At 40.8% G+C, this 143,844-nt stretch overlaps 4 protein-coding genes and 1 long non-coding RNA gene across 10 annotated transcripts in view; 4 read left to right on the top strand and 1 right to left on the bottom strand.

Moving 5' to 3' along the window:
• The first annotated feature begins 9,762 nt into the window (after positions 1-9,762).
• Positions 9,763-32,788, top strand: CIBAR1 (CBY1 interacting BAR domain containing 1). Its single transcript, XM_051609473.1, has 9 exons — positions 9,763-9,837; positions 11,825-12,059; positions 14,586-14,654; positions 18,924-19,025; positions 20,797-20,802; positions 22,510-22,614; positions 23,942-24,055; positions 25,671-25,787; positions 29,804-32,788. The coding sequence occupies exons 1-9, from the start codon at positions 9,806-9,808 to the stop codon at positions 29,900-29,902; spliced, it is 879 nt and encodes a 292-aa protein (XP_051465433.1). The 5' UTR covers positions 9,763-9,805; the 3' UTR covers positions 29,903-32,788.
• Positions 32,789-34,469: 1,681 nt separating this feature from the next.
• On the bottom strand, positions 34,470-40,986 carry RBM12B (RNA binding motif protein 12B). 3 transcript variants are annotated; one of them, XM_051609471.1, is made up of 3 exons: positions 40,896-40,986; positions 37,899-37,944; positions 34,470-37,183 (listed from the first exon to the last, which is right to left on the bottom strand). In XM_051609471.1, exon 3 carries the CDS (start codon positions 37,153-37,155, stop codon positions 35,056-35,058), a length of 2,100 nt encoding a protein of 699 aa, XP_051465431.1. In that variant the 5' UTR covers positions 37,156-37,183; positions 37,899-37,944; positions 40,896-40,986; the 3' UTR covers positions 34,470-35,055. The 3 variants fall into 3 exon arrangements, with proteins under 3 accessions (XP_051465431.1, XP_051465432.1, XP_051465430.1); XM_051609472.1 differs by lacking the exon at positions 37,899-37,944; XM_051609470.1 differs by having other exon boundaries at positions 34,470-37,944.
• Positions 40,987-43,217: 2,231 nt separating this feature from the next.
• TMEM67 (transmembrane protein 67) lies at positions 43,218-76,354 on the top strand. The gene is made up of 28 exons (XM_051611682.1): positions 43,218-43,407; positions 45,861-45,949; positions 48,108-48,201; positions 49,612-49,711; positions 50,155-50,224; positions 50,326-50,400; positions 51,020-51,082; positions 53,644-53,798; positions 53,918-54,026; positions 55,543-55,629; positions 57,559-57,624; positions 58,611-58,767; positions 59,171-59,294; positions 59,400-59,505; positions 60,154-60,210; positions 60,305-60,403; positions 60,894-60,992; positions 61,340-61,426; positions 62,171-62,270; positions 62,370-62,509; positions 65,503-65,643; positions 66,122-66,202; positions 68,008-68,124; positions 69,297-69,413; positions 69,496-69,600; positions 69,974-70,076; positions 72,571-72,713; positions 73,155-76,354. The coding sequence occupies exons 1-28, from the start codon at positions 43,218-43,220 to the stop codon at positions 73,233-73,235; spliced, it is 2,955 nt and encodes a 984-aa protein (XP_051467642.1). The 3' UTR covers positions 73,236-76,354.
• A 24,819-nt stretch (positions 76,355-101,173) lies between these two features.
• Positions 101,174-109,473, top strand: PDP1 (pyruvate dehydrogenase phosphatase catalytic subunit 1). 2 transcript variants are annotated; one of them, XM_051610889.1, is made up of 3 exons: positions 101,174-101,285; positions 101,690-101,724; positions 105,511-109,473. In XM_051610889.1, exons 2-3 carry the CDS (start codon positions 101,694-101,696, stop codon positions 107,148-107,150), a joined length of 1,671 nt encoding a protein of 556 aa, XP_051466849.1. In that variant the 5' UTR covers positions 101,174-101,285; positions 101,690-101,693; the 3' UTR covers positions 107,151-109,473. The 2 variants fall into 2 exon arrangements, with proteins under 2 accessions (XP_051466849.1, XP_051466850.1); XM_051610890.1 differs by lacking the exon at positions 101,690-101,724.
• Positions 109,474-137,148: 27,675 nt separating this feature from the next.
• Positions 137,149-143,844, top strand: part of LOC127381347 (uncharacterized) — a 14,829-nt gene continuing 8,133 nt past the window's right edge. For 2 of the 3 annotated variants that reach the window (XR_007888700.1, XR_007888699.1), the window contains exons 1-3: positions 137,149-138,151; positions 139,983-140,039; positions 141,587-143,844. The exon at positions 141,587-143,844 is cut by the window's right edge. This is a non-coding gene — a long non-coding RNA (uncharacterized LOC127381347). The remainder of the gene's footprint in view (positions 138,152-139,982; positions 140,040-141,586) is intronic. The other variant, XR_007888701.1, reaches the window with a different exon arrangement.

Below are 143,844 nucleotides of genomic sequence, written 5' to 3' on the forward strand. Positions count from 1 at the left end.
TAGGAAAATGAAGCCATCTCTTGTCCAAAGAAAGAAGCCTGTTGCAGAGCCCTCCAGGAGAGCTGCCCCATGCACAACGTGCTGCTTTGCTGAGCCACCAGCTCACATCGGTAAGCTGCAATTGCCAGCACACATCCCACTGGACTGACCAGCCCCATCCTCTGCACCCCTTGCTGCACTTTCAGCTCCAAAAGCAGCACACAGCAAAGCTGTTTCTTGTACCTACAGCATAGTTATGCCCTGATACAGCTATAAACTGGGAAGCTTGACAGCTCTGGACTCAGTCTCAAATTTTCCTCGGTTACCTCAGTCCTTAACTTCCTGATTGTTTTGCACTTGAGCTCATGCCTTGTCAAGCTGGTTTACTCAGTTTTGTTCTCCTGTATCAAAATGAGAGCATGGCTCATTTAAAAGGGCTGACAACAAAATCCTGCAAGCTGAACAAAAGAAAGCAAAATAACAACAACAAAACAAACCCTGCCTCGATATATTCATGTAAAAAATGAGCTCTGTAGCATGAGAAAGAAAATTCCATGACAGCAATTCCTTATCCTTATTGATTCATGTTGCTGCCATTGCTGAAACATGAATAAAAGATTGAGTTTGTTTATTGAGATATATTCAAAAGTTTACTGATAGCTTAACAAATAATAACTGTATAAAAAACTCAGCTGGGTAGAGTCAGACAGTCTAAGAGGTAGATTCTTAACAAGGGAGGAGCTGCCATAGGGCAGTATATTTACCCCTGAATACACCAAATCCATTTCCTGCACTGGCGTTGAAGAGAAAAGTGACACTGATGTCACATTTTGTCACTGTCAAAAGTTTTAATTAATTCCTTGTTTAAATTCTGTCAGCTTATTATCAACTTGGTATTTTACTTGCAACACTAAGGATTATACTGGAGTAAGGGAAAGTTCTGTCTGACCCTATTTTTGGAACTTTTTATGCCCCAGCCAAAGCAAGCACTTTCCAGCATGGGCACTGACTCTGCTGGTTCTGCCCTGCTAAGAGAAGGGCAGACAGGGAAATTAATATTTGTTAGTAGCAGTCAGTTAGGATTCAACTACCAAAAGAAACTTATTTGTTGAATTAGTTACTATCATCTTAAAATCATCATGTTTCAGAGTAGAACCACACGTTAAATATGGGAAATATTATTTGCTGTATATGTATAAAGTTATTAAGCATAATTAAAGTTGAAAGCCATGGAACCACACTCCATGCTACTGCAAGGCTATAGAAATTTCTGTGGCCAACACAATAAAGTACCATATGCTGAAGACCTCAGCAGCCAAGAAGTAATGCAGTTAGAAGCCTAAACTACAGCATGCTTTGGGCCAGTATCTGTGCAAATATTTCAGAAATGAGTAATGAATAATTATTCTGAGAAACAACTATGCCACTGCAAACATCATCACTTCTAGATACGCAGACTGCCAAAGACTAAACATAAACTTTGGAGAGGAACAAAACATCTCTTTTTAAGGGTGCAAAATTCTACAGTATTTCCCTGTTTGAGGCATCTCAAAGATATCATACCTAGCTGAAGTATTTCACCTCTTGACTTTTCTAGAAGCCTTGCTATGATTTTTTTTCAGGCACTAAGTCACACAGAATGTTCAATGTTCCCTCTGTAGACTTCAGAAGCAGACAAGAAAAGCTTTTTTTTTCCCCCCTTGCATTATGTTTTATTCATAACCACTGAAAAGAAAAATTGAAACTATGGTCAGAGTCCCTCTTTACACTTGTCTCCATTAGAAAATTGAATCAGAACTGTAAATGGTTTCAGACACAGATACCCAGGACCAGCAATGAAACAGAGCAAGGGCTAATGAAGACCTGGAAAAGCTAATTCCAGTACAATTTCTTAAAACGTGGTTGAAATGAGATCTAATTTGCACCAGGGTTGCCACCAAGGTTCCTCACTGGTGAAAGAAGTATGGGCTATCTCTGAGACAAAGAGAGAAGCTGTAGGCTTTATTAGACTCCAGAAGAGCCATGGTCCACAGCATGCAACTTCCTTCCAGCACTTCTGGACTCAAGAGCACCTTCAAAGGAACAAACTCCCCCAGGAAACGCCACAGTTGGCATGGGTTCTGTGAACATGATCCATGGTGGCTCTCCCTGCACCAGAGGCATCCAAGCTGATACTCTGGGATGTTTCTCAGCTAAAGGACAGTTTGTATTAGAACAACTTCAGTCTATGTGGGAACAACCTCACTTCCTGACCTGCATAGCATAAAAATTATGACAGTCAGAGCCTTATTCTGTTACATGGACTGTTATTCCTGATACTCAGATGCTTGGTAAAAATGCCCTCTAGGCCAGAGGATACACAAGACATGTTCCCAGCCAACAATGCAGATTTTGTACCATCAGAATGTACCAAACTGTTTTCAGTCTTCTACATACATAGGCAGCAATGAGGAATAAATTATACATTAGAGAAGCTCTACAGTTTCACCAGCTTGTATCTGCAGCCAGATTGTTCCCTGGGCACGTGGAGCACAAACTTAAGTTCTTCCTAAGCAGAAGGCCAAAGAGAAAAAGAGTCAAGGCACTTATTCTGAAGAAGCTGCTGACCACTTCCCATTCCTTTAGCTCCACACAAATTCAACTATTCTCTGAGAGGAAGAGGACCTCTAACTGAAGGGGTTACAAAGTCAGAAAAACTTCTGTAGAGATAGACCATTGACCAAGAAGAATGTAATGGTGTGAGATGTTTTGGCAATTTATCATTATTTATATTACACTACTGGTATAAGCTTACATGTGAATATACCAGCACTATGGTAAGGAGCACTATAGGAGAACTTATGCATAAATAAAATGTTAAAGATTTAAAATAAATCTCTTACTTGCCAACTTTCTTTCTGTTGATTGCATTAAACAATACTTGTGAATTTATCACTAGTGTTTCTTTCCAAAAGAGGGGCAAAACCCACTATTCTCTAATACGTGTGGGCAGAGAAAAAAATAATTCACATTCCTTTAATTACCACAAAACAAAGCAGGTAAGAAAACCCAATGAGTTAATATTTAGATAAATACTATTACGATATGTCATGTACTTCTTTATATCAAGTGAGTTGTAGCCTCAGAATGTTAATAAAACCACAGTGTCTGCATCCACAGCTCACTCTGTTCAAAACAAAGACAATAGATAACAAGAGTCCAGTGTATTTTAAACACGCTACTTATCCACTTTAAAAGTGGGGGTGGAAAGACAGCAAGGAAAACAACAGGGGCCTGATCCTGTTTCCATCAAAGAAAATGGAAAGTTTGCCATGAACTATAAGATGCTGAATTGTGACTTTGGTTTGCTAGCATAACTGTATGTGAATTTTTGTATTTTCTTTTGCAGCTAAAACACGGTCATCTGCTGCCCTCTAGAAGCAGACTCATGCATTCACTTGGTTTTCTTCCAGACACGCCTGTTGCCAGCTGTAATATTTTAAATGTATAAAACAACAATGCAGAGCAATGTCAAAGGACTAGAGACGTGATGAATTACAAGGTACCAAGCATTTTGAAGTGTCCTATGAATTCACAGTCATTTGATAACATGACTGATAATTCTGGTGGAAAGGCAGAATGGTGTCATGTATTGCTCCTGGATTTATCAGATTAAACTTCCAAGAAGAAATTAATTCATATTCTTTCTTTTTCCTGTTCAATAAAACTGAAAATTAGCAAAAGAAGATCATTAGTTCATTTTTTCTAAGAATGACCCTCACCACATGGATACAGGTCGCAGAGGGGAAGGGAGATTTATCTGGTTATGCTGAAAAAAATCATTAAATAAGTCAGCAAGGTTCAATTGTATATAATGGTTTAATTGTTACATCTTTCTTTCCCCAAAAAATAGCAGCAATCTCATTTATTAATAATTACTATTTGCTTATCAGGTTTTTAGAAATTTTTGTTGAATTTCATTTTTATTTTACTGGGGGGGGGGGAAGTAAAAAGTGCTAGGAAGTGTCTGGTTTCCACCAGCTCTCCAATGACCTAGGGATGATTAATGAAATTTCCTTTAAGAATTTTTTAAAAAGACAAACCTCAAACCTTCTAGCTTCAGCTCCAAGCAGGAGTCAAAACTCTAGGAAATAAACCAATGAATAAGATTCAAAGGTCACCTACCATTCAGTTATCACTGAATACTGCAATTAGATGACAAGTATACAGTTTTCTGAGGTAATTTTTTTTTTTTTTTAATTTTATTACCATCACAAGTGGATTTTATGGAGGCAATATTCAAAAGTAAAAATATTGTTTCAGTGCCATTCCACAAACTGCCAAATGCCATTTATTTCAATCTCACACCATGCTCATTAATACATTATGTTACCCAAAATAACCAAGGACTTACCAATCAAGTCTTGGACAGCTGAGAAGTGCTTGATTCTCCTTATATCAGACTAATAATATCAGAAAAACTGCAGTCAAAGTACTGTGAAAAGAAGCAAGACAACTTTTCTGTGCTAAGCTTCCAAAAATCTGATGTATTCATATTTGCCAATCATTTTAAAAAATATTGTCTTGCTTCTTTTCACAGTACTTTGACAGCAAATATAAGGAGGAGGGGCTTCTGACTTTAAGTCTGTTGGGTACTGATGAGCATCAAACTGAATTAGATTGTCCTGTCTTATATAATTTTAGAGACAGATACAGACCTCCAACTTAAGATTTTGGTTGGCAAAATACGTTTTTGATGTCTCTTTTAAATGTCGAAATTTAGGCAAAGTCAACCTGTGGCTGTTTACATCTCCTAATAATCCTTACTTTATTAGTAATGCTAGTGTTACACACTTTCCAGGATTAGCTTCAATATTTTTCTTTTGTAAAGTGCATATCAAAGATTCAAGAACTCGTATTAAAGACACTCTCCTCCTAACCAGATCAATGCTATTTTTGCTTCTAATTGACTTATCTAAATTCAAACCTTGTTTTAAATTGAGGTACACAGCAAGGTCAAGACCAAGGGTCCAAGAGTTTAAACAGGCTTTCTGTGAATAAAAAAAATAGTTGTACAGTCTTCCAAAGAACAGGACAAAGAGAGAGTTTACTCACTTTACTTTGATTATTAGAGTCAACTGCAAGGTCAGTAAATGTATATACTCCCACACTAAAATACAAGTAGAAGATGGTTCATGAACAAGTCAAGCCCTGAGCATACCACTCAAGACCAGTGTAAGGTTAACTATCTTAAATATCCATGAAGAATGTCAAGCAACAAACTTCGAAAGTTTTCTAAGCTTGCTGGCTGTGGAGTTTTCAGTTAAATAAAGCATGGAGTGCATGCCACCAAGTGGTAGCTGTGATCATACACCAGTATCTTCAGCTTGACCTCACTTCAGGCTGCCACTTCAGCTGCAGAAAATATTCCTGGTACAGCAGTTTTTTGGGAATAGAATATAAATACTGTAAAAGGAGGAAAACAACTTGTTAAGGATAACATTTGATTCCTACTGCTAATGACAGAACTGTCATGGACTTAAATTGAACCAATATCAACTTCATTTTGAGTCCTTGCAAAATACTTAAAGTCTTCTGAGAGCAAATCCAAGGTTGCCTGAAAGATAAGATCTGCAATTCATGTGGACAGAAAACCTGCAAGACAGCCACTAGGTACACCTGAAGAAACCCTCTGAGTGTAACTATTTCAGCATATCTGCACTGCTAAATGTTATAGGGCCATGTGACAAAAGCCACTATTGTTTATTTTATCAATTCACCTACTTGTGGCAGTTCCAAACTGTTCTCTCTCACACAAAGTACAGGCACAGTCCTGGGAACAATTTACTCCAAGGAATGATCACAAAAGGCAGTTGGTTGAAACTGCACCAGGTTTGCTGCATCTGCTCTCCAATTGACTCCCTCCATTCCCTACCGTCCTTCAACATTATTGCAGCAAATTTTGCCCCTCAAATATCTCATAAACCACATTCCAGGACATATATAGCCTCATTTCTATGCTATAAAAAAAACACCCAGGAGGGCTATTTCAGGCCTTTGCATTATTTCCGCCACAGCAGTACTGCAAGAGACCCAGAGGAGACATAAAGGCACACAGTATAGATGCTGACCCTAGCTTCTGGCCCTAGCCTGAAGGGAATGGCAAACTAGCCTGGCTTCAGTGCCTACCTTCATCAGTCAGAGCCCAGGAAAGCCAAGTGGGCTGCTTCAGTGCCACAGCCACTGAAGGAACCAGGGATGGTGCAGCAGAAGCAGCAGACCCACTCTTCAGAGCTGCTTTTTTTCACAATCTGTACACTAATTCCATATAAATGTTTTGCTTCTTACTAAAGATTCCCATGAAGAGGTGCAAAAATAGTCTCCTTCCAAAAGTCCGCTCTGCTCTGTCTTTCCAGCAACACAAGCAGTTTGGCACAGGTTCTTCATCATCAACAAGGTTTACAACGTGCCTGCACAGCTCAGGAGCCTTGAGCAGGCTCCAGAAGAACACTTTGACAGCCTAATCTAGGATTTCTACAGTGCTATCAACAATATCTGGAGCATCATTCACTGACACTAATGAATAAAAACGTTCAGAACCATCTACACAATGGATCCAGGAAACAGACGTTTTCCAATACCTTTCCCAGCATATGAATCAGTACTCACTTCATGTAACTGAGATTATGGTCTGCATCACAACAACCATAATTGCCTTAAATAGAGTATCAAGCATCATAAAAGCATGTCAACACAGAAAATCTTCGGCTGTTGCCATCTGAGCAGTAGGTCTTACGGATAAGCCAGGAACAATGTGGATTAGCTAGCCTGGGGAAACAACCCAAGGAGATGGGGTCCTACTACATGAATGAGAGCCTGGGAGAAACAAGTCTGAAAGTGTACATGGTATAAAAAAAAGTGGAAGTCTGAGACAAATGCTTTCTTTCTGACAGATCACTGAAAACAAGAGACATCAACAAGACTTGTATAGCAGCATGTTCCAGACAAATTTTGCATTGAACTAAGCTTGCATAAAGAGAAACATGGGAGCAGAAATACTTACCCAAAGGTAAGCAAGGTAGCAAACAATAGAACTCCTGTTAGTTTATAAAAAACATAAGACCATAAAAGAATGAGTGACTGTACTGAACAAGATCAAAGATCCCACTAGCCCAGCATCCTACCTCTGGTGGTGGCCAAAGCTCTTTTAAAGAACACAACAGACAAATGCGTAAATCATCAAGAGGCTTCTACACTGTAACTAATACTGACAAAATGGATGACAGAAGGTTATACCAGCCTACGGGTATTAGCCTGAGGAAACAATGTTTTACTGTTTTCTAATTATGTTGTCATTTTTTCTCTAACAAACTAACTGATTTGTAATTAAGATATCTGGAACTTGGTATTGGAGGCTTGTGCATCAGGCTTGTTCCCTCAAGCTGCCTCTTGTTCTTGAGAAAACACAGAGCTAGGAATAAGAGGTGGTCTAGTTCCTGCATTAAGCAAGGGAACTGAAGACCCAAAGAAGTGAAATAGCATGAAAAGAGGAATTGTTGCAGCAGAAGAATACACTTGAAATTACTAAATCTTAAAGAGCAATCCCCAATCCACTATGAGCTAAAGTTTTATGCCAAAATTAATGTTGATTGACAACCAAGGTCTATAGTGATTGCCTTTCTATACGTATAATAGGATTTGATAGCCCGGGTAGATGTGAAAATAGAAAATTATAAAAAACAGTTTAAAGATTGTAAAAAATACTCTAAAGTTACACAACACACTAGAAGACAAGAAATAGTCACATGAACATGCAGGCAGCTCATCAAATACATACAGAGAATCACCAAAATGGTGGCTCACGGAGGAAGCTCTGGACCTGTATGAATCAGTTTGTAATTACTAATAAATATATAAATATTTATTATAGAATTACTATAAATTTACATCAGTTAACTTAAATGAAAGTGACTGAATATTCTGTTGGTATTTTACAGATATATCTAGGACAAACTCACAGAGGAAATATGAAATTCTAAAAGCAGCTCTGCCCTTACTAATGGCTGAAATGTTCCCTAAATATTACAGAAGAAATTGTATCCCAGTTCATGTTCTTGAAGTTGCCACAGACTCATGCATAAACTGTTTTTTCTATGCAGCAATGACAGGCAATTCTTCAAGGCTGCTGAAAACTGCTGGGATTTTACACTGTTGCTCAGTACAGCAGTACAGAGGATTTAATCAAGTTCATTTAAGACTCTGTTGCTTATAGTCCAGAGGAATATTGGAAAACACTGTCAATTGGATATTTTGGAGCTTTCTCATCTTCAGAATTTGTCATTTATAAGATGTCATCATCTTTAGTATGTTATTCTGGAAACTTACTTAGAGGTAATGAGCAGGAAATTTGGCATTACTTTCAACATCATTCTCTAGAATTATTTCTAAATCATAGTACAAAAATATTTTCCCACTCCATGATTTATGCAGCTTGTGCTCTTGTACGCTCCCTGATGACTCAAAATTTCAACAGGCCCTCATAACATTATTTTCAATTTTTGATGTGCAGCTGGAGCTGGTGGGCTATACATTCCAGGACTATCTGCGGCACCATATTAAGTCAAGTCATGTACAAAATCAGCATATACAAATTAAGTTTTTAAAGTCTTTGCCAAGTCTTATACTTTGGGACTAAAGTATATTTAGTTTTCAATAGCTGAAGATGAGCTGTCATTCCTCTTTTGGCTTCTGCCAGTAACAACTACTTCTTTGATTTTAATCACAAGTAACTTTTCCTTATTTTCAAAGCCTTTCACCCTCTTATTAAGTGTCAGTCTCTGTTTCTCATTGGCCTGTAACTCGAAGCAAAGAACTCTGTACTTCTTTGAAAATGTTTATATAGCACCTCATACAACAGCGTTCTGCTGTTTATTAAGAATTTCTGGCCATTCTGGTACTTGTTTCGCTTGAACTTTCCTGGGTGACAATGTTTAAACATGCTCTTAAGTAGCAGAATAGATGTTTCAACTTCCAGAGCTCTTAATGCTACAGAAGTATGTTACAACTTGTGAGTTAGGTGTCCTGCTGGAGGACGCGACTTCGCCGAGACAAAACCACTGCAGGGGAGCAGGGAACTGCCCAGAGAACACAACGAGGGCCACGATTCGCAATGAAGCGCTGAAGATCTTGTACGTTGTACATTATCTCCACGGATTGGAGCGGGAGAGGGGGGGAGGGAGGAGTTTAACTGTTGGCTTGGAGGTCTTTTTCCTTTTTTTAAAGGCCTCCCCCGCTGCTTCCCTGGGTTCTTCCCCCTGGCAGCCCCAGGGCCGCAGCTCTCCCCGGGGCTGCCAGGCCCCTGGGCTGCCTCCCCCGCCCCCGCTTCTGGCTTGCCAAAAGTGTTTACAGAAATATTCGTTTCCTGGGGGATTTTGTTTGTTTGGGGCTTGGGTGCGGCGTTTTTGTTGGGGTTGTTTGTTTGTTTGTTTGTTTGTTTGTGATGAGGTTTCAGCCTCCCCACATTCCGCTCCTACGCCGGACGCTGCGCTTCTCCCGAGACAGCGAGCTCGGCACGGGGAGCCCTCGGGCCCTTCCCCCACGGCAGGGGGGGTGTCCCCAGGGCAGGGGGGGGTGTCCCCAGGGCAGGGGGGGTGGCCCCACGGCAGGGGAGATGTCCCCAGGGCAGGGGGGGTGGCCCCAGGGCAGGGGGGGTGGCCCCACGGCAGGCCCCGCCGCACCGGAGGCCTCCCGGGCCGGGCCGGGCCGGGGCGGGGCCCGGGGCGGGCGGGCGGTGTCCATGGAAACCGAGCGCACGCGGAGAACCGCCCTCCTTCCCGGCGCCGCCGCCATGATGCTGCTGGGCCGCGGGCTGGACGCCAGGTAACGGGGCGGTGCGGGGCCCAGGAGGCTCGGCGGCGCGGCTGCCCTCGGTGCCCGTTGCGGGGCCCTGCCCGTCCCCCGCAGGGCTGCTCCTGGGGAGCCGGGGGCTGGCTGTGCCGCCTGGCCTTGCCGGGCCGGGGAGCGGGCCCTGTTTCCGCCAGGGTAGCCGGGAGCGGCGTGGGGGTCTGGGGGCGAGGCGGGCCCAGCCCCCTTAGGGCAGCCATCCTCAGGGCTGGGGGGTCCGACCCTGTTTTCCTCGGGGAGAGGCCGCAAAACTTTTCTAGGCAGGGGTGAAGTAAAGACCGGCTGATTCAACCGGGCCTCTCGTTGATAATTTTGTGGCCACCCCTGAGCGGTCACAAGTAATTAGGATCGGGGCGGGGGGGGTGAAACCACCAAAACCGAATTTCACAGTCTCATCTGAGGAAATATACTGTTTCATGTCCCAAGATTATGTATTATTTGCATGGGAGTACTGTGAGATCAGAATTGTAAAGTGGGTGACAAAATGTGCTTAAAGCTTCCCCTGGGAAAGGAACACTTTCTGACATTTAAGACTTTATGATAAAATTAAAATATGTACCTTTTACTGAAGATTTTATCAGTCTTAATTTTTAAAAACAACTTTATTAATATTTAATGAGGCTCTTACTTTTTCCATTCACTGGGTGAACTCTTTCCTATTCAAATGATTCTGTGCCCAAGTATGTTGTGGAGGACAGAAGAACTTACATAGATATTTTTTTTCTTTGAACAATATATCTTTTGAACAGTCTTCTAAACTGCTTGCCATGAAGCAACACAATTGGGTTTTTGCAGGTAGCAGAACTTTGTCCTGAAATGATTTTTCCTGAAGAGCTCCCAAAGAAAAGTGTTCTTCATTTGAATAGACTGCATTGTTGTTTAGTCTTAAATTTCTTTCAATTTTTCCAATTTTCACGTTGTGATGTTAAGTCAATACTTAAATATTGGTCAGCATTTGGAGTTGAGATAATTAAAGGACATTAAATTTTTTTTTGCTTCTGTCCCTTACCAACACAGGGGTATGAATGAATTCTGCTGAGAATTCCAGCCCTCCACATGAATCACGTTATGGAGACTTCTTAGGACCTAGTATCTGGCAGTTACTGTTAGCTAAATTGTTTGGTAGTTGATTCATTAAGATCAACAACTGGCATGAATTCACTGACACTGATTTCATTTAATAGTATCATTGGAGCATAACTAAAGCAAGACCGTCAGATCATGTAGGAGCAGGAAAGCAAAATGCCAAGTGAAACATATGAATTAAAAATTCAGAACAACTGATCTAGATAATTAATAATGAAGCATACAGTCATTTGGTTGAAATAAAAAAAATATATCATTTAAATGAAAGTAATTTGTTGGTGCAGTGAGTGTCTTATGTTTTTAGAGTTTTCACCTCTGTGCTTGTGTCCATTCACATTTCTTCTGTAATTCTCAGTGGTACTTATCCTCTCAAGTGCTGAGCAGGAGCAGTTTGGTACCTGATCACAATTAAAGAACATTTAATACCTTTATAGATTTGCTCTACTACCTGATTTCTCCAACTGTTGACTTGTCTCTAGATTGCAGATTCTTGCAGGAAGTTGTATGACCCAGTCTTGTTTGAGACCAGCAGGTGTTTCCACTTTTAGTAATTAATACCAACAGTAATAATGAGCTTTTGCTTAATCACAGGAGGAAAATTTTCAAGCTGATTTTTGTGATATGGATTTTCCTCTATTGGATCTTTAAGTATAAATCCTGCTTTTTTTGTTTGTTATCAATTCATAATGAAACACATATTACATCAGATTTTTACAACATTGTCTTTTTAAGAATATATTTCTGTTTTGCACTGAAGTGAGATGTCTAAGTCATGTATAAATTATTAATAGTAGAATTATGTAGTTTTTCTTCTGTATGTGTTGTAAACATGTGTCCCCTTTTCTTATTTTTCGACTTATTTTTATTTGGTATCCAGGGACAGTCAGACTAGACAAATTCAAGATGCTGTTTCGAATGTGGAAAAGCATTTTGGTGAATTATGCCAAATATTTGCTGGGTATGTTCGTAAAACTGCCAGACTACGAGACAAAGCAGATATTCTAGTAAATGAAATATATGCATATGCAGCTACAGAGACACCCAACTTAAGAGCTGGACTGAAAAACTTTGCAGATGAATTTTCCAGACTTCAGGATTATCGCCAGGCAGAGGTACAAAATTAAAACTGTACATGTTGTGTTTGCCATCTGAACTTTTCAGTTACTTATCTGTGATTAAAATGGAAAAGATATACTCTCCAATCCCAAAAGAAATATAGGAGAAAACACTTTTAAATATTTTAGTGGCAAAGCAGGATAGGTTGCCAAAGCATTCATCGTTTACTCTGCTGAGAGCTTCAGTGAAAACTGCCTGTGATTAGTCCTGTTGAAGACAGTGAAACTGTCCATATGAGCACTCGTAGAATTTGAGACCAAGTAAGTTTTATTGGTCTTAGACTTTGGATTATGATTTGTGGTTAATAGAGTGGTTTTTTTAGTGTTATGACTTGAGTTGTCTAGCAGCAGCTAAGGTAAAATTAGTCATTTTCCTTCTGCTAGGTCTAGGTCTGTTATCAGAAGCAGCATGGAAGAGAATACTAACTGGAATACTTCACTGGGCACTGACAGCTGCTCTGAGGTGCTGTCAGGGGCCACTGTAGATTTCCTAAGTCTGGAGTTCAACACCGAAAGTACAAACTTGATTTGGACCACATGTGTCAATATAGTCACATTTCTGCTAGATAAGTGAGAGTAAAGGAAGGTACTGATGCCACTTACACATCCATGTGCAAGGCCAGTCAAACTAACTTGCAATTCTGAATTCCAAATGCTGAGATCTAAGAAAAAATAAATTCATGCACATGTAATCCAGCTAGTTTCTGGAGTACGTATCCTTTCAGTACAACCCAGAAAATTCCTACTTATAACTTTGAAAAGCTGAGAACCAATATAATTTTTAAAAGAGACTGAAGGAGTTGACGTACTTGATGTTTTCAGATAAAACTTCTTTTTTTTTTTAAGAAAAAGCAGCATTGTAAGTCATCATTTGATATTAACCAATTAGAAGAAGAAAACCTTTTAAAAGATAGTTAGTCTGTGAGTTATCTAGTCTACAAAGTAGAGGGTTTGAAACATAAGAAACAGGCATGAATCTTTAACAATGTATCTAGGGTCAGATTTTTAAGAAGTAACAAAGTCAAGGGTGTGGATGGGACCATTTTTATTGTTTTATGTAAACTCTTACGCCTCTGGCTCCAGTTGAGCCACACATACGTCCTCATGCTTCAGCTGATGTAATAGCAATTTATCCCTCTGTTAATAGAGTAAATTTATATTATGACCAAAGGTGTATGAGGAGTCAACTGCATGGTCTCTCTGTCCATTTTCACCTTTAAGCTATGAATCTGTAAATTCAAGTTATGTAATAACTTGAATTTTACTTCTTTTAGTTTTTAAGTGTGTTAAAAACTAACGTTTGGCCTATACAAATGCCTGTTCCCAAACCACCAGTGCCTTTTGAAAGAGAAAAGGCAGAAGCAGCAAAGGAAAAAGAGAAGCTTTTGGCCTTTAGATCAAGTTCTCTTTTGCTCATGAAAATCAAATAGATAATCTCAGCTTTATTTTTTTTTTTGCATTGAGTTAATTAACCATTTTCATATATATTGACAATGTGAGCAAAAGAAAATTAGCTTATAAGGGTCACAGATTTCTGGTTTTCAGCTGCAGTGCTATATATATAAATGCTGAGGTGTGGAAGGGTCTGCACAACTGGCATCTTATTTGGTATGTCTGCATCGTTTGTCTCATTTAGAACCTTACTGCCCTATTCCATTCTATTTTATTGGTAGTGTAAGTAAAATTGTTTGACTCTGCACTGGTAGAGTGTCATAAAAGAGAAATATTTGCTCAGTTGGCATAGATTTTGGCTGATTGGTGACACTGTCAGTTTAGAGGAGAAAGTACTGTCTGTCCCTTCCTAGTAGACGTTCTGCATCTTTTCTTAGTTTGGTTATAACAGCGATGGTCCTGGTGGCTCACTGCTCTAAAGTCATTGGCAGCTTATGCTGGGGCCACTTGGGCACTATTGTGAATTCTGATAAGCAGGAAGGTCTTATCCTATTGCTTGTCTGGCCATATGTGGCTGTTTTTTTTAACTAAGAGAACTGAAACAAAAATTCAGATGCACTCATCTGTGAAAGCATTCATGTGTTTTAGGCAACCTGTTATTATTGGTATTTTTAATATTTCAGTACCTACAATGCTGTTATTTTTAAGAACAAAAGTGTTACATTGCTTACAGTATGTTTGATAGTAAAGAGGGTTTAGTCCATAATCAATCAACAAGTGCAGAGCAAATATATTGATCTTTAGATAGAAAGATACAGGCATCCATGATGCAGTTGATGTATTTGGTACTCAGCTGTTAGAATCTCCATGTTTTATTTATCCTTACATCTTGCCAATTAAGAAAAAGGAATTCCACTAGAAATCAGCTTGAGCTCCTTAAGATACAAAATACTTACTGGTTAATTTAATTTACTCTATTTTTTGCAATTGTTTATAAACCTCTATCTCACTATATTTTCAGCATATATGGACTAAATTCCTAATAAAGTGGATTATCAGTAAACAAATTGTTTCCTGTTTCTGCACACCATGGATGCAGATCATTTTACTGACCTGTGATTTCTTCTGTAGGTTGACAGGCTTGAAGCCAAAGTTGTTGAACCACTGAAAAGTTACGGGACCATAGTGAAACTTAAAAGGGTAGGTTAAACATTTTCTCACAAAGTACATTTTGGTCTTCTGGCTACTCAGTCAAAAACTTCTTTGCAGGGGAGAGTGGTTCTGATTTTTCAGATTGCAGTAATAAGTCTAGATTATACAGTAATACATCTGAATCAAAGCTGTATGTATGTTGGAGGAAAAAGCTTTGATGTGAAGACAAGGATGTTCAGACTCTAGGAGCACAAGCAAATGCTAAAAAATGGCACTGTGAATAGTGTGAAACTTCCCAGATAGTGCAAATTCTGGATGTTTTTCTTTATAAATTATATCATTTTTTAATTATTATTAGCATTATTATTATCATTCAGAGTTTCAAGAGGTGAAGCACATGTAATGCATTTGGCTCTTAGTCATCTATATGCTGCCTTGAACAGCTTTTCCAACTTTGACTTGCTTTCTACATTGAAGCTCATAAAAAGACACTTCTTTTAAATCAATAAATAGGTAGTGGCCCGATTCCCTCTCTGTCCTGCAAAGTCATCAAGATGACCTGAAGATATAAAAAAAAGCTAAGGTATCTTCTTTCACTGTATTCTAGAAACAGTGTATACAGGGGTTTGAAATGTCTCCACAAAATATCTGTAAGTTTCTTTCCTCCAGTAATACTTGTATATTTTATATATACTATATAGAGGTTACCTTCATTCTGTAAACTCAAATCTGTAAGTTATGTATAAATCTGTATCTATACAGATCATAATCTATATAATAATCTATATCAGTCAAAAGGTAAATTGATAATATTGGATGGTATTTTACATACAAAAATCTTAAGTGTTCATAATGATTCATTTGAGTACCTTGTAGCATTGTACCTCAAACTAAAGCATTTTTTATACATTTTTGTTCTTGTATCTTTTCAATACCATGAAGAAGCACTGAAGATATGTAAATGTCCTCATTAAATGCTGGGGACAAAAGCAACTTATACCAGGTCATCCCTAGAAACAGTGAGTGGCATTTCCTGTTGTCTTTGCCTTTCAGAATGCCAGAAACAATTACATGATGTTTATCTTCGCTACAATGAGGAGTACAAGAGCATTCTTAAACTGTAGAAGGGGTTAAATATTTTATCAACAGACCTTTGAAGTAGGAGAGGCTACACTGAAGATGTAGGCTTAATTTTTTCTTTGTTTTTTTTTTTTTTTTTTCCCCTGACCTGTTACCATAAACCTTGATTAAAATTTCAACTGTCTGGTCTTCAGTTATAATCTCTAGACACTGTGACTTTTTTAGTGAAAAAGGAAGTTTTGTCACTCATGTAATGCTAGCAGAGGGTGCTAGCTGTAAGACTGCTTTGCCTATACATTAGCTGATAAAGTAAAAAAAATAATGTCATTAATTCACTTTTTATAAGGAGGATGTTCTCACTGCCACTTTCTGGATCTGCTCCAGGGTATACACAAACTTTTTTTGTGCTATATCTGAAACAATCCATTGCTATTTCTCTTGGATAAAACATCAGTGTCTTGTGATACTACATGCTTTAAAGAGGCTCAAATCAATCAGAATAAAGTTGTCATTTAATGGTTAATGCAATAAAATTGTTTCATTCACATGTCCTGATTTACCAAGTAGCTCGCCAGGGATTTGGCAGCTTCAGTAGAAGCTAATGCAATATTCTTGTCCTGTAATGCAGCTTCAGTGTAGGATTTTAGGAGTTCTTTCTGTTTCAATGTTCTATATATCAATCTTCACTTTTCTGCTTTTTGGCAACTCTATTCCTACTTCCTTCATATATAACAGGGCATCATATAAACAAGGTGATCCACCTGCAGAAGAAAGGACTGGTTTGCTTAAATAACTTCAGTGACTAAAGCAGGTAACAGTACAGTGATGAGGATCTGCCAGCTCGTTGTCTGGTGGATGGACTGTAGTTGTACTTCTGTATGGTTTGAAATTTGCTGGCTGACTAGAGTTTTTATGTGTGACTTGAATTCATAGTTTAAAGCCAGAGAGACTACTAATAAATTTCTGTTCTCTGTATCTATCATTTATGTCCCTGGCTATTACATTCCATTCCATTTCTCCTCAAGTGGAATTAAAGCATGTTTTCCAAAAACATGTCAAATCTTGGTCTGAAGACACTGGAGGGGAAGGTAGGGCTGTTTGTAGTAGTTAGCGGGTATGTGGTGTTTTAAGTGAAACACTTCATCTGATCTTTGGTGCTTATTACATGTTCCACTGAGATTAAAGAGTTCTATGATGCTCTATTTTTTTTCCTGGATGAAGGGTATTTAGGTGCTAGTAAAAAATTTTTCATTCTTTCCAGTTAGCTAAAAACATAGACCTCAATTCTTTCACCATAATGGCATTTTCCCCAGCTTTTGCGTATTTTTTTCTGCACCCTCCTCAGTTTTTCAACATCCTAGAAAAAATATGTAACTGTGCCCTATCTTTGTACATCCAAAACTCGTATGTAGCTCCACCACTGTAGCTGCAGTACCACCAAATCTTCATCAGGCTTTGGCTAGCACAGAGAAGCATGCTTATTGGCTTTGGTTGCCACAGAGAACAGAGGTAAAGAAGGGAACAGTGCAGTCCCTGTAGGTATTTCCAAAGTCACTATGTACTTGGAAAAAAAATCCTGAATACTATAATGGTAATTCTAGTGGTTTCCTTAGTATTCTCAAGTATACTTTGCATAAAGGTCAGAACACTTTCAGCCACAGTGTTAAATCTAATTGTCTGTTTTATATGAGCCTAGAAAGTCAGTGCTGTTACCAGGGCCCAGTTGTTAAATAACACTAAACATGCAGCTGTGGCCATTAGCTACAAAACTGCTTTGCTCTGTCACTTCTCTTTTTCTGCCTTTAATTTAAATTTAAAATGTAAAGCAATAAAGTTTTTTCTATTATCACTTTTCTTGCAGCTGCATGGTTTGCATGAAGGAGAAAGTCCTTTCCAACAGCCTTTCACATGGCCTTAAAGGTGCTGTAAATTCCCTTCTGAAAGAACAGTGGCAAAAATAGTTTTAATGGGTTCAAAATGCAGTTTTTGCTATCAGAAACCAGCTCTTTGTCCCTAAAGATATAGCAAAACAACAGTCTTACACAGGGACATACAGACAGTAAGGACAGAAACAAGGAAGAAACTGAGTGTTTTGATCCTGACCTCATGTACGGAGTTGTTATTGAAGACACAGGACTGTGAACCTTGGCAGGCTTATGCTTGTCTTTGACTAGTGACTGGTCACAGGATCTCACAGAACTTCTAAAGAGACACATCTTGGTTGGGTGTGTTTCAGGGTGAACAACCACGTATAAATTCTGAAATCCAGGGAAGGAGCACACACAACTTCCTGAGATTATAGTTTTTAAAAGCTTTAATCCACTCCATTCTGGAGTGACAGATAAATGCAACTGCTTTTTTTTAGAGGGAATGATGGTTTTAAATGCATGCCCATCTCCTGCCTCATGTTTTGTTAGACTGATTACTTTGGGCTGTATTTCTGTTTGTTCTAAGGCACTGCTTCTTGAAAGTAGAGCCATCAAAATTAATGTCATTTCCCATAATAGGGTCAATAATGTGATAAATATCTGACTGACATATTTTTAGATTCCATGTATGGAAAACTATTTGCAAAACGGTTTAATAGCATGAACAAGAATTTATTCTTAAATTGTCACAGATCTTTGTAGAAATACATCCTACTTCTCCTTTGGAAATGAGGAGCAAAAATATTTGTCAACAGTTTCTGCCTTTTCCAAATCAGTAAGTTTCATCTTCTCCAGCAACATTATTACTAAATATGCAGTTTAACCCTTTCAGCCATCGATTTTTGTGGCACCTTAAGCTCCGCGTAGCAGTTTTGTGTTCTCCATAACTTCTGATTGGTACTGACTGCTGTCTGTTTTGGCTTTTTCTACTGATTTATTTGATGCCACTTTTTCTTTATAAATGTCACCTTTATTCCCTTGCTAAGCCCAAATGGGCCTGTCTTACTGCTTTGGGGATCTCAGCTTTTGACCATCCACTGCACTTTTCATTAAAAGCTGTAAATATCTTTTTCTTTTTCCTCTCACATTTTAGTGTGTGCTGCAGGGATTTGTGCAAGGTGCTAAGCTCTCTTGGTCCCCATTGATTTCTCTTTCAGGGGATCTTTTAACAGAGTAAGATCAATAAAATCTAGTTTTGTTTAAAGCAGAAGTTTTGTTTGTTGTTTGCTTTTTTTGCATGTATGAAGAAAAGTGCTTTTTGTATTATGCTAGATCTATTTCAAACATGTCTAAAACATTTTATTTCCAGGATGATCTTAAAGCAACTTTAACAGCAAAGCATCGAGAAGCCAAGCAGTTCTCTCAACTGGAGAAGACACGCCAACGGAATCCATCAGATCGACACATTATTGTATCCTGTATTTCAAGTAGCTTTAAGAAATGTTTTTAAAATTTCTTAGGAATTAAACTATTGTCTTTAGAAAGTAGTATGAAAAGAATGCTCTTTGGAGAGACTGTTTCCTGTGTTGATGTTGAATCTTTTCTGAAACTTTATAATGAGTTATAGCTTATAATAGCTGCTTTGTTACTCCCTTTTGGATTTAAAAGAAACTAAGAAGTATTTGATATGTTTATGCAAGAGAGGTAGGCATAGATTGCATCTAGTAGTTTGGAGGTTTTCAAAATAAGTGTAATCAGATAACTCCTTTTGCACTTCTGTCAATTTTTTGTTTTATTGATTTTTCTCCCTGTCATTTTGGTAGTTGTGCCTAGATGGGGTATGAGTTTCTTCCAGGTGTGAGATAAAATGTGGAAGGAAAAGTTATTATTCTGTTAGTAGAATATTGAACCAGACTACTCTTCCTCTAAAAGACTAGTGACCCTCCCTAATTTACTATTTTGTATCACAGAGAGAAAAATTAAGCCTCCAAGGAATTTCCATTAAAATTTCATTTAAGTGTCAAATGATGAACAATCCAAACCTAGGAAATGCCAAAATAATCCTACTTCATTCCCTTCATGGCTATATATTATGACACAGCATTTAAGTTCATGATGGTGTGCTGTTTATTTTTTCATACGCTCTACCATTGGACTCGGGAGTGAAGGAGTCCTATTCTTTGTAGGATTTCATCAACTTTATTTCAGAAATCAGAACATTTCTAGTGACAGGGCATAGGACTGCAGAAAGAGCAAAAATTATTGTAATGGTCCAATGCCACCCAGAAGAATTGCTTTTTTTTTTGTCTCTGCCAAAACATTCCCATTTAATATTAATCAAACCAGTTAAATCAAGTGATGACTAATTACAAGTCCTCATGTGATAAAGACACATGGATGCCAGCTATAGGGTTAGAAGTTGAGCTGTGATGCAGTTATATTCCATTAGAATGAAGGGAGTAAATTGTAACAGTAAGCTCGTCTCCCCAGAGAGTCCCATTTTTCTCCCTCTTGCACTAATTCCCAGTTCACTTCATGGGTAAATGGCTGGCACCTAGCTTGTTTCTTCCTGTCTCTCCAAAGCTACACCCAAACATTCTTCTGTGGCTTAGTTTCTTGTAACACCTGTGTTTTCTGTATTTAAGAATTTGCCTGAAGAGTTACTAAATCTCAGTACAGTATGGTTTTGCATATGGCCAAAGGCACCAAACATTACATATTTGCATTTTAAAGTAATCAAAACAAAATGCGTGAAAAGGAAAGTATTCTTATTCTTGAGTAACTGTGATGTTTCAGCAGCTGACTGCCTACAGAAAGCAAAGGATGTGTACTTACTCCCAGATTACAAGTCCATCTTATAAAACATGCAGCTTTGAAAATAAAACCTTACCAGATTTTTTTAAGTACAAAAATGCATTTTTTTTGTTTCTGAAATGGCCTACCTGGGTTGTCTGATTTATTTATTTATTTAACATATTAATAACCAACCCTCCGTCCAAGACAAGCAGTTGTTCTGAAATATTTTGGCCTGGATACTTGAATTCTAGCAAAGCTGTAACAAACTATAAGTGGTGTCTGAAAGCAGAAAGCTTCAGAAAACATCATAATAGCACCTTCCAAGTATACAGAAGTTTTGAACTAAGGTAAATACTTCACCATATATTAAAAGTAGAAGTGAAAACAGGTACTTTTATTAATAACAATTGCTATTTTGCTGTTTTTTCCTTTACTAGTATTTCCAGTCACAGGTAAGTGTTTCAGAAGAGAAAATACCCAACTGCTGTTGTGCAAACTGTACAGATTCTGCAAGTTTAGACATGACACTCTACAACAAACAAAATTCCTTTCCCAAAGCATCTGCGCACAAAATCTGGCCAGTCTATTTAAGATGGGTGGAGAAATACATTTGATTATCATAGAAAAACATACTGTATTTGTAAGGGCTGCTTATGTGTAACAGCTGCCTTCATTTACAGAAAGTGGCAGATTGTAATAACCGAGAATACACAAAATGTCTTTTCTTACTCTGTTTCTCTCCTGTGTTTTGGGCAAAATCAGGAAAGGGAGATGAACATCTGACTTATGTGCTACTGAAGATATTACCAATTTTGTTTGCACAGTTATGGCAGAATTGTGTCTATGACTTTAAGCCGTTTGCAAGGAGATCACTTAAAAATTATAATCCTGTAATATAAAGTTACCAGATTTAATCAAATAAAAGGAAGTGACAGCATTCCTTGTGCCTTAGGTTTCCATATACACGTAACTCTAAAAAATAGGTTGTGGAAACTGGGCCTGTGGTGGCTACTTCCATTTTTTAAAAAAAAAAAAAAAGTTCCTCTCTTAATTTGCTGCATTGTAGAAATCGGAAGAATCCTACGTCTTGATCGTACTGTTCGATTACTTGATCCATACACTATTCCCAGATCCCAGGACAGAACAGATTCCTGATTATATGCACTGACAGAACCTGTATGTAAATACTGTCTGAATTAGTCTATGAAGTTTGACCAGTAACTGATGGAAAAATAAAGTTTAGACTCAAATGATGCAGTCATTGAGTGCAAGCTCTTACATCTTTGTGTAATTTTGTGAGACTTTACTCAACCAGAATAGCTTCAATATCTTTATTTAAATGGTAGTATGCACTTTGCATTTCTATACAGTTGATAGTTAAAGCTAATTAAAATACATTTCTAAAATTATTTTTATAGTTACAAAATAAGAAACACTGTGTATTTATGCCTTGGGGATTGGTTGGTGTGTCCCCTCCATGGTGCCCAGTTTAAGGTGTTTTTTATAAAAATATTTTATTAATATAAAAATACTAAAAATATAAAATACCTGAAATGCTTTTGCATCTAAAAATTATATAACTTCAGTCTACTGATTTAAATACTTATGGGAGAGGTGCATTAGTTACAGCTGCTGTTGTATTTTCTATTCAAATAATTTATAAAAGCTTTGTAAGACGAGGTTCAGCATATGATATTGGAAAAGTTTCTTTCTAAACCCAGCAGAGTGAAAATAAAGGGTGATCTTTTCAGCTTATTCACCAGGCTGACCTGTGTACTCCTGCCCTCTCCTTTACACCAGCTCAAAAAAACCCTTTTCTGAAGGGTAAAGCCTTGTACTGGGTTAATTCCCTGAACCCAGTCACTGTGTGATCTGCAGTGTCAGGGCTGGCTCTGTGGAGTTAGGAGATGATTATTGCAGAAAATGGATTAGGGCAGTGGGACTTCCCCGACTGGCTGCAGCTTGCCATTTTGCATGTTTCCGATCAAAATCACTACAGCATGGAAGGCATCTTTATTAAGCTGCAAACAAATTTATGAATACCGTAAAACAGATGTGTAGTATTTTGAAAACCTGGACTTAGTAATTTTCATGCCAATTAGAGCAAGTATCTTTGTATCAAATACAGGACTGATTTCACTCCTGTGTTACTTTACCAGGCTGAAAGTGAACTGCAGAGAGCTTCACTGGATGCAACTCGAACAACTCGGCAATTAGAGGAAACCATTGATAATTTTGAGAAACAGAAAATAAAGGACATAAAAGTAAGTATGCTCATGTTTCTGTATATGGCATCACATTTCATTTTGCATAATAAAGTTACTATAGTTAATCTTTGGCAAGATAAAAAACACTTAGTATTAACTTAAGCACATATAAATGTTGTATTCAGTAATATTTACAAACCAAATATCATTAACTTTGCAATTAAAAACTCAGTTTGTTATTCTTAAAGTTTATGGAATTCAGAATATTCCTGCATCCTATTGTTTAGTGTTTTCACCTTTCAAGAGCTGCTGTAATTTATGTCACTGGCAGATGCATTTCTTAGTGGAATGATCTATGTGGATTAATATCAACACAACAGAAATAATAGAATCATAGAGTAGCTAGGGTTGGAAGGGACCTCGAAGATCATCTAGTTCCAATCCCCCCTGCACGGGCAGGGAAACCTCCCACTAGACCAGGTTGCTCAGAGCCCCATCCAACCTGGCCTTGAACACTTCCAGGGAGGGGGCATCCACAACCTCCCTGGGCAACCTGTACCAGTGTCTCACTACCTCACACTAAAGAATTTTTTCCTAATGTCTAACCTAAATCTACCCTCTTCCAGCTTAAAATCATTGTAAGTAAATAATATATCAAAGCTGAAATATTTTTAGGTTACTGCAGTTTAAATTGGAAAGCAGGAAATGTTCAGGGACTGCAAGTAATCAAAGCTTTCGTTTCTCTCTTAATGTAAAACATTAAGTGGTTTAAGTACCAAGGACTATTGTGACTGAAAAACACTTGCATTATGTGATCTCAAATTTAATTATAAACTTGCTGAAGTGAGATGCTTTTTATTGGGAAAAACAAAAACAAAACAACAAACACAAGACTACATTGAAAAGAATGAAAGATGGTTGAAATTCCCAACCAGTACTTGATGTTAGAGTAATATGAAAAAGACTGTGAGTTCTGAGTATTCTGTAAATTATCAGTATTTATAGAATTTACAGATAATAATTTATGCCCAACCTGTTAAAAATATTGTCATCAATAAAACAAAAATCCACTGACTGAATCTTGTGAATTCCTAATAAGGAATATCAAGTGAGTTTTCTGCATGACTTTTTATTTATTACTAATGAGTCTCCTCTTCACTTTGTAAGTGTTTACTTAGAATTTAGTATGAACTGGCAACTGCATCTGTGACAATTCGGCCAGTATTTATGTTTAGTTTCTAAAATTCAGGTCTACATACTTAAAAGTACTAGGTGTGTGCAGTTATTCATATCCCATAAATACCAAGTACAGAATTCAGTAATTTCTTGTATTTGAAGTGGAAGTATACTGCATTAAAAAAACATTGTTTTCATTTGCTTTTAGAATATATTTTCTGAATTTATAACTATTGAAATGTTATTCCATGGGAAAGCTTTAGAGATATATACTGCTGCCTACCAAAATATCCAAAATATTGATGAAAATGAAGATTTAGAGGTAAGATTGATTAGGATTTGCTTTTCAATTTACTTACTACATAACAACATTTTTCATGCTTTGGGGCTATACATGGTTCAGGTTCCCAGAACAAACTTCTTATGTATACCAAGCCCATTTTTGCATTTATCCAACAAGAGTGTACAGGTTTCTAAATTCAGAGATTTTAAAAACAGTGAAGATCTACAGTGTTAATCTAATCCTTTCCACAAAATACAGGTAAGAGATTTTTCCTAATGTAACTGCCGGTCCAAGCTCAGCTAATCGTAGCTCTTAAAAAACACCTCTGCAGTGAATCCCACTTTAAAGATGCACAGTATGAGAAAATCTTACAGTGCTCAAACAACATGTTCTAAAGACTAATGACTTCATTAAAAATCTCTTCTTTCTGTTCTGAGTTTTGTTTGCTTGTTTTCATCTTTCAGTCATTGTTTTTTATTAGGGTGTTCTAGAATGAAAAGACCATTTTACCAAATGGTACCAACCTGCATTTTTTGCCTTGTGGCTGTTACAGTTTCAAGTCGACATTTCTGTTCTCTTTGTGTTACAGTCTCTTTTACAAGACATGTTTTTTTCATCCTTTATTCTTCCAGTCATTCAGGATGTTGGGCCTTTAAACTTATTATCGTTGTAATGTATGTTGTGTGTATGTGTTCAGATTGTCAAGAAATTTGGATTCTTTTTTATCTTTTTTTGGTAAATGTTACCAGTCCTAAAATTATTTTTTCCATGACACAGCTCAGGATGAAGGATGGCAGTATTCAGCTAGCGCAAGACATACAACAGCATGATTCTTCAGTGACAGTCACATTTAAGACATTTTGGTATTTTTACTTCATTGAAAATAAACCATGACAATTTTGTACTACTCAAGTGTCACAATTAAGATGTCACATGTCACCAATTCAAAATTATCCTTTAATATTTTATCTTTCAAAACCAAATTTCCAATCACATTTTAAACTTCGTGTTAATTCAACAATATTTACTTTCCATAAAAATACTGACTGACCATAATTCTACCGTGTTCTTTGACTTTATTAATAGTCTTGCTCTGATAGCTTTATTATTTTTAACATCAGGCTATTAGGATTATAATTTAGTGGGTTTGGCTATTGGAGAAAACTTGTAAATATAATGGATACTGTAGTCTCCCCTGTATTCTAAGGGTTTCCCCAAATTTTTCTTGAGCTACACTCTCCTGATTTTTTTTGAAAAAAATTTCTCTGATGCAGCTGTGACTGGCAGCAAGGATTTGCTTGTGAAGGGGCTAAGAGTTCATCTCTCCAAGAAACAGAGAGCCTGAAGGGAGTTGCTGGGGTTCATATCTCAAGGTTAGCCTGAAATTCAGCTACACGTGTTTCTGGGAAACCATGGCAGTTTCCCACTTGTAAATCTCCCCAGATCTCTGAAGAAAGTTTACTTTTACCACCCAAGTGTGTTGAGCAAGGATGTTGTTCCAGCAAAAACTGATCAATCCAGACTACATTTAATGCTGCTTTCTAGAGCAGGTTTAATTGTCCAATGCTGTATTTTTGCTAGTTTTGGTCTTGATGATTGTTAGCTTGCAAGCTGTATCAGAGAACCCAAGTCACAGCTCCCTTCATTTGAACAGGTTTTTCGGAGCTCGCTTCATCCACCAGATTATCAGTCTCGCTTAGAGATGGTTCGTGCAAATTCCAAGTCCCCTCTGCAAACAGGCTCTATAAAGTCCCCATTGAGGACAGTACAGGTAAGAAAGAAAAATTAAATTGAAAATCACTGTCTTAAAATAATGTCTTGAGTAGAACCTTATACATGGATCCACTATCTTTACTTAGTTCAGGACCATTACATAGGTGAAGAGACTTCCAAGAGTATAAAGATCATATTAAGCATTTTTTTAAAGCTGCCTTTTTTCTTTTTTAAAAATGCCATTTCCAGCAATACTGTTCCCTTCATCAACAGACTGTGGCATCTTGCAGAGCAAAGATCTAGGAGCTTGTTGAAACAGAAGCGACATTCCTTAAATAACACTTGCATATTCTTAATGTCCAGACCCTAGAGTGTGGATTCTCTACCCAGATCCTAACTCAGACTACTGGTATCTCCAAGGAGCAGAGCAAACCCATGACAAACAGATCTTTCCTTTTATACTTAGAAAATTCAGGTGAGCAGAAAGAGCATGATAAAAGTAAGTTAAACAGATGGGAAAAGTGCCACTGCTTTTGGACTAGCTACCTTTAAAAAATATTTTAAATTTGTTGGCAGCAGTAAATTTGCAGGCATTGCAAAATGACTAAATTATTTTTTCTTTATTGCAGCCTTAATCCTGTAACTGATTCTTAGCAGTATTTCAGTTAAAGACAAAGATGGCCAAATTTACAATGTACTTATCCCACTTTTCTTTTTTGGATTGAATTATGCATTGATATTGCAATATTAAAAAGTTCCCTTGGCTTCATACACACAGTTACCCTTCTCTGCTCTCAACACAGAAAGGATCAGTTATTACAGTTGAATTACTCTGTTGTTGAAAGTATGAGTCATGCCATCTGAAAAGATAAAAGAACCCAGTGATTCATTTCTGTGCAATTAAGATGATCAGGAGAGAAAACTTCTATGCACTTGGAAATTTCTTTCTTTCATAGATGGCTCCCCATTATAAGATGACCTGTTTCGGGGTTCAGGGCTTTTTTAAAATATGACTATTGCAGATACCTAGTTTTACACAAGTTGCAAAAAAGCTCTTTAAGTTTTCAATGACGATCTGTTATAAATTCTGTTTTGCACTTTACTTGGCAATTTATCTTCAGGATTTTGTTTTACTGATTCAGGTTGGTATGCTATATTTTAGTCTGAACTATAGCAGAAAATAATTATCTTTTCCAGGTATTTTAAATCAAACTTAGCTACACAAGTTTATTCACATGCATTTAATGCAGCCAACTGTTTCGCACTGACCTCTAAGACAGCAAAGTATCATTTCAACCATGGTTGAAAAGGTCTGCATCCAGGTATTCCAACACTGTCCACTGTGTTAAGACATAAGGTGAGAATGGCCATGCGTTCTGGTCGTAGCATATGCAATGAAATGTACAGTTTAAAAGCTTAAGCAAAAACAGTCATCACCTATGTGCCAACTTAAGAGTATTCACTTTTGCATAAAATTGTTTTGTTTTCAGATTCCAATACATTTTTGTAATTATTTTTTCAGCATTAGGTAATCAAAAATAAATTTTCAAGTAGTGGCATGTTTCAGATTTATGGCAAAATAACAGAAATTTAAATTACCTAGTTTCCTTTCTCGCTGCACTTATCTGATCCAGTTTGGTTCTTAGATGGCTCTGGTTGGACAGTGGAACTGGTTGCCCAGGGAGGTGGTGGAGTCACCATCCCCAGAAGTATTTAGAAGAAGTGTAGATCTAGTGCTTAGTGACTTAATCACTGAATGGATAAATCAGGTTATGGTAGGGGAATTTAGGTTATGGTTGGATTTTATGATCTTCAAGGTCCTTTCCAACCAGGATGATTCTAAAATTCTATGATTAGGTTAGCCATTAGGTCAAGGGAGACGATTATCCCCCTCTACACTCTCAAGAGACATCATGTGAACTACCAGCTCTGGAGACCCCAAAACAAGGGCATGGACCTGTTGGAGTGATTCCAGAGGAGGGTCACAAAGATTTAAGGCCTGGAGCACAGGGCTATGGAGACAGGCTGAGAGAGTTGGGGTTGTTCAGCCTGGAAAAGAGAAGGCCCCGGGGCAGCCTTCCAGCAGCCTTCCCGTACCTAATGGGGCTACAGGAAAGCTGGGGAGGGACTTTTTACAAAGGCGTGTAGGGATAGGACAAGAGGTAATGGTTTTAAATTGGAAGAGGGGAGATGTAGGTTTGACATAAGGAAGAAATTCTTTCCTCTGAAGGTGGTGAAACACTGGAAAAGGTTGCCCAGGGAGGTTGTGGATACCCCCTCCCGGGAAGTGTTCAAGGGCAGGTTGGATGGGGCTTGGATCAACCTGGTCTAGTGGCAGGTGTCCCTGCCCATTTGGGGGGTTGGAACTAGATGATCTTTAAGGTCCCTTCCAACCCTAGACATTCTATGATTCTATGATTTTACCACCACCTCACTGCCACTCATGATAATTCAGGGCATGCTCTAGTTGGCATGGTGGGTTTTTCAGGGTTGTGTGGTGGTGGTGGTTTTGTGGGGTATGAGATTCTGGTTTTGTGTTTTTTCCTTTCCCCCTCTCCCCCCCCCCTCCCTCCTAGGTGGGTGGTTGGACTCAAGTGATCTTAAGAGGTCTTTTCCAACCGTGACGATTCTGTGAATATTTAATTTACTATTTAGTTAATTACAGCATGGTTAGAGGTACCCAAGTAGTGAGCAGAGAAAAAAAAAAAACAAACCCTTAAAGCAAAAATGGTACCTCTCATTTTAGGAAATGAGGAGGGGAAGTTTTTATTCAGAAATGTTTGAAGTTCTGCTTAAGAATTTTAGATGTGTTTAACTAGAAAAAACTTGGAAAATTAGTCTACCCATCAAAATGAAGCTACTATAACAGTCTCAATCTGCAGCACTCGTTAATCTCCAGTTACAAATTAGTGTCATTTTTTCTTTCACAGAATGAAAAATAGCAATTTTAGGCATTGACTCAAGTTAACCTAGCTTCATGCAATGATTAACTCAGTTTTGTGTTATGTTCAGAGATTTGAAAGCAGGCATTTGCTTCAGGCTAAGTCATGTACTTTGTGAGCATCAACAAGACTAAGGATTTTTCTGCTTTCATTACTTAGTAATTGCCGTTTATGTTATGCATGTAGAAAAAACTTGTTACATAGCTGTACGCATTATGAAATCTCAGAATTCAATTGAATAACCAGCATATAACTTTCAAAATAGGAAGTTGTGGGTTTTTTAGAAGAGGCAAGTTTTGTCTTCAATACTGAATTTTTATCGTATCACTGTATGTTAGAAAAATCAGAAAATATAACCAAAATTAGAGTTGCAGATGCCCAGAGAGCTGCTGAACCTAAAATGTCATAAGCATTCCAGATTACTTGTATGCCTACCTTTAATGTTCCTTTTCTCATGGGGAAAGAAAAAAAATACATCTACTTGAAATTGTAAATGCTGCATCCTCTGCATCTTTAACAGGAATTAGATTGAGCCCCGATTAGAAAAAAATGTCTAGATGTTAGAATCTGTCAGATGGGATGAAAACTTGGCAGGTGGCACTGGTTTTTAACATTTTATGAACCAAAAAAAGGACTTCAGTATCATCTGAAGTGCAAGCACTGATGGGCAGGGAAAGAACTTCATGTATGGATCAAGACTTTTCTAGTAAAATTTGTCCATTCTCAAAAACAGAGCAGCACAGTGTGGAGTTTTTCATTTAACTGAAGACGTTTGATGTCTTCAAGATTATGCATGAATACACATCTTCAGCCTGATATCAGAACAGCCAACCCAGAAAAACATTCTTAACATTGATTTGGTCAATGCAATTTTCCCTACCCTGTAATAGTTCTGCTAAAAAAACTGGGATTTTCTTAGAATTTAAAAATTGCTGTATTCAGTGCCATTTATCTTTCTGTTGACATTGAGGATGTTACTAGAAGCTTAAGAGTTAAAGGATAAAAAACTTGCCTTCTCCTTCACCACACTAAAAACCTCCAAGAACTTAGAATGGAAATGCCAACAAAGAATTCCTTTTCTTTGAGGAGGAGAAACACTTGATTTACTTTTATTGGATTTTTGTCTTGGCAGATTTCCAGCAGTATGCTAAGAAAAGAAGAAGATGAGGAGGAGGAAGATGAAGATGAGGAAGAGGAGGAGGATTTGGATGCTAGTAAGGAAGTGAGATAACAAAACTATTCTGAGTTTAATTGGGGAAAAAAATATTTCCTTTTATGTAAAGGCATTTGTGTATTAATAAAAAGTTCACTTAGGTTGTATTTTTAAAATTCCAAAAGCAAAAATTTGCACTAATAGTAGAGTGCCAGAAACAAATTACCAGTTTCGAAGAATGGAGCAGAATCTGTTGAAAATGGACTATTTCAGCAGTTAGAAAAATGAAATATTTAAATAAAATGCTGTACTGTATTTGCATAGATGTTATATTGCAGTCACATTTGCTTAAATTTACTTGATGAACAGTGTCCACAAACTGCACTAAGCTGACATGCAGTAATGAACATAAGGGTTTGCTTGTTACTTTGCCAATATATTACCTTTATTCTGTAGCTATATATGTATTGCATTTATTAAGTCTTCTACCTATACCTGTTATAATTGGTTTTATACATCCTGAAGTAACTGTAGTATTTAAGAACCCAATTACAGCAACAACCATGTTAATTTCATTACCCACCTTGGATGGCCCAAGGCAGTTTTCTCATTCTCCTTTTCCTCAGGCTTGACTAAGATTATTTTTGAATTTTTGAATACATACAGAATGAACATTAACAATTAAGACCCAGCCTGATATCTACTTTCAATGCTGCTTTGCTTTTAAATAAAAGTGCCTTCATAATAAAGCTAGTTGATCTTTTATATAGTTGACACTTACTGTATTAGCTGACATGCTATATGTAGCTCAAGTTTTGTTTTCAACTGGTTGATGCAGTTACTGATTCCATCAAACATACAAGAAATTACACATTTTGAGTGCAGATTGTGGTTATGCATATCCATTTTTGAATAGTGTAAAATTGTCTGCCAGAAAGCTGCTGCCATACTCATCTCCAGCTTTAAGATCTGCTTGATACAGAAAGAACATATATATATATATTTATATTTAGAACTTAAACTTGTAACTGGGAAAACACACTGAAGTTATAACCAAATATTCTTCTAGTTATGGAAAATAAACCAGGAAGTGCATTTTTAATACTGATGCTGCCTTTGTCTGCTGAAGCAAAGTGTGCAGTGCATACTTGTTTCAACAGGTTAAATAAACAGGTTTTGCCAAAAATTAATGTGATAAAAATGTAAGTGAACATGTCACAATATAGAGCTCTGTTTTAAACCCAGAAAAGAGTTTTACACCAGAATTGTGTAGTATTGACATTGAACTACTCATGACAAAGAGTAGAACTCCAGTGACCAAAACTAGGTAACTAATTCCTATCTATTTTAGCTATTAGGGCACATCAATTAATATTTGTATCACAACATCAAAATTATGATGATCACTTTATCATTTTATATTCAGCGAAATCATGTAATCCAAAACAGTTGGTTAACTTCAAGTTTTTTGTATAATAGATATATGCAAAAAGCAATTATTTGTGTACTATGCCTTGAAAAAGGAATTCTGAATAAAAAAGGAAGCAGTGTGTAGTTTAATCCCCACTAAAACATTAGTAGCTAGAATTTTTTTATCCTCAGCAGCTTCAAATTCCTTCTCCCCTACCTCACAAAATGTCAATTTCAGGAGTTAAAGAAAAACACACACAGAAAGGAGAAAAACAGTGTTGGGCAACTTTGTCCTCTATATATGATGTCTTAAGTTTGCATGTTGGACAGAAACTGTGTGACCTCAAAACTATAAAGTCACTGATAAATGTATTTTAAAGCCAAAAGAAGAATTCAGAATCCAATTAAATAATTAAATATTACCTAAAGATACTTCTGTCTTGTACCCATCAAACTGTCATGTTACAGCTTTCCTGAATGCTTCAGGCACCTTCTAATCACTATTACTTAATTTAGCAACATAATCATTAGTAGTAAATTTTGATGACAAGAAACTTTCCTCCTTTAAATCATAATTTTTGGACGATGGTAGCAAAAGCAACCTCCGAGTAAGCATAACTAAGGAAAGTAGCTATATTCTGTATCAACAGCACATACTGCAGTATTTCCTTTGTTATTCTTTTACTATATAGATGGTACTTAAAAAGGAAGCACAGTAATTCAAGCCATATAATTCTAGACTGTCCCTGATGTCTCCTTTATACCGAAAGTACTCTGCCTCCAAACCATGAAATATGCACTTCTAAAACCTTTATTATCAAGAAATGTTGTCACCACCACACACCGGTACCACCTATTCCGGCAGAATCAGAATACAATGCCTTTATATACACGTGCACATTTCCAGCTGGGGGGTAAAACCAAAAAAGACTAGCCAAAACAAATTAGCAAGGTACTACAAACTGAGAACCAACTGTCCTTTTAACATAATTTAACTGATGTACTGGCAGCCATTCCCAATTTCCCTCTCCTTCAGATTATCTGTGCATACTTTGAAGTGGAGCTTTCATCTTTATAGACCTTTAAAAAAACCCGCTTTTTTGGCTTATCAATTGCATGTTTCAGATTAACCTAGAGAAGTCATCAAGTCTAATCTGGTTTTAAATTAAAGGCAAATTAGCTATAGGGCAAACAAGAAATATTTGTAAATGTCTTAATTATGACCTCTGCCATTATAAGCTTTATGACGTTTTATGTATTGACGGGGGGGGAATTTACCATCCAAAAAAATAAATGTCATCATTACTCAAACTTTCTTAAAAACAGATAACGCGTTTTCTAAAAGATTGTCTCACATTTAACTGGCAAGAAAACCTACAAAACTACCCTATGTTTCCAGCCTCCAAATCTTTTTCATTACAAGAATTAATATGCATGTACCAATATTACTCTAGAAGCATGGGAAAAAAAATTACCAGTTCATTGTCAGTTACTGAAAACCCCTGTTGTGTGACAGAACTTTAAAACCAATAAATTGCCAAAGCTGATTGAAAAGTTAGTTGCATTCATGTTTACAAAACAGCTGATAGTACAGAGGCAAGAATTAGTAAAGATGTTAGCTTACAAAAATAATCACAAATTTTTCAACAGCATGATTAGAAAAGTTTATTTTGAGGATTCTCACAACACATCTTTATTTTCCCTGCAACTCTTCTGGCTCCCTGATCTCTTTAGTAGCTGTGAAATAAAAGCACCAAATTTTGGGTGTTTATTTTAACTGCACTTAAATTCTGAGGAAGGTTCAGAACAATATGCTTCTGAAGCTAATCTCTACCAGACAGCAAAAAAAACCCCAGTATGTAAGTGTTCAGAATTTGAAAATTTGGCCACTTTTAAGTTTCTTTGCTCAGAGGTATCTACATATACAGACTTGGCATTATCGTTCTCATTCAAAATTATTTTTTCCTAGCAGTTTAAACAGAGGACAAATAATATACAGAAGAAATAAAAGTTATACTAGCATTTTTTAAATTATATAACAAAAAAAAATTCTTGATTTTGCTTCTACTTAAAGAGTTTACATTGAATTTAAGTAATTTTTATGAGTTTACATAAACAAAGTAATTAAGGTTTGACCACCAGTGAGAGTAATCTCACTGGAACAGGCTGCTCAGAAATGCTGTGGAATCTCTATCCTTAAGAGCTATTCAAAATCCAACAGACAAGGCCTTGAATAACCTGCTCTAGTTGCTGCTGCTTCAATAAGTAGATTGGACTACAGATCTCCAGGTCCCTTTGAACCTCAAAAACTCTATGAAACTAGGATTTTTTTTATATCACCAGCGTAAAGAAGTTTTGCAATTTTGTTGTCTTTAGAGGGACTAAAACTTTGTAATATTCCTGAATACTCAAAGTACTATCTTGGACAACTGCAAAGTCAACAGTGGTACAAATTCCTTATCCACACAACCAAAGTTTCTTACCAAGCCTGAATGCTGAAGATGCAATTTTTCCTAGAACAGGCTAGCTTTCATTTCTTTCTAAAATATAAATATGCTGGTACCAAACCAATCAAACCTTCTGAATACTGACAAAAGCACTTAATTTCTTAAGTAAGAAAATAACATAGTTGGTTGTCAGTGACATACGTTAGTTAGAATTAATTAGAGATTGACCTGGAATGCACCCAGGCATCATTAGCAAGTTAATATTCGTATTACACACATGCGGAGATAAAAGAAAGACCACTCTGAAAGTGCAGGCTGAAGTCAAAATTCTTGATCTAATTCCAAGGTTCATTTTGTGCCTCAGGGTACTACTGTGATGAAAAAAAGCCTGTCCAACTGATTAATACAGATTTTGCAGTCCTTGGAAACTCTCTGTGATGACAAACAGTAACAGTTCACCATTTCTGAAGGAAGCAGCCAGCATTAGGTATTAGGAAAAAACTCTTTATTGTGCAGGTGGTGAGACAGTGGAACAGGTTGCCCAGAGAAGCTGTGGATGTCCCCTCCCTGGAAGTGTTCAAGGCCAGGCTGGATGGGGCTTGGAGCAATCTGGGCTAATGGGAAGTGTCCCTGCCCATGGCAGAAGGGGGTTGGAACTAGATGACGTCTAAGGTTCCTTCCTGCCCAAAGTATTCTATGATTCAATGACCTTTCTCACCAAGAACCATATATGTTGAGCATAATAGTTGAGATCATTATCTATGTAACTTTTAAATGTAAGACACACATTTAATGGCAATTTCATTTTTATTTTTAAAAAGTTGCAAAGCCAGCTACTGTGAACAGAAGGCTCTTTTTTCTTTTAATAGCAATGCCTGCAACCACATGAAACCGAGGAAAACCTGAACAGTTTACACACAAATAAAAAAAATAAGTATTTTTTAAATTTTATTAAGCTAACCTCAGTAAGAAATGTTATTTACTAATGCAGGTAGCACTGAAGCTTTTCTATTTGAACCGTTGGTGTGGTCAGTCAACCAGCACTTACATTTTTGATGCAAAGTTGTGGGACACAGAATTAGAGCAAACTAAAAAAAACCCCAAAGCATTACAACTCCACGTCTTTATACTTTGATGCCAGACATTCAATGTCCTCCAGGATTTCTGGGCTCTTCTCTGCCACAAGAAGTAGGCACAATACAGTTCTCACATCTTAACCATACAGATATTTCAACTGAGAGCTAAACAACTGAACTAGTTATTTACAACCGTTGATGGAAACAGTTTCTTCTGCATCTTCCAGTTAAAAGTGTTAAAATAACTGTCAATACTGTCAAATCTAGAATGTTTTATTATAGAGCATCTTTTCCTCCTTTACAGTAAGCTCAACTTAACTTTCCGTGAACCAATTGGCCTGTCATTCAGTTCATTAATAGCAGCCATAGCTTCCTCATAGTTTGTCATAGCAACGATGGCATCACCCGAAGGTAATCCTTGTTCATTATACTGAACAGAAACTGACTCTGGTATGACTCTGTAGCCATAGAAAAAATCCAGAATCTCATTAGGAGTAGCTTTAAAAGGTAAATTTTTCAATCGAATAGGAACAACACGTTCAGAACCACCACTGAAATTTGGATCTGGCATAAATCTTCCTTCAGGAAAATTTCCCATTTTATTATTCCCAAACTCCATTCTGCCAAAATGTTCACTGTCACCACCAAAATCCAGGAGCGGTGGCGGACCTCTAAAATCCTTTGGAGGACACATGAAGTCCTCAGGTGGGTGCCTAAATTCAGAAGGATGCCTGAAGTTCCCAGGGGGACCAAACGAATGCATAGGCGGCCCTTGTGGTGGCCCAGATGGTGAACCGACTGGACAGGAAAGCTCACCTCTGTCATACTGATGTGAATGACCCTGCATTTCACTTGGTGGAGACAATGGTACAGTTACACCAAACTTCTGCATCTGCTCTTCAGATATAAGTCTTATTAATACCTCCGTTCCCAAGAATCTTCGACGATTTAAATTTTCTGCTTTCATGGCTTGTTCTTCAGATTTAAACTTCACTAATGCTTCTCCCAGCCCAACTCCTTTGTCATCATAGAGCAAGTAAATATCATCTTCGTCAACATCAAATCTTGCAAAGAACTTTTGCACTTCAATTTTTGATACATCAAATGGAAAATTCCTTACATAAACACATGTCTTGGGGCCAGAATGGCCTTCCCGATAACTTTTTTCTGGTAAGGCCTGTCCAAGATGTTCTCTGTCCTGTGATCTCTTCCTCTCACAAGAATCAATTATTTTCAACATCGACTTCTTTGAAATCGGAAATACGTAAACCGAACGATTGAGAAGAACCTTTCTATGACATTCCAAAGCAGCCTGATAATCTCTCTCATTCCTTAACATCACAAAGGCCTCTCTAGTCCTCCTCTGATGCTTATCTGTTAGAAGCTTTATTTGTTTGCTGCATATATCCAGACCAAAAAAAAATTCTTTCAAATCTCTCTTCTCCAGATTGGTAGATAAATTTCTTAAGTGTATGTAATATTCCTGGCTGGGAGGTGAACGAGAACGAGTTCTTTGTCTCCTTGGTGATCTTGAATGAGAATGCTTCCTGAAATGCATGTAGTCTGAACTTCTTGGAGAGTGGTCTTCACACAAAAAGTCATCCATTTCATTTGGCATGTCTACTCTCCCACCATATTCAATCCACCGTTCTTCTGTAGATGGGCTTATTTCTATAAATCTCTGACCCATGTACTGCCTATGACGCTTAAGTCCCTCTAAGGCATCACCAGGCGTAGCAAATTTTACCAAGCAGTTACCATTGTTTAAACCATTGCGATGCTTTATCAGAATCACTCCATCCACATGTATCCCCGAAAGGAAAGCACGCACTTCATCTTCTGTTGCAGAGTAAGGAATACCACGTAGAAATAAGTAAAGGTCATCTGGGTTAAATGGAAGAGAATCCTTTCTTGACTGATAGCTCGGTTTAGGCATACCTATATCACCATGTCTTGTGCCATTAGTATGGAAACCAGCCTCTGGATGATTTGGTGGACCGTAACCAGGTTTACTTATTCCTTTTCCAAAAGGCGTTACTAAATGTGGAATGTCCCCAACACCTGGGGCCCCAGAACCGTTAGTACCCGTTCTTCTAGAGCTAGACAGAGTTTCTCGTCCCCCACGGTCAAATCGTTTCCGGCTCATTTCTATGGTATTCTGCATTTCTGCCTTGCTGCTGAGGAAGAGCTCAATGCGTGAGTCCTTGATAAACCCTCCCGAACAGCTCATGGCACGCCGTGCATCTTCATCTGTTGCAAATATAATAAAAGCCTCCCCAATCTCTCCTCCAATAATATGCACACCTCCATCAGGAATATTCAATCCCAAGAAGAAACGACGAATATCTGCAGGACCCGCAACAACAGGAAGCCCCTGTAAACGGATGACTACAGCCATGCTGAGCTCAACCCACAGCAAAAATCACCTGCAGACAAAAAGGTACACATGATAGCACGTCTTTAGTACTCAGCTATTACAGTATCTTAACACTTAAGAAGCTAGAGCCTTTTTAATGAATGGCCTTGTCTAAATCAAGAGAGAAGGTATCAAAAAACCCACTAGTTCACAAGAACAAGATTAAAACAAGATTCACTGAAAGTTGATTAGTCAGAACAGTTAGCCACTCCACCAGCACACGTGCACAAGACTATCAATATTCCCTATCCTAAGGGCAACAAAATCCACCTAAGTCACTCCTCACCATCCATAATACCTAAAAAACAACTAAAGTATTTCACAGCAGTTACTGTATGCCAGAGATCTCTACCCAGTCCTGAGGAACACCAGAAAAAAAAAATCCTGTTTACTTTTTAACAGGACACTTGTAATCACAACACAGAAAATACTAGATGACAAAGGAAAAAAGATAACTACGTCACTGGAAAATGAAGTAATTCACCAACAGTGATGCCTTTACTGCTTTGACAAGTTGCTCTACCCAATGATCAGTTCTGTTCAATAACGTATGTTTTCTCAGCGTTCAAAAATGTTGTCTCTTTCACGTAGTCAAAGTAATAACTGCAGCAGCCACATGCACTCAGAAGAGCAAATCCTAATTCCCAGCTGTCTGTGAGACAAAAAGGCCGTGTACGATCTTGTCACAATACTCAGGGAGAAGTGTTAAGCTTTTGGCAGCTTACCTGTTTCTGCTTTGAAGACCTGATAAATTCTGTAAAATCAACTTAACTGTGGAAAGAAAATGAAACATAATTAATGGCTGATATCTGTACTTTGCTTTACATACTGTGCTACACTGCTGCAGCTCATCCATAGAAGTGGCTAATATTAAAGCCAAGCATGTAATGAACCCACAATCGGGGATACTATGAAGAACTTCCTCCATGTTCCAAGATGCCATGCACTGCATCGTTATGTTTCCATTTTAGATGCAAAAGAAATTCAGCATTTAGGTTGACTTCTGGGAATGATGTAAACACGATGAGATTACTTGGTCATCAATTGTGTCACACTGAACTGTTGAAATGAAACAGACTGACACTGTATCAAATGAAAAGACTCTCCATTCAGTCTTTTTTGAGTCCTTGAAATCCATCTCAAGATTACAGGATGTGTCCATTCTTCTGAAATCCACCTGCTTTCAAAGTTCACAACACTATGCTGTCAGTAGTCAAGCACTGCACTTAACATACACAGTGAAGACAATTAAATAAAAGAGCAAAAATATCCAACAAGGAGAAACTTCAGGCAGTTCTTCAATTTACAAAACAAACTTCAGTGTTTTCCCTGTATCTTTACTGCCCTTCAAACCTAAGAATACAAATCACTTTAATACACTGACTTAAACATACCCTGATTTTCAACACTAACATCACACAGTACACAACACAGTACTCTCAGAACACCAGCTTCTGCAGCAAATGACTACATGCCTTTAAAAAAACAAGAGCCCAAAGCCCCAATGACAAGTGTTTGAGAATATCCCTTGTACAAACCCTTTGCTCAGTAACAAGCTTAAAGCACTAGATCCTGATGCCAATTTATCTACTGGTAACAGAAACTAACATTCCACCTGAGCTTAGCAAAACAAGAAGACAGACCAAATTCTGTAACTAACCGAGTCTACAGCACTTCCACATCAGCACTTTGTAAACACAACAAACTGAAGAAACCTGCCTATTTAGTAACTCAAATAAACACCATCTGTTCTCTGTATTTTTGTGGTTGGTTGACTCCTGCCAGCAGCTAAACATCCACACATCTGATTGTTCACTCCTCATCCCCACCAGCAAGATGAGGAAGAAAATACAAAGAACAAAGTCAAGAAAACTTGTGGTCAAGACAAAGACACCTCCCACAGGCTGACCAATGTCCAGCCTGCCTCCGAATAACAACCACCTTGGAAGCCAATAAAAAATCTCCCTCAAAACCAGAAGAATTAAACAAAAACCTCCTGCTTCCTCTACCTCAGTTTTTGTTGCTGAGCATGATGATCATGGAACATCCTTTTAGACAGTTTGGGTCAGCTGTCCTGGCTGTGTCCCCTCCCAGTTCTTGCCTACTCCCAGCACACTCACTGGAGTGGCAGAGTGGGGAAAAAAGATAAAGCCTTGACACTCTGCAAGCACCGTTCACCCATTGCCAAAACACCACAAAACCAAAACACAGAACCTTACAGGCCGCTGTGAAGAAAATTAACTCCATCCCAGCCAGACCCAGTACACTTTTTAATGTATCTTCTCAACAGATGTGATGCCAAAAAGCAAGGAGAATTCATGGGCAGAATTTTCTTACAGGACCTTCTTGTCTTGAAAAATCAAATCCACTGCCCTGCTACTTCACGACGTATTTAATCTGTAGTATTTCTGAATTTCACAGCTCTGCATTCTTATCCCAATTTTTAAAGAGCATTCAGAACAGATCTCCACGGTATTTCTTCAGTGATAAACGGCAAGTTCTCCACGATGTACCATGGATACAACATACAATTTTCGGTGGTGAAAACGAGACACAGTGACTCCAGATCATAATATGGTATTTAAGAAGTCCACAGATGGTAATGCAAGATCAAATAATAAGCTTTTACTGACAACCGAGCATTGGTAAAAAGTGTAGAGAAGCCATCTAACAACTTAAAATGAATGACCAAAAAGAGTGCCTTTGAGATGAAAGTGCCACACAAAACTAAGACCGATTCATTAACTGAGCAAAGACTCTGAAGCACAAGGATATAGGTAACAGACTGGCAACTTCATGCCACCAATTTAGAAGCAGAGAACCGTGCACACTGTCTTAAGAAATTTTATAATTGAACTGAGTTAACTAGAAAAAAGTACTACACCTATACTTCCACAACCACAGCAAATTCCAACTACCATTAAAACTTCACCAGAAAAAAAAGCCCAAAACGACGTGCAAACACTGTAGGAAAATAAGCCTCCGCTGCAGTAATATTGTTACTACAATGTTGAGAGATTCCACAGGCTGCATGCAGTAACCATGCAACTTAGAAAGAATGCCCACAGAAATGCTCCAATGATGACACGGGACCACTGTGAGAATAACTGGTGGATCAGAGGGCAGCTTCTAACTCTAATTGTATTCAAAATCGAAGTAAGCTTTTGCTATTGTCAGTTTTCACATCTCTGAAGGAAGACTCGAGTGAGCTCCGTAGCTGGGCCCGCTGCTCGGCCGGCTTAAGCCGGGGCCGCTTCCGAGCGTGACCCGCTAGGAAAAGCCAGCGAGGCGCCCGCAGCCCCGCTCGAGGCCCGGCACACACCGGCCCTCACACCGCTACGACCACAGCCGGCGCAGCACAAGCCCAGAAGGGGCACGGCGGCCGAAGCCCAGGGCCGCGGGTGGCGGGACAGAGGACGGGGTGAGGGGGAGACCACCCCGCGCCGCACGCGCCCCGGCAGGCCGGAGACTGCTTGAGATCCGACCCCGCAGACAAGCCCGGCCTCCCCACGGCACAAGGGACGGGGCTGAAGGCAGGCACCAGGAAGGGAAGGGAGACGGGCAGCCCGGCGGCATGAGGAGGCCGCAGCCCAGGGAACGGCCGCGCAGCGGTCCCGCGGGGGTTGGGCTGCCGAGAACCGGCTCGCGGCGAGACCCCCGCGCCCATGGCTACACGCAGCGCCCCGGAAAGCCGGGCGCCGTCCCCCACGCCATCCACCCACCGGACACGCCACCAGGACAGAGTCGGCGCCGAGCCCCGCTCCGCGCAGCTCCCGGCACGGCAACACCAAGATGGCGCCCTCCGCCGCTCCCCCCAGCACTCCGGGGAGGCCGCACTGCGCCTGCGCGACCCTCCGCCCGGCCGCTTGGACCCTCGCGCCCCGCCGCGCGGCGCCACCGACCGCCCGGCCCGTGCGCATGCGCAGTGCGGTCCCGGCCGGGGCCCGCGGCGTGCGGGGGCGCGGCGCCCCTCGGCGGGCAGTGCGGCTGCCCCTCCGCCATCCTCACACAGGGGCGCTCCCGTCACCGCTGCCTCGGCGGGCAGTGCGGCTGCCCCTCCGCCATCCTCACACAGGGGCACTCCCGTCACCGCTGCCTTGGCGTGTCCAGCGTTGTCTTTGGTCCCTCCGTCAGTCACGGGGCCTGCCCAGCCGAGGAAGAAGGGCAGGGATGAGGACGGGCCCGGCGCTGACCGGCCTGAGGCTGCCGGTGCCTCAGGAAGGGTTTTGCACCCGCTGCTTCTCTGCCCCCGGCTACAGATAAAATTTCTAACCTAACTCGGAGCTGGCTCGAGCCGGGTTTGGGAGGAAGGGCAATCAGGGAATGAGGAGGGGGGGGGGGGGTAGGGGGAAAGATCTAAGGCCGTGCACAGAGAAAGGGGGAGACAGACGACTTCTCCCTCCCTTGAAGTGTTCCAGGCAAGGTTGGATGGGGCTCTGAGCAACCTGGTCTAGCAGGACACATCCCTGTCAATGCAGGGGCTTGGATCTAGATGGTCCCTTCTTCTGTGATACTTTGGTTGTGCTGGTGAGGGGGTATTATATCCTAGTGTCTATCCCACCTGCCTCCCCATCTTTTATATGGTCTCAGTTTCTAGGCTTATTCTATTATCGTCTACTCAATAGGCATAAATCTGCCTTATTTATGGTAGATTCTCACAAGTAACTCAGGCTTTAAAAACCTGTTGAACTCTGCAGCAAAAGATAACCCAATGAGCAAAAAAGCATTTGGCGTAATAAGCACACAGGCTGCCAAGCAATGCTGATACAGAGACCTGTAACAGGCCGTTTGCACACAGGAAAAAGACGGGGAGAAGTAATTAAAATCCAGGACATGAAGTGTCCTGCCACCTTTTGGGAGCGTTTGAGAGAATGTGAACAAGAGCGTCCTGGCAGGTGAAAAAGTGTAGCTTCCGTTGTGTATCCATTCCTCTAAGCATTTTTTGTGTGTCTGTTTGTCACCGTTTGACTCAGTTTGACAACAATGCTCTCGATCCCCTCCCCCTCCCACCCAGGTAGGGAAGGAGAGAGAAAAAAAGAGACTTGGCTAGATTGAAAGCTGAACCGTGCAGCTTTAATTAGAATACTAATATGTGATACGAGAGTATATATATGTGATTATACAAAGGTGTGGGTAGAAGCCTCTCGCCTCCCCCCACCCCCAGCAACTCCCACAGCACTTCCCTCAGACGAGACAATTTCGAGGAATCCCGAAGCTGCTCCTGGGGAAAGGCAGAGAGTTACGAGGGTCAGAAGGGCTTGAGGTCGACGGGTCGACGATGATGGGCAGATGGTGTTTTCCCAGACGCCGGCCACGAACAAAAGAAAGAGAGAGAAGGAAAGCAGACAGAGAGGCGAAGCGAAGCGGCGAGAGAGCGAAGCAGGAAGGAAGGAAGTTTTCTTCTGTCATCTCCGACCTTCCCCCGAGCCTACGTAGATATATGGAATGGAATATCTCTGGCCAGTTTTGCTGTTCGTCTAACCCAGCCTCCCACGGGGGGGCCACAGATCCCCCCGCAGTGTCAGAGCCGGCAGAGCAAAGGCACGACCTTGAGAGCCCAGCAATTACAAAAACATTCCAGTGTCTTATCAACCGAGCAGAACACGCAGTTGCTAGTTGAAGAAAGCTCACTGAAAAGAAAAAAAGGAATCAGCAAAAGAAAAACTGGCTTTATCCTGGCTCAAACCAGGACACTGTTGTTGGTTTCCTCTCAGGCCAAAGCAGCACGCCCATGTAACTCTCGTGTTCTACGCTGTGTTACCGCTTTAGAGATGAGGCACCAGGAAGCGCAAACTAGACCTCGGTCTTCGTTGTTTCTTCCCGCTGACCTCATCCGGCCCCCTGTTTCGAAACAAGCCAAACAACACCCTCCCGCTGCTCCATCCCGGCCTCTCCCCGTCCCTCGGTGGCCGGTACCTCAACCCCTCCCCCGGCCTTGCTTCCCGCCCCCCCCCGAACGCTTCGCCTGCCGCGGCGGGCCCCTCCCGCTTGCCGTAGGAGCGGCGGCTGGCCAATCCGGGCGCGCCGCGGGGCCGCGGGTAGCCATGGCGACGCGGTGGCGCGGGGCCGCCGCGCTGCTCCTGGGCCTGGCGGCCCTGGCGGGGCTGCCCCGCGCCCGCGGCCGCTTCTCCCTCCCGCTCCAGCGACCCGCCGACTGCGGCCGCGCCCGCCACTTCGACATCTCCCGCCTGGCCTGCGGGCCCTGCGGGGCCCACCAGCGACAGAGCGCCAGCGGTGAGCGAACCGGCCCCGATGCACGGGGGGAGGCGGGGCTGTCCCGAGTCCGGGGGCCGTGCGGGGCTCAGACAGCTCCGCGCTGAAATCCGCCCCTCAGCAGCGGGAAATGCAAAATCTAGGCTCAGGCTTTGGAGGTAAAACAGCAGCCCTCGGGGGCAAGTGTGAACAGGCAGCGAAAAGGACCCCGCAAAGACAGAAGTGGCCACAGCACAACTGAGCCTGAGATACATCCCAGAGAAACGTCCGTGGAGTCGTTTTTAGAGCTTTTCTTTCTTTAGGCATTTGTATAGTTTAAGGTGTTCACAGTAGAATTCCGTAGGGCCCTGCATCTCTGTTCTTGAACGCTTCCCTAACTTGAAACTCTTCGGCAAACCTGGAATGTCTGACTTGTGTGCGGGTACCTTAAACAAAAGGCAACATTCCATCATCCCTTTTACGGTCATGTTGATTGGCGTTTATCTGAGCCTTTTGCATGTAAATGGCTAACAAACTCAAGGAACTCTGGGCCTTGCAGTTGGAAATTGGCTGAGACCGGCTAGATTTGCCGCCCCAGTCTTATGCGTGCGTCGGAGAAGGGATTAACCGAAGGACACTTCAGAACGACTCCCCCGGAAGACCCCCACCTAGGAGGCTTAAAGCTATAGATAAGGATAATGCAAATAGTACAATGAGTTCCAGGAAATCTGATAAATATGTATCTAGTAGGACAATATAGGACTCGCCTGTTGTCCCTTAGGGTATGCACGACTTTGAGAACTATCTCTCGTGCATCCAGCGCTGCAATAAAGAAGGCTGCCGTCTAAAACTTAAAGGCAAGTGTTGGAGAGTTCTTCCAGCGACGCATTTTACAGTAACAATGTGAACTGTATGAGTTCTTCAGGCTGTGCACATAAAAAAACAAATCACATATGGAAATGTAGAATATGCACAGCACACTTTACAGTCCTAAATGAAAAATACAGATGGTAGTTCACTTTCTTTAGGAGATAAGATGGTATAATAGTGTCCATCTTTCATAAATACACAGTTCCAAGAAAAGTGGGAGTTCAGTGTTGCGTGTACAGCAACAAATTTGAGACTTCACACCCAACAGCATATCTCTTCAGAACTGGTATCTTGGTCAGATGCAGAGATCTGGATGGCTGTGTTCACAGCTGCTGCATAAAAGCTGGTCACCTCTTCCACTGCCATCGTGATAACTTACAAGAGTAGCCCCACAGTTTATTTGCAGAAAAAAAATGCACTGCAATAGTTTTCAGACGCCCTGATAATGTGGATGTCTAGAACCATAACTCCCTTTTTTAGGCTTGAATCTTTGTCTAATGCAGGGGCTTCAAGGAAAGATAAATTCCAAGAGGAGGTCAAGGATTTAATTTTTTCCAACACATGTGAGTGGAGCAGTGTAGGCAGCTGCCGTTGCATTTTGCCTGAATTCCACTTAAGACTGCACCAGTCTGCCCAGGCCCTCTGTGGCTAGCTCATCACTGTGGATTCCGCTTTCAAGCAACGTGTTTAGAAGTCTAGCCATCCTCCAAGTGAATTGAACAACTCAATTATCTTCATTGGTCTGGCCTTTTTCTTCCTTATAGTTAAGAATTAATCATTTATTATTTGGACTAATGTTTCTGTAAAACTGATCTCATGAGGATGTACTTTATGGTTATAAAACTTTCCACAGAATTTTACATTATTTTTACATGCACATTCAATAAGCTATCATCATCATCATCATCCAGTTTATTAGTACAAGGAATCAATTTTGGTTTGTGGTATGTGTTTACAAGTATGGAGACAGGCCCATCATAGTGAGACTGAAAAAGTTTCTGAAAAAAACCCACACCTGTTTAGCACCAGCAGGTGTCCACAATGATGTTCCATGAAAGCAGTGTTTACTTGCACTTCATACTGAATGTTATGTTGGTATTCACTGAAAACCATTCAATATAAAGCATGATCCTCATGCACAGTTTTTAAAGCTTTGACTTTAAAATAGCTTTACAATTAAGTTATATTTTGAAAAATCTTTGCCAATAAACATGTTTTGGTATTAGGACTGGCTGCCTATTCGATGGATGAAAACTGTACACAAACACATAATGCAGGTGGTGTAGAGAGGATGGGCTAAGAATGGCAGGATATAGAGGGAGAGATTTTATCTATTAGAGCGACTGATACAGTCTTTAAAACCTCATGAGAACACAAACCCTTGGCTCTTGTTTCCCCTTGTTGGATCAGTTAGCCTAAACATATTTTCCTAAAACATCTTTGTACAAACTGCAGCACTAACATTTTTTAAAAAGCAAGGTGATTTTAATGCATGTCTCAATTGGGTGTTTTATTTGTCTGTCTAATAATCTATATTGATATATTGAGAGCCATAACTGTTGTTCTTAGTATTCTGTGAAAAAAATCCATTTTATATAGAATAAAAATGCATATTTTTTTTCCAGGTAGTTCATGTGAATGTCAGCCAGGATACAGGATGGTTTCTAGTAGTGGTGGATCCTCCATTACTTGTGAAAAATGCCCAGAAAATATGGTAATTATTGAGCTTCATACTACTACTTTTTAAATTTTACATTTTCTTCTGACTGCAAGTTATTTTTAATTAATTTTAAATTATTTTGCATAATAGTCTTTGCTTGGGAATTTTTCAGACTAAGCTTATAGGTAGTAATTTATTAGTCTTTAGAACTGTTTATTACTATTCTCCTGCAGGTATTTTTTCATTCTAAATTTGACCCCACAAACAAAGTAAGAGTATTTTAAGTGTTTCATTTCTTTCCACTGCTTTTCTTCTCTGCTTCATCTTACGTTATTCTTGCCCAGAGATCATTGTTTATAGAATGCCAAAGATGCTTTTTCAGCTCTTTTTGATTATATCAATCCTATTATTTGAATATTTAGGCTACATCTTTGTAGACCCTGATAACTCTATCTTTTTACTTCAAAATGTGCTGCTGCTGTTATGTTACTTTAATTATATATAACTTTGTAGTTTGGTCAGTTCTTTCTACCTTTCTTGACAAATTAAGCCAGAATTTTGGATTGTGTTCACAGCATTGAGCCAGAGGCACCAGGCTTAACCAGCTTTTTCCTGCTACAGTAAATAGATAAATATTTTTTCCCTAGCAAAAACAACTTTTGAGAGTAAGAGCCTTCCTCAGTACTTCTTTCTCTCCAGTAATTGTAGAAGAATGCTCAAGAGACCTGTTTAGTTGCATAAGTGAGATGTTTAATGGCTAATGAGTAATGTAAGTAACTTCCCTCTTCTTTCAACTTCTTACTATGTTAGACAAAGGCATTGAAAAATATTTGTTGGTGTTTTGATCATTCTGCTGTAATGTAATTCTTCCTGTAATGGTGGCCTTTGTCTTTGATCCTGTGGCAAGGCTTATGCAAAGATAAAATTATGAAAGTGAAGAAGGGAGTAACACCTGCATGCCCTGAGGATAAGCAGTTATATTCGTTTTCCTCAGTGGTTTTGATCTGCAGTGCAGTGCAGCTTGCTTATAATATAAGCATGGATGTGAGCTGTTTGGGTATGTGCAAAATTCCATGCAGTTATGTAAGCTGCTTGACTTAGTACCCCTTCATTTCCATTGCTTCTGTATATTTTTCTGCAATTATGTCTATTTATGCATGTCATGTCCCACAAAGCGGGCACGGCTAGGGTTCCCCAGCGGTGGGGGTCAACCCAGGGAGATTCAGATCCAGTCTTCCTCTCTTAATCTCTTTTAACAACCCATTTGGTGAGATTAAGCTCAGGAATTCTCTGCACCTTACTCTTAAGAGTAAGACCATTACCCAGGAGGCTTTCACAAACATACCTTTACTTAAAATTGAGTAAGATTATAAAGCTTGTCAAAAGGAAACAAACAACAGTATCACTCTAAAAGCAACAGATTACAACCAACTGAACTTAGCAAAATGGTACACTCAAAACAACAGGTTACAACTGGAAAAACTTGGCAAAATTAGAGTTGGTGTTACCTCCATGTGCCAAAAATAAGGTTAGAAACAGAGAGAGGGAGAGAGACAGAGATGAAGAAAGAGCGGATAGGAGAGATGTCACCACCCTTGGATCCAGCGATGATCTCAGCATGAGATGTGGTCCTTGGATGGCAGGGGAACCCCGGGCATTTCAAGTCTGTCTCTCTGATGGCACCTGGTCCCACCTCTCCTGGTGAGGCTCAGCCTACTCAGCGCAGACTCAGTGTGGGATTTGGGAATGTTCTGTCAATGAGTTGGTGGGGCATGGGGGTCCAGGAGATCACTTGCAACCCCCCCCCATGCGGGTTGACTGAGCAATGATCTTAATTTTCACACATTGTCCAGTTTGTCGGGGCAGCTGTTCTGAGACATTTACTCTTTTCGGGACTCTACAATGCGTGACGTTTATTGATTTTTTTTTTTCAAGTGTAGAACCTCTATTTTTTTAAGCCCTCCACTTCTAATCAGCTGTTATCTTCACTAGAGGGTGTTAGCTAAGCAAAACTTAAGAACACTTTTTTTAGTCTATTCCTGCACAGGAATATTTTTGCCATATTGTTTAGCTTTTTTTAATCTTTAAAAGCTTCATGAATGCTACTAATGTAGTATCTGAATACATTTTCTAGGAAATAACATCTGGATTAGGCATTCTTCACTGATACTCGGTGATATCTATATCTTTGAAAATTATAATTTTCTTTTAGAGTGGAGTTACTCAAGATGGGTGGAATTGTATTACTTGCCCAAATGGACTGACTTCAGAAGGAAAATGTAAATGCCTAAATAATGAAATACTAGGTAAGAAATATATCCAAGTAATGAGATATTAGTGCTTATTTTTATCGTTTTCTTAAGACATGTTCTTCTATTAAATAGGAAATGTAACATATTTATACATACCTAATGTAAAAAATCAACATCCCTCAAACCTCATTCCTGAAAGACAGCAGATAAATCTGTACCATTATTCGTTACAATAAACACTATTATGCAAGCATTCAAAAAATAAATATTGTTATATCCCTTGCTTTAAGCTCAAATTGGGATGAAAACAATGTCAATATAGACTGAGAAACATTAAAATGTGTATAAGGATATAGTGCATGGGAGCTTCACAGGACAGGAATTATACATATATGGGTAGGTGGAACAGAATACTATAAGCAAGCCAAGCAAACAACTATGCATTAATATCAGTGAATTTCATGCCTCCCTGAGGCACGTGCCTCTATATGTGATTTCCTGGAACATTATTTCTAGATCTGTGCCTCTTACTTGATGCTTTCTAGTAGTTGCAGATGAATTTCAGTAGAGACAGAAATTTAGTTTTTATGTTAACTCTAGTGTCTGTGTTAACTGTATTCTTATTTATCTTGCATAGTGAAAAACTAAGAGCAAAAGATAGATTTCCTTAAGAGCATAAAACAAATAAACTCTTGGGAGCTCTTGTTTTCCTTATATTCAAAGACACAGGATGGAAGAGACTTTCCATGTGCCTGTAATTATATGAATAAGTCTTACTGATGTCCACTTTGGTTACTTTTGTAACAGAGTGTACTGGAGAATCACTGTTTCCCAGAGTGTTAATTCAAATTTTTTGTAGGAATCTGCAAAAAAGTGAATACCAAATAACCTGCCTTAAATTTTATGAGACTTAGAAAATACATTCTGAGCCTTTATTGTAAAATATTTATATCAAAGCTGATTCTGTAATTAGACATGCAGAAAGAACATTAGCATTGTAATTGTTTTGATTCTCTTTGTGTCTTTTCTTTTAAGTACTTAGGCTTGAAATCTCCTGCGAAATTATGCAATTGCAGTTTTGAAACTTTGAATTTGTGACAACTGCATGAATAATTTCAGATTATTTTTTTTTTTCCAATACTTTGTAAACTTGGTATTTTGAGTTTTAGCTTTTCAGTGAAGCCTTCGTTTGAAATTTGGTTCAGAATAAATAACAAAGGAACAGCAAAACTGCATATAAAATGTTGCATTTCCCATTAAAAATATAAACAATGCATAGATGCAAATACGTGCATTTATAGTGCATGTTACTTGCAAGTTGTGCTCTTGATTTTTTAAAAAATAAAATCTTTGCAGTTGTTTTAGATCTGCATAGATACTTCATCTTTTCACACTTTTCTTAACCTGTGTGACAGACTTGTGCATCATGCAATTTTATCACAGTTGCTTTTCTTTTCCCTTTAGTGGAAAGAAGCATCGATGGCATTTTGCTTAACGAAGCACTGTGCACACGCTGTAATGACAGTGAGCAATCCTTCTCTGCTGCAGATGTGTCAGGAAATAGGTGAGTATTCTTTTCATTTTGGGGTGATAAATGTGAACGTGTTCAAATGAAAAATTCTTGGGGAACAGTCAGTGTCTTTGGGATGACGGTTTTAAAAGCAGTGAATTGAAAATCCTCAGCCCCAGGACCAAAGTCACTATGTTTCGTGTTTACTGAAGTCCTTAAATGACCAGCGGCTTGGTTGCTTTGTTTGTTTGCTTTTGTGTGACTATAAAAGGCCTTTGGAGTTGAAGCAGGAACAGAATTCTTATTTTGGTAATTGCTGCATTTCTTCTCTACTTCACTGTCAGTAGAAACAAATCCTAATGTCTTTCGGATTTGAGTTCAAGCTAGCGAAGATGCTGGCTGTGTTGCCAGGCACACTGTACACTACACTTTCACTCAGTACTAGATCTTACAGTTAGCTGCATTTTAAGTGCATTCTGCATGTTTGTGATCCATAGGTGTGTAAGATGTGAACAAACATTCATCAACGTAAGCAAGTCATGTGACTGCAGCAGCCCAAATATTTTAGTAAGTAGAATACTTATTGTCTTGAAGCTCAGAAAAGAAAAGCTATGCTGACAAACAAACAGATTTTCTCTTTTTTTTAATTTTTTTAAAATTTTCTTCAGGCTGGAGGATTGTGTTTCAGTGCTAAAGAGAGCTTACCACCAAAGGGAGTTGCAACTGTTCGTTTTGGGCAGCTAGTAAGTGTGCCTATTCTAAAACATTTTCAAGCTATCTCGTTTATTTTCAGTAAGTGTTTTAAATTCCATTCCTGGAAAACAAAGGTGGTGGTTTGGTTTCTAAATCACGGTGATTGCAAGGTAATTTACATCAACATAGAATGCAGACATGTAGACCATGCAAGCATTGTTTTGATGGAATATGCTTTAAAATTCGTGCCCTCTTGGAAAACTGAAAAAAGATAGTAATTTGCTTCATATATGAGTATTTATAAAAAGCAGGTTGTGAAATATATAATTTGGCAAATTTGGTCCTGAGTTACATTTACTACCTAGGTCACACCTTATCCTTGAAATCGATAGTACTTTTGTGCAGTAAACTCCTGTCACTGAATCCGCATTCAAAACTTAATTATTTCTGCTTTTGTTCTGTGTATTTTGTCTGATTTGGTGGTGTGAAACAAATTATTGCGTTATGGTTGTGTTTTGAACTAAGCTGGTGTAATTTGCACATTTTCAAACAAAGGAAAACTGTTAGAAAAAAATAAATAGCATCTTTTGGCTAACATAGTTTTCCAGACTGCTGCATTATGGATAAATTGTTCTGAACAAAGACAGTGAAGCAGTTACTTACTTGCAGGGAATAACACTGACATCAGCATGGTTTCTGAAAAACCTGCAGTCCTCAGCCTCTGCCTGTTGGGTGAGTTTCATTAATGTTTGCAGTTTGCTTTTTTATACAGAACCAATAATTTCTATAAAAGCATGCACTGTAGTGTTTGGAAGTTAGCGTGCTTATTTTTGAATAATCTTGTTTAGAAATTATAGTAGATGAGAAAGAAGTATATATACAGAATGATTAGAAAGGATATTGAGTGTTAGTCAATGTTAGTGGAAGCCTCCAGGGTTGCAATCTTCACAAGCTGAATGGTGGTTAACAGAAAATCCTGTGTAGTCAGTAGGTATGTGAACTGTTACTGAGTATATCCAGGAAGGGATCACTTAGAAAATTAACTTCTTACATGTTTGGTATTCATTGGCAGCTGGTCTTTACCTCTTACTTGGCTTTCAGTTAATAATTCCTTTTTGTGGCGAAGGATAACCATAGAACCATCATGTTTAGCTTTGCTTTGTTTTATACATGCAAGTGTTGCTTACCTTTATATTGGTCTGGGTGGCAATAACCATGGGTGAAAGAGTGGCTGTGGCAACAGAATCATCCACAGTTGTGAAGGGGATGTGCCTCTGACTCCTGTTTACTAACTCTTTTATCGCGTGTTCTTGTTTCCCTTCTGCATTCCTCTCCTTATGATCAGATTTTAACTTCTTAGGCCCTACCTTTTCTCACAGTCTGTCATGACCCAAAGGTCTACCTGACCTACTGGTGAATAAACGGTGGCTTCACAGGAAACCATAATACCCAAACACACAGATTGTTAATTTCATACATATCATTATTACAGATTATTACAAATTACTAGTAGTGAAGTGAGTATACTTATTAATAATAAAGCAAGTATGTGTGTATTCCAACAGTAGCAGCAAGCATATATTTCAATATTACAGTTCAGTACAAAATTATTACTAGTAAAGCAGCAAACTGTGATCAGTTACCTATGTACCTGCATGCCTGTGTGTATATGTTACTTAAATTAGTACCAGTACATCGCTCCCTAAACTGCTCCCAGGAGTGGGGACTTGAAATAAAATATGAACAAAGTCTCACTTTGAATATGATCCATGTTGTGGAGCCTGGATTCAGCCAGGCATTCCTGGAGTTCTCGGTGTGCATGAGTGTGAGAGAGAGAGAGAGATCCAGACATACAGAGTCACTCTCCGTTTTGGGTAAAAAGTAAGTAATTTTTACATTATAGACAAAAAGGGGAATAGAGCAGCATGACCTGGAGCAGCCAATAGGTAATGTTTTATATTCTCTCATAGCATTTTCAATTTTTCCAGATATTTTTTTTCTCTTTAAAGTAGAACAGCCCATAGCAGTTGCCAAATGGCACTTTCTTAGAATGTTTTTCCTCTTCTCCAGACTGTTTTTCACCTTTCCATATTGTAAGTTGCTGTTACAGCTCCGTGGATTTGTCCTTATCAATGATATCTCAGGATGTCTCTGGTGTTTAGGTATCCAGCTGCACTTCTCAATGATGTTTCTGATTCCCAGGACTAGTTCCCAGGCTACCAGTTCCCAGGCTGGCAGACATTCTCTTAATGAGAATTTCAGCAGGCTTCTGGTTCAGTACTTTCCACATCACCTTTCTGGCTGCTCCAATCATAGAATCATAGAATCATAGAATATGCTGAGTTGGAGGGAACCCATCAGGATCATCGACCCCAACTCCTGTCTCTGTGTAGGGCACCCCAAGAATGACACCGTGTACCTGAGAGCATCATCCAAATGCTCCCTGAACGCAGGCTTGCGTTCCCTGGGGAGCTTGTTCCAGTGCTCAGCCACCTTCTGGGTGAAAAATCACCATCTCATACACACAGCTCTGACATGTATTCTCCTGCTTACCTCATTCTTTTCCACAAAGTGAGACTTATCCTCTTACTTAAGTTTATCCTGTTTGTCTGCCTCAGCCTGCTCGGCTGCCAGAGGTGTTGCCTTTATGTGACAGACATGCAACTGCTGATCTGACCCACACAAAGGGAGTAGATGTTGACAAATTAATCACTTGTGATCACACTGTTAATCACTTGTTAATCACAGTGATCACTGCGTTGATCACTGCACACAGTTTCCAGGCATCACTTCTGCCTGTCACATGGCAGTGGTTTGTTTTACCAAAATCAAACAATTGTATAAATATAACATAGTTTAGAAACAGCAGAATAGAAAAAGTACTAAAACTGAAAAGAAGATACTTGTAATAAATGCAACTAGAGTTGTCAGTCTTAGGTCTTTGATGGAGTCATATTTGTCATACAGCCTAAGTGATGCTAAACATTTAGATTCTTAATCCTTTTTCTAAATGCAGCTACTGACATTTCTTTTACCTTATACCATCTTGCTGATGCAACTAAAATGAACAGGAATAGTGAGAGCCTTGATTTCATGCTGCTCTCTGCAGATCTGTAAAAACGTGGAACCTGAATAGCAGGAAGAAAATATTAGATGTTGACAACAAAATCGGTTTCAAGTGAAAACGAGGGTTTAGAAGTGGTTTATGAATGATAACATTAATTTTATGACTGCCTCACCAAAAGGAAGGGTAAATAAATACTCTTTCGTGTTCTTTTGTTTCTCCACTGCAGTTGTACTCCAATCTAACAGCATGCCAAGCTCTTGGAAATATGTGTGTAATGAATATGAACTCCTTGAGTTCTTCGCGTACTGATGCCTGTGGTTTATTTCAGTATATTTATGTCAATACAGCAAGGCTTGGCAATGTTCATTCAATAACCTTCTGGTAAGTTGTCTTTTCCATAATTTGGGTCTTTAGTAGTGTTATATGAAAATTATTATTCTAAATGTTGTTTGATGCAAAACATGATGTTTCTTTAGAGAAAACATTGTCATTGTTTTCAGGAGACATAATCTTCCATGGCTATATTATGGTGATCAACCAGGATTAGCATCCCAAGTGCTTGAGGCAAATCATTTCCCTACAGTCTTCAGCTTTAAAGGAACAGATGAGGTAGGTGTTGGGTAGTAGAAGTGGGGAAACAGACACTAGAAAGAGGACGCAGTCACATAAAGAGGTTTAGATTCATTGCAGATGTGGCTCCACTAAAGATAATTTTTAGGTAGCTAGTGTTACCAAAAGTTGGTGTGAGATCTTATGGAAGAGGAAATTGGTCAGTAAGATTATTTTACTGACTTACACTCACTTGCTCTCGCATTTATTTTGCTGACATATACATGCATTACCATAAGGACAAGATGTGCTTGCCTGACCAGGATCAATTGTGTGTGACATAAGGAACAAGCGATGCCACCTGTTAAGTCCTCATTACATCCCCAAGGTTATTCTGGGTTGGCATTATACAAATATTTTATACTCCTTAGATATTAATAGGTATTTTGGTATTGTCCTTTGCTTCAGAGTCTTGTGTCTTTCAGTCTCCATAAATCTGAGGCAAAGTTGGTCTTTATTCCTTATTTGAAATACATACATCCTTTTGTCAGTTTCCCTGGTGAGCTAATTGGAAAAAGAAGGGTATGTATGATGCACTGTAACTTTGTCACTTTGCTGCCATTTTCCTGGTGCCAAGGTACATGATCTTTTGCTGACATGTCTGTGCCATGGTTTTATCACAACCATTTCTTAACTGTATTGCTGGGAACAGTGTTATTCATTATTGCTGTGCTGTGTTCAGCCATTTCCTGCTGGTGCTTGTGGAGCTTATCTGCACATTTCTATCCACACTTCATTTATACCAAGCTTAATATCTCTGTTTCAAATCCCACAAGATGAATTGTATCAGTGATCTATTCAATCTACTATTCCAGCCTTTTCCTTTTCCTACAGGGAATTAAGAAAAAACAAAAGCCAGGTATTCATCCCTGGAAGGGATGTACTCCCTGAGTAGCTTGCTAACTGCCACAGTTCTAAGAAGGAATCAAACAGTAAAGTGTTTTATTTTACAGATTCATTGTAAAATCAGAATAACTGGCATAATTTATTCAGGTTAGGCTAATCACAGACAGTAATTAGTGCTAGCAATAACCTGTTTGTCAGTTATACTGCCAAATTTATTTGAAGTGTTCTTTTTTACTCAGAAATAAAATGGTTTTGTCAGCCATATTCTAGTAAATTGTGTTTTAAATTAAACAGTCTTCCAATGCAGCTGCTGTTTTAGCAACTAAAATACTCATTCCAAACACTGAAGGTCCTGAAAGACCTCAAGATCCCAGCCTGGTGTACAGTAGAAACCTGGATAGATTTCTGATTAGTTTAGGGCATGTCTACCTGTATAGAAGTTCCTTTAGAACTTTTTCCATGTCACCAGTGAAGCTGTAGAATTGTAAAGTAAGATTTTTTAAAAGTTGATCTACCAAAACCAGTATTAAAAACATAAAATCAAAGGGAAAAAATGAAGCATTATGCTGGAAGTTTTAGGGAAGCATCAAAGAATAAGACAGCAGTCCCTAAAATGTGTATGTCCACTTTATGGCAGTTTCATTGTTTCTTTATCTTTTCTCATCATCAGGATGTAAAGCTGAAATTTATTGCAGCATCCTTTGATGCAGCAGGAAACTTTCTTAAGTGGCAAAATTTGGAAGGAGGCATCTTGCAGGTATGTTCAGTTTTAATTATCTTTTTTTTGATACCATAATGTTCTAATTGCCTTAAGTCAGGAGTTTGGTTACTACAGTAGTGACGGTTTATAAAACAACCGTAGAGCTACATTAGGGAAAATAACCCTTGATTCTTGCTCAGGATGGTGTCAACAGAATCAAAGTATATATTCAACTACATTGCCCTCGTTCATTGGAGCAATATAAATTTGGAATATTGGAAAGATCTGAAAAACAGCATTGGTCATTTAGAACCAACCATCTCTTTCTTCCATTCAGCATACAGTTACATAATTTATTATTAGCCCTCTTTTTCTTGGTGAGAAAAGTATATTCTGTAGCTCTCAGTCCACATTGATACAAAATTCTGGGAATATTTCTCTATTAGATGTTGTCATGGGTAGGCAGAGTGAATCAGTAATTATGTCACTATCAAGAGAGGTAGGAAAGCTGATTTACCACCCCATTTTCTTCCAGCTTTCTCAGGATTTTTTGTTTGTGTATTTCTTATAGTTTTAATATAAAATATACACTTTGGCCAGCAGCTGCCTGACTTTTTCATAACAGGAAGTTATAAAAACTTGCTGGGAGACCTTGCATAGAATTGGGGAATGCTGGCTAGCAGATTCACAGTACCCTTGGCACACTCTACCCTCTTAATTTCAGTGGCACGTGCACATTCAGCTTCAGCAATATCATGCCTTATAGGGTGTGAAAAACTCAAGGAAGAAGCGAGTGGAAATAGGAGTTAGCCCCTCAGTTAGCAGAAACTGGCAGCTGCCAAATGTGTTACTGAGTAGAATTTGTTTAGCAGTCCAGTGGTGATCTAGGCACTCTCAGCAATTCCCTCAGCTGGCAGCAATAGCAAGAACAATTGGGAATTGTCTGTCTCCTTTTCTAGGCTCTTCATGTCACTCACTCTTGGAGCACATCACTTCAAATGCTCCACTATCTGCAGAAGAGCGGCTGACATTCAGGAGTTAGATAGTGACTGCTGGTTTGTTTTGTTGCTGTCTCAGGACAAACTGTCTTGCATCTGCCTCTCAAATTTTAAAGAAAACTAGTGTCTTAGAAAACAGGTTACTAAGCCAATTACTGTGCATAGAAAATGAGATATTATGACATAGATTTTAAGGTTTATTTGGATGTAATTTCTAAATGCAGAGCTTCTAGTAGGTATCAAAAATCAATGGGAAAGGAATAGCTTTTCCATTCAAAGCCTCTTTTAAATAATAGATTGTGTGTGATAGTAAAACATCACAGTGCTAAAGCAACGTCCATGCAGAATGTCAGCAATTCCCAGAATGTCAGTTGCACACTAAAGCAATTGTGTTTTATGTAAATTTAGAGTTTATTTTCATTTTGGGAAAAGGGTTATGCCCTATGCTGTGTGCCATATTGGGTTTTTTCTTATTTCTGCTTTGAACTACTTGTTTGCAGAAAATATAAAAGTTATATTGAAAAGGGAAAAAAAAATCTATTGTTTGTATGATAACTTTGATCCTCTGAGAATGCTAGTTTAAGAGAAAGGAGACAGTATGAATGTGTCGTTCTTTTCTCATGGGATTCTTGGATTTAGCAGAAGCCACTAACAAAGCTTGAGGCAGCACAGTGCATTGAACATTCCGTCCCTAGACTATTCGTGCCTGGTTGGATGCTGCTGTCCACGGGTTTTTACTTCAGTGATGAAACTGAAAATTATGTAAAATAAGTATGGATAAGCTAAAACAACATTTTAAGAACACTGCTATCAGTACAATAAATTATTGTGTTTACTCTTCAAAGTCAATCCCTCTCTTCTTAAAAAATAGAACAAAGTCTCTTTTGTTAGAACTGTGAATACATACACTGCTTGGGATGCCTGTGAATATTTAATGTGAGGAAATGATAGCTAGGAATTAACCTAATTATAATTATGTTTTATTTAGCTTTGTCCTGATACCCAAACTAAATTGAATGCAGCTTATACATTTGGAACAACTTATCAACAAAGTGTAAGTAAGAGATAAAATGCTCATCTGAATTTTTTATTAAGTTGCTTTCTACACCATCAGTAATTCAGTACATATTGAAGGACCTCTGGAGTTTAATCTTAAGCTGGCAACATGAACCTCTTTCTTGTGGAGTTGTTACTTATTTTAATTTATTTATTATTTACTGAAATAAATTTATTTTAAAAAATTATTCACCTATACATCACAAAACTACATAGGACAATCAAAATAGATTGAACTGGCATTAGTGAGGCTGCTGACTTATCAGTGAAGAACAAAATGCCTCAATTCTGACAGTCATATACTTTGCATTGTAACTTCTTAATTTTCCTGCCTCCATCTTTGGCCTGGTTTCATGTGGAAAGAAGTCTTATGCAACCATGCCATGTCTGTATGTTGTCCCCATTAACTCTTTAATGTATTAATGATCAATAATGATTTCAGTGTGTTCAATTAAGCCACCAAAGGCAAGTGTTAATTGAACAGATGACTCATCAGAGGAAATATTATTTAGCTATCTTCACTGCAGGAAAAGTTATTGGAGTTTTCACAGCTTACGAAATAGCAGGAAAGAAAAAATTTGGACATCAGAAGGAAATTCTTCACTATCAAGGTAGTGAGACACTGAAACAAGGTTGCCCAGGGAAATTGTGGAAGCCCCATCCCTGGAAGTGTTCAGGGCCAGGTTAGATGGGGCTCTGAGCAACCTGATCTAGTGGGAAGTGTCCCTGCCAATGTAGGATGGTTGGATCTAGATGATCTTTAAGGTCCCTTCCAACCTAAACCATTCTATAATTCTATGGTAAGGGAGAGGGGATAGAACACTTGACTTTATGTATGTTGATATATGTACAAAATAACTGGAATGCCTTGTATTTTGCAAATGTGGGATAGATTCCGCAATAATTTTGTTGGAGAAGAATCCACAACTTGATAAAATCATTACATGGCTAAATTGATCTTTTTAAAAACTTTTTTTCATGTAGTGCCAAGTTTCCATTTCGAAGATTTTATCCAGTTTTGCTAATCCAATCTTTTATGACCTATTCCTTGAATATAATGGTGACGATGGACAGCAATACCTTTGGGCTGTGCCAGTTTTAAACTTGAATCTTCAATACAGTGAAATGTTTATTAATCAAGGTAAGAATGTCATAGTAACATTTCTGTGAATTTAAATGATCTAAATAGGTTTAAACAGAAATAATTTGTATTCATTGCTGTTTCTGAATTATTTTAAAATGCACTAAAACCCACCACAGCTTTAAGAATTTAAGAATAGTTTAAGAATTCAGTATTTTGTGGACAAGTTCTGAAAGTGTTAAATGCAAGCTTTGATTACATACACCAACCCCATCAATAATGTGCACAAATAAAGTAATATAATTTCATTATGGATTTGTTTAAGTTGAAAACAACTAATTTTACATCCTGAATACAATTATATCTGTCATACGGTTATATGTATTGTTTCTAGTAGATGTCATGCTTTTTGTATGTTGAATTCCTTTTTTCAATATTATGTGACCCTCATGTTTTCTCAAAGGCAGTAATATGAACAACTGGCTTTTGACTCGTCGATTTTTTTTGGTGGATACGCTGAGTGGAAAAGAGAATGACTTGGAAAAACTACCAAGTGTAATTCGAATTGCTAGCAAGATAACAATCAGGTGATTAATGGTTCTGTTCATTAGGTGTTTTCTTTTTAGCACAAGTTTCAACCAATACTTTCCAAGCAACTTCTCCATTAAAAATAATGCTCTGTATTTCTGCAGTATTCGTCTGGTATCCCATACTCAGAGAGGAACTATCTACCCTCCTCTACTTACTATTGCTTACACAGATGTGCTTGTCCAAAATCCTGAAACCCAGAGTGTGATGGTGAGATTCTTAATTGAACTGCTTTGTTCTTTTTTTGTACTTTTAGTTCTGTTGAAATTCCAGTTGAGTGAACATTTGGATGGGGGGCATAAAATCTAATTAACAATTTCTAGTTCTGCTGAGTTTTAAAGTTGCAAGTTTTAATGAAAACTTAAAGCTTTTGAAACAAGACATTTAAGAGTATTTTCTTCTTCTTGTATCTTTAGTCTTTTCTAACTTCAAGTTGCTTAGGATTTTACAGTTGGTCATATAATGCTAAATTAGGCTACAGTTCAAATAAAATTATATGCACAGAAAGTAACAGGAGAAGTACTCTTTCTGCAATGCACTGAGAGCAGCAATTTATGCAAGAAATTGAATACTTTTATTTAAAGCAATGCATTAAGAGGAGGTTGTTGTGACAGACATTTCAGGTCACGTGTAGTTTAAGTTAAAATATTGGTAATATATCTAAAACACCCTTTATTGTTTTGTCTGTTCTGTATTGTTTTACAGCACATCTCTAAGAATTAAAGTAAAATAATAAAAAAATCTGTAGCCAGGGAATGGCTACAGGGCAAGGGAAAGTGTGGGAACTACCACTGTCTGTAGTGCTTGCAGCATTGCAGAATTTCTATGCATATTTACTTTCTGTCTCTAAATATTCAGGTTTCCTTCTCAGTCACTTACGAGATGAATCAGTCAGAGGCTCAGATTCAGACTGATGTAAGTTGTATTGCCCTTTAATTTGTTGCTATAATGATTTACTTCTATTTTGTGTGTTTTTAAAATACTGCAAATATTTTTTCATTCTCTTCAGATCGCATTGGGTGTTTTGGGTGGGCTTGCAGTGTTATGGTGCCTTCTGAAGACTGCAGGCTGGAAGAGGCGTACAGGGAGCTCTGTAATTGACTTGCAGGTATAAACAGCTGGTAACCTAAAAAGTGACATGCCTTCCTCTCTTTGAGGAGACCATTGCTATAATTCCCTGTTATGTTACTATTATTCTGTTTCTAAGGGTAATTGAAGTAATTTCTGGTCTAGCTGCATAGAACTATGAGCTGGAGTTAGGCTCACTTGAGGAAGCAGGTTTTGTGCATTTTTTTGGATTCTGATGTTGTCATTTAGGAAATGCTTTTGCTAAAAATAAAGCTATTTACAGAGCTATTCTGATCAGTTGAGTGGCCTTAGTTTTCAGAGTAGTTCTTCTTTGAACAAAGACCAGCATGTAGGAGTTTCAGATACTGAGTGAACCATAAATATATGACCATTGCAAAAAATTTTGTCCAAGGCTACTTTTCAGTACTGGAGTTTCCTGTAGTATGAGCAGTGTAATATTTGATACAAATGTATCTCTGCATTACTTAGTTAATTTTACAGATCTCTACAGCCTGTTTTTATAATTGCAGACGGTTTTGATGTTCTTACTGTTTTATGCTGGACATCTTGCCAACGTTTTCTTTATCATCGCAGTGGGCACAGGGATTTATTGGCTTGTGTTCTTCAAAGTAAGTGCTTTTCCACATGTAAGTGTTATGTAAGCCTATCAATATTGCATATATATTTTGTCAAAAATTAATTTTCTTTCATTTTTTTTTCTGCCTTTCTGGTCAGAGTATTGAGGCAAGTTCATATTCTGTTTTGTGTGCTTACATTTCTGTGTTCACCTGTTAGTTTTCCTTGGGTTTCATTGTACTTGCCATCTGCTTGATAGTCACTTAAAATATTTTACAAATTCAAAATGATTGCATGTTAAATATTGATCTTTATCTGCAAAACATTATCTGCTGTTAAGCACTTAATATGTTGTTATATATCCTGTCAATGCTGTTTCAATGTAGTTTCTCAATTATAGGCTCAGCAGTTTGTCTCTGTTCTTTTACCACTTCCATCTCAAGAAGAAGATTTTGTTACATACGTAGCATGTGCATTTAGTTTGAAGGTAAATATTTTTCTCCTCAGGCATTACAGACACTGCAACATATGCCTCTGTATATTTGCAGTAGACTTGTTTTTCAACATCTTACAGAGTTCATTTTATTTGTGTATAGATGCAATTTATTTTATTTATTTATTTTATTTTAAGAATTAAGTCATTTTTCCATAGACATTTATTTTGTGGAGTCTATATAGGGAAACAAATGTCTAAGGAAGATGATCTATGGAAAATTATTCTTTCAAGGATAAAGATGTAAAGAAACCCAAATATCATGAAAGTGATATTATTTTCTTTTCAAGCAGAATATAAGTGCTGTCAGTTTCTGATTAAAAAAAACAGATTAAACTAGTTATGTTCAAGCATACTTGTAGAATTCAGAGATCAATATTCTGTCTTCATGGGACATACAAGTATTTTTTAAATTACGGGTATTGTATTGAGTTGGAATTAATCATAGAGGTTAATATATTATGGGAAAATACTTAGTAAATGTTTTTTGGAACTTGGTACTTTGCTGTATTTGCTTCATTACTTTGGATATCATCCCATGACTGACCATTCTGCCAAGCTTTTAATTTTTTTTTAAAAAGATGTATCAAAAGTTGGTAGCAAAGTTGCAGTCTCAACTATAGTCAAGTCTATAACTTATTATGTTTAATGAATGACATGTGCAATGACTGTGTCTTCATCTTTCTCCATATGCTGGTGCAGTCCTTACTTGTTATATTTCTCCTTTTTCTTTCTTAGGCTCTGCAGTTCTTACATTTGCTGGTTTCTCAGCTTACTATAGATATTTTCTTTATTGACTGGGAAAGACCTAAGGGCAAAGTTCTTAAAGCAGTTGAAGGTAACTCGAACTATGCTTGTTTGTATAAACAGCTTTTGTTAAATTCAGATGTACTCTCAAGTATTATATTTCAGAGCTTTATTTATGTACTCTTTATAGGTGAAGGTGTTACTAAAAGTGCAGCTGCTCCTGTGAGCATATGGAGGACGTATTTCATAGCAAATGAATGGAATGAAATTCAGACAGTGAGGAAGATAAATCCCCTCTTTCAAGTGCTTGCAGTTCTTTTTTTTCTGGAGGTATTATTACTACAGTTGTTATTATTAATTATTTTTTTTTCAAAACCCAAGTACAATATGAGAGTCCTGCATTCTCTGTTTTAGTAGTGGATGACCTTCAAGTTCATTTGAAAATATGTCACTTAGTAAAATAATTATTTTACTACATTTTTTAATGTATATGCAGGTATGTATAAGTCATTGCAACATTTCATTAAGGAAGACTTAAAAGTAACCAAACCAGTCTTTAATTAGAGATCTTTGTTAGTTTTGTTTGGGTTTTTTTAAGGTAATGAGTTACCTGTAAGTGGCTGAAGAGATTGATAAGTCTGTGTACGCACTCAATTCTTTGGCCTCCCTCCTGCCACAGTCTGCAGCTTTATTTCTGGTTTCATGATTATCTACGCTGAGCTTCCTTCCTGTTAATTTGCTATAGTCATCTTTCATAAAACAGGAAATGAAATGTGCCAGTTCTGTTCCTGGTGGCATAACACAAGGCAATATGCCTTCACTTACAGCTTACGGATATGCAAGAAGTTATGCTTTAGCTTTTCAAAAACATTTTTACTTGTTTCTTCTGTAGTTTGATAAGTGCTTTTGTTTTGGGAAGTTTTCTTAAAGCTTGTAGCATTTAGTTGTTCATGTGAGACTCTTGTACATATCTTTAATACTTTTATTCATTTGTGTATTTCTGGTTTTAAATTTCCTATTTTTTTTTTAGATTAAATACAGGAAAAACCCCAAACTTTCTTAATTCACTGCATCAGTATTTTCGCTGTTCGTAAATACAGGCCAGGAGCAACTTCTGTGCCATGTTGCAAGGAAAGAATAGGAGGAAAGAGCGCATATTCCCAAAACTAGTCTCCTCGGGTTACTACTGAGGGAGAAGTTACTCTTAGAGGAGAATGATTAACAACTTGCTCTATAATTCCTGCTATAAATTTCCCTGTGGAGGATCCCTTTCTTGCCACTGATAGTGGGGGAAGTAGTGAAAGATACCTGAATAGGCTAGAGTTGGGTGTTTGTGAAAACCTCAGGTAATCTTTCTAACTGTCATTGTCATGCTGAAGTTTGGAACGTAGTTTTCCTAGAACCGTAATGCACAGGGTGGATACGGCAACCAGCTGCTCTCTACAAGGGGATCTTAATATTGCTCAAAGCCCATCTTGGGTTACCAATTTTGATAAAGTAACTGCTGTCATTAATCATGCTGACAGTAGCAGAAAACAAGCCAGGAAAAGCAGTAGTTGGGAGGAAGCTGGAAAGTGTAGAAGAAGGAGTCTCCTTCCCTCCCTCAGGCCTCGTGTCTGGCACCAAACTAGCTGCTGGTTGGCACTGGCCAGCACTAGTCACCATGGCAGTGTTGACTACATGGCTAGTTGTCCTGGCTTCACTGGGATAGAACTACAGAATAACCTTTGTCTTCAGGGAAGCTGCAACTTTCAAGAAGACTGCAGGATCCCATTCTGTGAGAACACAGTTGATAAGACACTTTGCTGTAGTTTGCGGCCAGCCATGGAATGTGGGTTTCCACCATGATCAGGGTCTTCAGTGCTTTTGAGCTAGCCTGGTGCTAGGGCTGGGAGGAGCCAAATGCAGGGCAGCTGACCCGTGCTGGCCACCAGGAGTATTCCATACCATAACCCCCTCTCACTATCACTTGGTAAGTTTGCTGAAGACAAGGCTCCTCCTCAATGGCTGCTGTCCTTGGAGGCCATGGTTCTGTCCCCCAGGGCCTTCTCTCCTGTTTGCTGTGACCATCATGCCCTGGCTGGAGCTGCAGTGCTCACAGAGTTTGGTGTCTGGCATTCACTGCTGGGAGTGCACAGCTCATGGCCACTGCATGGGCTGAGTATAGCTTTGTATTTCATATTAGTATTGGGATTAATAGCAGTTCTTTATTATTATTTTATTAAATAATTTCAACCCATGGATCTTCTTTCATTTCCTGATTCCCCTTTTCAGGTGGGGAGGGGTCATCTGGTGGTAGAACAACTGCCTAAACAGAGATGACACCAGTGAAGATAGCACTCTGGCAGCAAAACTGAGCTTTTCAGTATGGTACTGGGTCTGCCTGGGATGGAGTTCATTTTCTTCATAGCAGCCCATAGGGTGCTGTGGTTTGGATCTTTGTCTAAAACAAGGCTGATAACACACCAATGTTTTGGCTGTTGCTGAACAGTGTTTGCACAGTGTCAAGGCCCCCAGCAAGTAGGCTGGGTCTGCACAAGAAGCTTGGAGAACACAACCAGGACAGCTGACCCCAACTGACCAAAGGGGTATGCCATAACATATACCATCATGCTCAGCAATAAAAATGGAGGGAAGAGATTATCTGGGGACTGACTGAACACTAGTCTACTTGTGGAAAGTAGTCAGTGATTGCCTTTGCATCACTTGTTGTGGATTCTGTTTATTTTACCTTTTTCCCTTTGCTTATTTGACTGTCTTTATCTTGACCCACAAGTCTTCTTGCATTTGTTCTAGTTTTCTGTCCTGCTGTGGTGTTGGGTCAGCCTGCCACAAATATTTTTTTTCTGGTGCAGCTTCAGTTCTCAATGATTTTCACAACATTTTCACCTCTTAGGTGTTTCTAAACATAGTGTTTCTCTCACCTTTTAAATTTAGGAACCTTTTCTTGATTGTTTGTTTAAAATAGATTCAGCCCTAAAGAGGGTAGAGGGAAATATAATGCTGTTCAATAAAAACAAAAAAAAACCAGTTTCTTACAGCTGCAAAACAAAAAAATTGTTTTAACATTGGATATATCATGAGATTTAGCCGCAGATGTTTTTGATATTATGTATCAAAACATATCCGTACATTTTGTTTTTCATTCTGTTTCTCAGTAATAACAGTGAATCACTAGACAGGCTCTATCATAGTGAACTTGCTACTATTCCCAGGTTCGTTTTTCCAAATCGCCTTACTTTCTGTTATGATGGAAACAACAGGATAATAATTAATACTATTCATTGCTTCATGTTGTTATATTGACCTTCTTTTCTCTTCAGGTGTTAGGATTTTCAAACCTGGCTCTAATGGATTCTTCTTCCAGTCTGACAAGAAGCAGTGAGAGTTACACAGCTCCCTGGAGCCGCATCTTAAGATTTGGTGTGTCTGCTGCACTCTGGCTAGCCATTGCTTTCTTACAGGTGTGTGACACACATGGTGTGCTGAGTTACCCTTTTCAGACTGGTTCTTTGAAGCTAGAATGTGTCACTAGACCATCCATACTGTGTATCATAGCACTGGGTATATTCCTAACTGTTTTGCTTGATCTAGATTTTTAGCAGCTTCAGCATGGCACAGCTTTAGAACTCCAAATGAATCTTCTGAGCAATGAGACATCTTACTTTGTAGTCAGAATGTTACTCCCCTCAAAGATGTGAATTTATGCAACTGTAGTGTTTTGTTTTCAACAACTTTGAAGCAGCTTTAAGTTCAAAATTAAAAGCAAGTTATTGCTACAAATTTAGTTCTTAGAGGAAAAATGTCAATCCCATTTCATAGAGTCTAATGCAAGGATGGCCACTACAGAAGCTTGTAATTTGTGGGTATTAAACTGTGAAGTTAGTTGCTTAAGTCAAATCTGACAAACTAGTAAAAGAAAATGTGGTTGGTTTTTTTCAGGTTATATTTTTTTCTGTGTTTTATGAAAGATGTATTGAAGACAAGATAAACCAATTTGTTGATTTGTGTTGCATGAGCAATGTAAGTATTTCTTTGTCTCAGTTGTACAGTGGCATTTTTAATAGAATCATACATAACATAGTTTTAAGAATATTAAATAATATTTATTCATGTAATTTAACCAGAAATTACTAGCTAACAACCAAAGTCAATGTTTCCTTCAGCTTACTTTATTGGTGCAATCTAGAAGGTTTCAGTAAACTGGAAAAAGATTCTGAAATCATAGGTATCAATATCTTGTTCTAGCTGTGTAATTTTTAGGTTGTTTTTTGAAGTTAATTTGTTTACAAATACTCATACAGAATTTAAAAAATAACAAATTACAACAGAAATTAGGTGTGTAACATTTTGCTGCCGTTGTTTCTCCTGCTTTGCATTTTAGGACTTTAGTATTATGGACACAGGTGTCTCAGTTTTATTTAATGTTTGTATTCAGTTTCTTCTCCTATCTTGTGTTTGTCCCTCAACCACTGAAATTCACGGTTGTCCCTCTTGGACAGTTATTACCTTTTTCATGCATTTTCCCTTCAGTTTATATACAGGTTTTGAAGGTTTGTACTGCAGAAATTGCTTTTTAGTCAAAGAAGAGTGCAGTCACAACAGGTTAGATTAGCTCATTTGTCCAGAACTTCTTAATATACAGAGATTAATTCATTTTTCAGCCTTTGCAGCCCCTTCTGTGAAAAACCCATGTAGTTCATGGGTTGTACAGAGAGTTCATTTTGTTTTTTATATGTATGTAAGCATTCTATTATATTGAATGAAATCCTATTAAATACAGTCTCCTAGGGGCTTAGCTGGAATCAGACATACATGCTATGTATCACAGAAATAGCTTTTGAATCAAAATAAAAGCTAATAACTTTGATTTATGTTTTTAATCTATGAAACTGAGTAGTGATCCTTGCTTTTGATAAACTAAACTTGAAGCTGTTGTGTGTTTCTAGTTGAACACAGATAAAGTTAATCAATAAAAGAGTCTTGCATTTGGGAAAGAACAACCCCATGTACCAGTATAGGCTGGAGAGCAGTGTAGGAGAAAGGGACCTGGGGTTCCTGGTGGACAGGAGGATGACCATGAGCCAGCAATGTGCCCTTGTAGCCAAGAAGGCCAATGTCATCCTGTGGTGCCCTCTATTCTGCCTTGGTGAGGCCGCATCTGGAATATTGTGTCCAGTTCTGGGCCCCTCAGTTCAGGAAGGACAGGGAACTGCTTGAAAGAGTCCAGTGCAGAACCACAAAGATGATGAAGGGAGTGGAACATCTCCCTTATGAGGAAAGGCTGAGGAAGCTGGGTCTGTTTAGCTTGAAGGAGACTGAGGGGTGACCTCATCAATGTTTATAAATATGTAAAGGCTGAATGTCAGGAGGACAGAGCCAGGCTCTTCTCAGTGATGTCCAGTGATAGGACAAGGGGCAACAGGTGCAAACTGGAATATAGGAGGTTCCACATAAACATGAGGAAAACCTTTTTCACTGTGAGGGTGACAGAAGACTGGAACAAGCTGCCCAGAGGGGTTGTGGTGTCTTCTTCACTGGAGACATTCAAAACCCGCCTGGACACGTTCCTGTGTGATGTGCTCTAGGTGATCCTGCTCTGGCAGGAGGGTTGGAGTGGATGATCTTTCGATGTCCCTTCCAACCCCTAAAATTCTGTGATTCTGTGAAAAGAGTTATTCAGTATTTTTCTGCCATATTTGTTTTCGTACCTGCCTAGTTTTTGTGTATTTTACAGAGTGGTCTAACAACCACTGTGAATTGAAAAGTTCAAAATAAAATAATAAGGCCTAATTAAAATATTCTTCTCTTCCCCCCATCTCTTTTAGATTTCAGTGTTTCTCTTGTCACACAGCTGCTTTGGTTATTATATCCATGGTCGCTCTGTGCATGGGCATGCAGATACCAATATGGAAGAAATGAATATGAACCTAAAGAGAGAAGCAGTGAGTAAAAAGAGTAATGTTTACACCTGCTCTAATTATTAATTTTATTTTTTTAAAAAACACCTTTCATTATGGATCTGCACTTGTGCATTACATTAAACCGAGTTATGATACTTTAAGAATACCAGCTATTGGTGTGTAAAGAAATAATTCAGTAGCTGTTTTAACCACCTCTGCATCTCTTCTTCTCCATTACTTATTCAGATTTCATAGATATAAAATTCCTTTTTCTCTAAAACCTCTTTTCATGTATTTGAGAACCTTCTTTTTGATACTAAAGCTTTTCACAAGCTCATGGCCACACTCAAAAAGATACATGTCATGAAGCTTTCATAAAGAGACAAATCTGAAAAACTCCTCATAAAGAGTCATCTACTCTTCCAATAAATTCTTTTATTCCTTTTCTTCTTGATATAACCTATTCTTTACAGAAATTATTTTGTACAAGTATCTGTTCTACTTTGTCATGTGTTGTTTCTTTGCTGCAAGTGAGGTGAATGTAAAATATCTAATACAAGATTGTAGAACTTTGCACTAAATTTCATTGTATTTTGCATCTTTGTAGGGACAACTAGGAAAAAAGTAACTCAGACAAAGAATATTGCTATTTCAGTGATAAGTTGGCAGAAAAAAACATATACATGTGAAAATTAAATCTCAAAGACTGAAATGTAGAGGAAACTTTTTATTCATATTTTTTACATGTCTATTCCTATATTTTTTTTCTTTATTGCTTGTTTAAGTATAATTTTGGGGAAAAAAATTCTAAGGAGATGTTGAATTTTCTGTTTGCTTGGGGTTTTGAGATTGATTAAATTTGACTTGAAAAACATGAAAAAATTGAATGCAAAGCACAAAAAAAAACCAAAAACACAGGACAAATACAGAATAAATAATAAACATAAAATCAGGGGCTTCAGACTGAATTCCAAAAGATGTATTAAAATGAACTGAACATGGGTGAAAAAAGGAATATTACTTTGTGACAGCAGGGGTCAGAATTTCATGTCCTAAGAAAAACTTGCTGTAATAGAACCAAGAGTGCAGTAGATTCAAACACTTAGAGATACTAGGTGCTATGTGTACGTGAAAGAGAGGAAATGAAAAGCTTTTGAATTTCTTGAGTCTATGAATGACATTAACATTAATTTACAATTGCTTTAATTGTATAGGAAAATCTATGTAGTCAGAGAGGTTTGTTACCCAACACAGATGGCCAGACGTTTCAGATTTCCATTTCAAGAAATATGCGACAGAATTATGACAGGATTCATGAAACCCTAACAAGAGTAAGTGAAATATTTATATTCTGTCAATGATACTTAAAATATGTAATTTTTCTGCTGAAGTCATGATCATGTTATATTTCAGAAACGTGGTCCTGCTAGGCTTTTGGGCTCATCTGCAAACACTTTTGAACAAAGCACAAGGGCATACAACACCATGAACAAATTTCTCAGTTCTTTTATTGATCACGTATGTATATTGACTGTACTATATTAAGGAAAATAAAATTATAGTGAGTAGAGACTAAAAACTGTAAATCTGAAAGACTGTAATTTCTCTTTAAGCATATGTGCTTAAAGACTTGTTAAAGACTTCATGGCAACTGGAACAGTGCTTCATTCAAAAAGAAGAAAATGGAGTACTGTCCAGCAGCGCAGCCTGCTCTTGAAAATGACAAATCCTTTTTTGTTATGTACTTATTTTTGTCTTGGGATAGACCAGTGCTGCTTTTTTTTTTTTTTTTTTTCATTTATAAAGGTTTAAGTAGCTGTACTTAACTTTGTAACAAGTACTTTTCTTTGAAATTATAAAACAAGAATTACTGTTTTTCCTTTTCTTATAGGTTCATAAAGATATGGATTATATTGTTAAAGATAAGTTGCTGCTTGAATGGATGCTTGGCATGGAGTTCATGGAACCATTAGAGAAAAGTATTTTTTACAATGGTAAAAAGATTTGTGAATTGGTATTTGTGCTATTATAAGTATGTACGTTTCTGGGTAGATTTATTTAACAGGATTTACATTCTAAACTGGAATTTACAGCAGGAGAGGTCATTAAAAGACTGCTTGTAAGCAAGGTATTTAAGAGATGTTCTTCATGTCACAGAAGTCCTGCTTATCATTTGTTGCTTGACTGCAATGTTTTCTTTTAGGCAACTCAAAAGATACTGTGTAGACACATGCATGTGTTTACAAAGTGCTCCCTCAGCTTGTTATCTAGATCCAACATCCACTTTGTAAATGGAAAAAAGACCCAAAGTATTTAAATAGCTCCATGCTATTTTTTTTTAATATGGAACCAAATTTCTTATAAAACAAGTAAAAGTACAGAAAGACAGTTTATTTAAAGAGGGTATTGATCACAGTGAGGACATTTTATTTGAATATTTGATGCTATACACTGCTTATCTTCAGAAAATACACTAACTAATTTGAGTTCTTGATTATTTTATTTTGAAGCTTTTTAAGCATTGCCAATACCTACAGCAAAAACAAGTATTCCATCAGAAACAGGATGACACCAGTTCTGATTCTGGTCCCTGGAGCTATGCCAAATAAAATTGGATTATCCAGTGCACTAGCCTGAATCTCAAGCCCATGCAAAATCTAGCCATATGTACTTCAAGTGACCAGCACATGTTAAAAATATGAAAGTTCTTGACCACATCTCAACCTTCAGCCTAGGTTCCTAAATCTGAATCCCTGGAAGATTCATGCTGTGAATCACCAAGGCTCTAAAAACCTTAACCTATTCATAATTACTGCCAAGTGCCCAATACCTGCATCACTGGAATCCTCATCCAGTGGTTGACCCTCCACTTCCTCCACTTCCAAGGTTCTGAAACCCTGAGTTGCAGTCTCCTCCTGTTAACAGATGTGTACTGGGGACCAGTATATACATTACAATTAAATGTAAGATGTGGACTTAGGCCTGATGCCAGCCTACTTCCTCAGTCCTTAAGCTGTACAGAATCTTTTGATAGATTATCTTTGAAAACCTTAGTTCAGACCCTGATTCCACCCCTAACCATAAATATGGCCATCACCTGCATGATAACTAAATGTTAACAAGTGATCCAAGATGATGCAAGACCTCTTTTTGAGTCCCTCAAGTACTTGGCTTTCCAGACTGTTCAGAAACTCTAAAACTTATTAGAACTGTAATACAATGCATAGATATTACCAGATGACCATTAAACATCCTGAATATGTTGTTCTTGTGTAATAGCAATCCACAGATAGCACAACTGAGCTTTGCAGAACTTTTCCAGCTCTCTGACACCAGAGCTGCAAAAGTTGAACCCTTATTTGAATTGCAAACCTTGCTATATAATCAGGAATGTAGCACATGCTTTTAATCTAACTATGGTTGTAGTCTGATCTTTTTGCTCAGTCTAGACATTGAAACTGTGTCTAGTTCATTAAAGGCTTGGGCTCTCCTCCCCTTCTATGGTAAAGCCCTATCTTTTGTACTAAATGTTGCTAGATAACCACTATCATAATTAAAACTGTAACTAGGACTTTCTTCAGCATCTGTCTGTGATTCCACACCTTGCAGTGAACCCCTCATTCCAAAACCCTGTTCTAAACCCCAGTTCTATTCAGCCATAAGTATTTTCAAGTATGCAATGTCTGGGATAAAATGAAGTGTGTAAGCATGATGAAATGTCTTTAAAATGTGCAATATTCAGCAAGGATTTTGCCATTTGACTGCCATTATTTTAAAGTTCATAATCATTGATAGAAATATGTTGCTCGATGGCTGTCAGGGTTCCTAGAAGTGTAGATGCAAATCAGGATTCATGACAGTAGAACACAAACAATTTTTGTAATGAAAATATGCTGCTTCCAATAAAACTTGCATCAGACGCTTTAATGAAAAAGTAAAAAGAGGGAAAATAATCTATTTTCTGTAATTTGAGGTGTTCTTTTCTCTGTTGAAAGTAGTGTTTGTTGATAAAATAAAGTGGATAAGTGGTCTAGACTACTTTGGCTATGAAAAAGGTATTTTAAGCTTAAAAGACCCGTTTTATAGGAAACTGCTAACCAATGAACGAAGATAATATTAATGAAGCTCCTCCTAAGTAAGGCTTTAAGCATATAATTTTATTATTTTGTTGAGTTGGGGCCGGAGTTAACACATGCTTAAAATCTCAGTGACAGGAAAGTTACATCTGCTTCTTGTTCAAAGCAGGCTTTTTTAAACAATCTGACTGAGACTTTATGAGTGAATAAAGTTGTGTGTGGCACGTGGGAAAGTTTTTTATTGTTTTGCTTAAAAAGAATGACATAACTAGCTCTTGTGATGCCATAGAATGCCATAATTAGATCTTGCTCTGACTTTCTTTTTTCTTATCAGCTTGTTCAGTGTGGACTGATGAACAAATTTGCATGTCACAGAAATAATAATTTTTAAAAAATTATTTTATTTCTGTAGATGAAGGACACTCTTTCAGTCATGTTCTCTTTTATGGCAATGAGACAACACTGCTCATCTTTGATATCCTGTTTTTCTCCGTTGTGGATCTGGCTTCCCAAAGTTTTGTTTTAGCAGCTATTCTAACATATTTGCAACAAGAGGTAAATTTCAATTTAAAAATTCAGTAGTATTTTTAAAATGTGGGTTAGTACAGAAGTGTATATAGTTAACTTGGTAATTAAAGCAGTAGGTTAGCAGTACATGGTGACAGAAGATTATGCTGAGAGCTTATAAAAGTTTCTAAGCCACTGACAGGCTTGCAGGAAATTAATTTTGTTCACATGCCTTTCATGAATAAAGAGGCCACAAATAACTTTCAGTAGGAAACACAAACGTGTTAAAAATTATCACACATAATTATATCATTTTTTGGTTGGAAATATATTGGAAAATGTTTCAAAAGTGCTAAAAGGAGTTACGCACCCAATTCCCTCATTTATTATGATTTAAAGATAATGTGAAGTTATTATTTTATGCTAGGTACTGAAACATACTGGTGTAAGTATTTCTTCATTAATAAATTTTTCCTAAAATATTCTTAGATATTTAGGTTTATTCGCAATATGCTTGGGCAGAAGAATTTGGCATCCAAAACCTTGGTGGATGAAAGGTTTCTCATTTAATCAAGAAGAGGAAAAACTTTGGTGAAGACTTAATTGTGGAAATTATGTCCCTGATCAAAGCATCTCTGACCTGCAGATTAATGGTAGTACATTTTTCAATAATAATAATAAGAATAATAATAATGTAATGGTTTTGAAACATATCATTTTTATATTGTGTGCTATTAAGCTTTATCTTTGTGTATTTACAAATATTTTTAGATTTGTGAACACTAAGCCATAGGCCTTTAAAAGGAAAGGTACGTGGAAATAAGGCAGATGTAAACTTATTGCTGTTACTATTATTTAATGGCTTTTGGTAAGATACAGACTGCTCACTTTGATACAATAATTTGAGCATTCTGGTTGGCAGGAGAGGTTGCAAACTGAAGTTTTCTGAAAATCCCTTGAATCTTTTTTTTTTTTAATAATGTATTTTGAAATGTAATGTTCAGCAAACATATTTACAGTTCTACACAGCACAGGGTTTGTTCTGAATTAAGTTAATATTCAAGAGGACTTTTTTAAAGATCACTTATCTGCAGCTACTCCAACTTGAAATTTTAACTTTTCTTTGTTGTATGACAGTATGGTATGCTTTTGTCTCTTCTCTTGGGAGTTCATAATTGTTTTTCTTGGGTGTGGACTACACAAGACAAAGTTTTCTTGTGTGTGAGATACAGCAGTATTACAGTGATGCAGAAATACAGGCTAGTCATGATAGATCAGAGGAGGTAGTTACAGATACTTGGAGTTTGTTCCTGATCTGCTGTCATCTGAAGGGAGATGCCCAGGGAAACACAGTAATTTTTCTCTGCTGTTTCTGCACAAGTGAAATAGAAACAATTTTTCTTATATTTTTTAGAAGTATTTTCACAGATGCTTATATATGCTCATGTACCTCTGTCTTTCTAGTTTTCTGAGTTTATTATCTTTAGATGAAACACAGGGACCATGATCATTTTACTGTCATCATATTTTTGGACTTCAGACAAGTTAATAATTATTCAAGTGCCACTTATTAAGTGTTAAGGGAGATAATGAATGGCCTTCAAAACACCTTAAAGTGAGGTGTCTACCTCCCATTTGTATTTCTGAAAAATCTCCCTACCTTTTTAAAATTATGTTTTTCAGTAAATGGTTAAACCTGAAGAGTGTTTGCTGTTTTGTATAGCTGTTACTTGTATTTAGGTGATTCAACAAGGGACTTTCACCAGCAAAAATACCATAGAAATGTAAGTCAGGGTTAGCATGCTTATTCCAAAACAGAGGCTGAGGACATGATTAGTTGGACCTAGAAGATTTCCAGTGCAGATATGCTTATCTGAGTTGAAGCAGCGTTGTATTTCATGTGTTTCTTTGCTTCAGAAAGAGGAACATGTTCTCATGTTGATATTGCATCATGTAATAATATTAAACTTACAGTAACATGGACATACATCTCAGGGTCACTGTTGCTCTAAAACATTTGCTTTTGGTGTTGCCAAAACTTTGTACCTTGCTAATCCAATATGGTTACTATTAACTGATAGAATATGTCTGCCAGTAAGGCTATAACACGGTAGATAAATTCAGGGTTGATGTCCTGTGGGACATCCACTTATTAATGCTCAGTTTTGCATAGGCATTTCCATGTCATGCTTTCCTTACTTTTGTCTGTTTATCTGCACAGTTCTTAGTTTGCTGGTGCACACTGTGTCTCAAAAAAGGTGTGAATACAAAACTTCCAACAGAGTGAAATGTCCACTATAAATAAAATTAAGATTGTTCTCTTTATAGTGAATGTAGTCATTAAAGTGTCCACTAGGTTCTAAATCTGCTAAACCAGCCAAAAATCATATTTCCACTGAGTATCATGACTGTCTGACTCCCATTAGATATGCAGTTTCTGCCGTATTTTCTGTCAGTGGTCTGCTGAATGCCAAACCTGTAAACCAAGCTGAGGAGCAGTCTGAAAAGTGGTCTGTGGTAGGACATTTGCAAGGCAGAGTTGGGCTTGCCTGTAGTCTGTGTTTTTCCTTGGTCAATATTTTTGCATAGCCTGACTAAATTTAACTAAACTTTCTAGATCTTACAAGTCCTACTGAAATGTCAGTGTACAGGAGGAAATAGTGTTTCTCATGTGACTGTATTTATTCAAGATGACTGAAGTGACTAAAGAGGTGCAGAAAGTTTCTATGATCCAGAAGTGAGCAAGCAGACTATGAATGACCCTAATACAGATCTTTTCTTACTGTCAATTTCCAGCAATATAACTGTGCATCATTGTCCATGGTAACAGGCATAAGCTTTTTCTCTGTGCAGATTCTCATGATGTGTCCATAGTCATGAAGTTATTCTAGGTAACAGAACCACAGTTCAAACATACCTCCTCCAGAATGGTCTGATTTAGGACTGAGTTCGGTCAGAGTAAGTAAAAAGTAGTAACCAGACTGGGTAAACCAGCACGTTACAGAATGTCTGCAAGCAAAATGAAGGTGGCATTGTGCCATTTGTAGACACAGCCACGTGGTTTTACTTCACCTAGTCTAGTACCAGCAGAAATAGAAATTTTTCAGCATGTGGGCTCTCACTCTGTACCCTGTTACCAGTGCTTTTTGCTAACAAGCTACACCTTTCCATTCAGAAATCATGCTTAGAGTTTGCTTTAGATATGCCTTTAATTAACTGCTGCTCAGAAGGGCACGTGAAAGCTTTAATGACCTTGCAGTTTGCAAGAACTACTGCTAATGGGCAACTCTTGTTACAGATAAATCATAAATTAATCTCAAAATGTTCTGTCAAAACAGTTCAGTCGCTTGGCCCATCATTCTCCTCAGTGGACACACTACTCTGTTGTGGTTTAGTTTTCCAGGTCATTTATCTAAAATTTTAATATAGCTAACATAGGTGCTCTACATGGTTTAGAAAATAATTATAGGAGGTAAAAGGTCCATAGAAGCTTTTCTTCATTCTTGCTATCCCATGACCACTTGAAACAGATTGACTGCGCTTTGTTCTCCTGTTACTTGGTATTTGTTTAAGAAATAACTCTCGTGATTGCAATGTCCTTTTTTATAATTAATATGCAGCTACAATGTGTTGTTCATGTGAGGAGTGTCTTTCAAGTTTCTAAATGAGAAATAAAAAATTTTCAAGGACTGGAGAATTTTTTTGCACTTCTTAAATCAGCTGACCCAAACCTACAACATGTTTTTCCTTCTGTGAGCATGAAAAGTTTCAGAATAGGGCAGGAAGCTGCTACTGGCTCTGCAGTCCAGAGAAACTCTGTCAGGACAAGCATACAAAAGGGATTTTTCAGTCAGTGTGGCAATGGAGAGAGGTGGGCTTGGATAACCACAACTAACAGAATTAGCTGTTTGCTTTTTATTGAGTATCTTAGGGGTTAGATACTAGAATATTGAATATTCTACATTGTAACTCATATATACAGAAAGGTACAGTCATTTCAAGAATACATTTAAAATTCACAGGTTTCATTTACTGGTGAGGATTGATTTACAGCAGTGATACTGCAGTGTTCATTTTAATGGTAGGGGTAGGTGTGTGATGGAGGTAAAGCCTACTGGATGTGGAAAGTGCAGCTGGCCCAAGGCTCAGAACTTCAGGCCACCCATCAGATTGCTGCAGCCTGGGCAGCAGAGCAATGCCACCAAGCCAGGCTCCTGGGGTTTTCTATTTGTCATCAGTCTGAAAGGGAATCTGTGAGCAGTAGGTGACATGGGGGGGGGAGGTGGCATTGCCATATACTCCTATGAAAATCACAAGTAAGCTGGATAGTGGAAGGAGGTAACTATCAAACCTCTGAAAACCAGTCTCCACCAACACCTGCTTTTCCCTACCACTCTTCTCTAGCCAGGATCCCAGTATCATGCCCTTTTCTTGTGTACCTTCTCACCATTTAAAACCACTAATCCCCTGTCCCTCTCTCCTGTGCCTCAAGCCAGTGCCTCCAGCTGGTGCCTGCCACAGCCTCCTGCTTCACCACACCACCTTCACCTGACCTGCAGACCCTGCCCCCACCTTATCACCTGGGGGGCCAGCAGCAGGGCTGTGTGCTGGGGCAGTTGCTGCCTATCCCTTCCTGCCCAGGGAAACGAGGGAACCGCAGTGTGGTGGGCAGAGGCTGAGGGGAGGTGGCCTTTGCAGGAGAATGCTGCAAGAAGGAAGCAATGAACTGTGTGCCAGGTGTGCCTCGGGGCAGCAGCACAAGTTCTTGGGTGAGTAGAATGAAAATCTAAACACAGCATTAGAAACTAGTTTAAAAGCATGAAGTCCCAGCTTCTGTGTATGTCTAAAATGAAGGAGGAATGAAACCAAGACACTCCAAACAAACTCCTCTTTGACCACTGGTTTCCTCCAGCTTTGTCTGCTTTGTTGTGTACATACCATCTCCACCCCAGTACTCCCAGCTTTCTCGGGTGACTCTTAACCATGCCCCAGCTTGCAGATGACACCTGTGGCAGGTGATTGGAAAAGCCACCATCCTCCCTGACCCACCTCAGCTGCCAAAGGGAGTGGAGCTGTGGATGTCACCCTGCAGGCAGGACAGCTGAGCTGCTGCCAGCTTCCGTGGGCAGGAGCGTGCAGGTGGTTCTGTGCTCTGGTGCCCACTGGAAGGACCTGGATCCACAGTCAGGGCTGGGGATTGTGAAGCCTGAGGAACATTCAGTAGGAAACCACACAGAGATGCACTTGCCTCTCTGTGGGAAAAAGGTTTCTGTCTTGCTCCGACAGAGTTTCAGTAAAGCATCGATGGTCCAGAGCCCTGACCATCTGAAACATCCAATCCAGACACCTTTACCAACTGAAGACTTGACACCCCTTCAGTTTTCCCAGGTGACCTCCTTTACAGCAGGCGTAGCTGTAAGCCTGGCAGCTTGGGGTTAATTAGGAAATCATCTATGTTTGAAGCTCACCTGTAGAATAGCTGAGGCTTGGAGACAGCATACACAGGAGGCCTCAGGAGGAGGAGGCCTCACAGCATTAGCTAACATTGAGAATTTGCCTTTAGATGTTCAGAATTGTTCTTTCTTTAATCTGTGAAAGCCATCTCCTCACAGAGACAAACACCAGACAGTCTCCCCCCAGCCAGTGGTATTTATGATATGAAAAGCAGAGGCTATCTCTGTTGTTTGGGTTGTTTGGGTTTTTTTTGCTTAAGTGCCTGCTATTACAGCAGTTATCAAATGTCTGTTTTATAGCGTAGCACATCAGGGTGGCAGAAAGGCTTAGGGAGTAAGGAAGAAACTGGAAGGAAAAAAAACACAATCTGTAACCCCATAATCTCCGTGATCTTTTCACCCCGGTTTAAAATTGCAGGAAAATAATCCCCTTCAAATAAACCAAAAAAATAAGTCTCCAGTTCTTCCTTAAAATGCAGAATGGAGATACTTGCTTTTGGCTTTGCCTGATCCCTGGGACAAGTGTTGCACTGACCTCCCTCCTGAGCAAACAGCTCAGTGTCTCCCAGAGTCTGGCCTGATCCCCCTCCCAATCTGTGCCTCACCAGGGGCAAACGAGCTGGGACAAATGGATCTTGCCTTTTCACGTGCTGTGGTTTCCCCTGAATCCTTTTCTTTTGTCCTTTCATGTGCCATGGAGCTGCTGGGGTACCGTGGGGGCCAGCATGTCCCTCTGCAGCTGCCTGGAGGATAGATCCAAGTGCTGACTTTGGGACACAGCCCCAGGCTGCAGCCCCACCTGCTCCAGCCCTTCCCTTCACTTCTTTGTTTCTAGTTCCACCTCGGCCTGCAGAGAGCCAAACCCTCAGAAATCTTGGCAAGGGGATACAGGAGTTATGCTGATATCTTCATGTTTCATAACAGCTGTCCTGAAATCTCAGTATTTATTACATTATCTTGGAAGGTCAGAGCAGAAGCAATGCCAGGAGAGGGTCCTCTCAAGTGTTTGTTTCTCCGCAAAATACAGTCAGAAATTAGGTTTTGTTTGTTCCATAGACTGAGAAAAAGATTTTACTTTTTCCTGAGAAGGAAAAGGCTGCATTTCTCATTTTCAACATTTTCTTTCTTTGTGTGGATATAAAGATCTGAGCATCACTGCTGAAAACACCAAAGTTACTCATCTGTGCTTTGTATGCAGCAGTTCTCTCTACAAACACTGGAAAATATTACCACATGGTCAGACAGATGATAGGACAAGCAGACAGTGTTTTCTGTTGAAACTGCAGTGCAGAGGTGGGTTGTGTCACACGATATCTAAGCTCAGTGCAGAACTTGTTGAGACTCCAGGTTCCCCCTGCAGCATCCAAAACCCACAAGGACAGGGATGGAGACAAAGTCTAACAAGTTCCTCCAATGTGGATATGGTCATAGTTCTCAAAAAAAGGAGAGAATGTGTGTCTTGTTTACAGAGGCGGCAGCAGCTGTCATTCCTCACTGATTTTATTGCATTTTATTTCTCTTGGACATCAACCTGCCTTTGCATTTTCAGAGCACTCAGCAGTATGCTGTTTGGAAGGCAAAATACTGAATTCCTGCGAAGGCTGGATATGCTGTGGTGGGTCCCAGGGATTTGTGAACATGGTGACGGGGAAGAGCTGGATCTGAGACCTGTGGATCAGGACTGTCTGGTTTGGCAACAGAAAGAACAGGACCCTGCTGTGCTGCTGTCTGGTTTACAGCCACAGATGTGCAGCTGCAACCCCCTTGTTATACAGGTTGGAGTAACTGAAGTTGGCTGCTGGCAGCAGGGAAGTTTTGCTTCCTCACCCCAAACACTGTGAGCAAACTGGGATTTCCTCAGCTTCTTTTGCTGTTAGTGTTAGCACTGCTCTCCAGTGCCTTATTTCTGACAGTATGAATAGATGCAGAGCGATGCCTCAATGACACACTTCTGGAAATACTAATATTCATAGCCCATATGCACCAGATGTCAAGCCAGAAGAGACCATGAGGTAACGGAGCCTCTCTTGGTGGTGCCACCTGGTGCCTTTGACTCCTCCAACTCAGCCCTCCCAATGCCCCATCATTTGCCATCAAAGGCAATGCTGTAGCCTCATTACCAGGGAAAGGCTGGGACTCTCAAGGATGCAATTAAGTATCAGATGCATTTAGATGCATCTAGATGGAGGAACAGAAAGGAGTTGATCCCCTTTGGGGAATGGCTCTTGTTTCCTGAGGCTTTTAGCTTTCTCAGCTTCTCCTTTCCCTCCAGCACCTACTCAATTGCAGCTGCTTTAACTGGGAAAGCTTGAAATGGGCACAGCAGGTGAAAGCAGCAGTTAAGAGAATTTGGGAAGCTTAAACCCCACAGTCATTGCCATGCCACTGGTAGTTACAAAAGCTATACTGAAAGCAACAGTGTATAATTAGAGGAGGTGGATGTTTTCACATTCTGTGCATGTGTATATTCTGGAATCCAAAATCCTAGCTGTTTTTCACAGCCCCTATCAGTCTTTTGGCTCAGGGATGGCATAGCAGGAGAGTGCAAGGCGAGTGAGCCAGCCCTGGGGGTGCAGGTGCTCTGTAATAGACACCCCCAGAAGTCATCTCATGGCTAAGAACAAGCCCTGGCCCCCAATGCCATCTGTGCAAGGAAACCAAGATGGATCTATACGGGAAAGCGGCTTGGAGGGCTGTTGGTAGGCAAAGAGCCCTGGCAGGGTTTGCTGTCCCACAGGGCCAGGACAGTGCTGGTGGCATCAGGTGAGGAGAGGAGGTGGAGGAGCCAGGCCTGGGAAGAGGTGCCAGGGGCAGTGAGAGCAGCAGGGCCCAGCCAGGCCTGGAGTCACCAGAAAAAAAGCACCTAATTGGCTCAGGTCATAGAATCATAGAATGTTAGGAGTTGGAGGGGGCCTCTGGAGACCATCTAATCCAACTCCCCTACCAAAGCAGGATGTCCTAGGGCAAGCCACACAGGACTGCATCCAGGTGGATTTTGAAAGTCTCCAGAGAAGAAGACTCCACAGCCTCTCTGGGCAGCCTGTTCCAGTGCTCTGTCACCCTCACAGTAAAGAAGTTTCTCCTCATGTTGAGATGGAACTTCCCAAGTTCTAGCTTATATCCATTATTCTAGCTTATATCCATTGTTCCTTGTCCTATCACAGGGCACTACCGAAAAGAGACTGGCCCCTTCCTCTTGATACCCACACCTCAGATATTTGTAGACATTAATAAGATTAATGGAACCATCTGGAGCTCCTACTAAGAAACAGGGAAACTTGGCCACCTCTCCACGGGACATCTTAACAAGCCACATCTCCTTAGTTACCAGCACTCAGAAGCAGAGCTTCTTGGGAGAAGATGTCATTTTAATTTAAGAACAGGAGCCAGTACAGGGTATGTGCCTCTCAATAGCAAAATGCTGCCCACGCTACTGGGTAGATTTGTCACTAACAAGCCTAAAACCCATCCCTGAGATGTCCTGAAAACTTATCTCTTGTACCCCAGGTTGATGGCTTCAACCCAGGTCACCCCTCAGGACCAGAGGCAGCTCCCAGCACATGCTCCTGTAGCCTCAGGCCAAGCCAGGTCCTTGCTCTGCATGTCTGGCTGTTGGAGGATTTTCCCAGAAGTGTCAGACACCCTGGGGATGGCTGGGGACAAAGCCTGATCCCTCAAGACAGGCTGCCTGCTGTGAGAGGAAAGATCCTTTTCCTTACCACATGTTCACTGGGAGCCTCCCCCTCCTCTGCTTCCCTGCAATTTCCTGCTGGGAGGCAGTCGGAACCAGTAAGGGCACTGGGAGTCACTGGCAGGTGCAAATTAAGCTCTCGCTGGAGGGGAAGTAGAGAGCACCTTCCTGCAGGGCTCCTGACAGTGGGTCTGGGTATTCCCAAAGTGCACTTCCCTCCCTCAAACCACTTCTGCAAACAAACCTGACAGTTCCCAGTAGCTTAAAAAGCTTCAACTGGTGGCTTAAAAAGTGAACTCCTCTAGCCCCCAGTGTGTTTGCAACCATTAGCCCCAGAGCCAGTAGGTTCAGTTAGTCTGCTGGCCCCAAGGCGTTGCTGAAGAGTGAAAAGGAAGGTTGCAAGCAACCATAAAAATGCCTCAAAGCTCACATCCCTTCCAAAGTCTAGTGATGATGCAGCTCTCTCTCCTCTGTTGCCAAGGACTGGTTTCAGCTAAAAAAAAAGGGGGAAATGGCACTGTTTGCTTTGGCTGGTGGTGCTGGTGCTTGTAAAAGCTTTTCTCAAAAAAAGCCCACCACCAAGCACATGCTGAAATCCCACTGGTGGCCTGTTTCCCCTTGCTGCCTCATAGCACAGACTCTTGCATGGTTTGTTCCCAAACTAATTTTTTGGGGGGTTAATTTCAGAGTGAGGGAATGTACACGTGCTCCTCATGAGCTGTTAATCAAACATAGTTTTCCTCTGGATTTACACGCGCATAATGAAGGCTGCACTCGGGCCAAACCTGGAACTGAAATGTTTTACGCAGCCTCCCCCTTGTTTGCTCAGTCCCGGAACAGTATTGACTTAAGGGTATTGTCTTGCTGGTGGCCTGATAGAAAAGTTTAAACTTCTTTCATGACCTAGAGAGAAATGGGAGCCTCTCAGTGAAGCCCTTCCTGGCAATGGCAGCAGTTTGTGCTGGGCTCGCAGCAGTCCTGCTCCCCAGGCAGCCAGATGTGCCCCTTAGTTCTGCTGTCCTGGTGTGTCACAGGCAAAATGGGAAGGCTCTGGAAAAGCACAAAACCATGCAGATGGTAATTTCCCTTTTCTCTATGCCTGAGCATGTAGTTTTAAATGAGATACAGCTCCAAGGAACTGGTTTTGGAAGGCCCTTGCCTCAACTGAGCCAGCACTTGGAGCACTGCTGGGTTTGGGCTGGCTCCTGGGTGAGGAGGCTGCACTCCCAAAACACAGCAGAAAACAGGGCCATTTTCACCATGGCTGGCATCTTTGGAAGCATGTAAAAAAGCAGGACAAAAGACACTATTCTGTAAGTGTCCTGGTTTGAGCCAGGATGAAGACACTTTTACTGATTTTTTTTTTTCCTTCAGTAAGCTTTTTTTTAACTAGTAGCAGAGTGTTCCAGCTAAGACTGATAACAGTGGAACAGTCTTTCTAACTGCTGGGTCTTCAAGGTCACATCTTTGTTCTGCCAGCTCAGACTCTACAGGGAGATCTATAAGCCCCCTGTAGGAGGCTGAGTTAGACAGACAGCAAAATTGGCCAGAGATATTCCATTCCATGTATCTAGGTAAGCTCAGAGGAAGGTCAGAGATCAAAGAAGACAACTTCCTTCCTGCTTCTTCTTCCCTTCTCTTCTGTCTGTGGTCGGCATCCAGGGAGGACTCCGTCCATCCATCACCATCGACCCCCAGGCTCGAACTCTCCTGACCCTCATCACTCCGTGCTCTCTCCAGCAGCAGTCTGGAACTTTTTGGGACTGTTCCAGCTCAGGAGATTCTGTGGGAGTTGCTGGGGGTGGGGGGAGGCAAGAGGCTTTTGCACATATCTGAACACATTTGTATATAATTGTATATATTTTCTTTTATCATTAGTGTTTAATTAAAGCTGTGTAGTTTAGTTTTCAATCCAGCAAAGTCTCTCTCTCATTCTCTCTCTTTCCCTACCTGGGTGGGAGGGGGAGAGAATCGAGAGCATTGTTGTCGATCCTGAGTCACATTTAGCCCAGGAAAATCCTGCATCCAGTACTGATGCAGGAATTTGTTTAGTTTCCTGGGACAGAAGAAGCCGGCAGGAGAGAATTAAAAAAGTCTGGGAACACAGGAGAAACACCTCTTGATGAAGTTTGCTGGGTTTTTTCCAAAAATACCTGGGCTGAAGGCTGGAAGCATCAGACTGGCAATTTAACTCACATGGTGCCAGGGCAGCATAGACAGTTGGGGATGCCTAATGAGAATGGTGGCTGAAGCACTCCCAGCTCCCTAAATACTTTCCAAAATGTTACATCACCTCTTCACCATCAAATTTCTGCTGAGCACTTGGAGACCACTGGTTTTGAGCCAGCTCTGTGCAGCCTGCTCCTGCTCAGGGACAAGCTCCAGCCCAAATGCTGCCTTTCCAGCAGCGACCCCAGTGCTGCCAGCTGTGCTTCAGTGCTGAGGCTTTTTCAAAGTGAACAAAACCCTGAACTCCCTCAACTACCTTGTCCACTGTTGGGTGCTGAGGGGATGATTTTGAGGCAAAAACCAAATGCAGAGCCTTCCACTTCTGCTTGTGACAAGCTCTGTGTTGAACTCCAACCGTGGTTTCAAGTGTCCTACAAAAGCATGAAGTGTGTCTTAGAGGGACTTCAAAACAACATGCATGGAACAGGATCTGATATTAGAGGGACAGACATAAACGTGAAAGATTTCATGAATTTATATCTGTGTGGACAGAGAACAACAGATTAAAAAATATATTAAATCCGGCAAAGTATCAGATTCTAAAACTTTCCCCTGCCAGGAAGTGACCTTAAATATTCACTATTTTATTTGTTATCATGAATTTGCTTATGTTTATTTGCTTCAGCCCACTCCATGCTGTGTCTTTGACATGTCTTATTCTTGCATCTGTCTTATTCTTCTCTCCCCCTGTGCTGTCTTTAACTCCACCCAGTGCTGTCCCAGCTCTCCATGCCAAATGAGAAGGCTAAAGGGACAAAACAAAAGAAATGGTGTTTCCAATGGAGAAAGTATGGTCCTAATTAAACCCCATGTCCCTGTAATTATCTTAAGTTAATATTGATTTTATAATGTTATACCTAAAATAATCTGAGTTAAAGCTGTTAGAGATAACAGTACAGGCTGGGGGAAGACATGCTAGAGAGAGGCCCTGTGGGAGAAGACCTGGGGGTACTAGAGGATAAAAAGCTGGGCATGAACCACCAATGTGCTACTGCAGCCCAGAAGGCCAACTGCATCCTGGGTCTGCAACAAGAGAAGTGTGGGCAGCAGATCAAGAGAGGTGATTCTGCCCCTCTACTCTGCCCTGGGGAGACCTTATAGCGACCTTCCAGTACCTGAAGGGGCCTGTAAGAAGGCTGGAGAAGACCTGTTCACTAGGGCATGTAATGGCAGGACAAGGGATAACGTTTTCAAGCCAGAGAAGGGTAGATTTATGTTGGGCATTAGGAAAAAGTTCTTTAATAGGAGGGTGGTGGATCACTGGAACAGGTTGCCTAGAGAGGTGGTGGAGGCCCCATCCCTGGAGACATTCAAAGTCAGGCTTGATGGGGCCCAGGGCAATCTGGCCTAGTTGGAGATGTCCCTGCTTATTGTAGGGGCATTAGACTAAATGATCTTTAGAGGCCCCTTCCAACCCAAGACATTCTATGATTCTGTATTGTTATAATGTATAAATAATACATATGTATCATTATGCACAACCACATGTAAATCACTTGGGGGCCATCAGTTGCTTATCACTGCCATCTACATCTTATGTGATTTACTAAGAATGTATGAATTGAGGCAAAATAACTAGACATTACCAAAATCCCAGTTATTTTAGATCAGTTATGATCAGAAATATACTTTCATGAAATTGTATACTGCGTGCACATGCATTCCCCAGTTATACATTCAGTCAGTTCAGTGGTTAGAATAATGTTTTTCTCACCCCCAGCACAGCAACTTGTTTTGCTGCTCTACTCTGAACATCATTGCTGAGCATCAGCCACAAAAGGGTCCAGAAGTTAGTGCTTAGCTGGCAGTTTTGCTGGCAACGCAGGAGGCAGAGCAGCCTACTCGTCTACAGACACGTCACCTCTGCTGACAGAAGTAAAAATGGGCTTTTGTCATTGGCAATAAACAAATTAGAAACAGCTTTGGAGATACACGAGCCCTGTTGCATCAACAGGCTGGGTGCAGACCAAGCAGGGCCACAATCTCCAGGCATGGGGGATCAGAACTCGCTGCTCCAGCTGACACTGGGCATTGCAGCTCTGCCAGGCTGCAATGGACATCTTAGAGCTGGCGAGAGTTTTTCCATCAAAACAACAGGTTTTCATCAAGAAAATGCCAGTTCATCAAAACCAGCAGGCTTTGAACCAACAGACACTTCCTAGTGAACTTCTGAGAAAAAAAAAAAAGAAGGCTTTTTTTTCAGGACCTGCCTCATTCCTTGGTTTCTTGAGCTGCACAGTTGCTCAGGACTCCCTCATCCATGGCTCCAGGTGGCTCTTAATCTTCCAAACTTTTTATTTTCCAGGGCTGGGAAGCCTGGAAACAGCTAGCAGGAACAGGGCTTAGCTCCCTGCAGAGCCTGGCATCCTGGAGGATACCACCACACCGGAAGCCCGGAAGCATTGAAGAGGACTTGGGAAACACAAAAGGAAATTCCTGGAAAAAGAAGTTTTACAGGAATACCAAACCCTAAACAACCAACCTAAACCCCAGGATTTCCATTCAGGTCTCATACATATCTATGTATTTAGTCAAACTTCATTTTGAAATTGGACATTTACTTTGTAGTCTGTCAGGAGCGAACCCACCACTTGGCCCGCACTGCTGGGAAAAAAGAGTGCTCGAGGTTTGTAACTCGCCATCCCTTCCTCCCATTTTTTACAGAAACTGCAGATTTTCTTGCAGATTTCTTATGGGAAAATATATTTCTCTTGGTGATAGCTTCACTGTGCTGAGGTCACACAATTCATCCTTTTATCCAGGTGCTTATCTCTCCTGTGTTTGATGTTTGTAAGAGTTATTTGCTGATGATTTCCAAGTTGTCATACTAACAGATGCATGCCAGAGTGAAATTGCCTGTATGAGATCCAGAGATAGGGTGCAACAGGAGATGTACTGCTTCAGCTGTGGCTACAATAGTCTCTGCTTCTGGGTAGGTGTTTTCCTTCCACCATTCAGAGCAAGAGTAGATGTCCAATTGGGCAGATCTCTTAAAACTGCTGGAGGGAGCTAAGGCTGCTCTGCACAGTCCTAGGGCACTTCGTACAAGGTGACAAACCCACAGCCCTTGTTTCCTTACCCATGTTGAGCCTTCTCCTTGCCTCACCAGCACTGAGCACCCGCAGCTTGGAGAAACCAGCTCTCCAGGGCTCACACTAAAGGTGACATTTGGGGATATTTGCAGAACCGCAGATACGTAGCTCTGACAGACACACTTCCTAGCTCCCAAAGGCACACATTTACAGTCTTATATGCTTCTGTTATATGCTCTGTCTTATATGTTTCTGTTGCTGTTTCTGGCTGATTACTTGTGGTTAAGAGTCTGTTTAGTTACAAACTTGAATTCCTCATTAATAACCATATCAGACACCCACTCCTTCCTCCCAAGCTCTAGTTCAGCATCAGACATGGTGCAGGTGTGAGTAAAGGAGCACCAGGTGCAAAGGGTGGCAGACTTGGAGCTGAGAGCTGAGAAGGTGCCCGATGGCTCCAGGGGATTTGAGATAAGGCACTAAATAAGTTTAATTTCTTTTGCCTGCAGAAAGTAAAATGAGTGAGTAGTGTGGGGAACAACAGACAAAAAAGGAAACATGAGGAAAGATGAGGGGCTTGCGGGTAGAAAAAGTTTCCCATTGTCATGACTCAGGCATGGTGTTTAGAGCAGGGGTTGTGAGACACCTTCTCACACCAAATATATCCTGGTTGGATGTACCACCCTGATTTTCCTAACAGTATTTCATTACCAGACCTTGTTGCTTTAGCGCATTTAAAAGAATCTGCCAACAAGGTTGTAGCATTGTGTCTCCAGCAGAAATAGCCAGAAATCCTCACTGTGTTTAGTGTGGTGCCTTTTTTTGGTCCACAAGAACTGTATGAAGGTCAGATGATCCTGCTGCCCTCTGTAACCAGGCCACCACCCCCTCAGAAACAGAACAGGTGCAAAAAAGAAAATGTTTGGAAGAGGTCAGGGTTCAACGATGGGAGACACAAACACTTTGATTCAGGGGATGGCCCATCCTTTTCTCAGCTCTGTTTTTTGCTGGCAGAGCAAGTCCTGCACTCAGCCGCTCCCATCCAGGTGTCATGAGAGCTGATCAGCCCCACACACAGAGACATGAGTGCATAACGTGCCCCATTTTCTGAGCTCGCCTCCAGCTCCAGTGCATTTTCCATTTTAGCCTCATCAGATTTTCACTATGGGAAAGTTTGGCCACTCTTTCCAGTGCTTTGTTTTTAATTAAAACATGGTTTCAATCCCACTCACTATTTTGAGGAATGTGGATAGCTTTAATGGAGATAAACATGCATTTATTCATTTAAAATATTTTTTATTCTGACTTAATATCTGACTTTGAATCTTCTAATTTCATTGGGGCTTTAAAAAATTACAGATTTTCTATGATCCATGTTTCAGATGAGGGCTCCATGCTAGTTTGCTACAGGGGATTAAATATAAAGCAACGATGAAAGAGTAAATGCAGTCCTCTGTGTTGGATAACAGCAGCCAACTGTCCTATTTCAAGGCATGTCTCAGCCAGAGCCATGCAAACTGATCTGGAAAGGAAAATCCAGCTGTAGGCTGAGAGAATTCAGTGCTAACTGCAGCAATGCTCCCTCTCTCTCTCCTAACCCAACCTTATCAGAAAAACAGAAACATCCTTAAAATTCCTAGCACAAACCAGGCATGGGTCCAAAAATATTTTACCTCTGAGTAACTGGGGAAATGAGCTTTCCTACCCTGCGTTCTACTCCAGTGACTCACCCAGCAGCTCAGCCCCCCTGCCCCTCAGGCACCCTGGCAAGGGAGGTCCACCCGCAGCAACGCGCGGTCAAGCAGATGCCATCAAGCAGGTGCCATTGCAGGGCATGGGCTGCGAGGGAACTGAAGGTTTATTGCACCACGGGTACAAAATGCATGTGTCATTATGTCCACTATGTAGATGTGATGCGCGTATAATCTCTGAGAGCTCAATTTTAATATGAAAGCATGGTAAAGGCTGATTTTCCTTAATGTTCCATCAGTTTTGCATCAAATACCATGTTCAAAACAAAGCCCTGTTTGTGTCAGTTTATGGGAATTTGTTCCAAATGGCCAGTGGGTCCCTTGGGTATGGTACACAAATGTTTTATTCCTCTCTGGGGGAAAAAAAAAAGAAAAAAAAAAAAACAGGAAAAAATAAATATCTGGAAAATATTCACAGGACAAAGATTGGCCCTGCCCCCTCTCGCACGGCTGATGGGCCCTCCCACCCACTATCTCAGAAGAATAAAGCGTATTTATCCTCACTACCGAATTAAGGAAGAGATGATGATTCTTTAGCAAATCCCGTGGCAACACACCCGGTTAAGCTCAAAAGGCACAGCTTGACAGAGCAGAGCCGGGAGGAGAGGCAGACCTGCTTCCCGCACTCCTCCCTGCCTCTCCCCAGCAGCCCCCCGCCCCAGCCCGCCAGCCCCGCGCTCCTCTCTGGGCAAGATTCAACTCACCGAACCAGCAGCAGTGTCTAGCACAGTGAGGAAAAAAAACCCAGATCTAATCGTTCCCTCCTCCCAGCCGCGGGAGCCGCAGTGTCCCAGCAAGGGGCCGGCAGGGGTGGCTCCGCCGGGGAGCCGGGCACCCCAGGGCTGCCGGGCCCCGCTGCAGGGCGCTACGCCCCGGCTCACTCCGCCTTGTCATGCCCCAGGAGCCCGAGGAAAACTCCTGAATCATTTCCGATTATTCATCGGCCGTTTTTGGTGTGTCAGGGAGCAGCGCACGGAGACAAGTTGTTCTGACAGTGCGACAGACACCTCGTCGTGCCTCCTCGAGAGAAGCAGGCGTTCGCTTTTCAGGAGATGCTGCATTGAGTCCTTGGCGATTCCTGCTTAGCAGCCACCATCTTAAACCTGATCCAAACCACAGAGAAGTTAGCGTTAAGACCTGCTGACTCCAGTCGCATTGAGAAAGGGTTTTTCTGGTAAAAATAAATGTCAGTGTAATGCAGGTCTTTATAGGCAATAAAACCTTTATAAAAAGAAGACATGGGCGTGCCTGTTTACTTTATGATGTATATTTTTGCCATGAATTAAAATGCCAAACTGGATTTCAAGGATCAAGCTGAATTTATGCACAGAAGGTCTGCAGACAGGGTGCATAAAGTACCATGTCACGCCCTGGTCTTGGTGAAAACACATTTGCTGAAGCATTTTTAACTGGATGAGCACGATCTTTCACACCGCAGTTAATTACAGAGATGGACACGTTTCTTTCATTGTATCAGAGCAAAAGGACCGAGATAAGGACCTAGAATTACAATACAAGAGAGCTTATTTCTGAACTCAGCTGTAACTATGGCAACCTTCACTCACGGTACTTAACTGAGAGTATAGAAAAATAGTGCACTCAGGAAGCCTGAATAAATTATCTACATCGTTGCTTACAAACTTTTCAAAACCATGAACTTTTACAAAAAATAAGCTTTCTAGGAGATTCATATTTGCAGAAATAATTTGACACTACCATTTCCAGAGTGGCCAGGCATGAAGTGAGATACATTTCAAGCTGACAGGCAAAGAGAAAAGAGGTGAAATCCAAAATTAAGTATTAATATAAATCCTAATACAATGTCCTGTAATTGTGCAGTTAGTGTTAAAAGCTGGCACTGTCAGCCATAGTATTTTAGTTTTCCTTCATTGTACAAAAGCAAAAGGTGACACTGGGCCAAATTCTGCTCTCATTTAAACATGTTTTTCACTCCCACCTTCATTGTTATCACAGCCTTGCCTTGCTACATTGTCACAGAACCCGGTGCTCCCCACACATGAGCTCCAATACGGGGCTAGTGTGGTATTAACAGGAAGCAAAACAAAACAGAAGTAATAGATCAGTATAGTGACATTTCCTCTCTGTATCCAGCTTCTCTGATGTTCGGGGCTGCCAGGGAGGTGCTTCACTTCCCTGCAGATCCCTGCCACGTGGCAGAAGCCTGTCATTCAACTCTGCTTCAAACTGCATTTTTCTCTGTAGTTTTGTTTGTTGTTGTTTTTTTTTCTTTTCCTCTGGTGCAAAAAGTTGCTGCAACTGATAGAAGATAAAGCAAAAGGAAGAAAAATAATTTTCAAACAACAAAACCAAATACTTTCTCTTTATATATTTGATGCAGCAGCTGCCTAGTTTGAGGCAGCTGCTGAAGGAGCTTTCACTTGCTATTTGGTGACCATAAGAAGAATGCTCTAGATCCTGTATTTACTTCTGTGTTCATGATACCAAGGCACCATGTGGAAGCAACAGCACCATAGCTCTGCTGGACAAGCCCTTAACCTAATCCTTAGCCACACAAGATCGGTTGATTAGTGGCACTTGGACATGAGAAAGAATTTCTAGTTCTCAGAGATGGGGAGATTTCTGGTAGGACTCTTGTCACTAAAGCTCTCGGGGGGTCAGGGACATGTGGCTTCCCAACACTATACTACACCTGATGATTTGACCTTGGTAGCAAGGTCAAACAGGCTTGACACGATCACAAAACAGAAGGTAAAGGTAGCAAAGCACCTGGCAGAATTACAGTTTTTGCAGGCAAGCTAAAATCCTGAAAATATGAGGATCTGGCACTGTGAGTGCTGTAAAGATGACCTTAAGGAATGACCCTGAAAAATGGTACAGTGTGGGGAGAGACTCAGTCATACTCTAGTCCCTTTTCCCTTGTTGAAATTTTCCTTGTTTCACATACAAAATCCCTGTTCACCAGAGGGTTGGCATTACTGGTTACAAGCATGCAGGGAGGCATTTAAGACCTAGAGGTTTGTCTGTTCTCATAGGTCAAACTTCAGTGTTTGAAACTAGCCTCTTTTTTTTTTTTCTTCCCCCCCCTTTTTTTTTGTTCTTTTTTTAGGAAAACAAAAACAAAACTGGCAGCAAAACAACATTTTAAAGCTTTTGTTTCCTGACACATTCCTGAATGGAATGTTTGGGTGTGAGCCTTGCTGCAGTAAGCACAACAGCCTAAATGCTGTGCAGCAAGACCTGTGCCTTTGAGCACAAGCTGGGCATGGGGAGTGCACTTCTCCTGCACATGGGAGCCCTGATATATCAGCCTCTGGAAGCAGTTCAGAGTTGTCGACGATGCAGATTTGCTAATCAAAACTCCACGTGGCTGAAGGACACAACACACTGACCTTTACTACAGCCCTGGGAATGTTGCAGCAGCCTGAAATTACTTTCTAGAGCTGCTCCCACTGCTCAAGTTGGAGAAGACTCCTTGCCAGCACTGGTGGGGATTCTATGCCTCTGAACAAAGTACCTTTTTTATGTGTACTTTTCAGAGAGGGGAGGAATTATCTCTGTTTCAACAGGACTTTCAGATACTCTTTCCAGATTACTACAGTGATTTCATTCAGTTATGCAGACTTAAAATTAAAAGTTAATGAAAACCAACACACATATAATTTCTCCTGGGGCACATTTGTTCTCTTATTTAGATGGCTGAGAAAAGTAAGTCAAAAGAAAACTCCTCCTTGTTCGACAAATGGTGCAGGGACTGAGATCTGCCTGGCAGCACATTCCTGCATCAACATCATTGCTGTCATTTTGCGTCCGTCACGCTCATTTTCCAAGTGCGTGTTATAACAACCTCCCACACAGCAAGCACAAGTGCAAGTGAAGTATCATTAGCTCTAATGGGTACCCTTTCTCTTCCCAGGAAATGACTAAATGGTATCCTCAAAAAGCGGACAATTGGTGAGTAGCAGAAATTACAGACTCATGTTTGGCAGGGAGTGTCGTGTTCGCAGCTGTACTGCCTGCCTGCCAGGAGCCGGCTGCCCACAGAGCATTCCAGTCTTCCAGTTGCTTGACCTGAGATAGTTCAAGAGGATGAGAGCAGTGTTGGAGAAGTGAACAGACTCTCTGCAGATTTCTCCTGCTTCAGTTTATAGCTCTCATCTGGGGGAAAGCAAGCTTCTTGCCAGTTTCTAGGAGATGGCAGATGCAAACAGTGATTTCCAGATTAACACAAGGCTTTGCTTTTTGACTCTGGGTAAGGCATCCCTTCAGTATTAACATGCAAGAAACAAAAAAACCTTTGAATCTTACATATTTTACCCACTGATACATGCAAATACAAAACAGAAAAAATTGTATCTAGGAAAATCACTGGATTTTATTTATTTTTTTTTCCTAACATCATTAAACCCTTATAGTTTCATAGCCCCTGCTCTTCCATTTACCAGCTCTCCTTTTATAGCCATTCCTGTTTGATCCTAGCAATCATGTCGAGTCATGATGCTGGAACTGGACATTCTGCAATAGACTCAGATGTTATTCTTTATATAATTCCTTTATTTAAAAAGTCATGTACAAATTTCTTGTTTTTCTGAACACAGCAAGAAGGAGGCAGGCAAACAGCAAGAGCCCAGCAATGCTCATATTCAAGCCTCTTCCAGGAAGCCCTTTGCCCCAGTGTTCTCCTTCCTTTCAGTGTCATGTCCCTGAACCCATTTTACTGTGCTCTTAGCATTTCTACCCTTCATATTTTATGTCGGGTTTGTTTTTTGTTTTTTTTCCCTCTCTGACATGCACATGTGTGACTCCACAACTTGTTGCTTAACCACTTTCTGGCTCTATCATTTACCAGTACGCTGTATTACCAGCCTGTATGGGCTGTGCTATTACCTCATTTTATTATTCTGGTGCAGTATTTTGGGAGGTGGATTGTACTGGTTTTGTTTTCAGTAATCAGTAATCAGAGTAACTTAACTGCTATCTTGTGATGAACCGAATGAATGTATTTTTTCTCATCCCATAACTTTCTCTTACTATTTTCAACAAGAGTTGATGCAATCACAGGCTGATTACATTTTGCTGCATGAAAATGGAAGTAAATTACAATTGCACATGTGGGATTTTGCAAACAGTCAAAATGATGTTGAGGTAGCTGCACAGGCTGATAGAGAGAACAAAAATCACCCCTGGGGTGTGGCTCTGTATTCCTTCCTGCTCCCCCAGCCCTGCTGCAATGCCCTTCCCTTTTGCCAGGGATAGCTGCCTGCCCTGCTCTGCCTGCTGAGCCGTCGGTGGAGCTGTGCCCTGAACTGCTCTGGGACATGATCCAATCTCAAAAGTGCTTTTGGGTTAGTTCAGAGCACTTCCACTTTAAAGTATGGCTGAACACACTCTTGCATGGGTGGTGACCTGGAAGGCCTGGGAGGGGACATGAAGGAGGAAGCAAGAAAGAGCTTTTAATGAATGAGGGTACATCTGGATGGCTTAAACCAGGCAGGTGACAGAGCGAACAGAAACATGCAGACCTCCCCTCAGGTTCTCCACAGTTATCTCTGTTCATGTGCCTTCTACCTGAAAGGCATTGGTATGACTGAGCCAGATTACACAAGAGCGTAGTGACACATTGCAACCTGTTTCCACTGGGTGGAACAAAGCACTCAAGTCCACACTTTGACTGGGAATCTCATGTTTTTCATTGAGTACAAACGGTAGGGGAGCACTGAAAACGAATGTCCATGAAGACTGTGCCTATGATGACAATATTTGTGAGTGCATTTTTTTCAAAAGGATTTAAAGTAAATACTTATGCATTGATTCATCTGTGAATGTGTGATTATATCAGCAACACATAAAGGAAACATGAATATTGTGTGCTACTGCGGTTTGCTAAGGAAACAGAAAGACTGACTTGAAGTCAAGCAGTCCTTGCTAACCAAAGCTGTAATTTAAAACGTAAATGACTTTCTGAGCTCATCTATTCTAAGCTGGATAGAGCCCAGCATGTTTCAGTTTTTAAATAACTCACTCCCATGACCTTTGCAACTCACTACCTTACACAACAGTGTAAAAAAGAGCTTCATACACATGACTCGGGCTGCCTTAGGGTTGCTGAAATTTAAGAAGGCAGCCTACATAACATGAGCACAAGCAAAAGCAAAATAAAAGACTGATTATATAACACTCAGCCAAATTGAACAAACCTCTGCAGTTATACAAAGCTGTGGGCTGCAGAGATGCATCCAAAGTTCAAAGAAGTTCTAAAGGAAGAGCCTGATGTGGCTGGTGTTCAGTCCCTATGTTTAGTATCAACATCAGTAGAATAAATAATCTTTCCTCCCAAAACACTACTCTAAAACACTTAGCTTGTAATCTGGATGTGATCCAGGACCTTTGAAGCACATTGAGTAACATGACCATGGTGAAAGAGTAAGGTGCCTGGACTGCTAACTTGCAAGTCCAAAATCATCCCCAGGAAACATATGCTGTGAGCTCCTGACAAGCAGGATAGCAATCATCTTACACTTACTGGCTGGCTTCCTGATGCTCCCAGATCCTTCTGGAGGTTCCTCAGAGGCACAGCCCATCTGTGGGGAAACCTGTCATCTTGCACCACCTCCCTGGCCTGTACCACTGAGCCATCATTGATCTGTGCAGGCTATTCAGACTTGCAAACTATACCCAGAGCCAAGGAAGGCACTCAGTTGCCAATCCAGGGCAAAACTGAAGTTGAGATCCCTAAATGACCTTCTGAAAAACTCCCCAGGACAAGAAGGACACCCCTGAAGCAGGCCTACTGGAAATGGTCAGTCAAGCCTTCTCTTTTGACTAAAAGTCAGGCACAGGAGCACAGCTTTGTTCTGCTGAGATCGACAGGATCTCTCAGGAGGTGTCTACCAGTTCCTGAACACCATAAGCAAAGCTCCAGCCTCTTGTAAGACACAGCATTGCTGCTTCTGCTGTTTCTGTCTGACCGTGTAGTAGCCTAGTGGCTAAAGCTGTAACTGGAAAGCACTGGTATAATTTTCACCTTCAGACAAACTGCCTGGTTTTCCAGGTCATACTGTTAGTGTCTGGCTGCAGGTCAGCCAAGGTGAGGACAGTCCTTCACCCTGCAGTGAAGCTTCGTCCTCAACTCACGGGCCCTCAACTCACACAAGAATCCACCATTTCTTGGCTCAGAGGTAGCAGCTGGGACTCTGCAACCTTCTGCTTAGGGTGCCTACCTGGAGTAACTGAATAGTTTACTGGATCTAGCCCCAAGACTTCAGATCTTTTTTAATGATTGTATTAGTTATATATTAGTTAGACTACATTTTCAGTTATTTCCCTGTGGCTAGGCCCAAGATAACTCTTTTCCAAGCCACTGGGAAAGTATTTTCCTTGTTTTGAGAAGCACACTGTCTAGGGACAGGCAGACACACTGGACCAAAGGTAAGAGGACAGAAGAAACACATTTTTGGTTTGTTGTTTAAAAATATAAACTAAACATACAGGATAAATAAACAGTAAATATTTATGTAGGTGGGTTCACTTGAGATAAGGACTTTTAACACTCTGTTAACCAAAGAAAACAGTAACCTAACTCATCTTTCTTCTACAGAAAAAAATAACAAATGCTTATATTTATTCATCAAATACTAATTTCAAAACACAAAGGAAACAACTGGGTCTTTTTGCATTTAGGCAATGGTAAACTGCAGGGCAGTAAACAGGAGTGAGAGCAAGGTCACTTTTGTCTGGTATTCTTACTAAACTTCCTTGTTAAGTGGAAATGGGACCTGATCTAACCCTGGGCCCTGAGACATCAAAGAGACTGGTTCAGAGTCTGCTCTTGGTTCTAAATCTAAATTTCTAATCTTATCTTCCATAACTACTTTCCACCCCAAAGTACACCTTCATGGTAAGAAGTAACACCAGTATTTCTCATCATTGGCACTGGTTGCTCTTCTGCACTGCTAGAGAAATTATTATTCTTTAACATTCCTAGCTGCCTAGGAAGATCTCAACCATAACTGCAAAAGTAGTTACTTTTAAAATGATAGATAATGGTCGCAGCCAACCTCCTCATATCCTGAAGTTGCTTCCTTACAGCACAGACACTGATAATGTCATAAGTATCATCTTTGAAGCTTGCCAAAATATCTTTTCCCAATAATTTTTTACTACACAATTTCCTTTACATCATCAAGTTGTCAGAATGCTGTATTCCTCAAACTGGACACCAAAGACCAGGTGAAGAGTGCAAGCCAGTGCACAACTCCTACCAAATGCAAAAAAAATGCATCTAGTTCTCTGCTAATGAGATTTGAGGGGATGGGATGGTGCAAAGGAGTCCTAAGGGGCAAGAGGCAGCAGAGACAAGCTGAGCAAGGAAAATTCTGATTAACTACATGGAAAAAAAGTCTTCACAGTGGAAGTGGTAAAGCACTGGAACTGGGGCACCTCAGTCCTCAGTGACATCCAAAACAGGACTGGCCAAGTCCCTGAACAACCTGAGCTGGCTTTGAAGTTGGCACTGCTTTGAGCAGGGAGTGGGCGATATGACCCCCAGAGGTCCTGGCTGACCTCAGTTACTCAATGACTTTAGAAAGCTGGATCCCAGCTGCTGAATGAAGCCAGTCCCAGTGCTTCATTTCAGAAAATAACTTGGAGTGAAGATAAAAAGGGCCTCCAGGAAGGACAAAATAAATCAGATTCTCCCTGGGTCCCACAATGATGGCAAAATACTCACTGAAAGCAATTGTCTCTGCAGTTCCCCATTGGCTTCCCCTTTAAAAAGGGCAGGGGAGAGATTGTGTGGCTCAGCACTGCTGGTTTACTCTCAGGTTGATACTCTAAAGAGACGTTTTTAAAAAATCAACTTTTGTGGGGCTCATTGTTACCTTCAGAAACATTCACCGTAGCCAAGAACCCAGCTGTGTTAAAGGAGGACAAATCCACAATCCACAGCAAGCACTCCCCGAGAGGGCAGCAGAATACATGATGTACAATCAAAACCTTCCTTTGAAGCTGGGGCAGAGAATCACAGCCCACCACTGTTTGCATGTTCTCTGTCTGCTTTGAGCTCTTCTGGACACTTTCATTTTCGCCATGCAATGCTCCTGACTCCTGATAAAAATAAATTACTACTCTGTGGAACAGCAGACTTACACTGCTGTCATTGCTTCTATAATGCTTTCAGGAAACAAGATAGTTTAGTCTTGTCCTGTTCTTCCTGTTTATCCAGTACATGGTGTGTTTTTCTCCCTCATTTTCCCCTTTGTTAGGCTTTTCTTTCCGCTTTCAAAACTTGTAGGGCTCTTCTATTACAATTTTTTTTTTCCACTCCAGGTTGGTATGGCAGCATGCCAGGTGAAACTGTTTGATCTGTGCACACAATTTTGAGGCAGGTTTTATGAGTGACTGCTCTTTTCAGCAGGCGCAAGAGCAAAGTGGCATTTCTGAAATACTGTGTGCAGAGCTATCGTAAAAATGTTAAGCAGTCAGGGGACAGACAATCAACTCGAGTATTACCCTGTGTTCCTGAACTGGCTTTCAGTAAAACTGAAACAATAAAATATTTATATGTTAGGCACAATAACTTATTTAAACTGGAATGGTTATTACCAACACCTGATTAAAAATGAAAATGGCTTGTGATCATCCACGATGCAGTTTATCTGGAAATGTGTGTAGAAAGCTTTAGGGTAACTACTGCAGCACTTCAGCTGCAGTGATAATGCATGGCAGCAAGTTGGTTCAGCAAGGCAGAATTACCCACTGCCAGCAACAGCCACAGCAGGCAAGAGTTGCTGTCTCTTGTTACACTCAGATGATAATCCTTCTAGCCAGGGAAACAGTGAGACTTCACATACCTTGAAGCCGTTACAAGTAATTGCTTTCCCTTCAATCCTTGTTGTAAAATGTTAAACATGGAACAACATGTTATTATTAATTTAAATCAGCAAAACCAGGCTGTTACTCAAACTGCACAAAAAGGTCTGGGCAGCAGCAAGATGTAGAAAAGGAAAACCTAACTTTCCAGTCCGATTGCCACATCTGGCACACCAGCAAACTCACACCAGCTTGAGGACCAAAATGTCAGCCAAGCTTTGGTATTTTGTCTTTCATTTGTGAAATTTATATAGTGCTGCTAAGGCTGAATTACCTTCTCACTCAGTATTTTAAAATTCTGCCTTTTGCTCAAAGAGGTATGTGGTATCAACAGGATCCTGTGAGACAGGGAGCCACAGCTTCCAATAGCACATCTAAAAGTAGCCCCTCTCCTGGCCTTAAATTAGGAAGAAAAAATGGATTAATAAAATAAATAAATGGGGAGCTGTAACGCTAACCTTTCAATTTCACAGCATGCTATGGGGAATTGAACTAATGGTCACAAGATGTTCTGAACACCCAAAGTGCTAAATGCTAATTATTTTGTGGATTTTTTTTCTCAGTAGGCTATGCTAGACAGCAACACTCTTCAGAAGCCAAACATGAATCCACTCCACAAACCCTGTACTTCCAATCAGAAACAGACTATCAGTGGTGACTTCATCCCAATCCATTTCTATACATAGACTCATACAAGCACCACTCAAATATACCCAGACACAGGTCCGTCCTCCCAGTCTTTTACCTTCTAATGGGGTAAGAAGACGTCTTAATTGTGGCCCCTTCTGTAGTCTTTAAAAACAATTCTAAACTTGGGTGCTTTACTGTCACTCTTGCTGCAAGTAGAAAATTATGTAAATGGTTGTTGCTCCAGCACACTCTGCCAGTCTATTTCTATGTGCTAGCAATGAAAAGGAATGTAAATTATACAGGGCAGTATTTTTCACTCTTTCATATACCAAGTAGACCTCTTGAGTCTTCTGGGCACTTTGTTGCCTCTACTGCTTTCAGTATACAGCTGTAAACACAATAAAGACACAAGTATTGTAAAAAACTATGTTCTCTTACAGCTGCTAGAGGAATGGTAACCGCAGCACTGCACAGGCTAGCCAAACATCTGCTGCCAGCAACACACAGTGAAGTGGGCATCCCAGCCACCCTGAAAATAGAAAGGCACGAGAGCATGTGCATCTATAAACAGAGGAGACAGATGATCAAAGAAATAAAAATGTGTTGCATTTATATACATTCTGTAATAAACGATAAAGCTGGATCAAAGTATCTCAGAAGAGTATGCAAAACTGAATGTTGCCTTAGAGGCACAGAAGGGGGACAGGGCCGTACCTAACAGAGGGGAGAGAAAAGGCGGGGAGGGCGCTGCTCCTGCCGCTCCGGTAGAAGGACACGTGCTGCTTCTGTGGAAGGATTGTGCCTTCTTGGTCCTTCCATTGCCCTCAAACCATTCCTTGCTGGCAGCAGCAGCAGCAAACGAAGCTTTCTCAGAACCTCAGGTCCCTGTATGTTTGCCCTCCATGGCAGCCTGCTTTGCCTGGAGTGGTTTTAGTGAAGACAAAGCAGCAGGAAGCAAGTGAAAAACAGAAACAATAAATGTTGCAGCACAGGTTTCGGTGGACTCTCGAAGAGGGGCAGTCAATGTCCTTTGTGACTGCTAAAGGTGCTTCGTGAACACTCAAGGGACCCTCCCTCCCCCTTCACATTTCCTACTCTTGGAAACTAATTCAGAGCAAAAGCCAGTATGCCCCACAGAGGTTTTCAGGCATTGCTTCCGTAACACGCACAAGTTAAATGAACCAGGCTCCCGATCAAAGGAGCCTGGGGGGCAGGCTGCTACACAGGTAGCTGTGCAGCACGGCCGCGCTTGCGGGACGCCAGCGGGGACAGCGCTTGTCCCGGTTTTAGGTGCCGATCCCCGGCAAGCACCTGCAACACCCGCCTGGCTCTCCGGGAGCGGCTGCCGGCCGCAGGCACGGCTTCCCTCACGCCTCGGTCCCCGCGTCGAGCGGGCAGGGGCAGCGCGGGCGGCCCGGCCCGGCGCCCCAGGGCAGGCCGCAACCCCCGCGCCTCGCCCGCCCGCCCCGCCTCCCTCCCTCCCTCCCTCCCGCAGGGCTGCGGCGGAGCTTGGCCTCCCAGCGCCGCTTCCCTCGCGGAGGGGCGGCTTCGGCTCGCTGCCGCGGCCAGGCGGCGGAGCTCCGGCTGCGGGGCTGCCTGGCGGGGCGTGCGGGGCTGCCCGGCGGGCGCTGCGGGGCGTGCGGGGCTCCCCCCTCACGCACACGGGGGCGGTAGGAAGGGGCGTCTCGCGGCCACCGCGTTCGCGCCCTCCCGCCCCCCCACCGTGCACGCGCCCGCGCGCGCGCGCCACCCCCCGTTCCCCTCTCCGCAACCGCCGCCGAGCCTCCGTGTCACGTGCCCCCCTGCCCTCCCCGGCAGCCAATGGGCGCGCGCCGCAGGGCCTTCATAAGGAGGCGCGCGGCGGCTGCGGGAGCTGCTGGCGGCGGGGGCGGCGGGTGCGCGTCGGCGTCTCTGGCCGCTCGGTCCAGCCCGCCGTGACCCTGTCCCGCCCGGGGGCCGGGCTGAGCCGTCCGGGAAGGGGCCAGGTCTGTGCCCGCGCGGCCCGGGGCTGGCAGGGAGGGAGGGAGGGGTCGTGCCGCGGGCGCGCGGCTGGGGAGGGGCGGCCATGTCGGGGGTAACGGTCCTGGCGGCAACGCACGCCCGGCGCCGGCGGGCCCTGCCCGCGGGAGCGGTGCTCCGGCTCTGCCGGGAGGGAGCGCGGGGCGAGGCGGGCGTGGGCGCTGGCTGCCGAGCTCTCCGAGGAGCTGCCTCGCTCGCATCAGCGGGCAGGCGGCGGCTCCGGGCGCCTGCAGGCGGGCTGCGTGTGCGTGTCTCCTCGCTGTCCTTCCCTCTGCGTGTCGGAGCTCTCCATCTTTTCTAACAAACTTTCTGCCTTGCTTCTCCTCCGGGCTTCTGCTTTGTGGATGTTGGCGGCTTCTTGTTGTGACAGGAGAATGTGTGTGTGTCCTGGGCCCAGGCGGATCGGTATGTATCTCGCACCGGTGCTCGCTGGAGCGCCGGCACGGGGGGTCGGCTGGGGCCTGGGGAAGGGGCTGCCAGGCTGGGCAGTGTCTGAAGGCTGGGGCCTGGGGAAGGGGCTGCCAGGCTGGGCAGTGTCTGAAGGCTGGGGCCTGGGGAAGGGGCTGCCAGGCTGGGCAGTGTCTGAAGGCTGGGGCCTGGGGAAGGGGCTGCCAGGCTGGGCAGTGTCTGAAGGCTGGGGCCTGGGGAAGGGGCTGCCAGGCTGGGCAGTGTCTGAAGGCTGGGGCCTGGGGAAGGGGCTGCCAGGCTGGGCAGTGTCTGAAGGCTGGGGCCTGGGGAAGGGGCTGCCAGGCTGGGCAGTGTCTGAAGGCTGGGGCCTGGGGAAGGGGCTGCCAGGCTGGGCAGTGTCTGAAGGCTGGGGCCTGGGGAAGGGGCTGCCAGGCTGGGCAGTGTCTGAAGGCTGGGGCCTGGGGAAGGGGCTGCCAGGCTGGGCAGTGTCTGAAGGCTGGGGCCTGCCCGGAGGGAAGGACTAACGGTTCTGCTTCTGGGGCGTGTTTCTTGTTCCTTCTCCCCCCCGTCCCGTCCTCTCCAACTGGCTTAATTCATTCAGGTTTCTCAAGTGTCTGAAAGGCACTTTGGGGGTGTTTTTATGTGAAGCCAGGGTTATCTTTGGCACCGTTAAGACAGGTGTTTTGGAGGAGCCTGTCTGTGCAGCATCAATTGACCTTAATGGCACAGTTATAACAAGCCTTTATTAAAGGAAGGAGTAGTAATTTATTAATCTAGTGCTACAAAATCATAAATTGACCATTCACTCACTATTGGCCATATTACATTTGTAGCTTGAAGCGTTTGTATTGTGTTGTGGGCTTGGAGAGGTATTTAATACTGGCTTGATTCTAATCTCTTGAGAAATCCTAATCGGACTGTAAAATTTCTGCTTGATGTTTTCCTTCTCTGCCATTATTTGATCAAACATGAATGAATTTGGAATCTTAAAATAATTGTTTAAGGGCTAATTTGAGTGTCTGATTATATTTGGGGCATCCATGTTGTGGGGAATAATGGAAGAGACTTAAAGTCATTTCACTTCAGGTTGGCAAACTTGGAATTGCTCTTTTACTTAATTGAGTAGGATTTATTAAATCTGATACATAAGCCAGTCTGATTCTTTAAGTGGTCATGGATCCATTCTAAATTATACAGGCTGTGGAAAATTTTAGTCAAACTTCTGGCTTCCTCTTGGATTTAATGTAATGTTTGATAAATTAATGAATAAAAATCAGCAAAATAGCCTGTGGTGGCACTGCAGAGCTGCTATAATGGCAGTACATCTGTTTTTCTGCCTCATCATGGATCAGCAAAACTGTCAGAACACTTGTTGCACTGTGTATGGGTCGGCACTGAACACTAATGCTTAGCAGTTAGCAGAACTTGATTCATTTTGAGTCTTAACAGGATACCAATGCCAAATCTAAGGTGCTGCTGTGGGCCAGGCACATTTGTAGAACCTTGTAGCTTACTATTCTGTAAGCAAAATTGTTGCTTGTAAATGTCATGTGAAGAAATATACATAACTTACCAAAATAGCTCCCTTGTAATTGGAAGGCAGTAAATAGATTTCAAATATCTATATTTGGAGTTGCAGTTTAGTTCTGTCATGCTGTATGCATATGAAGCCTGGGCTGGGGAAGTAGACTTTCAGGGAAGCAATTGGCTAATATAAATCTAATATGCATCTGGAAGTCCAAGCCAGTTCACTGCTTCTGCTTTCTGGACAGATGACTGGGATCCACAGGACTACAACCAGAGCTCTTCCTTGTAGCTGAATGGCAGAAAACTGACCATTTCAGTCTCCATGGCTGTTAGGGGTAGACATGGGAGATGTCAGTGGGCAAGGATTTTTGTCAATTTAAGTTGGGACTGACAGTCACTCACTAGGAAGCCAGCGGAGTGGTGGAAATATGAGTTCTACTTTTTTGTTTTCAGCACTTCTGTATCTTGTAATGGAGAAATGGGCTCCACTCCTGGTTACTTAAGAACAAGTAGGAGGGAAGAGTGTGACTTGCTTCCTTCTGTTGCAACACAGCAAATGGGTTAAAGCTTGATGTTTTTCCAGATGCTACTTGACTAATCAGAAGCTATGGAAAGCTTACAGAGTAGGGTGGTTGCAGAACACAGTTCATTCTATATACAATCCTTTAGATTGAGTACTGGGGCTTAGTGCAATTTTATAGTGGCTGTGTCTCATCTGAAATACTGGTATGTCTGCTTGACTAAAAATAAAAATTCCATTTAGTGACTGAAGCACCTGACACAACAACACAGCAGTATTCAGATTTTCAGTAGAACAGTTAAAGCTGATATACAGCCACACTGAAAGACTAGTACTTATGACTGCATTAAGCCTTGTGTAAGATAATTTGTAATTTTCTGAGAAGCTTTAAGGAAATTTGATCATAAAAGTTGGAAAGAGAGAACTGAAGTCCCCTTAACTGTGTGTACTTCACACAAGGCACTGTTAACATTTTTCCACTGTGGAATTGTTTTCTCAAGTATGATGTTGTAAAAGACCTCCCCCTCATGAAGCATAGTGAATAAGGGATTTAAGAGGCACTTACGCTAGTGTTTTGACTGGATACATAAGTGGGAACAAGGAAGAGTAGTTTAGAACAATCTTCAGAGGAATGGAAAATGACAAGGAAGGTTTTTCTGTGGCAAAAGTAGTAGAATATTTGTGGACACTAAACAGGCTGCCCGGAGAGGTTGTGGAGTCTCTTTCTCTGGAGACTTGAGACCCATTTGGATGTGTTTCTGTGTGAGCTGCCATAGGTGGTCCTGCTCTGGTAGAGGGTTTGGCCTCTGATCTCCAGAGGTCCCTTCTGATCCCTACCATTCTGTGAATAGTTTTATCTTGAAACTGAACTAGCTTTAGTCTATTATGCAGGGCTCTATTCTAATTGTGGAAGCAAACACTGCTTGCATCTAGTCCTTCAACTGAGTAGCTTTTAAAGGCAATTTATAATTCTGAAAATATACTGGAGTAGATAATCTGGTAGGGTAGATGCATCTGCTTTTTTTACCTGTTGTATTTTTTTATCTGACTGGCTAGAAAATTGCTGCATAATGTGCTGTGGCTATTTTGTATAGGTACACCATGGTGTTATACAAGTTTGAAGTTTTATATGTGAAAGGGGGGAGAAGAAACAAAACCTGCTACTGACTTGTGGTTGCCTAAAGAATATTTGCTGTCTGGCCTACTTTTCCCTTTTACTGTGCAAACTGTTTTCATCTTAAACCCAGTTGTATGTCATCTCACAGTTGTTTCTCAAATCTTAGATGCTTTATTTCTTCAGCCTTATAGGAAGATGAGTTTTCCCCCTGTGTGCCACACCTGGCTCTGTCAGCTGGGAAATCGGCAGGAAAACAAATCTTGAAAGAAGTCTTGCAGAATGTGGCACTACTGTAGCATGCTCCATGCTAACTGTTGTCTTAAGTTCTGTTTGAGGCTGCGTTGTCCATCTGGCTGATGGTTTCCCTCTCTGCCTGCTATTGAGAGAGTATAAGAGCTAAAATACCTATGCTGAACTTAAGTATGGTACTGCTTTTTTGTTATAGCCCAATGTAGTGTCTACAAACAAGCACCTCTTACTTGTTTTTCTTGGTCTCAAGACCTGTGAAGCTATGAACTTCATATAATCAGCTTTGTTAGGGGCTGTCATAGTCTTAACACAGTTATGGGAAAAATCTATTAGCTGTCCCTCTAAGCATAGTTGTTCTCTTGTCTTTCAGCAATTCCAGTCCGAAGCTCCAGGCTGCCATTGTTGTCTGATGCCATGCCAGCACCAGCTCATCTGTTTCCATTGATTCGTAACTGTGAGATAAGCAGAATATGCAGTACTGTGTGTTACTGCCACCATAAACATCTGTGTTGTTTATCATCTCATTTTGCTCACAGTCACTTCAGATATGCACCTCAGAAGAAATTTGCAGCACTCTGTAGGCCAAAGGAGAACTTTAATCACTTTATTCACACAAAGGATTATGCTTCTACGCCACAGAGATTTTACCTCACTCCTCCACAGGTCAACAGTATTCTGAAGGCAAATGAATACAGTTTTAAAGTCCCAGAATTTGATGGTAAAAATGTTAGTTCTGTTCTTGGCTTTGATAGCAACCAGTTGCCTGCTAATGCACCAATAGAAGACCGGAGGAGTGCTGCCACTTGCTTGCAGACGAGAGGGATGCTTCTGGGTGTGTTTGATGGCCATGCAGGCTGTGCTTGTGCTCAAGCTGTCAGTGAAAGACTGTTTTACTACATTGCTGTCTCTCTGTTACCTCATGAGACTTTACTTGAAATAGAAAATGCTGTGGAAAGTGGCAGAGCTCTGTTGCCCATTTTACAGTGGCACAAACATCCCAATGATTATTTTAGCAAAGAAGCTTCCAAGCTTTACTTCAATAGTCTAAGAACTTACTGGCAAGAGCTGATTGATCTTAACAGTGGAGAGACTACTGATGTGAAAGAAGCTTTAATTAATGCTTTTAAGAGGCTTGATAATGATATTTCTTTGGAAGCTCAAGTAGGAGATCCAAATTCTTTTCTCAATTACCTTGTACTGCGAGTAGCGTTTTCTGGTGCAACTGCTTGTGTGGCCCATGTGGATGGTGTTGACTTGCATGTTGCAAACACAGGTGACAGTAGGGCCATGCTTGGGGTTCAGGAAGAAGATGGATCTTGGTCTGCAGTTAATCTGTCCTATGACCACAATGCACAAAATGAACATGAAGTGGAGCGTGTAAAAATGGAGCATCCAAAGTCTGAAGCGAAAAGTCTTGTGAAACAAGATCGTCTCTTGGGTCTCCTGATGCCTTTTAGAGCATTTGGTGATGTGAAGTTTAAATGGAGTATTGAATTACAGAAGAGAGTAGTAGAATCAGGCCCAGATCAGCTAAATGACAATGAGTATACAAAGTTTATTCCTCCAAACTATCACACTCCCCCATACCTCACAGCTGAGCCAGAAGTCATATATCACAAGTTACGGCCACAGGATAAGTTCCTGGTTTTGGCCACAGATGGGCTGTGGGAGACGATGCACAGGCAAGATGTGGCTAGAATTGTAGGGGAGTACCTCACTGGTGTTCACCATCAACAGCCAATAGCTGTTGGTGGCTATAAGGTAACTTTGGGACAGATGCATGGTCTCTTAACGGAAAGGAGAGCAAGAATCTCTTCAGTATTTGAAGATCAGAATGCAGCAACTCACCTGATACGTCATGCAGTGGGTAACAATGAGTTTGGCTCTGTGGATCATGAGCGACTGTCCAAGATGCTTAGTCTCCCAGAAGAGCTGGCTCGAATGTATAGAGATGACATTACAATTATTGTGGTGCAGTTCAACTCGCATGTTATAGGTGCGTGTCAGTGAAGAACTGTGAATTTAATGTAGTGAACTAGTTACCAAAGTTGTAACAATGGTCAGTATGAGCAGCAAATACAAAACCACCCAACAATAAACTCCCCCCAAGCCCCTAAGCAAACAAATAGGTTGCTTCTTTCCTAAATTCAACATACCTGTTGTTCCTGCCTTCCCCCAGAGTTTCTAAATACATGGGAAGTACTGTTGACCTAATACAAGCTTGATGAGGATGTCACAGTTTGGGAAAAAATGTTTTTGTAATATTTTTGCACTACTGATCTCACAAATGCTGCTAGAACAACGTCTTGGATTTGACAGCCTTGGATGAGGGAGGGAAGAAGGATAAAGAATTAACTGAAAGATCTGGCTGTTCAAGAAACAAAGCCTGTTCATAAATACATGTAAATATCTATGCATTATCTTAAGGAAAAGATGAGTAAAAAGGAGTATTGTTGAATTCTTACAGGGCTAATTCTTGCGAAGGAGATAGGGTTATTTGTGAATCTGTTGTTTGTTTCTTCTAAGCAGAAGGTCACTTTAAAGGAGTCTTTGGTGTAACAAAGTTGTCTCACTTTCTTATTGACAATGTTACTCACTTAACAGTATCCAAATGTTGACTTCCAATGCAGGTCTAAGCCATAATCAATACCTGATATTCTGTTACAGCTTAATCATATCTTATGCATAGCAACTTCTCAACTTCTTGTGCATCCATAGTTTATTGGCTGTGAGTTTCTGCAGAGCTTGTAGGGCAATAATACATTAGTAAGATACTAGATAACTTTGTGGAGAATTTAAGTTTGTAGTATGAGGAAACTTTTCAAAAAGTCGGTGTTGTTTGTCAAGACTGTGTTGGCTTTCCTGAAGGTTATGTTCTTAATGAACTTCACCCTCTTTGGTGTTACTTAGCTGGTAAATACATTTTTACCTGGAAAGATCAGGAAATTATCGCTAACCTCTTTGTGGCTTTGCAACTTGCTCTCATTTTCGCTTTGGCTGTTTCAAATGGTCAAGTGTTGGATGTCTTGCACTTGAACTCACATTTGTAAGTTGAGTTAAACTATAAATTAGAAAAAAGTATGTCTTGTAAATAGTGTTTTAGTTGGGAAAGTGACTGCCATGCATGTGTATGTTTAATGGCTTTTTCTAGCAACTTCCTTATTAGCAGCTCTGTTTCTGGACAGCTGCTGTATGCATGTCCTTAGGGTCCAGAATGCTGTCACAACAGTGTCTGAAACGGGCCTTTCTGGCTTGTAATGGTTGAATTTGAACTTAATAGATTGGCTATAACTTGTATGCCTGAAGTTTTTTGGCTTGTAACTGTAAGAAGTTAGACTGCCAACTAATTTACCGGTCATCATTGCATCTATTTTAGATATGGTGCATTGTATACAGATTTACTTTAATCTGCCCTTAGGTTAAACTCAAGTGCTGTCTGAAATACTAGCCCTTGATGACTCAGAACATATGTAACCTGATTCCTGTGTTCTAGAGAACAATGATAGGTCAGTTTATTTCACTTTAACAAGGTGTTTCAGTTAAAATACCTCCCTAGTCTCGACCATAGCTAATTAAACCAACACTTAAAAAAACTAGCTTATTTTGGTTAACTGATTAATGTGGCCTTTTCTACTAAGTGCAAATGTTATCAATAAATGCTAATGCTTATATATGGTGCGCTTAGTTTGAACAATGAACCTGTGCTGTAGTAAATTTTGGCTTCTCAAACTCTCAAATGCTTTGTTTACATAGTGGCCTGCAGCTTTTATGTCTGTTTCTTTACCCAACCTTTAATATCGGGATCAGTGTTGCTGTATGGTGAATGATATCTAAGATCACATTCAAGATGTGCACAACCTTTATTTAAAGGGAAAAAAGAAACTAAAAATGCATAGACAAGTACTGGCTCTTGATATTGCTTCTGTATGTTGTGTTTTGGTGACTGTCATTAGCTAAGTGAATAGGCTTTATGTTCTGTCACTCAAATGCAGTATGTATCTAAGCTGTTTCAGTATTTAACTTTCTTACTTTTTTACTGTTTAAGCTCTATTATATGTATTGATGTATTTAATCTATGATTATTGACATGGATTTGGTACAAGTCATAGTTAGAAGAAATCAACATTAGTCCCATGGATACAACTTTTATTGAGGAAAAGCTGGTTTTTGTACTTAAGATGCATATGTATGGGGTCAGACAATAATATTTATGTATTGCTTGGAGACTTGCTCAGTATGTATGCAGTGAACAGAAGCAACGTAACTGCCTGCTGAACAGGTGATCTGAACAAATATCTAACAGATTCCAATAAAATGTTCAATTATGCAGAAATCCACGTGTATCTGGATTGATACAGAATATTATAGCTATTCTTCTAGGGCTGATGCTTACGAATTACTTGTATTTCAAGAATGTGTTCTGTTGTGTAGTCCCTGTTACGAATAGACTAGATGGCAAAACAAAGCAAAGTATAAATGGAAACAGAATTGGACTTGAGAGCTCTTACATGCTGCTGTGACGCTTGAACCCCTGCATCGGTCGTGCTGGTGCTGCCACCCCCTGGCAGCAAAGCTCAGATTTTGGTGTCAGTATCACTGAGTGTCTGTTTCTGTCATCTCATTATTACCTTTAGGGGCAATGCTGCAGATAAAGGAGCATAATTTGAGATAATTAAGTTGTGGACTGTACCCTATATAGAGCAATACAAAATTTCATAAACAATCGAAAACACTTAAGTGCAAGGTTAAAATGGTATAGGAATTAATTTATGGTAAATTAAATAGAAACACCTCATCTGCAATGGGCAGAGAACACATGTTGTTTGTGTTGTCTACCAAATTTGTTGCATTGCAGAAACGACAGGTATTTCATATGTAAGGGGAAATGCTGTCATTACTTTTCCATGTAAGAATTTCATAGCTGTAAATATATGGCTCAACCTAGAAGGGTGTAAATCTTGACAGTCATTGCAGGCCCTCAAGTTCACCTTTAAATCTTTAAAACTGTCCTAGATAAATGTGTCAGCAGAACTGTTCAACAATAATACCTAGGTGAGAGATGAGTGGGAGATCTTACCTTAATCAATGCTTCCAACTTAAGGCTCTGTTAACTCTGTTCCTTTTTGTTTAAAATGGTTTGTGTTATATTTGCTTTTGATAGTATTTTACAGCTACTGTTCTGATAACTTATGTTCTCCATTTGCTTTCTATGTGCATGACTTGGTAAGTACAGAACTTGAAATATTTTTTTCTTTCCACTCATTTCTTCACTGCAGGGGAGTTTTGCGTATAGCAGACTCTTAAAATGTGACACATGCAGCAAAGTGTGTAGTCTCATTGTGAATGTTTTTTATAATTAGACTCTTTAACTCAGGTCCCTATACTTAGAATAATTCTGGAGTGAGAGGATGCCTGGTAAGTATTTCTGATAAGCACTCTGCAGAACAGCTGGGCTGCTCTGCTCTTCCTCAGTGGGGAGGCATATTTGTAATGAGATTACCTGGCATAGACAGATAATTCAGGTTTATGGTTCTAACCGTTTGTGGTGTCCTAAGCTCTTTGATGCAGACAGTCCATCTGGTTTCATGACTAATAAATACATGCCATCTGATTTGCACCAGTGACTGTTGTGAGCATAAACTGCTGAACACAGTTGTCAGTGCTGCTGCACAGCAGTCCAAGAACTGCTAGCAAAAGGCATTTTAGGATGTCAAGGGAGCTGGTATCTTTTAGTTGATCTGTTTGATCCTATGTAGGAAACTTGTGCAGCTCACAATTGTTTTTGCAGTAATGTATAAATAGAAAGAATCTGTAGAGCTGAAGTATGTTCAGAGGCTTACATACAGAAATTAAGGAGAATTCATTTTTGTCTGTTTGTTCCTGTGTTAAAACAAATGTGCTTAAAATCATGGGCATTAGAATGCATTTGTGGATTCTTGTGCTAGGTTAACTGTTCTGTACTTTTTCCCTATTTTCATTTGAAAGCCCTCCTTTGCCAACTGCTGTCAGTTTCAGGATTTGCTGCCTTGTTTTGCTTTTCATTCAACAGTGCATGCAGGGTGTATTAGTCTTGCCTAGCACTGAGGTATTTGGGCAGGAAAAAGGCTTGCAAATGTGTTCTGGATGAAATTATTTAATCAACAGCTACAGTGTATTTAATTGCTGTGCAAAAAAAGTACGTATTGTCCCTTTGTCAGGAGCATGATGTCAAATACAATCTGTGCAATCTCATTGGTAGGATATTTTTCAGTTTAGTGTTAACCTGTTTTATGAAATCTTGATTAGGGAGCTACTTCTAGTTGTTTATTCCTTTAAAATATGGTATTAATTAGCCTGTAGTTTAAAGCTAAACATAGAAATGTTCTATTATCAAGTACCTGTGTGGTAGAGGAAATACATAGTGTCACTTTTTTCCTTTCACAACCAGCTTGGTATTAAACATTATTAATTACTGGGTTTTTTAATGGCTGTCTTGTAAAAGCTGAAACTTGGAACTAGTTTCTCTGTTGCTCTTACCATGGGGAGTAGGTTCTTAGAGGACAGGTAAGTAAAAATAGACCAAATCTTGTAATCTTTAATAATCCTTTAAATGGAGAAACAAATTCTGATCTTTGTGTTTGGCATCCCATCCCTGTGAATGCTGAAGCACAACCCTTCTCAGTTGTCCGTAGTGCTCACTTGACAGGTTTCAGTAGTTACAACTTGCTCACCCCATTGATATGTAAGTCTAGGGTCATATATGCAATGCATCAGGTAAGACTACCTTCTTGGCCTATTATGCTGGTTATGCCTTCTGTTTTATTTGCTGTTCATCAATGTTTTTTAGTAAGTGGCTGAGTAGTTGGAAAGGATAACCTGTCTTCTGTAACTGGATCACAAATGGAGCATGAATTGGCAGGAGCATTGTGTGCTGAAAACAAAAGCAATCTGTGATAAAGAAATGGTTTGTTTTCACCTGTGTTGTAAGGTCTGAGCCCAAACTACTTTTCTGATGTGTTCATCAGTGTGCAAGTCTTCTGAAACTGCATTTATGGCAAATGACTTGTGTAAAAGGTCATGAAACTTTCCAGGAAGACATAAAACAACATGAGAAAACACAGGTACTGTTCGGTATACCATGGTAGCCAGATACTTTGCTTGTGGCAATTACCAGGAAATTAGATATTTTTTTTTGGACCTTAACAAATGGAAAAGAGTAGACTAAAAAGCTTCTCACCTCAAAATCAGAACTGTGGTACGAATGTGCAGCGTGGCCCTAGACTGATAGTTTTGGGATGGTTCTCCCCATTAAAAAAGGATTAAACCAAGTGTGTATCAATTCTTATGGCTCCTAGTCTGAATAAGTAAGTAATCGGCCTTGCAGATTGCAGGGGATGCTTTATGCAGCAAGCTGTTTGCCATCATTGGGGGGGATCTTTGAACAGAAAAATAATCCTTGATTTACAGACTTTGTTAGATTTCCTAACTTGGAAAATCCTGTTCCATAAAACTTGCCAATGTCAACTTTTATGTAGTATAATGAACAGACTGTTCAGTTTTGCTATCCTATATCTATACTTGACGATAGCATTTGATATATTACCTCACACCTTAATTGCAAAATTAATCTAGTTAGGCCTGTCTGTCGTATCACATGATGCTGAAAAACAGGAGAAATGCCTTATGAAAAACAGGGAACTCACTGATGTTAACAGGAAAGCACCCCATAAGCTGACACACAACCATGCATTAAGCTCAGTTTCATTCAAAAGCTTTGTATTAATGAAATGAATCAGCCCCAATGATCTTTGTCAGAATTGTTGCAAGCCTGCAATAATTATGTAGTTTTTTGTGTTGCCCGTCCCTAGTACTTTCTTGCCCACTGTGGTGGCTCAACAACGAGGCTAATGTAAGAATACTGTTTCCCAGGATTTTACAGATTATATGCAAGTTGATTAAAATGGCTAATTGTAATCAGTGTTCCCAGTTTTAGTTAGCTGGGAGAGGAGTGAATGGTGCTTCCCTAATAGTAGCCTCTTCTAGAGGGGGAAAAGGTAAATCTTTACTCAACAAAAACTGGCTGCTCTACTGAAGACCTAGCACTAGCATAGTAGTAGACAAGGGGGTTATTACTGCTGCTAAGAAGCAGGCTGTGTTAACCTGTACTGTGTGCTATATTAATACAGCTCTAACACTCTGCTCTTAGTGGTTAGTGTCCCTGCAAAACCCAGAGTTTTCCTATGGATATATAGTCACTGTGGAGAGATACCTTGTATATTTTGTCTTAAGACACCTAAATGTGGGTACTTTTGTGTGCTTACAGTACTGAGGGTTGAAGCTCCCATTACAGGTGGTGATGTATCCAGTGCATGCTGTGGAATCTCAATAGATATTTAGAGCACTCCACTCCTACTTTAAACTCCAGGTGTAATAGAAACTTAGCTGCCTTGTTCACATGCAGGCAGCTCCATTTTTGTGTTTTCTGGAGGAAAATCTTGTCCTTTTCTGTGTCTTCAAGGATACAGGTCATCCTGCAGTTTTTGCATCTACTCCTTCTGCATAACTATATCTAGGCTTTTTAATTCAGTGTTGTACCTAACATACTTGGAAACAGCCCTACAATTCTAGGGGCTTATTTTTGTCCTTTGGTCCTTTAAGTATATGTAAGTGCATCTCAAAGCCCAGTGTCCTCTATACTTTCATGTTGCCCTATACAGGTAGTGTGTAGGATATGGCTGTCAAGAGCTGTAGGCTTCTCCCTTCTCCCATGTTGCAATTACACCAGGAGCTCCTCTTATTTTGCCAGTTACAGGGCCCTGCCAGTGTTTTTTAACAGTTGTAAATGAGCATCATGAGGTTTCCTTGTCATAATCTCTAAAGCTGGCATTTGCAAGTGTTCAGCATTCCTTCTAGCTTGAATGAGTAGGAACCTATAAAGGAAAGCAGTCAAAGAAATTGATCTTGTGTTAATTCTACTACAAAGCTCAATTGCAAGAACAGCTCTATAGAAAAGATGATCTAGGACTTAAATAGTTCTCCTTTATCTGAAAAAAAAACAAATTCCTGTATTGTGGAGAAAATGCCTTTTTTATCAAAGCAGTTCTGTTTGTAAAAAACAAATATTAATAATTAAGGAGAAACCCCTAACTTGTAGTTGACAGTACAGAAGGGAGACGATTGTTCTAATAGACAGCTTTGCAGGCTGCTAAATTTGGCAATGGAGGGTAGACTTCTGCCAAGCTGAGCTGGTGAATATGATCTAGAGATAGACACTAGATGCCATTCCATGCTTGGCAAACATGGACATCTGAGTCTGAGGTGTCCAGCTCAATGTCAGAAAGGTAGATAAGCAAAAAAATGTAGATGTTTGACAGACAGGTGCCTGGCAGTCTGCAGTTTTTGGTGTTTTTTTTACATTTGGGCTGTGTTTATATAATGTCATGCTGTCACTGTTTCACTCGGGTTTGACAACAGTGCTCTTGATCCCCTCCCCTTACCATCCAGGTAGGAAAGGAGAGAGAAGCTTTACTGGATAGAAAACTAAACTACACAGATTTAAATACCAATGACATAAGAAAATATACAATTATATACAAGTGTGTTCAGGAAATGTACAAAGCCCCTATTGTCTACCCCTGCCCCCAGCAACTCCCACAGCATCTCCTGAGCTGCGAACAGTCCCAAAAAATCCCAGACTGCTGCCGGAGAAAGCACAGAGTGATGAGGGTCAGGAGAGCTCGAGCCTGGGGGTCGATGGTGATGGATGAACGGAGTCCTCCCTGGATGCCGACCACGGACAGAAGAGAAGGGAAGAAGCAGGAAGGAAGTTGTCTTCTGTCATCTCTGACCTTCCTCTGAGCTTACGTAGATATATGGAATGAAATATCTCTGGCCAATTTTGCTGTCTGTCTAATTTAGCATCCAATGGAGGGGTGATAGATCTCCCTGTAGTGTCTGAGCTGGCAGAGTAAAGGTCTGACCTTGTAGACCCACTAGTTAGAAAAACACTCCAGCTGTTATCAGTCTTAGTTGGAACACTCTGCTACTAATTAAAAAAAGCTTACTGAAGGGAAAAAAACAAAATCAGTGAAAGAAAAAGTGGCTTCATCCTCTTGTCAAGAGTATGTAATAAACTACTGTGGAAGTCCAATAGACCTAAAAGTACAAGGAGGAAAGAAAGTACTGTAAGATCAGACCCCCAAAATAACAAAAATGCTCCAGGTTGGGAAGCTGGGAAGCAGTCAAGTTGTTGTTACTGCATTTTAAAGCCACTGCAGCAAACATTTTGCAAATTAAAGTTACGTGAGCTATGACAAGAGTTCAAACAGTTGGAAGATACAATTTAATTAGTGAAAGATACAACTTGGATTATTTTAATGCTTGCTGTATTTATTAACCTGTATTAAAATAGAAATAGCAGAGTACTGTGTGCCCTAGTTACTGATACAGCAGCTCACAGGAGCCTTTGAAGCATGTCACAGCAGCAAGATTAAAAGCTCAGTTTTGAAGTCAGGGAATCATGAAGGTCCCTTTGATATGTGATCAAGTGTTCAAGGGTGCCAGCAGGAAGGGTGCTTGGCAGCTCTAAGTGCAGCAGCTAACTTTAAAACAAAAAGGCAGCAAAAGATCTGCCTAGCTAATGAAGAGGCAGAAAACCCACATTGTGGGCTGTGAGGCAGTGGCTGAAACAGCAATGAGCAGCTATAAGATGGGTTCACAACAGCAACTGAAGTGTAGTCTTTTAATAGTACACAGAAGTACAATGATTGTGAATACTAAAAAAAATCAGGATAAAGTAGTAAAATATTAGTGAGAATAATAATTGTTTGTCTTTGAAGTTGTACACATGCAAAAACATGTTGTAAAACACATGTAGAAGTCAGCACAATAAACTATAATGATGTCAGATAGCTATGAAGAGAAGGTTCCTGGATCAGTTACAGTTGGTGGCATGGTCCCGTGCAGAGAACAATTCCAGCAGCCTTTATGTGAGATCAGAACTGGCTCAATGCCTAAGATGAAGACCAAAAAAGCTTCTTTAAGCTGAACAAAGTACAGATGCTGCTGTTTTGATTGGTTTTAATGAGTTTTACTTGACCATTTTCGTGCAAACATGAAAATGGACACAAGCCATCAAGACAAATCTGTGGGCCTAAGGAATTTATTAAAAAGTACCATGCATATTGCAAAACAACACCTTTCTGATTTTTACATTGTGATGACACCTTAGTACAGAAGAGAGAAGAAGCTGTGAGCAAGGAAGGAATTAAAAGAGGATCAGAAAGACAAAAGACAGAAATTAAAACCACAGCTGAGGAGCACCCACTGGACAGAAGGAAGAGCAGAAGTGGCACATGTTTGCTTAGTTGCTTAAATGCATTGTCAAGGGTAACACACAGTCAATAATCCATCATGTCTGTGCACTGCAGCCTGGTGAGGGTTATTTTTCTCTATTCCCTTTTGTTTGTCAGTTTGTCACTTCATTTTTTCTTGTCAAAGTCTTCTAGTTTGAGTGATGGCTGTAAGGGTTTATTTTAAAGATTTTGGGGCCCTGAGGCTATGCTTGTAGGCCATGAAAAGTCAACTAACTTTCAGCTTACAATGCAGTTAAATTCAGCTATCTGCTGGTATTTTCATGGTTGAGGTTTTGTTTTCATACATTCCACTAGCTGCTGCCCAAAGGAATACTAATCATTGTGGCATTCCCTTGTTGAACAAGTTCTTCTGGTTCTCCTATCTCAGGTGAATGCTGCTATCCTGAAGACAAAGTTCATTTTGTCTATCTTAAATCTCCCTCTCCCAAGAGCATGCTGCAAGCATGAACATGGGTGTCCATGTGCATTCCTTGGACAAAATTCCCTCAGGGCACTTGGAGATCTTGCCAGTGCATCAGAGACTGGGTCAAACACTACCAAGAGCAGAGTAAATAGATGATGAATTTGTTTGCAAACCTGGGAGCATCCTATGATGCCTGGCAGCTACGGTTTCATAGGCAAAGAATCATAGCATCATTAAGGTTGGAAGGGACCTTAAAGATCATCAAGTTCCAACCTCCCTCCCTACCACTAGATCAGGTTGCACAAAACCTCAACCAACCTGGCCTTAAAAACCTCCAGGGACGGGGCATCAACAACCTCCTTGGGCAACCCATTCCAGTTCCTCACCGCCCTTATAGAGAAGAATTTATTCCTAATATCTAACCTAAATCTCCCCTCTTTCAGTTTAAAACCATTACCCCTTGTCCTATTGCTATCTTCTCTGATGAAAAGCCTGTCCCCAGCTTGTATGCTTCCTTTTTATATTTGAGCTTTATCAAGGTCTCTCTGCTCATCCTTTTAGCCACCTGCTGCCTTTGCTTGACTTCCTGCATATCAAGGTGAATCATTCTGGAGCTAGAGAAGGTGATACTTGAAAACCAACTGGCTCTCCTGGTTTCCTCCTCTCTCTAGGGATGCATTGCATAGGATTTTTCCAAGTAGATACCTGAGGAGCCCACACACTGCTCTCCTGAAGTCCAGGGCTTGATCCCAATGTTTGCCTTGTTCCCTCCTTGTGGGATTCTCCACCTTTTCATGGTTATCATAGCTGAGGCTGCCCCTGACCATCTTGTCTCCAGTGAGTTCTTCCTTGGTTGTAGGTGTGGGGTCCAGCAGAGTGCTTGCCCTCGTTGGCTCTGTCATCATCTTTGTTAGGAAGTACTTATCAATGCACTCCAGTAACCCCTAGATTGCTTGTGCCCTTCTGGGTTGAACCAGCTGATATAGTGGGGGAGATTTTTGTTAGAATGTAAAAATTAATCATGCAATCAACTGTATTAAAACAATCTTGGCTCATGTGAAGGTGCTTATTTCTGAATAATGCAAAGTGGGAGGGGGGGGGGAAAGGAAAAATACTTTTTCTGAAGTCTTCATCAACAGCTCAGGTAATTTTATTTTGCAGAGTGGATGGTAAAATAAGAAAACAGAAAAGTAATCAGGATAGCAACAGGCAGATAGAAAAAGGGAAACCACTTACCTTACTCTGAATCCTGGGTACATAAAGTGATTGTATACAGAGCAAGGCAAAACCATGCCGCTTTTTAGAGAAAGTGAGTGAGCGGAGAATCAAGCTAACATTTATGTTAAAGAAATCTCAAATGAAATCTCAGCTCAAGTGAATTCGAGAGAAAGCTTTGCCTGGTTCTCGTGAGGTTTCTGGCTGCATTTTTCTTATCTTTGATGGGGATTTTGTTCCTAGTTCTGCCAGGCATGACTGGATAATCATAGGTAAGTTGCCCAAGATAAAATTTTTAAACACAACCACCTAATTTGCAAACCTCAGGCTTTGGGTTACAGTTTCAAAGCTCATGCCCATAAAAGCTCAGAGGGCATATCCACCCTTTTGGCTACAAATAGCCCTCTGAAGGCTCAGCACATCTGAAAATAACGCAAGAGAAGTCATGATTAAACACTTTGTATGCTAGCCCTTCTTTCTCAGTGTGTCAGTTCTCCTGCTCTTCTACAAATTTTTATAACCATAAAAGAGTAATGAGGTTATTTACAAAGATACTGCCAAGTTAAGCTTTGTGGGTTATACTGAAATTAGTACAGTAAATTCAAAATGCAAACTGCTGTTATACATTCATATAGTAACTTTATTTTACCGTGCAAAACTCTTTCCTAACCTTTGCTCTTTTCTTTTGACATCACCCAGTCATCCCCAGGGAATTAATTTTGCTTAATCACACCTTCTTGCCTGGGCAAAATGTGTTTGGCATCACAACTAATTGAGTTTTTAAAAGCCAAACTGGGTTACAAAAACACAGTGATTGGCTGGTTTGATTAGTTAGGTGCTTTTATTTGATTTTATAGCCTCATATTGTAGGCAGTTAGTTTTTGATGTTCCTTCTGTTTGGGTTTGTTTCCAGTCACAAAACATCTGTTCATCCATATTACTGGGAAAAGTTGGGATAATCTAATTAGGCAAGCATCCCCTGGTTAGTGAATCTCTTTTTCCGGATGGGAATTTATCTAAAAGAAACACTGTTTCTTTTATCGATCAGTGATTATTCACTAATCTGTTCATCTGGGTACAGGCTAACCAGGAGCTGCAGTCTTTTTTTTTGTCTTTTTTTTTCTTTTTTTTCCCATGAATTATTTGTAAATTGGGCTCCTCCTTGTGGATAATGTCTGTAGCACACCACTGGGCAGATGCTTAGGTTTAGAAACAGCAAATCATTAACGCAAAGTAGCATTTCGATCGTGTGTCAACGCCTACTTCACACCTGGGGCTCATGTGCAGGCACAAGAAGCAGAAGTTTGCCCACTACCCTTCAGTTAATTTTGAATGAATTTTACGTGAGCTGGAGAAGTTGCTCCTGACAGCAGCAGGCATGGCAGCAGTAAGAACCCTGAGAGGAAATGCTTCTCTGTGTCTGGAATTAGAACAGAATGGCAGTAACTCAGTCTGTCCACAGTTTTATTTCATGGTATTTTTTCAGTCAAATATTTATTTTTTTCTTTCAGTAAAGGTGAAGCAACATGGTGTGTTTTCTACACTTAAAAATCGTATCTCAAGGTTATGCAGAAAGGAGGGGTCCTGTTGAAGTAAAAACTCTTCATTCAAGTCTGAAAAATTCAATTTTTTTGCCTTAATATCCTTCTTATATGCATTTTATCTTTGTTGTTCTGTCTTCTTGTTTTTATTTCTAAGCACAAAACTTCTGTTCTTTTCCACCTAATTATGTGAAGTAAAAAAAAAAGGTCTGCCTGAAATAAAAATTTATATTTTGTCATTACAAACCTTGAGTCTTTGTGAAAGGAGAACACTCTTGAAAAGGAAATGGACTAATTCTTTATAAAAATTATGAAAATATCTCCTCTTTTATAGTAACTGGGTTTTTCACAGTATCTTTAGGAAACACTGTCATGATACCTCTGTGAAGGGGATATGACTAAACAAGATGTCATACAGGAAATAGATAGCCCATGCAGTCCTCCTTTGCTTTGCTCTCATTCAGGTTTTCATCCCAGACATACACAGGCAGCGATACTCCTGAGAGTGTGGGACTCTCTAAGTAGGGCTGTGAGCACACATGCACCCGTACCTGTGAACATGGGCAGCTACAAGGGGAAGGTCTGGCCCACGAGCTCCCTGCATGGTGGATTTGAGTGTACATTTGTCAGTGAGTAGGAGCTTGCTTGGTTGCAGGAACATGGTCCAGAGATATCTCCTGTCCCTTTGTCCTCCCTGTAGCTTTCCCCTGCTGAGTGGTGAAGTGCTACCTGAGCCTGAGAGCAACTAGAGGAGTCACCAAGCCTCTGAGCTTAATCTCCCATGAGGATGTAACTGTGTATGTCCTTAGGACATGATGATGATCAGAGTGCTGTTGTGATTTTCCTAGCTGCAAACTGCTAGGCTTGTTTTTTTGTTGTTGTTGTTGAGATTAGAGTTAGAACAATAGAGATGTGCTATGAAAGTAATTTAAAAACCTAGCTACTAACCAGGAATCTGACTGCTACACAGATATGGGAAGCTGTTTCTGTACAGGTCTTAAAGTAAATGAGCCAATTTGTTTGCCTGTTTTATTGAGAGAACAGCCATGAAAAGAAATACAAGTAAGAATTAGAAAAGAAAGGTTTTCTTCTAATGAACCTGCTCATCATCTTGTCTAGAAGGAATGAATTAGTTATTATCATTGTGTCATTGTCACAGAGATACTGAAGGCATAAACAGCTGAAGTACTTGCAGGATTTTATAAATGCACTTGGAGATTGTTATGGCTTCCATATGTTTAAGAGAAAAGCTGTTTTGAACACACTACGGAGTAAATTGGTTTCACTGCAAGTTATTTTTTGACTGCATATGGTGAGTTTCTTGCACCTTTCTCTAAAGCTCATGGTGTTGGCTGTGGAGATGGTATAGAAGATAGAGAATGATGGACTATGGGAAGAATGGTGTGGTAAATATATAAATATGATGTATGGATTTAACGATAGTTGTATTTCTGGCTCAGTCAATAACCCAAACAAACTTTTCCTGCAGAAGTTTATGACACTGTATTGTAATTAACGCAAATTTATTTTCCTGAAACACTAGTATACAGACACCTTATAAAATTCAATATACATATCGTCCCTTGGAAGAAAAATAAACTACTCTGACCAGTTTGAAAAGAACTAATAAGAAAAAGAATTGAGAAAAATGTGAGATGACAGTTCTGATTTATGAGATAAGTATGGATATTTGAATGCATAGGCATGAAATTGTGACCAAGCTGCCCATCTCTCTGTCTAGAGAATGAAGAGGCAGTTTGTGACTAGACATGCATGGGTGTTCTTTCAGTGTAAGTTTTGTCTCCATGGTTAGTCCTATGTTTTATGAGAGCTTGATCCTGACACTTATGATATATTAATTTCACAATTGTCCTGAAAATAATGAAACTGTGGGCACTAAACTCAGTCAGAGCTGCTCAGGCAAATGGCAGAGTTTGTAACCCAGATTCAGGACAGAAGGAAATACTATTCTCTGGCAAGAGAGGCTCATTTTTGAAAGGGAATTTACTGAGACATCTACAACTGGGCAGAGGCACTTTTAAGTGCCTCTGGTAAATCAGATACTGATGGTTATCCATGTGCTTTTCACTAAATGGACTTCTGACCTGAGCTATCTAAAAATCATTATGTTGCTAAATATGATCAGCAAAAGTCAGTCTTCCTCAGGGTACCTTACCTCAGGTTCATCTGTAAGGAAGCCAAATAATTTGTTTAATTTACTGATAGTATGCTCTACTGCCTGCCAGAGTACTGGCAGAGAATCAAGTTCCTGGTGCTTTTCCGGTTTTATTTGGCATGTTTCAGCATGTGGTGCCTGACTCAGAGAGATAAGACAGTTGTAGCCTAGGAGATTGATTATTTCAAGACTGAAAAAAATCTCAAATCCTCTGAATTATACGTGTGTTTGCAAATTTGGAAATAAGCCAGTACAGCATGAATTTTTCTAAATCTTAATTTTGTTGGTGTTTACCTTGCTGAAAAAAACAAACAAAACCAGCCGTGTATCAATAACTGTAGTTTCATCAGAGTTACAACAGCTTTTCCTTTGATGTACATTAGGTGCTAGATGTAGAGTTCAAGAGAAGCACTTTGTTTCCCTTTCACCTTATTTGTGTACCTTCCAAACAGAGATGTAGCCTACGTACAGCTTCTTGCTGGTGATGAAATGCACATTGTCATTATCTGAAACAAAAAATACATTTGTTTGCGTGATGCCTGGTGAGCTGCCCTCAGGTCCTTGGCTCCTGGAAGGAAGGTGCCAAGCTACTAAAGTTACAGGGGAGCCATGTTGTAGCCTTTGAATTCTGCTTTGAATTTTAAAAGGTATCTGCAATATTTGAATTTACCCCATGTGACTGCTTGAAACCAGCTTCTGAATGGCATTTCTGCTTGTTATTTCTTACATCTGTCATAACGTTTGACCCAACTACTAGCAGGGACTATCTGGAAAAGCTTACCCAGGTTGCAAGCCTGAGTATGAATGTGCTCTGGCTGGCACAAGCCAAATGACTCGTGTCAGGAACGCCTCTCTCCCGATTCAGCTCACAGAATCTTAGGGGTTGGAAGGGACCTCAAAAGATCGAGTCCAACCCCCCTGCCAGAGCAGGATCACCTAGAGCACATCACACAGGAACATGTCCAGACGGGTTTTGAATGTCTTCAGCAAAGGAGACTCCACAACCTCTCTGGGCAGCCTGTCCCAGTGCTCTGTCACTCTCACAGTAAAGAAGTTTTTTCTGATGTTCACATGGAACCTCCTATGTTCCAGTTTGCACCCATTGCCCCTTGTCCTGTCACTGGACATCACTGAAAAAAGCCTGGCTCCATCCTCCTGATACTCGCCATTGATGAGGTTGCCCCTCAGTCTCCTCCAAGCTAAAGAGACCCAGCTCCCTCAGCCTTTCCTCATAAGGGAGATGTTCCACTTCCTTCATCATCTTTGTGGCTCTGCACTGGAGTCTTTCAAGCAGTTCCCTGTCCTTCCTGAACTGAGGGGCCCAGAACTGGACGCAATATTCCAGACGCAGCCTCCCCAAGGCGGAATAGAGGGGGAGGAGAACCTCTCTTGACCTACTAACCACACCCTTTCTAGTATACCCCAGGATGCCATTGGCCTTCTTGGCTACAAGGGCACATTGCTGGCTCATGGTCATCCTCCTGTCTACCAGGACCCCCAAGTCCCTTTCTCCTACACTGATCTCCAGCAGGTCAGCCCCCAGCCTGTACTGGTACATGGGGTTTTTCTTCCCCAGGTGCAAGACTCTACACTTGCCCTTCTTGAATTTCATCAAGTTTCTCCCTGCCCAACTCTCCAGCCTGTCCAGGTCTCACTGAATGGCAGCACAGCCTTCTGGTGTGTCAGCCACTCCTCCCAGTTTAGTGTTATCAGCAAACTTGCTGAGGTTTCACTCTGTTCCCTCACCCAGGTCGTTGATGAAAATATTGAATAGTACCGGTCCCAGTACTCACCCCTGAGGGACTCCACTAGTCACAGACCTCCACCTAGATTTTGTCCCATTGACCACAACTCTCTGACTTCTTCCTTTCAACCAGTTCATGATCCACCTCACTACCTGATCATCTAGACCACACTTCCTTAATTAATCTACGAGGATGCTGTGGGAGACAGTGTCAAATGCTTTACTGAAATCAAGATAAACCGCATCTACTGCCCTACCATCATCTATCCACCTAGTTACATCCTCATAAAAGGCTATAAAGTTGGTCAAACATGACTTCCCCTTGGTAAAACCATGTTGACTGCTCTTAATGACCCCCTCATCCTTATTATGCCTAGAGACAGTGCCAATAAGTTGTTCCATCACCTTTCCAGGGATGGAGGTATGGCTGACTGGTCTATAGTTACCCGGGTCCTCCTCCTTGCCCTTTTTGTAGACTGGAGTCGCATTTGCCATCCTCCAGTCCTCAGGCACCTCTCCTGTTGCCCACGACTTCCAAAGATGATGGAGAGTGGCCTAGCAATAACCTCTGCCAGCTCCCTCAGCACCCACGGGTGTATTCCATCCGGACCCATCGATTTATGGATGTCCAAACTGCTTAACTGATCCCTAACCCAATCCTCCTCTACCAAAGCAAACTCCTCCTTTATCCTGACTCCTTCTGGGGCTTTATGGATCTGGGGCTCCTGGGGAGAGTCTGCAGCAGTAAAGACAGAGGCAAAGAGGGCATTCAGTACCTCTGCCTTCTTTATCTCCTCTGTCAGCAGGGCACCCACCTCATTCAGCAGTGGGCCTATATTGCCTCTAGTGTTAATTCTATCTGCAATGTATTTGAAAAAGCTCAGACTTCTCCATACTTCGACTGGAGAGTTTTTGGAAAAGAGGTCTTGTTCATTTTGCAAATTTAGCAGTCTCTGCAGGGAAACAAGTGGGATTTGCAGTGTTGATTTTTACAGCTGTAAAGACAAAGCAGTGAAGGAACTGCACTGCAGCTCATCTACCTTGGGTACAGTTTCTTCCACAAGCTGCAGGCTTCAGTAGTGAGCATTACAGGACATTGCAGACTTCAAAGTTTGTCATTCAAAAAGTGAACAGAAGAAATTATTTAAGTATCATAAAGTTACCTTATTGCAACCCAAAAGATCAGGGATAATAGAATCATAGATTTATAGAATGGTTTGGGTTGGAAGGGACCTTAAAGATCATGTAGTTCCAACCCCTCTGAATGGGCAGGGACACCTCTCACTAGACCAGGTTGCTCAGAGTCTCATCCAACCTGGCCTTGAACACCACTAGGGAAGGGGCATCCACATAATCTGAAGCTGCTGCTGGTTTATGACATGGGCTGGGGTTCTTCCTCTCCTTTTTAAATTACACTGCGCAATTTGGACAAGTGTTTACCCAAAGTGGGTACCTGGTGCCTATGAAAATTATTCTCCCAGGGAAACAACTGTAGGTTTTTTCCGGTCCCTCACCGCTAGCTTATTGTTGGAGGTCTTCCTGTGCCATACCTGTCAGTTTGGAGGGGGGGTTGTGATCATGTCAGGAGGGGCAAAACCTGTGAGCGATTTCCTTCCCCTCGATTCGAGCTGAGCTGCGGCCAGGGCAGGAGAAGCCAGACAGGGGGCAGCATCTGCTCAGCCAGCGGGGCGCGGCGGGGCTGCGGCTGCGGCTGCGGCTGCGGCGGGGGGAGCCTGCAGAGGGAAAAAGATCAGCTGCAGTCGCTTGGGTGCAGTCGCTGGGTAGTTTTGCGAACAGAGGGAAGAGTCTTTGATTCTTTTCAATAAGCTGCGGTAGCTTCTGTGATGGCGGAGGATCAAAGTAAGGGCAGCCCCACCGGTGGAGTTGGTATATAGCTATCGAAGTGTTCTGTGGAAGGAAACCTACTGCTGCATAATTGGTTTAGCATTTGTGGCTAGAAAACTGGATGCTAAATAAAGAAGTGGGGACAATAAATGGAACATCTGACTGTGGACTTACTATTATCTGGAGCACTGATTTTTCAGTTGAAGCAGATCAAAAAGTGACAACTAGTTTACTGCTAATCCAACAGTTACTTCTTCTCATATATATATATATATATATAGGCCTACTGATAGACAGGGTTGTTTATGTAAGGACACAAAGAGATGCAGATTGCTGTGAAAATGTGAATAACAGAATGCCTGGGCAGTTATTTTCTACTGCCACTAGAAGCCATAGCTTAAGGTCTGAACTGAGTCAGTTTGTGAGCCTTCTAATAGGTACTATACAAAAGGGAACTGTTACAGCTCCTTTATAGACCATGAGCACCTAAAAATTGGCATCCAACAGTCAGTGTTACCAATCCTGAGTAGCTTTTTGGAGTTTGGTCTATGCAAAGCGGTTAACGTCTGTCATATGTAGTTTGTTCTTTCTTTCATTTTGCTCTGAAGAGAACTGTGTGAGCAATGAAATATTTGGTCCCTGAGAGTGTCAGGCTTTGGCCACCTTCCCCCAGCAGAGGTGGCAGGCCTCTGCTCTAAGGCCCCAGCTCTTCTTGCTGGTGAGTTACACGGCTGGATATGTCTATTGCAGCCTTTTTACTGGGATAAAATTAAATACTAGCTCTGCAACAATCCCCATCTTCCTGGAAAAAGGGACTGGCAGAGCCGAGCTCTGGCTAGAGACCCAGAGTCTTGAGCCCGGGTGAGCTCTCTCTCCACTTCCCTCACCAGCCCCTGGGTCTTTGGGCACACCTTTATCTGTCTGGCTACCAGGCATTGAGAAACCTGGCAGGTTGCTGCCAGCAGCATTAAAACAATTGCTTGCTGTGGAAAACTCTGTGCTGTGCCAAAAGGAAGAGAAGTGTTGGCCACAGTATCCATCTTTGTGTGGTCTGTTGTGATCCTGGTCTATGCCATGGAGACCTTCAGAAGTAAGGGTGGAGGATTCCCGGGAAGCCAGGGCAGGCTGCTAGGCTGGTGCTGATGTGCTTGCAGCAGGGATGGGGTGGTGCTCTCTGACAATTTTTTAAACAGTGGGCCTTGTGCCCACTCTTCCCATGTGTTAGCATACTGGGACACATAAAGTAATACACCATTACAGCCCAGCTGTTTCCTTGGCCAGGATTGGACAACTGCTAAGGTCCCTTCCACAGCCCGCTGGACTGCAGGGGAGGTCTGTCATTACTTGAAATTGGAACAAGATTTGTCCTTGAGTGTTATATTCAGAAATTAATTTAAACAGAGTGGAGGTATCTAGTCCAGGAGTAATTTAGTACTTACTCTTCCTCGACATTTCCCTTGAGCTTTTATGCTGCCTACTGAAATATTCTCAGTCCAGGACAGCAAGTACAGGGTTTTCCCCACAGCCAGATCAGATTAGAGGAATTAGCCAGAGTGGTGTCGAGTTCACTGAGGCACCTAGTCCAGAAGACACAGAAGATGCATGTCCCTGGCAAAGGATATGACAGCACAAAGTGCCGTCAGGGCTGCTGCATTCTTCTCACTGCTGCAGGACTGTTTCTGCCGCTTATCTGTGACTACTTCATACAAATGTCACAATCTCATGAGGGACCCACAGTGTTCCCTCATCCCTGTCTAAATGCCCCTACCCAAACGATCAAATTTTCTCTAAGTCTCCCCAGTCTCTTTCTCTCTCTAGTCCCATGTCTCCTGACTCTGCAACAGGATGCAGTTCTGAGAGAAGGCGGGCTTGTGTCCCTTTCTCCTCTCCCCTCCCCTGCTTTAGCAGGGATTGCAGCTTCCTGGGAGCTTGCTTCCCAAAGGAGTACTCATCACAAATCAAATAGGTAAAAAGTGGGTGCCACTTCAAAAGAAAATAGCAAATTGTGCTCCATTCTTTGAAAGAAATTATGCAGGTGCCTTTTATATAAGTATTCCAGGCTGGGTTCCACAGGGGTGTGAGCATCTACCTACAGCCCTGAATGAATCCCCTCAGATCCTCAGTATTGCAGCCTCCTTCCTCTACCTTGGTTTTTATTAATGAAATTAATGTCCATACACTCCATGGGAAGGGGCAGACTTCTTTAAAGAAACAGCCAAAAAAACCTTCTCAGAGATGCCTGACCATGTGGTGTTCAGACATCCAATTTCTAACAGGGAATCTTGTGTTCTATTCAACAAGTTCAGTATTTCCTAAATCCCTTACTGGTTCCCTAGGAATTTAAGTGTTTGTGTTAGTATTTTTAAATGTTGGTTTTGTTTTTTTTTTTCATAGGTTATCTGTTTTAAACTGTTTGTTGGTAGTAGACCCAGTCTACAGCTGTTCTAAATTTCTTGTTTGGTTAAGCCAAGTGAAACCAATGTTTATGTACCAGAGATGCAATGACGCAGTTTCTCCAGACACCCGCATGGCCTATCACCTGTTTCCAGCTTTTTAGTGGCCTCCAGTTAGTCCGTTTTCATGGTCAGATAGAAAGAAAAAGGATTGCATCAGAAAGAAATATCTCTTTCCTGTTTTTTCATTGCATAGACTTGAAAGTGTGCAGAGTAGCACCGGAAGCAGGCAGATTGGGACCTGAAGTAGCATTACAACTTACTCAAGGCTAAAGTTTTTGTACATTAGATACTTACCTATTCCAGTAATGGGGGCACAGTGAAGTTCTCAAATAGATTTTATCCAGTAAGTTAACAAGCTACCGTAAGTAAGGCTTTGTAAGATCAAGTGCTTGCATCATTCTCTACAAAGTTAATTCAATTCAAGCAGCTTACACTGCATGATTGGGATCTTAAACTTTAACTCCATGTGCTTCATTTTTTCACATAGGGCCCAGGTTGACAAAATTAATAAAACCCCTATATATCCTAGCATATTGCAAGCATGTCTGTTTTCACATTCAATTTTAATAAGGACAAGACCACTGTGAATCATCTGAAAGGTTCTTGAGACCCATTTTAATTACATCCTTTTGTCTGTTTTTTCCAGGCAAATTTTAGCTGTTGTACTCATGGAAAAGATAATGAGCCATATGCAAATATACTCCTCAGAAAGTAAACTTGTCTTTGTTACTCAGTAAAATAAACACAGACAGCTCTCATTCAGGCATGGCAATTTTCTAGCTAGTATGTATGTATGTGAACATCTGAAGTGAAATATTTTCTCTCTCTCTTCTTGATTTCTTACTCAGGTGTGACACAGGGATTTAGGTATAAAAAGAGAGGGAGGATTCTTCCCCTGCCATGAAATTGTCTGCTAGACGAAGACTGCCACTTCCTACCTGCAGTTGCTAAAAGAGAAGCAACAACCCGAGTTAGCTCTGGGGGTGTCTCCATCAGGCAGTGGGGACACGCTGCCCCGTGCCTGTCTGCCCAAAGGAATGTCATCAACCGCTGCCCAACACGAGCTGTTAAATCAGAATGTCTTCTATCCACATTCCTAAAGCAGTCACACGTGTGATATACAGTGATACTTTGCATCACAAAATACACTGTGTGTTAGTGTAGGGGAGCTGACACTGTTCAGAAAGGCCAGCCTGCATTCACCTTGCTCTCCCATGCAGCTGTTGCCCCAGCAGTGAAGCTGCCAGATTATCTTTTGCTTTGATACTTATGGGAGTGGTTTATTACCAGCCTAAAACAGTAATGTGTGGCTTTTCTTGATCCTCTTTAAGATAATTTCTAGAATGTATGGAATTTATGCATTTTCCTAAGCATTTGCTGGAGGAAGATGCTGCAATTCCAAAGAAGGGAGCACAGCCCTATGTCCTTCTGCTTCGAGCTCTTCTTCTTTATTAATCCGTGCAAGAGTTTTCTGCTCTAGAACAACTCCTTGCTACTGTGATTGTTGTATATTTTCCCAGTTCATTTACAAATTGGACTATCACCACGGTAAAAGTGAAACACTTCACTGTAAACTGCTTCACCAGCAGATCAAATTGTTTTTCTCAATTACTTGTGTGCAGGACTATCCAGATAGCTCTGCTTTCTTGGTTGCTGCTGACACACTGTACTGTTTTGCAAGCTAACTCCTCTCATTAATTCTGCCTGGTTGTTTTTGTCAGCATGACTTGCTAGAGTGCAAACAGTGCCAAGTTTGCAAAAATTTCCATGCAACTGAAGGGTACTCTGTAGAGAGGAGGAGATGTGAGAGAAGTTGCCTTTTATTAGTGCAAGTGTCCTGAATGCAACATACACAAAAAAGTGCAGGAAGTGACAGCTTCTTTAGTTTCTGATTTCTCTGCAAGGGTGAGCCCTTTGTCAAGGAGACAAAGTGAGTTTCATGCAAATTTATAGAAACTCTTTAACTCTTGAAGTACTAGAAATACCCTGTGAGATGCATAAGCCACTTTCATTTCTGAGATTTTATATTTCAGCAGGTGGCTTCCTGTATTTATGTGTGCCACCCACCTAACACATCAGCCCTTTCTCCAGACCTTTGGAGGGAACTTTTGATGGAACCTCCTCTGTGGTGCAAACTGACCATCTGTGCAGGGTGGATCCTTTAAGCTTGTTGTCAGTTGTATAGCAGCCATGGTAGGGTGGGTGGGAGGCCTCCTCCTAATCCCAGTGAAGTCAGGGGAAGGACTCCCATTAACTTCAACAGGCCTTGGATCAGTGCCTGTGGGAAGCTATTTTATAAATCCCAGCTTGCCTTGAGCAGCATAACAATGCCTACAGTTCTTTTAACTTACTAAGACATGTTTTGATACAAATCCATTCTTTACTTCAGTTTTTCTAGGATTACTTGGAAGAATAAGGTCACCCTGTTGAGCTAAAATTCGGGGTCTTGGAGGTTAGGAAAAGAAACTGATGGTAGGTCCAGTATTTTCTTTGATGCATCCATTATTATTTGTGGAAAATGTAAATAGTTTTGGTTTGTTTTTTGTATTTGGTTTTGTTTTTTTTTTTTCCCCAGGGCACAGCTGTGATCAAAGTTACAACTTCTTTGTGTCTGGTACCAAAATATTCTTGCAAAGTTATCTCTCTGCCTTTTAAGAAATGCACTCTCATGCCTCTCCAGAATGCTGCTGTTGTCTGACCATTTAGCACTCTCTTGTGCAGTCTGCTTGCTTTCTCTTCCAGTATAAATTAGATTCCCACTCACAGCATTCCCACAAGTGACTATTTCCCTACTTATCACCTGTTCAGACTCCCCTTATCCTGAATATTTTATGTTTACAGTGCCAGCTTCTGAGAAAAGTGACCATTTTGTGTTCTGTGTTTATACATCAGGGGTTTCTTGGTCTGCCATGATGACAACAATAATGAAAATAATAAAAATTAAAGCATGATGCTCCCAGTTTCCAGCTACTCTGCCCACCACCCCCTCCACCCAGTCCTGCTCTGGTAACCCTGTCTTGGGTGATTTTCCAGCTGCAAGAGAGCTAACAGGGCAGCTGTTCCCAGCACCGTATGTCCTAAAGAAGGAGTTGACTAGAAGTTGTCAAAAGGGTAAGAAAAGTTGACAGCAGAAGGGAAAGGCCCTGAAATGGTGGATCTGGCCATTTCTTTCCCAAGTGAAGTCCACAAAAGGCTGAGCCACCTGATTTAGGTCTGGAGGCAGGAACTCACAGTTTCCAAGAGGAAGGAGGGAAAGGTCCTGGCCAGGATCAGCAGACCTGTCCCCACGCATGTGGGCAGCTTATTTTGAACTGCCAAGTAATTTCTGAGAAGGATCAATTTATTAATGTGAGGATATAAAAGCCTGCTGCTGACAGGACTTCCCGTCTTCAAGCTTTGTAAGTAAGGGGGGAAGGCTTTCTGGAAACAAATTATTTTCTTTGAAGAATGACTTGGCATCAAGGAAAGAATTCACTGTGTTTGCACTGACCTGTCAGAAGGTGAATTTGAACTCGTTGCTCTTGCTTATCCTGCTAGAGCATGGGGTTGATCTGGGAATGTGAAGTGTATATAGAGGGGAGCGTTGAGCTGGGCACATCTAAAGAGGAGAATTACAGTTTGTCAGCATAGTTTCTCTAAAGGGAAGATTATATGCAAGCATTTGTAATGTAGCTTGGGTGCCAGCCTAATTCTAGGTGCCTGTGGTGTTCATTATAATGATACATTGCATTCCTTTGTGTTGGGAGATCATTTTATCACAGCATTTGAAGTACAAACTGAAGTAGAAGTAGAAAGCAGGTTTTTATTGCTGGTGGGAAGGTCATAATGTACCCTGCTGAACGAGAGTTCAGGGCACAGCAGAGGGCATCATTAACCAGAGGAGCCATCCAGCCCTCTGACACAGCTGTGCAGACAGCAAGATTTAACCTCAGCTGGGCATTTGCACATATGCTTTTCATACAATCACAGTGCTGCTCAGGGCTCTTGCTGCCCTCGGCTCTTCTCACCTGGGATGGTGTGACACGGGGCAGTGCCATGCTGAGACACCAGCTCTGAACAAGTTGCCTTGGCTACTGGGAGCAGACCTGTGTTAATTAACCTCTCCAAGAAACTATGTGCAGCTGCCCAATAGGCTCTGTGTTGCCATGCCTATTTTGTCTGTACCCCTCTCTCACTACCTTGACTATCTTCTGCTGAGCCACAGAAACATATTCCTGCATCAAACTGTACCCTCTGTGACCCTAGGTACTGTGAGACATAGTCAGTGTCACCATATTGCTATTATGAGTTAGGAATCATTCACCTCCTCTGTTTATTTCTGAGCACTTCTGGCCTGCTGATGTTTTGGCCCATGTTCTTCTAGTGTTTTTGAAACTCTGAACAGTACATGTAGGAAAGAATAAGGTTATGCTGAAAATACAGACCACTGGAGAACAGCTGTGTTGTGCCTATCTATCATTAAATAAAGAACAGTGCTCTAAAAGTGTTTACAGACTGTAAAACAAAAGCAGATTGAGTATGTTTTAAATTCTAGGAACTAACCTAAAATTTGCTATAAAACAAATATATGGCTTACAGCTGGAAACCTGTCAAAGCACCCAAATGATTGCTCTGTACTGTCTGGAAAGAGTTTTTGTGTCCAAAAACTTCAGAACAGCAACAGATGTACACTTGCATAAGAGAGACATCCCTGTTTTGAATTCCAGTTTATAGTACAGAGAGGAATACAAAAGAAGTAAAGTTCTTTCCACCTTACCCAGGTCCCTCTGCTTCCTCCTTAACATCTTGCTCCATATACTTCTCCTGTGCTAAAGCGATTAGCAGACATATAGAAAGATGAGAACATACATCATTATAAGAAGAGAAAAAGCCATATGGCTCAGTGCTTGTGACTGGCTCTTAATTCAACCATGTTTTGTTTGGTTTTTTTTTCCATGCCCCTCAAGCCCCTCCTTTTCCAGAAACAATCTATGTGATCCCACATCTCTTCTTCAGTAACATGTTCCAGATGGTCAGCTTCATGCTGAACTGATTTGCCTTAGCTTCTCAGTTTTTCTCTAGTTGCTTTGTTTTCAGATTGCTTCCTCTTTATTTGAAACACTTTTATCCAATCATCTAGCTCTCTCTGGGTCTTTTCTCTAGTTTTTGTAGTATAATCAAAATATATTTGTGTCACACAGACATTTTTATCAAAAACTCAGTCCCTACTACACAAGGATAATGAGACTTTTCTAGTCGTTAAATGAAGATGTGGAAGAGAGGTTGTGGGAAGCTGTTCCAATAGGCAGTTTTGTAGAGAGCATTCAATTAATCATAGAATCATAGAATGGTTAAGGTTGGAAGGGACCTTAAAGATCATCAGGCTCCAACCTCCCTGCTATGTGCAGGGACACCTCACACTAGACCAGGCTGCACAAGCCTCATCCAACCTGGCCTTAAACACCTCCAGGGAGGGGGCTTCCACAATCTCCCTGGGCAACACATTCCAGAGCCTTACTACCCTCATGGTGAAGAATTTCTTCCTGATGTCTAACCTAAATCTCCCCTTCTTTCAGTTTAAAACCATTACCCCTTTGTCCTATCACTGCTCTCTCTGGTGAAAACCCCCTCCCCAGCTTTCCTGTAGGCTCTCCAGGTACTGGAAGGTGCTATAAGATCTCCTTGGAGCCTTCTCTTCTCCAGGCTGAACAGCCCCAACTCTCTCATCCTGTCTTCATAGCAGAGGTGCTCCAGCCCTTTTATTATCTTTGTGGCCCTTCTTTGTACCTTTTACAACAGCTCCATATCTTTCCTGTGTTGAGGGCCCCAGAACTGTACACAGTATTCCAAGTGGGTTCTCACCGGAGCAGAGTAGAGGGCAGAATCCCCTCCCTGGCCCTGGTGCCCACACTTCTTTTGATGCAGCCCAATATGTGGTTTGGTTTCTGGGCTGTGAGCACACACTGGCAGCTCATGTCCAGCTTCTCAACTACCACCCCCAAGTACATTTCCTAATCAATGGGTGAAGTAATATTACTAATTGATCTTCAGGATGGCACTTACACTTCCAACAGCCCACCTCTGCAGTTCACAGCTATTTGCTTGTTTGCTGGCTGCCCACATGGCACCAGTTGAAGTTCACCCCTAACCCCTCTGGTTCCCTCTGAAGCAGCAGGTACCTGGGTCTGAAGGTCTGTCCTCCCTCCTGTGACCCCTCCCAGTTGCCAGGAAGGAAGCTGCTTCCCCAGTTTGGCAGCCCCCCCTTGCATAGCCCTCTGGCAGTACCCTGGCAGCCTTTGCAGCCTCACCCACTCTCCTGTGCAGCCCAGGACATGCAACATCTACACTTCATTACGTGCCGTAAAAACCCCCAACATATTGCTGGGCTGCAACACAGCCCTCAGATATTTTGGGCATTTTAAACTGAAATAACAAGGCCCATAAGAGATAATTTTGTCACTGGGCACCACACCAGGTTCAACGGACTGTGTGCGCTGACCTAGGCATGGTCCTTCCAGCAGGTATGGCCAAAGCCCTCAAGCTCAACTGGAGCAGAACAGTGTTATCCGTGCATGATATCCAAACAATAGTCCCCCAAAGTTTCCCGGGCATTGTCCATGAGGATGTCCATGTCCTGGTGGCCAGGGCCAAAATGGCACCAAGCAGCCGAGCTGGGCCAGGAAACAGATGTGTGCCAGTTGTGTGTCAGTGTTCAAGCCCTGTTTAATCTATTCATATCGATGGGGCTGATTTACAAGAAATTTTAGAAACTGAAAATAATTATTAAAACATCCCAAGGCCTCATGGTGGTTCACTAATTCTGAAGATGGAAAAAATGGTCTTTTATAACTGGACTGCTATACCCTCGGTCCTCTCTGTGAGGAAATCACCAGCTTTCCTGGGCAAGAAGTAAGACAGGGCTCTTTAGGTTACAAAGATTTCCCAAATTTCCATCTGTTGGTGCAAATTTTTGAGGCAACAAATGTGTGACACTTCACAAAGACAAGAGACTCTCTCAACCTATAGCTGGGGGCTACTCCTGCTAAATGAAAGCTCAAGCTTTAATGTACAGATTTCCCAGAGAGAAGCATTCTGTGACTCCAGGATGGAGCAGCTGGATACACATGCACAGCCTGTCCCCAGCCCTGCCACAACCCAGAGCTCCATGTGGGAAGTGGGGTGGTCACCTACCCAACACCCTTCAGCACAAATTCCCCTCTGAGTTGCTGCTTCTCCCTGCCTATAGCTACAGGAGTGCATCAATTAGCATTAGAGGCATAGTAAAATGCAAAGAGAATGCCTTCTATAAATACACCTTAAAACAAATAAGCTTTTTTTAACATGGAATAAAATAATAGCCAAAACAGTGGATATCTCACAGCTCTTATTGTTTAGAAACAGGGACTTTATTTTTCCAGTCTGCTCTTAATTTTTCCATTCTCTCTCAATTTGGAGTGCAGAGCAAATACAGTACAGCTACATTCCTGCTTTCCATCCTACACCTTGCAGATCACATTGACAACAATTTAAGCCAAAGAATTGCATAGAGTTACAAAGACCATCTGATTTACAGAAACTCCTAGGCTAGAGACATACCATGTTCACTTGCAGGAGACCAGAAAAGAAAGAATGTTGTGTAGATTATGTTGGATATTCCAATTAATATCTCTCTGAGTTCATACCAGTTATGAAGGAGAAAAACTCAGTGTAAAATCTTGCTTATCAAAGTTGTAAAGTAAGATCAGTTCCACATCTGTAAGCACAATGACAAGAGCAATTGACCAAACAATTTTTTTTTTTTTTTCTTCATATTCCTTGGTGGAAAAATCTTCTGGAAGGTAGCTGTTTGTATTTGCTCACCATGCTATTGCTGATGAAGGTACCTCCAGCCTCTAAAAGAGACCATGTAACCTTGCTCTCCTCTTCTCTCTCTCTACTTACCTCTGAGAGTGTAACTGAATTGTGTAAACCCATGACACGAGAGCACCCAGGCTACACTTAACAACACTGTGGGGTCAGGGCTGCAGTTTTTTGTACCATGGTACCTAAGTACCACTGTCAAGGAGTGGTTGCTTTCCACAACCTAAGCCATGGCTATGTTCTTCTGGTTAAATACCCTGATGTACTGATCACCTCCAGCTTCAGATTGTCCCAGATTATGCCTTTTGCCTCCTACACTATGAAGCATGATGGACTTTGGAGCCTGTAAGATGCCCAGAGCTAAGCTGTGGTCTGCTTAGTTTTTGATCTGCAGTCAGATCTGCAGTCTGCTTTTGCTCTGAGGTGTTTGTCTTGTGACATATACAAGTGATTTTACAATGTAAACGCTGTGGTTTTAAAGGTTACTTTCTCTGGTTTTCTTACGAAAGAAAGATTTGTCCTTTAATCTGGCGGTTTCACCAAAGCCGTGAGGATAACTCTTATCTGTTAGGAACACACCCTCTCCACTCAGGAGGACAAGGAGGTCGTGGCAGGTACATAGGACAGCTACTGTGCAGCAGGGAACAGTGTGTAGGCAATTCCTCTTTTCCCTACATCTGTACACGTCTTGAGCTAGCGTAAGGATTTGTAACCCTTGTAAAGTTCCTTAGCATCCCTTATGGGAGTGTTTAGAGAGTTGCTGTGGGTGGGCTGATTCTCAGCACAGGACTGAACACAGCTCAGGTCCAAGGTCTTGGATCCCTGACAGCAATGGCAGGTGGTGACAGCAAGGTCTTGTAATAGAGAGGGGAAGTGGCTTCATGGCAGAGGTGGGGAGCAGCAGAAAGCCCAGGAGAAGACCCCATGCTGCAGTCCCTGTGTGCTCACAGCACTGATCTCCTCTGGTGGGAGCCATCACGGCAGCCTAGTGGCTTCTTCAGGCCAGCGGCTTTACCAGATTCACGTGACATTAAGTCTTTTGGCAGGGAAAACTTTGTGGAAAAAGCAAAAGTTGCACTGGATCTTGTTTTGATTATTTGTTTCTAACCTCAATACAAATGGAAAAAATTTCTCTGGCGAGTGTCTGCTTGTTATTTTCCTATTGTTTTATGGTCCTTCCAGCTCTCAGCAGGGATGAATAACCGCCAAATGCCACTTCGAAGGCTGATGCTTAGGCCAGGTTATAGAGGATCTGCAGCACCAGAGATGTATATTTTCCTTTTGTTTTCCTTTATTTATTTCTCTTCATTCTGCTTCTGCTCCATTTTCTCCTTCTCCTCTCTTCTTTCTGCCTTCCCAATGGCTAAGTGCCACCAGGAGTCCCTTCTGCAAACAACCCCTTCCTCTTCCTCTCTGTTCTGTTTGGAGCTGAGAGATACAGTTTGGTTGTGACAAACATGAATATTTCCATAATCAGGACAAGTAAGGTGTAAGCAGCTCACACATACACAAGCAAGCAGTATAATGTAGGACATTCCGTAAGTGTTTTTCACTTACAAAAAAAGGGGGGCTTAGGAGTATCAGTAGAATTTGTAGTAAATTTGCAGCTCCTGAATCAAACTGAGCCAATGATCGTGTTTGAATTGTCCTTTTTCAAACATATACGGCCTATTGAATTTTAGAGACTGAGCAGAATCTCAGGTAACTATGGGCTTCACGCAAAGAGAACAAATGCTGTCAAAGAGCTGAAATATGGATTTGCTACTTGAAGTTCAAAAGCTGACATAGAATATGGCTAATGAGTACATGAAGAGAAAAGGAACAGGAACAAGAAACTTCTGCAACATCAGTGACTTTAGTGCAATTGAATGTTTCATGTCATTGAGTAGATACCTTGAGTTTTTCACTGGAGCATAAGAGTGTTTTTTTTAAAGGCAAAGATGTTAATTCAAATCCATAGATTTTCCACTGGGTAGTAATTAAAGACATTCAAATTATAACCTCTAGGGAATATACTTTACATTATCCTGAGAGGTATGTTTATTTCAGGTTTTCTTTAAGTTCATAGGATTTATGTTACAGACAGGTAAGGGATATGTTACAGATAGGTAAGGGACAAATTACAGTGCCCAGGTCATGTAGAGGAGGGTTGTGCAATTCTTAGCTATATCTAGATCTAAACTTCAGCCTTTTCTCCCTTCCGGTTTAATGTCTTCATTTCCATAACAATGTTTGTTACTCTACTTGAAAAAAGAGAAACATTCAAAACACACTTTTGTTCTCTGTTTTAGGATTAAAGCACGATTCCTCTTGTTAAAGCTCAGTTTGAAAAATTCATTTATAACATAAACATGAAGAACATTATAATGCCACTCCAGTTCCCAGCTGCCTCCACCTGTTCTCTGCCTCTCTTAAATGGAAAATAAGCATCCAACAATGTAAGGAAATAACACTTATACCTGATTATTGCTTTCAGAGCATCTTACAGCACATGTAACCATTGCTCAGCCACCTGCTATTCCAGCCAAGCAATTCTGTTTCAAGGTGTTATCTCTGTTCAAGAGAAAGAGATCTTGGGGATGTTTCAAAAACTTTACTAGTCAATCAAAATCTTTCAATCCAGATGATAATTTCTGAATTGCCTTTGCTTAATGCCCATAAGATAGAGTAGGATCCTTGCCTCCCCACCCCACTCCTCCCAGGGGCAGGGTCTCCCCACACCCCATCTGGTGCGATGCGGTGCCTCTCCCCTCGCTGAGCTCCCCGCTCCTGTGATGAAGAAGTCCAGACCACAGAGAGGTCTGGATGGAAAACAGCTGGATTTTAGCTCCTGCAACTAATGGAACATTGTAACTATATTTCAAAATAGAAAATATTTATGGTCAAAGGTGTTTCTGTTGTTTTTTTTTAATTTTCAACAGTGGCCACCTATTTTTATTTATTATTTTTTTTTTTTGGTGAAGAAACTTGTTTGCTCAAAACTCTAATATTCTCGGTAATTTTTTGGAGATGGGAGATCGATTCCAAACCACTCTGTATTTGTTTACTATGGACTGCATTAGTTTTCTTTGTTAAATTTAAAGATTAAATATTTGGCCATCAAATTTTGAATTTAATTCCTTAGTTGTGTGAGGGCTGCCATATTCCCACCAGGTTTCATGAGCCACATCCACCCAGCACAAATGCTGTGATGGAGTAGACCACATGCTGCTGGTTAGACATGGTCACCCTCCAGCTCTGCCATGGAGGTACCAGCCAGTCAGCCCCAGTGTTGCATCCATGCCTGGATCTCATGTCCTTGTTATAAAAAGATATTTTTAGATTAAGAGTTTGAGTTTGGATCATTCTGTATTTGCTAAGCACCACATGAAACTGAAACACATTTCAGATAGGGGATCTTAACATTACAGAAGAATGCAAATGTCTGAATGATACTAAAATTTTTTCTCCTCTGGGAACAAAACACCCCTCTCCCAGTATGCCCCTAGGCCTCCTGTTTTGCTAGTGTGATTGCAGGAACTTTAATAGAACAGCATTTTTTTTTTTTTTAAGCAATTCCTTTCTTTAAAAAGAAAACTACTCTTTTTTTAACTTTGGCTCAAAACTAATCTTGGTAAAATCTAGTGCTCATAAAACTACAGCACTGCCCTGGGCATTTTTTGCAAGACTGAGTTATTTCTTCCTGCTGAACTTTCATATTACAAGAAAAATATACTACCCTTTTCTAAAAATATATTCTCCCAGTTACACTCAGAAGTAAATCTGTCAGCAGGTATCTTGACAGATGCAGACTTTACTATTACTAGTTAGCAAACAAGGAGTTTGTCTTTCCCAGTCTTCTTGAGGTAAATTATAACTGGTCCGTTTATTTTATCCTCACCTGAGGTTCCTTGTTTTGATTATAGACAAGGAATTGTAGCTTCTGTTTGTTTTCCCTTGTAGCATATTGATTTTGATACCTTTCGGAGGGCATCCTAGCTGATGCTTTAAGAAAGAAAAAAAAAGTGGTTGAAGCAGTATAATACATATATAAAAGACACATTGCTTGTTCCATTTCCTTTTGGAAATTGCAGTTAAGGAATTTCCACTTAAAATATTGTGACCCTTCCCTTCTTTGCCTTCTTTCTTTCCCTTCTTTCCTTCCCTTCTTTTCTTTCTTTCTCTTCTTTCTTTTCCTTCTTCCCCTCCTCTCCCTTCTTCACCTTCTTTCCTTTCTTCCCCTTCCTTCTTCTCCTTCCTTCTCCCCCTCTCCTTCCCCACTGTCAACAGTGCCTGGCCTTATTCCACTTGGGAAATACCAGCAGGGAAATCTGCTGTCCATTTAAGGTAATTTTTATTCTTTTTACAGTAACTACTTCATGGTTTTCCTCATGATAAGAGGGGCAGAGTCAAGTCTTGTGTGAGGTGGACATAAAATGGCACATTTTCATTTCCATATGTTTTTCATCTAGAAAAACAACTTAAACAACTTCCCCCCCACCCCCCATCTGTATTTAATGGTAATTAACCCACACAACTTCATCAGTTTGTTTTACCTAATTTTTCTCCCAGTGGTTTCTCCAGAGTTCATTAACTGCACAACAATTCACAGTGACCCAAGAGGTAGCTTGAAAAAAGAGTGGACAGTAAAACACCAAGGACATTTTTGTCTTTTATACCTTTGATTAAGATAATGAATATGCCTAAGAGAGAAAACGCCTTTTTGCTTAAATAGCTAAAAGATTTTGTTGTGTTTTTTTTTCTTCACAACTGTTCTTAGAATAACTTTTTTGGCAAGATTTCATTAAAAGTTATTTTCTTATTAAGCATATGGCAGCAAAAAAAAATACTTATTTGTGATACATTTGCTGCTTCAGTCTGTCAATATGGCTCAAAAATAATAGTTCTTATATAAGCAGATATTAAAATGAAGAACATCAGGAATAGCTGTAGATGTAGATGGTCTTTATACAGACCAAATTAGAGAGATCCTGGTTTTCAGGGGTGAAGTACTGAAAACCTTATTCTTTCTCAGTTTTGCCTTCATTCTCTTGCAGAGCCACTGTCAAGACCAAGATTCATGGTTCCTCCTATGGCTGAACAGGAAACCATTATATTTTTCATCATCTGATAAAGCTCATTAAAATGTGGTCTACAGCACTTTCCTTAGGTTATTTGTTCTCAGTGGCATGCTACCTCATTTTAAATTATTCCCATGGGAAACAAGAGCTCTATTTTTCAGCTGTTGGGTGAGAGAGGCAATCTGTTGCATTCCAAATGAAGGGAAACGTATTCATAAGAAAATAAAGAGTGGTCTGATTTCCACTTATCTAAGCCCCTCTTCCCTTGTTCTTCTTGGGAATAATATTTGATTAAGGACTGCAATTATTCCGTCCAATGGACTTGTTTACTCAGTGCTCTCACAAAAAGTAAATTCTAATCAAATCTGTGTTTCTGGCTGTACCAAATCATGGATGTATCCAGTCAGAGGGAGAAATAGCCTGGTGTTAGGTGGCTGCTCTGACAGGGACCCAAACAGCCCCTGTGCTCTACCCCCAGACAGTCATTAAGCCAGCATACCACAGCAGGAAGTGTTGCTGTAGCAGAGTCTGACACAACCATCAATATACTTGTGATAAGGCAAAAATCATCAAAACATTTTTGAGTTATCAGACACAAAAACATTTCAGAACAGCTCAGTAATAAGGTCCCATTAGTTTCTAAACAAGAATATGCATTTCTAGATGCAAGAAAAAGACATATGAGAAACAAATGTCCTTTTATCCAGGAAAATTGCAGTCTGTGACTGCATATTATTTGTAATAATTTGTCAGAAAAACCCAAACCCTGAAAGCTACAAAATAATAAGAAATATTTCATTCTTGGTCTTTCAGCCATTTTTACCTGCTTGAAGCCAAGAGGGTCACCAGCTGCAGATTCAAGGGATCCTGACAAATTGGAGAGAAGCAGACTCCAAATGGGATGGGAGAGAGAGTGAGAAGGTTACTCATACAATCCCATTTTTTAAATTGTTTTTGTTTGTTTGTTTGTTTGTTTGTTTTCCCTTAGGTTATTCAGTCAGAATGTCCTGAAGTGATGTCTGTCTAAAGTGGTGACTTCATTAATGAAAGTCCTTGCAGAAATAAACCATGAACCAGAAAGCTTTCATCTCAGGTGACCTCCTAAAAAACATCCAAGAACTAGGGGGGAGACGTCATTAGGTCTGCAGCCATGACCTTTAAACTGTAGAGCCTTGTCACTACAAGGAGTGGCAAACGTAAAGTTGCACCTGTAACTGCCATCTAGGGGTTGAGGCTGGGGATGGAACTGGCACCCAGCCTAGCTCCAGCAAGCCATGGGCACGTGAAATTTCACATGTGGGTCTTACTGCAGCTATCCTTGAGAGCCTGAGGAAAGGGAATGGTTGGGGAGGGCTTGACCAGATATCTGACAAGAGGCTTGTTCATTCGAGTTAGATTTATTACTGATGTCTACCAATGTTGTGGTTTTCATCTGCAAGTGTGTCTCAACCCTGGAGTACATTTGGTATTGTCAAGTTTTAATGTCAAATTAACTTGCCTGAAGTTGAAGCCAGGCTTTTGCAGTATCCAGGCAACTGTTCCAAAACAGTGGTTAACAGGAGGCTGGGATGAGTGGAGCTGGAGGCAGCGCGCCCGCCAGCAGCTGCACATCCACTGTCTCTCACTGTTTTGAGCAAGGTTGTTTGTACGTGGGCACCTGAGGGACTGTGTGACCATGTTTGGACTGGAGTCAGAGTCCTGCTCATCATGGGGCTTTTTTCTCCCAGCTTCCCGTAACAGCCTTTTCATGACAAAGCAGGTTTGAAAAATGGTGCTTTCACGTACAGCAAGGCACTGAATCCCAAATCAGGAGATATAAACCAGGAGTGGGGCAAGTTTTCTCACCCACACTCTACTCAATTCCTTTGCCCTTTTGCCTGGAGCCTCTTCTGATCCTCCTTTTCCATCAGTTGAACCAGAGGAGACAGAAAATACCTATGAACTGTCTCTGACCTTGAAAAGCCCTGGTGACCTGGTAGCAGGCACAGCACATCGATCTATGTTTCTGGTGTTCTGCTGATCCCCCTGTTCTCCTCAGGGGTGACCAGACTGCTTGCATTTCAGTGCCAAACTAAGGTTCTCGAGAGAAGAGGTGTTTTTCTTAAGGGGAACTAAAACTCTTTGTGTTTAGTCCATAAAGATGACACTTGCAGAGGGTAATTTGGGATGCCTAAGGCAGGTTCTGGTGCTGAATTCCCCTCTGAAGGTGGCCACGTCTCTACATATTACCTGCATAGAAAACCTGTTGTGCAAAATCTCTGCTGGTCAGTTGTGTTTCTCAGAGTTGCAAACCATTCTTGACCAGATGCTAGCTCCCAGTCTTACCTTGCTGACTCATTCTGCAAGTGTTCCACCTAAAATGCGGGCATGGATGTATTGTTTCATTTAATCTAGACTTTAAATTAGAAATAGGGCTTTGGTTTGTGTGCAAGGAGGGAGGCAGCACTAGCTAGACCTCATTTGCAGCCACAATGGCACACATTGTTTAGTTCAAGTGGTCCATCTTCACAAATCATGCACAGTTGTGAAATGTCATGATATTGCTGAATGCTGAATGCAATGCATACCATGACACCTCATCTGAGCTCATGACCAGTTCAGAGCTCAGCCTAAATGAAGGGAGTAGCTAAGCATCAATAAAATCTTTCAGGATCAGTTAGGAAGAGAACAGCACTGAAAGCTGCAGGCTATTGTGCTTTCTGCCTAACCCACAGTAACTCTCAAATAAGAATATTGAACTGAATTAGATTGACTTGTATCCAGCACTCTGCTCAGTACACTGCTTTCCTGCCTGGCATTTGAATGGAAATATTGCTGTTCTACAGCATGGCACAAAGGCTGAACATGGCCATGTGCTTACTGACTGCTTATGGTCAAGCTACCCACCTGGATGATGTGTTGGTGAGTATGAAACCGCAGACACCCCCAGCAGTAATTCCCAGTGATGAGGCTCACTGGTGATTATCAAGGCCACAGTAAATGGGTGATGAATCATGAGGGCCTCCTATTGGGGGAGGGCAGTGCTTGCAGAGCCACATGATTGTGCCTGTGCTGCCACAGGAACTCAGCTG

This window comes from Apus apus, chromosome 2, assembly GCF_020740795.1.
Source record: "Apus apus isolate bApuApu2 chromosome 2, bApuApu2.pri.cur, whole genome shotgun sequence".
Classification (NCBI taxonomy): domain Eukaryota; kingdom Metazoa; phylum Chordata; class Aves; order Apodiformes; family Apodidae; genus Apus; species Apus apus.

Coding starts and splice junctions, on each gene's coding strand:
- CIBAR1 (XM_051609473.1), top strand. CDS start 9,806: ATGATGCTGCTGGGCCGCGGGCTGGACGCCAG. Junction 22,615..23,941: donor AGAAAATAAAGGACATAAAA/GTAAGTATGCTC, acceptor ATTTGCTTTTAG/AATATATTTTCTGAATTTAT. Junction 25,788..29,803: donor CCCCATTGAGGACAGTACAG/GTAAGAAAGAAA, acceptor TTGTCTTGGCAG/ATTTCCAGCAGTATGCTAAG.
- RBM12B (XM_051609472.1), bottom strand. CDS start 37,155: ATGGCTGTAGTCATCCGTTTACAGGGGCTTCCTGTTGTTGCGGGTCCT.
- TMEM67 (XM_051611682.1), top strand. CDS start 43,218: ATGGCGACGCGGTGGCGCGGGGCCGCCGCGCTGCTCCTGGGCCTGGCG. Junction 66,203..68,007: donor ATTTGTGTTGCATGAGCAAT/GTAAGTATTTCT, acceptor CATCTCTTTTAG/ATTTCAGTGTTTCTCTTGTC. Junction 68,125..69,296: donor TGAACCTAAAGAGAGAAGCA/GTGAGTAAAAAG, acceptor TTAATTGTATAG/GAAAATCTATGTAGTCAGAG.
- PDP1 (XM_051610889.1), top strand. CDS start 101,694: ATGTGTGTGTGTCCTGGGCCCAGGCGGATCG. Junction 101,725..105,510: donor TCCTGGGCCCAGGCGGATCG/GTATGTATCTCG, acceptor CTTGTCTTTCAG/CAATTCCAGTCCGAAGCTCC.